This window comes from Brachypodium distachyon, chromosome 1 (assembly GCF_000005505.3).
Source record: "Brachypodium distachyon strain Bd21 chromosome 1, Brachypodium_distachyon_v3.0, whole genome shotgun sequence".
NCBI classification, from domain to species: Eukaryota; Viridiplantae; Streptophyta; class Magnoliopsida; order Poales; family Poaceae; genus Brachypodium; species Brachypodium distachyon.
The window spans coordinates 16,324,415-16,455,947 of record NC_016131.3 but is presented as its reverse complement, the minus strand read 5'-3'; the positions used below and the strand labels follow the sequence as shown (position 1 = coordinate 16,455,947).

Below are 131,533 nucleotides of genomic sequence, written 5' to 3'. Positions count from 1 at the left end.
AAACTCACTCATGTTACCATTGGTTAATTTGTGGACGCAGAGAAACGTGTAGGCCCTATATACCGAAACAGGGGACCCCACATGGCAGTGGTTAGGCTCGTCGAGCGGTTGCGGGCTTCCCGAGCTTGCCCAAATTTCCGACCGAGCTTGATTTCGGACTCGACGGCACCACGAGCTCTGCTCGGGCTGCGGTCTCGGAAACGGCGATATTTTCGCAGGCTCGGCCGGACCACCCTGAATTGTAATGGTTCATCGCGTAATTGATTAATAAACACAATCGGTCAACCTAATTAACCGATTCGAATTGGGTTTAACCTGCTCTTGTAATCCGTCACGCGTAGCATCTCGGTCTCCTGTTTGAGACCAGCTTGTACCAGAGTTCCTTAATTAGCTAGCTAGCAGCTGCTCGATCGACCATCGGATCAAATCAACCCATCCATCGATCCATGGCCGGCAGCGCGAGCAAAGCCGTTGGCGACGAGCCGGCGACGCCGTGCTCGCTATGGTCTGACCTGCCGGCGGATCTCGCCGGCCTCGTCCTGCCGCGGCTGCCTTCCTACGCCGACCGCGCCCGCTTCGCCTTGGTCTGCCGCCATTGGCGCTACGCCGCCAAACCTGTACTGCAATCGTCGTTGCCGAGTCCCCCGACGCTGCCGTGGCTCAAGATCGTCGACGCCAAAGGGGACACCTTCCGGAGCCTCCCGGACGGCGAGCTCCACCGCATTCCTGCCCAGCAGGCGCCGCTACTGTCTGCCAACATGGGCTGGCTACTGTTCAAGGACGCCGACGGCCGCCATTACCTTAAGAACCCTCTCTCCGGCGAAATCCTCAGGCTCCCCGGACACTGCAAGCCCCCCGCAATCCGCCATGATTTGCAACCTTATTCTTCTTCTTCTTCGTCGTCGTCTTCTTCCTCCGGGAGCAGCTCTGACGAGTTCAAAATCCGGAAGCTGATCGTGTCAACGCGAGACGACGCGATCGCCGCCTTGATCAGCCACCACGGCCTCCCTCCCGGCGTGGCCTGCTGCCGTCCAGCTGACAACAACAACGACGCCACCTGGGCGTGGTCAACGGGCCAGGTCATCTCCCCCTTCGCCGGCGACGCCATCCGGTACGAGGACATGGCCGTCTTCCAGGGCCGGGCGTATACGGTGACCCCGGGCGGCGACCTCGTCGCGCACGACATCATCCGGCGGCTCGGGAGTACCGCCGCTGACGTGGAGGTGGAGCCACGTGTCGGCCACGTCATCCGCGCCAACGCCGACCAGCTGGACGGGGCGTACGCCAGCCTGCCCTGCGGCCGGAGGAGCTACCTGGCCACCTCCGCGCGCGGCGACAGGCTGCGCCTGGTGCGCTGGATCGTCCCTTACAAGGTCCGCTGGAACCCCGAGAGCGCGGCGGCGGCGGCCAAGACCATGGCGTTCAAGGTGTTCGAGGCGGCGGACATGGACAAGGACGGCGGCGGACGGTGGGTGGAGCTGCAGAGGCTGGACGACGGCGAGGTGCTTTTCCTCAGCGCGGACTGCTCCAAGGCCATGAGCATTGACAGCAGCACCTTGTCGTCGTCGCCGTCGTCGTCGTCCAAGATATACTTCGCCGACTGCGACCCGAGCTGGTTTCGCGGCCGGCCGGCCAGCATATGCCCTCTTCGAACCACCTGTGGGGTGTATGACATGAGGACCAAGGTCGTCTCCCGGATCTCCAGCAAATGGCCCATCAGCGACCGGACTCACGCGGCATGGTTCTTCCCCTTTGTTGAGCACAGTGGCGATCAGGACTCCAGTCGTTCCGACAAGAACACTGTCACTTGGAGTTGGAGAGGCATGCTATCGAGGTTCTTTGCATCGATGATCCGTGCAGGTGTAAATAAACCACTAGCTCTCCAGTTCCACGCAGATGTCGTACACTGGTGCTGAAGCCGAGTAGCTCCATTGTTGTTGGTGTCTGCTTTTTTGTATGGCATCTGGCCGTATTTTCCGTTTTGGCTGCTCCCCGTTGGAGTTTGCATGCCTGCCGAACCCTTTTATATTCTACAAAATGATTGTAATTTATGAATGGTATATGTATATAGGTATGGTTTGAGTTTGTCTCTAGCTAGCTTGTTTCTCCTTTTTAATCATGCTCAGAAGGTCTCCACATGGTGCTTGCCTGTCAAGGAGAGAACAGTTGATTAATCATCATATAAACCACGACCGTCGTACAAGGAAATCATGATTCAGTTCACAGCCAAATTAAGATCAGATATCTAAACTTGCATGCATGGCCCGTGAGTAATCTCCAGACACCGAATTTAGTTCACAGCCAAATCAAGGGTCCTGTTTCTTCTTTTTTCTGTTATGAAACGAACCAGTAAGAGATGGGGTGTGGGCGAATTCGAGGCAAAATGGAGCCGAGCCCGGAGGGCTGGGAATACCAATTCCGAATTCCGTCTCTCAATATCTATATCCACACTCGAACTGTTAAGACGTAGATCCCACAATCTACATGCATAGCAATAATGCCATGAAAAGAACTCAAGACCACTTGACCTATAAGGCTATAACTTATAGCAAGAATAACAAGGTTGGCCTATTTATATATTTCATATGGTGGTAACCACTCTCTGGATCATAAAGGAGTAAGGTTTTCAAAGTGGGATAAAAAGGGGGCAGTGCTTGGGTAGTCAAGGATTGGGGACTCATCCCTGGAGCTGGATGAGGAATTGTTGACACAATTGGAGATAGTCATTGAAACAATGTAAGCAAGTACACACTTGCATCTGTTCTGTGCCAACGTTTGTTTCGACAATTGGATTGGAGGGGAAAAGTGGTGGCGATTTGGGATGGTTTTGGGATCCTTTAATTTGGTGGGCAAAGGGAAATAGCGGGCGGTGGAAATATGCTATTTTCGTGCCTATGCGGCCTCGTATTTTAAGGGCTATACTATGCGGCTGGGTTGGGCTGGGCTGGGCTGATAAGTTTCTTTAAATCAACTGGGCTAATTCGTGATTTTGACTAGATCACAGTGGCACAAGCACACAAAAAAAGGCCCAGATGTTAGTATTGTACCAGTTTCCCTTTAAAAAAGACAATCTTAACATTCTCAAAAGAAAAGGTGTCGATTTTACCCAACGTAGGGTTTGGTAATGATTCACCCGATAAAACCCAACCCTTGGCGTTCCTCGGGTCATACGGCCTGTATTTTATTTTGTCTTTTCAACAAGAGTAAATCTCAGAGTTGACTGATCGTGACCGGATCTGCAACCGTCGCTAACAAGTCGGCCCCGACGATCAACGATGTTAAATTAAAGGGAGTGTCTATTTCTCAATCGACTAAAAAATAGTTATTTCTCAGTCGACAATCGTAACCGACCAATGAAAATTTTCTTATCCATTGGATCTATACTAATCTTACACGAATCTTAATGATTGAATCAAAGTTTGTTATCATCGACTAAGAAATAGTTATTTCTCGGTCGCCTAAGAAATAGCGAACCCGTAAATTAATTAAAGTCGGTCCCGACGTTCCCACGACGTACGTCCTTGGCCGTCCGATCTAGCCGCACCGTACGCACTAGCGGCTGGAGTGGCTAGCTGCAAGCCTGCAGCCCGTACGTACCCGGTACCCATGCTTGTCGATCGTCGTCCGTTAGTTACTTTGCCAGGCCCCATTGATCTACGCATCATGCGGGGCGGCGCCCCCACGCACGTACTGTACCTCAACGTGCGGTACTGATCCTAGCTAAAGCTCGATCGGTACGCAAGTACGTGCACCGAAACGGCCGGGTCCTCACCCGGGTTAAATGCACACCGGCCGGCCGGTCACGTCGAGAAATCTGCCGAGTGCCCAGCCGAAACGAACGGACGGACGGCAGCAAAAAGACCCCCTTCCCGGCCGGCGCGGCGTCCCGACGTACGCGCGCACGGCGGCAGGCTTTCCATTGTCTTAAGCGTGAGCGCGACCGGCGCCGATTACGTGCGCGCGCCGGCGTTCCGAGCGCGCTCCCGGGGCGCGCGCAGAGCCACGGGACGGCCGGCGTCGGCACCGCTTTCGCGCTCGCTCGTTCGCTGTCCAGGGCGCGCGTGCATGGCGCGGATGGATCGACCGATCGACACCACGCATGCCGGATCGGTTCAATTGACTGATTAACCGAAGGAATGATAAGCATCATTCGAATTCGATCGTGGGAAGCGGTCGTACGTGCCATAAAACCCCGGTTGACTACGGAGCACGCCGGCGCGCGCGTATTTACGTCGTTGCTACTACATGCAGCATGTCTGATGGCATCCATTGATGCATGATAGTTTCATTTTGGGGGCGGTTTTATGACGTGGAGAGGGATGTTCGAGCTGACTTTCCATCTCTCTATCTCTTTCCGATCAACCGGGCATGCATTGCTGTAAGAAATCATATTCTGGATTAGGCGAATGGTCCTGACAGTAAAAAGAAAAATACATTCCCTCCGTTCCTAAATTCTTGTCATGGTTTTAATTAGTTCAAACGGAGGGAGTACATATGATCAGATAAAACCTGCTTCCTCCCGAACTATTGATTGGGTTTCTTGCGGTGGAAATCAACCCATTCAAGTTTAATTCCTAGACTTGGAATATATGTTCGCAATTATGTGAATTTATTCTACGGATTTTGTGAACAATACTCTTTTGGGTAGATGACGCAACCGTCAACTACAAGGTGTTTGTGGGTGACTTCATTGACTTCGTTATCTACTGGCTCAGTCTCTCGAAGGTGTTGCTACTGACTTCGCTATCTACTGGTTCATAGCGGTATAATGCATGCGTGCGTGCTTGTGTTCATAGAAGGTGATCGGCGTATGTGCGTGTTTGTGAGCGTGTGCATCTGATCATAAGTATTTTCGATTTTGCTATACCTAAGTCATCTAATTTTTAATTACTGATTAATCGATTTCTCAACCATTGGATATGGTCTGTCATTTAAGATTCGGAACGAACGATGGAAAGAAAAAGAGTGAAATGGCGTCCAAATACAAATCCAACACGTCTGATGCGTCAGCTGAAATTCAAGTATTTGTATTTGAAAATCAAACGATAGTGTTTATTTTTAAGTTGAAATTAAAAGGAAAAAAATAGGATTACCTGACTGTATCTACTACTGTCACTATCACAGAATTTATTTCTCTGGAATGTCGTTATACTAGACTGTAGGCGCGCGGTAGGCCCGTTTTGGGCGGAACAGGAAGATCCCAAGTCTAGTTGGTGCCGAGGATGATGCAAAACAAAGAAAAAATGTTGGTCCCTCCGTTGCCACGTCCTCAGCCGTCCGATACACTATCAGACAGCACGACCATGTTGGGGCGAGGCAAATGGAAGGCGAATCTCGGCGGGCGGGGCCACCATGCATACACAGGCACGCAGCAGTACAGATCAGTGTTTCCAGGTACGTACGACGCTGGATCGAGTTGTACTCCTGGGCCCTGGCTGGCACGATCGATACACACCAAACGGCCGGGCGGGCTCTCCATGATCCATCGGCTTAAATGCACTCCGGCCGGTCACGTCAAGAAAATCGGCCCGCCCCTTATGAAACCAACGGACGGAGACGAAAGTTCGATCGATCAGCCAGCTATGTTGTCCGAAGATTGTCGGGCCGGCGCGTACGTATACGGATGTCCGAACATTGTCGGGCTGGCTAATGTACAACCAGAGAACAATGTAGGCGCACATACGTATGTATTCATTCCGCTTCATAATTCTTTTCTCAAATTTGATACAAATATATCTATTCATAAAAAATATCTAGATAAATTAATATAATATTTCGACAAGAATTATGAAACGGACGGAGTACACATGAGATGCTGCATGGCATGCATGCAAAGCAATTCGATCAACTTGCAACGGGTGGTCGAGGCCGCGCGGCGGCACCGTACTTACTACACATACGTGCGCTTCGGAATATTGATCGAGTGCGACAGCCGACAGGCCGGCGCCGATTACGTACGAGCGGGGAGCCAACATGGCATCGGCCTCGATCGATCGATTCGTGTCATAACATCTGGGAGACGTAGGTGCCATAAAAATCGGTTGACTTGCATGCATGCACGCATTATATTACACATCATGCATGCGTGATTTTGTTTCGTTTGCGGGCGATTTGTGGCGTGGAGAGGGATGTTTCAGCTGACTAAATGTATGTCTCTCGCTCTCCAGCTCTGTATATACCCAGCCAGCCGGATGGATTATCGATCAGGCATGGCATGATCACTTGTACACTGTGCAGTTACTATTAGCTGTTATGTCCGCTAGTTAATTGATGGCCGGATAAAACGACGAAAGTCACAAAACCGATTTGTGGTGCTTATGGAATTTAGACATACTCTCTATTTCAGCATCACCGCGATGTGATTAGATCATGCGTGATGCCAGAGTCTTTGGCGAGCAGTTAATGAAGAAACATGATATATGTCGGCCAGGCTAGCTAGCGTGGTCGGTCGGTCGAGCTCGGGCGAGCCCAGTCTACCGTGTGGCCCACGGGAGACTTAGGATTACAGGTTCCACTGTAGTACTCTACAGGTGAGCGCCCATGCCATACTTCACTCACTTTGCTGGCATTTCCCCTTTTCTTCCATCTTCCCAATTTCCTCTTCTCCTTTTTCTTTCTTTCTTTTCCACGAGTCATCCGATGCGCCCCTCGACCCGTACACGTACGTACATGTCCCTTAAATCCTGATTCCTGTGCAATCACAGCTAAGAAAGAAAAAATTAATCTCACGCTTTGCCGATCACGAGCAATGAGGTACGGTCGCACCGTGATCGATCGACGTGAACGTGATCAATCAGACACAAAGTGCAAATCCAAGCTGTCACTGGCCGGCGGTCCATGTAAATGCATGCTTGCATTAGTGACCCTGCATGCTGCCCTTTTCCTGGCTAGCTCACGAGTTGATCAAAATTCAAAAGTAGTATCCGATCAAAATGGTAGAGGAATTATATGGGGAATTAATTAGGCTAGTTCGATCACATACAGACACAAGAAGAACCAATCAGTTTAGATCTCACAAAGATGTGCTGTACACAGTGCCATTCTCCGAGATCGTAGACCCAGAAACAGTGCCTCAAAACAACACAACAAGTACTACTACCGTTAAGAAGCTGGTATGTATGATGATATGGTTACAGCTAAAGATATCCCGTAAACCCCGTGTCAGTACGGCACTCACTGCTAGCTCCTTGCTGGATACCAAGTTCATGCGTCGATCCATCTTGTCTTGTCTGATGAGCTTGCATGCATGCTGGCGACCGGCCAGGGCATCAGATTAGATCAGATCAGTTTGCGATTGGGCCGAGAGAACCCCTCTCCTTGAATGCGAAAACATGGAATAAATTGCAGGGCATGGATGCATGGGACCAGATTTGCATGCTTATGATCATGATGTGGTGCTGCAATTGATCATGTACGAATTGAGATCATGTGGGATTGGGAGAGGTATACGTTAAGATAATCAAACATATTACATCCGTTCCATAATTCTTGTATCAAATTTGTCCAAAAATAGATATATCTATTTCTAAAAAGTGTCTAGATACATGTAATATTTATCCAAGAATTATGAAACGGAGAGAGTACTATACAAGCACATAATTGTACGTAGTACTCCATCAAATTTAGAAGAGTAAAATGCACCGTAGGTCCTACAACTATACGGGGTGTGTTAAGTGAGTTCTAATTCTATCAAAGTGCATATTTGAATCCTAATTTTTTGTAAATTGTTCAAGCGTGGTCCTAATCGAGCCTGAGCCGCTGCTGACCGGCCAGGTGGCAAGTTGACTGCCACGCTGGCTAACCGTGTCGAGTTGCTCGAAAATGCAAATAGGCCCAACCTTTCCATTTTGCAGTTTCAAACGGGGTGGGGAGAATCGGGGAAAAGACCTCGGGATGAGTAAAATTGAAAAACGGGGCCTATTTGCAATTTTCAGCGGCCTGGCAATTAGCCAGCGTTGAAGTCAACTTGCCACCTGGCCGGTCAGCAGTGGCTCGGGCTCGATTAGGACCACACGTGAACAACTTACAAAGAATTAGAGTCTAAATATGCACTTTGATAGAATTAGGACTCACTTGACACATCCCGAATAGTTTTAGAACCTACGGTGCATTTTACTCAAATTAGAAAGAATCATTTTGAAATTTCCGGACGTACTATATATGTACGTGTACAGCTGAGAATAACGTGGGTAATTTATTATACCAAAGAAATACTGCTAGCTTATTATGGATTGAATTAGCGCTCGTACATGTACTTTGAGTGCATTCAAAGCCAATTGGATGCCATTACAAAGTGTTTTCTTAGGTGTCACCAACAGGAAAAAAATAAAAGAGGCAGGGCCATTCATGCATGGCATGAAACATGGCCATTTTGACAATTTGGGCATGCAGGGTGTCCATGAATGGCATCCTCTTTTAGTCCCTTTTACGCCATTTTTACAGCTTGGAAACTAAAGGGCTACCCATGCATTAATGCATTATTGGTCTGTTGGAGTCACATGCCGTGTATCGAAGGACTGCCGATATTAATTCCCAATACAAAATTGACAGTATGTAAATAAAAATTAGTATTTAAGCAGCTTGATCATGTTTAAGCTAGCTTGAGAGAAAATTGTGCATCAACTGCCTGCGCAGCTGTGTTCGATCGGGGTCGCAATCCGCAGGCCAGCAGTATTGATCGAATCCAGACAAGACGTCTCGGATATTTGATTTTGAGGTGCTAGATGACAAAATGCTGAGAGAGGTTCCAGGCCAGGCAAGGCAAGAAAGTACTCGCGCCGTGCTGTAGCACTAGCTAAACAGAAATGTTTTTTTTTTGAGGAATTAAACAGAAATGTGGCCGCGTCCTCAAAAAAGAAATGTGGCCATCTAGAAAAGTGTCTGTGTGGATGCACTTTGTGCTAGCTTTAGCTAATTTAGCATCAGTGGTAGTCTAGTCAATGTGTGTTTCAAGGCAAATTATGGTGTATTCGAGTATTGACTATTGAGTGATATGTAATGTTTTTTTGCTAGAAATACTAGTAGGAGTGTCCACGTCAATTACTTAGCCTGGAGGGGAGTATACCAAAGGACCGGTATCCAGCACAAAAACTTCTTCCAGTGTATGGGTCAGACTGTTCTTTTTACTAGAACACGTACCGTCGCAGATCTATAACGAGTTGTACATATCTGACCTTAAATGTCTTGTATTTCCGCTATTAGTACTGGATCTGCGAGGAATTAGTCTGAGGATGCACGTGACCGGACAGTCACCATACATATCCTGAATTCCTGATGTTATTTCCCATGTAAATTGAGAGCGATTTTTTAAACATACACGTTTCTGCAGTACCGTAGAACAAGAAAATGTTCACATACATACATGTGACGCCTTTGACAAAGGAAATTTCAACCAGTCACCGAAAAAAATTGATGGAGTACTGTACGACGGAGTAGGTATTTTTGCTGACTTGGTATACCAGGGCTGTGTTTTTCTTATCACTTTAGCAATACAGAATAATTAACAAGCTACTCCTATCTCGAAAGATTAATCTCATCACTAATTTAGCGTCAGTATCACAACACGGCCAGATGGATTTCCAAATTTATTCTCCCTTACATTGCAGCTTTTGCAAAAGCAGTTCGATCTACGCAATATACGCAGGACAAAACCACAGGTCCATATTAAACATATTAAAGTCCACATTCATACTACTCCAATCTCCCTTCTTACCCCTAAATGAAAACTACCCAGATCCTGAGTAAACAAGAGATCAAGGGGGCTAACTCGCTTAATTACCCCCAAGATACTTCAGGATCTATGTAGTTTTCCTTAGGCAGTAAGATCAAACAGCTAAACACCCTCCTCAGTCCTCACTTCAGTAACATCGATCTTTAACCCTTGGCACCCGCTAGCTAGCTAGAAACGGCCGTCAAGCAAGCCGCCGCCAAGCAGGCCGGGGTTGGGGCCGTCGAGCAAGCCGCCGCCGTAGCCATGGCCGTGGCCGAGGAAGCCGACGGCGTTGCTGACGTCGTCCGCGAACAGCCACGTCTCGATCGCGCTCAGCTCCGACGGCTGCTCCGGCGCCGGCGCCGACACCGCCGGCTTCCTCACGCACTCGGAAGCGGCGGCCCCACCGCAGGAGAGCTCGGACGCCGACGAGCCGGACGACGGCGGGCTGTCCGCCGCAGCCGCGCGGCCTTTGCTGCTCTTGGACCATCCGTCGAGCATCCTGGCGACGTTGTCCGCGGTGAGCACGTACGGCGTCGGCTGCGACATCGAGATCGACATGGACGCGCCAGAGGAGCTCGAAGCCGCGGGGCTCTCCCCAGAAGCCGCCTGGGGCTTGATGTCGTCGTCTTCTTCTTCATCCCCGTCGCGGATCGCGGTGAGGGCCTCGCGGAGCGCGCGGCGGGCGAGGCCGATGTCCGTCTGGAGCCGGCGCTCCCACTGGCCCTTGGTCGACGCCGCCGCCGAGGAAGAAGACTTGTTCGCGGCGGTGGCCGGCTTGGAGGAAGACGGGGAGACTCCGTCGGCCTGGAGCTGGAGCTTGCGGCGGAGGTGGGTGTTCCAGTAGTTCTTGATGTCGTTGTCGGTGCGGTCGGGGAGGTAGGAGGCGATGGCGGCCCAGCGATTCCCCAGCAGCGCCTGCAGGTGCACGATCAGCTTCTCCTCCTGCGCCGTGAAGTTTCCCCTCTTGATCCCCGGACGCAGGTAGTTCGTCCAACGCAGCCTGCAGCTCTTGCTACAACGCTTCAGCCCTGCAAACACAAATCCACATCAGAATTCACCCACACACATACAAATCATGCGTGAAATAACAAGAAGATGGCATATGTAAAGGGAGGAAAACGATGGATTCTTACCGGTGCGGGTAGGGACGGAGCGCCAGTTGCCGGGGCCATGGTCCTGGATGTAGGAGACGAGCACCAGGTCCTCCTCGGGCGTCCATGGCCCTTTCTTCACGCCGTCCTTGTCGCAGCACGGAGGCCGGCCCATCTCTCTCTCTCTCTCTCTCGCTTCTTCGCTTTGCTCACCGAACTCGAAGCTGAACAGATCGATGGAGACGAGGCTCCCCTTTTATTTCCGCTCACGCGAGCGCAGTGCCGGGCCGGGACAAAGAAGGCGGCGCCGTATACCACCGGCAGCAGGGAGCGAGCGAGTGACGCACTCACTGCTTGAGAACAAATTGAGGGGAGTGAGGTGGAGAGAGCAGCTCTCTCTGTCTCTCACGAAGCGATCCGTGTCTCTTTGCGGTTTAAGCTGAAAGAGCGGTCCAGAGCAGGGATGAGGTGTAGGGGGCTGTATATATACACGCGTGGATTGGGCGGTTTACGCTGCGCATAAGCACAGCGCTGACCTTGTTATTACTGCTCCGTGGGCCGGAGGTTAAACACACTTATTAACCCCTGGGCAGGACCGCAGGATACCCAGAGTCCCAGACAGCTTGCGTGCTGCTGCTGCTGGCCTGCCGAGGTAGCCAGCCATGGCCTGAAGAAAGAGTCAAATGTAGAGAGAGATGTGTGTGTGTGTGCAGAGAGAAAGAGAGAGGAGTGAGCCAGCAGCAGCCAGCAGCAGTGAGTGTGCATTTACTCCGGTCTCGTGGCAAAGTCAGCCTAGTGGTGGGGGCGCCGCGCGGTACACTGTGGCCGGCCTTGCGACTATGCCGCGTGCATTAATCGCGCCCGCATATGGCATGTTGCGATCCAGACCACGCACTTGCGTGCCCCGGCGCCTGCCCGTCGTGTGTCCTTCGTCTCGGCTCGATCCATCGATCGCCTTTTGAACGCCATTTTGCCCGGTCCATCTCATCGAGAAATACATCATCCTGTGAGTTACCGGTTTAGTTTCGACCGTAAAGTACTTTAAGCACGGCGATTAACAGTTAACCAACAGAAGTACTGGTGCCAACTTAATGAATCGACACCGAAGAAGAAATTGTAAAGGTCGTGCACGTGCAGGTACGTCGTCGCCTAAGTACGTTCAACACTTTGCATGTTTGCTAGTTAAGCATATTTGTGGGTCGCACCTCTCGAGAGTGAGTACTGCTAATTAGCACATTTGTCGTAACCTCGTCAAAAGACTTTAATTCCGTTGCGTACTTGCGTGCCAAACGAATCCGCTCGTCTTCACTTGCATCCTTTGACTCTTTTCTCTCGCGCGCACGCCAGCGTTTTTGTAAACAAAACAAACATTTATCTTTGGCGACTGCTAGAGCTGGCGCTGGATAGCGGCCGGTCTTGTCGATCATGCGTCACAAACAGTGCCTACTCGTCTCCCTGGTTTCTCCCTCTTTTTGCATGCATGGGTCTTATTACTACTTTGACCCCTTCTGGTCATGCATGGTAGAATAGCTTTAGCCTTTACTCCGTAGGTGCCATGGCCCATGGGCACACATACGCGCGCGTACCACATACTACTCTCTAGGCACGCCGGTAAAACTTCTCTAGCTCCGTCGACCCGCCGGCCGGATACATTAAAAACGACCTTTTCGTCTGTGACCCCGATCGACCAAGGTAGCCATCGATCCATCATCCGGACCTGTGAGCCAGAGGCATGAATAAAGTGAGCAGCAGCAGTAGCAGTCGAGTAAATGGGCTGGCCGGGCCCGGGATGGCTCGTGTTGCCTTGGTACTTTAAGCGCCTATGCACACAATATCGATACTAGTACAATACACATGCATGCATGTGCATGCAATGTATAGTTAATGTGGACTACACGAACATGAGGCAGTGGGAAAAAAAACTCACTGGCTCTATTTCTATCTACACTGCGACGCAGGAGAAGAACCAACGGTCGGTGTATCGATCCTTCGACTAGCAGACGGCCGGCTTAGAACATGATCATGTGTAGAAGCTGGAGTAGGTACACAGTACACTAGCTAGCTGGCTGCGCGACGAGAAGGTCAACGTACATTGGCACATGAGTACGTACTCCAGGGAATAAAGTAATTAAACAACGGGGAGCAAAAGTCAAGACGATGTCCACGCGACAGGAGAGTAACGCAAGGGCCTGGATCATGAGGGCCTAGCCACCTAGGTGATGTAGTCGTGCGTAGGAGTAGCTTGCATGCCAGTTGGGGTTGTCACCTAGGAGAGTACGGAGTAGTTTTTTTTGTCACCAGGGAAGAAATAGCCGGGGACGTTTGCCTGGCGGTTTTCGCCCTCTTCATATATTCAAGGCTTTAATGGAATTTCTATATTCTGCATTTCTGCGTCCTCTTTTCTTTTGCGTCCTCTAAATCTTGGCCATCGTCGTCAGAGGAATTAAGCACTGGAGTGTGCAGAGGCCTGTCCATGTCATCGTGTGAATCCTGGCCGGGGCGGAACGGGAGCCAACAAGGCGCGGTGGCCATGCATGCATTCATGCATGTAAGCATGTAACGTCATGGCTGGCTGCTCGACGGCAATGCATGTATACTCACCGGCGTCGGTCGCCGCGTGCATGGCTTGGCTAGGTAGCTATAGGCCTATAGCTCGATCGATAATCGATATATAGATCCGGATCTGGTCAACACAGATATAAGCACTGATACACACACGCGCATGCATGTGCTCTGAGCCTCTGGTGATGTCCTCTCAGTAGTCCCCATCCAGAGAATTGATTCATTCCGTGCAAGAACTTACGTACCATACCATGCCGGCCGATTGATTAAACCGGCTGGCCGATCGAAGGGCGTACGCCTACTGGACGCGCATTCCGCGAAACCACCGATCGATCTACACACACACACCTTAACCTTAGTACGTGCTCCTACCTACCTATACCAAATTATCTATCGCACCGGCGCACGTGCATAATACGTACTGCTACTATGAACGTGCTACTGCCACTGAAGTACTGAACGCGTGTCTTGTCATCATCATGTGCTCGATCTCGCGATCGTTCCGTTATACACATGGTGTTAATTAGCTTCCGATTAGGCTTAGATAGGCTGTGTGTTCTGATCGAGATCGACACGTACGAACGTTCGAGACTTCGAGTTCTCCTTGGGGCGCAATTTTGCCAACCCACGTACCGACGTACGTATAGCAGCGCGTGCGTGTAAGGCCGAAGAATCGTACGTACGCTGACAAGACGACGGAGACGACGACCTTTGGTTCCTCCTAGCTACGGCTCTATCTCTCTTTCCAGCTCAGGTGCTAAGACTTGGTCATCACAGCGCGTTATTATTGATTACGCAGTGGTGGAACCACACGCGATCGATGGTCCTGATCTAAAGTCTAAACCACGACACTGGACCACAGCCCGGCCGGCGGCTCGTCGCTTTTCCAGCTCGGATGTACTGCCAGTCTGCCACGTACCTTGATCTGCTGTAATCTGTACCCGTTTCGGCGGCTCAAGTAACTTTCCGGTCGTGAGTCGGGGCGTCCCCCTCTGTAGCTTGCGCAGAAATGCCGCCGTGTAACTATATACAGAAGCCACAATGTACGCCAATAATTCTTCGATTGACGTGTCAGCTAGCCCCCATTACTCTAATTAAGAACCCTTGGATTAATTTTTGCAGAAAAAACACATTTTTAGACAGCGGATTCACAAACCGAAGGGAAGAGAGGAAAATCAAGCCCTAGTAAACTCCGGAGTAATTAAGCCGGAAACGTTGAAAACAGGTGAGACAGGTTTCACACGGCCGGCCAGATGACAAACACATGCTAGCTAGAACTGTAGTACTGCTGCGCCTCCTGATCAGCTCCTGTAAACTCAGTCTTAATTAATCTGACGTACTTCGCCTAGTGACAGCCGACATGTGTCTTTCATTCTCAGGAAGTCCATGGCGAATCAACGCTACCTCATAACCTTGCTAGGTTGGACTAATCCTAGTTACTGTACCGGCACTTAGTTGGTTAGATTGCACATCGGCATCAGGGGAAATTCTGCTTACTAATCACATTAGCTAGGTCGTAGTACTAGAGGGCGATTGCTCATATCCATGCATCGACTTCACGGAGTACACACAAGTCTCGGCCGAGTTAATTAGCAGTACAGCTGCAGTTAGGGGCTCATTAACTAGTTTCAAAGACGTCCTTGAGTTGGCTTAATTTAGTTTGATGGTGGCCAGATTAATTCGGACATGATGTGCCGATGTGGAGTGGTCAAAACCAGTATAGTCGGCCAGTGTGTTCATCTCCTACTCCGGCTGCTCTCGCAATCTCGACCCGTACGTTGGCTCTACGACTACGAGCTGAAAGGTTGAGACTGGACCTGTATCCGTGGATCTTGTCGAAGCAGGACGTGCTCTCGGAAACTTGCTAATTAAATTGGAGTTTGTGCAACAAATTCCAATTTCTTTACGGTAGATGCGATTCTGTTGATCCGACCCTCCATGGCTGCACGTGTTTGCACGTTCATCCTTTTGTTATATCTGTTTTTTTTCGCAGAATGTACTCCGTATGTTTTAGGATTAGATAAGGACAAATAAAACCAGTCGCAGATTTGACCTTTCGTAGTTTCTTCTAATTAATGGATGCAGTGGATCGAGCCAGGCCGGTGGATCGAAAAGAGCCTGGTCAAGTGCTCCAAAAGAAACGGAAGAATGGTCGAGAGATCGATGATACTCCACTATGTTGGCCCATAACGAAATGAAGAACACCAAGATGGCCGGAGAGAGCCGAGCCGAGCCGACCATGACGAGATCAGTGTCCAATGACGCGTGCAGTGATGCCTGCTCGTAACCGTTCGATCGATCACATGCAAAAGTCTCGGCATGCGCGTAACCGTGCACCGTCTGCACACAAATCATGCATGCGCCATGCGCCCATGTTAACAAGACCATGTGTTAATTATTTTTGCCGGCTTGCCTGCATTTGCATGTTAATTTCTGCATCGAACCGGCCGGGGCGTCGGTACGTTGTGACGAGACCGACCGTGCATGGGCACACGGCTAGACACCGGGCCCGGTCGGCATGCCGGTCGGTCGACCCGTGTACGTAGCAAGTTCGCTGCACCGGTACGAGGCACGTCGTGGTGGTTAGAATTTGGTAGGGCTGATCAGACCAAACTCAAGTTTTAATAAACTCTGAAAAATTTCAAATGGCCATTCATGAAGTGAAATGAGGGGAGTGGGAAGAAAATAGCCCCACCTTGCTAGTTTAGAGTGAGTGAGACCAACATATAAGAGATGTTATTTCTCACCTATTGAGTAAGTGAGTAAGGGAAATCTCCACACGCACTCCTCCTCCTCCTCCTCCGCTCGCCGCGCCGCGCCGCGCCGCGTTTCGAGTTCGGGCCGGGCCTCTTATCTTTTTGTCACGCGCGAGATTTCTGGGAAGCGCTCTGCGCGACTGCTCGCTTCCCTCCAAGGCGGGTGCGCGACGCGCCGCCGTCTTCTTCGTCAACAACTTCATCAAGCGAACGTAACAGCAACGGCTTCCTCTCCACCGCAACAGTACGTACATTGTGATTCGATCTGTTGTTTAGTTATGATCTGCGAGTTCGTTATGACCTGCAAGTTCATATTGCTGTTCGTTGGGCTGTTTACTACTTCTAGTATTTTCGAGATGTATGTGCTAGTTGCTACTGTCGTCATGATCTATATTCTGGAATTATTCATTGAATTGTTATTCTCGAAATTGCTTAATTTTTCAACAATCCAAAAACCTTATTGTAAGCAATTTTCTGATTTAACTATGGATTTAGCCGATGCATTGAAGCCGGATAAATTTTTCGGGATGTACTTCAAGAGATGGCAATTAAAGTCCATGCTCCGATTGCAGACTCTGAAAGTATTCTGGGTGACAGACGGCAAACCAGAGGGAGATTTATCTGAGAAAGCTCAGAAAAATTTCCAGGATGCCAATGTTGTCTTTAGAGGATGCATTATGAGTGTTCTTTTTGACCGTCTTTGTGATGTGTATATGCACATAGAAGACGAGAAGGAGCTGTGGGATGCACTCGATGCTAAATTCGGTGCAACCGATGCAGGCAGTGAATTGTATACCATGGAGTCACTAAACGACTACAAGATGGTGGCTAAACGTTCTGTAGTTGAACAAGCGCATGAGATACAAATCATTGTGAGAGAGCTCAAGCTTCTCAAGTGTGATTTACCCGACAAGTACGTGGCTGGGTGCATTATTGCAAAGTTACCTCCCGCGTGGAGGAACTTCGCCACGTCTCTAAAACACAAGAGATATCAGTTGAACAACTGATAGGCATTATTGCAAAGTTACCTCCCGCGTGGAGGAACTTCGCCATGTCTCTAAAACACAAGAGATATCAGTTGAACAACTGATAGCGTCCCTTGATGTTGAAGAGAAAGCTCGGGCTAAGGACACCACTGAGAAGGCTGCTGACTTTCCGTCTAACGCCAATATGGTACAGAGGAACTTTCGCGGCAACGGAAAGAACAAAGAGAAGGAGTCCGCTGTTGTTAACAACAACAAGCCTGCACAGACTACTACCTTCAAGAAGAAGAAGAAAGTAAACAAAGGCGAGATGAATTGTTTCACTCGTGGAAGAGCTCGGCCACTTTTCCAGAGACTGTCCTGATTGTGCAGATCGGAGAGGAAAAAAGGGGCAGAAGACTGTCAACATCGTGACCGCTAGCGACACTGGCACGCACGGTATTTTACCTACTGTACTTTCAGTGTTTCAATCTTCATGTTGGTGGATTGATACGGGTGCTAATGTTCATGTATGTTCTGACATCTCTTTGTTTACTTCTTACCAACATGAAAGGTATTCAACCGTCTTGATGGGGAACGGGTCGCATCCAGCTGTTCGTGGTGTTGGTACGGTCGATCTGAAGTTTACTTCCGGGAAGATCGTGCGGCTAAGAAACGTGATGCATGTCCCCTCTGAAGGGTGCGTAGAGATAAACAAAACTTTTCCTACGCGAACTCTCAAGAACAAGCCGAGGTAGAAGGCCACGAGAATTACCACTAGACGCGCAGTTGCAGATTATCGATGCAGCGCCTTGATGCAGTGCAGTCCCTCGATCCGATCCAGCCGATCTAATCCCGCGATCGTCGAAGTGCTGAACGTACAACACCTCTGCCGGTATCCACACGTGCGAGGAGGAGCTCCGGCGGCGGACTGCTAGATCCGGTGCGACGGTTGGACTGAATGGGGCTAGGGTTCTCAACGCATGAGAGTGGCGAACCGTGCCCCTTAGGCATCCCACGCCCCTGCTTATATACCGAGTGGAAGTGGGCTCCAGCACTTGTGGCCCATCCACTCTGCGAGTCCAACTTGCATTGTCAGTCCATTTCCGGTTCGGGTCCAACCCGACCAAATACTTGCTCCCGCTCTTAAGTGTGTGACCCCGCAGGCTCATGGCGACTTGGACACGATTGGAGTCCGACTCTCAATCGATCAATCGGTAGCGGCTCCTAGCAGAACGTGCCGACTCCCAAGTACCATCGAGTCATGACGACGTACCTTCCAATATGACATACGTCTTAGTCCCTTTTGCCTCACGATATACCTTGTCGAACTATAGGCGATTAATCGTCATCCCTTTAATAGTTCAACTCTCTTCTCGATCTATGATATACGATTCATCCGACTAACTCTTAGTCGATCGACCCGGTTAACAGTTAACCGAGTCGCGCATGGCCATGCTTCCCGAATCATATCACTCGAGAGGGCCCAGAGAATATCTCTCCAGTCGGAGGGGCAAAATCCCATCTTGGTTATCCACATCACACAGCTTGATTCTCAGTCAACCCGAACTCTGCCTTCATAACTGCCCTGTTATGGAACAACGTTTGACAGAACCTAAGTTGGTGATCCACAACTCGGATCGTGCGATAACCTCAGGTCTAAGGATTACATTGATTGAGACATGCAAATGATGACCTACTTGTTGCATCTCAATATGGGTCAGTCCGACTCGCTAAACTATTTAGCGGAGTCCGTGTAAGCTGGAATGACATCACCATGCCCAGGACAAGTGGAACCGAGTCATCAGCTAACTTTCACATTAGTCTAGGTTATGTGTCCAGCACAACCTCAATGACTGAGAACAATTTAGTATGAACAACATGAATACATAGTTCCACAATCAAATCACATATTCAATGATACATATCAGATGTTCAAACAAGTACAGCTTAATAATCTTTATGAATACATTGAGAATTACATCATACATGATTGTCTCTAGAGCATATTCCCAACACCCTCCATGAACAAGAATCTCGTTAGCGGTTCCTTTTTATGTAGAGATGGTTTTAAGGTAATTGTAGAGTCTAATAAAGTGGTTGTGTCCAAACATGGACAATTTATTGGTAAAGGCTATGAGTGCGGAGGCTTGTTCCATTTTTCCCTTTATGATTTTAGTGACATGTCAGTAAACCATATTTGTGGCAGTGTTAATGATGTTGCAAGTGTTTGCCACTCTCGTTTATGTCATGTTAATTTTGGTTTAATGTCTCGGCTATCCACCATGAGTTTAATTTCTACTTTCACCATTGCCAAAGGTTCTAAGTGCCATAGTTGTGTGCAATCAAAGCAACCTCGAAAGTCCCACACGGCGGCCGAGGAGAGAAATCTGGCACCTCTAGAACTCATACATTCTGATCTTTGTGAAATGAATGATGTGTTGACAAAAGGTGGAAAGAGATATTTCATAACGTTAATTGATGATGCTACTAGATTCTGCTATGTTTATTTGTTGCGAACTAAAGATGAGGCTTTAGACTACTTTAAAATCTATAAGGCTGAAGCTGAAAATCAATTGGAGAGAAAGATCAAACGTCTTAGGTCGGATCGTGGTGGCGAGTATTTTTCCAATGTATTTGATGAGTTTTGTGCGGAACATGGTATTATTCATGAGAGGACGCCTCCCTATTCTCCCCAATCAAACGGGGTCGCCGAGAGGAAAAACCGCACGCTGACTGACTTGGTGAATTCCATGTTAGCCACTGCCAGTTTATCTAAGGCATTGTGGGGGAGGCGCTACTGATTTCATGTCATGTCCTGAATAAAGTCCCAAACAAAAATAAAACGAAGACTCTCTACGAGTAGTGGATAGGAAGAAAGCCTACTTGCGCACTTGGGGATATTTGGCTAAAGTCAACGTTCCAATTCTCAAGAAACGCAAGCTCGGACCGAAGACAGTGGATTGTATCTTTCTAGGCTATGCTCAGCGGAGCGTGGGCTATAGATTCTTAGTAGTTAAATACGAGGTACCTGATATGCATGTTGATACTATTATGGAATCTCGTGATGCAACATTTTTTGAGAACATTTTTCCTATGAAAGATATGCATAGCATTGCTAGAATTTCTTCTGAAATATTACCTGAGTCTAGCATACCTGAATCTAATACATCTGATAATGAATCTGAACATTCTGAGGATGATGTTGAGAAGGATGACAATGAAGCTCCTTTCAGGAGTAAGAGACGAAGGATTGCAAAATCCTTCGGTGATGACTGCATTGTGTACCTTGTGGAGGATACTCTCAAAACCATTGCAGATGCATATGCATCTCCGGATGCAGATGACTGGAAAGAAGCTGTCCAGAGTGAGATGGATTCCATTCTTTCTAATGGGACTTGGGAGCTATCTGAACGACCCCACGGTTGTAAACCAGTAGGCTGCAAGTGGGTGTTCAAGAAGAAGTTAAGGCCTGACGGTACTATTGTAAATTATAAGGCACGACTTGTGGCGAAAGGCTACACTCAGAAAGAAGGCAAAGATTACTTTGACACCTATTCACCCATTGTTAGACTTAATATCATTCGAGTACTACTATTCCTGGCTGGCTCCTATGGTCTTGTCGTTCATCAAATGGACGTAAAGACAGTTTTCCTTAACGGAGACTTGGAAGAGGAAATTTACATGGAACAACCAGATGGATTTGTGGTAAAGGGTGAAGAGAGAAAGGTGTGCAAGTTACTAAAATCTTTGTATGGACTAAAACAAGCACCTAAGCAATGGCACGAGAAGTTGACAGAACTTTAACTTCTGCAGGCTTTGTCATTAATGAGGCTGATAGATGTGTGTATTATCGCCATGGTGGGGGCGAAGGTGTTATTTTGTGTTTGTACGTGGATGATATTCTGATTTTTGGTACAAACATAAAAGTGATAAATGAGGTCAAGTCGTTTCTATCAAATTGCTTTGATATGAAAGATCTGGGAGAGGCTGATGTTATTCTTAACATTAAGCTGGTTAAGGATGAGAGTGGAATTACTTTGTTGCAATCCCACTATGTTGAGAAGGTCTTGAGTCGCTTCGGTTTTACTGATAGCAAACATTCACCAACACCTTCTGACCCCAGCGTGATACTCAGAAAGAACAATGGAGAAGGGAAAGATCAATTGAGATACTCTCAAATAGTCGGTTCCCTTATGTACTTATCTAGCGCTACGAGGCCTGATATCTCTTTTGCTGTGAGCAAATTGAGTAGGTTCACGTCAACCGGGTATAGATCATTGGCGTGCACTAGAAAGGATATTGCGCTATCTAAAAGGTACGATGAGTTATGGAATACATTATTCAGGGCATCTAACTGTGCTTGAGGGATATTGTGATTCGAACTGGATCTCTGAAGCAGATGATCTCTACGCCACAACCGGGTATGCTTTCATACTAGATGGTGGTGTAGTATCATGGAGGTCTTGCAAACAGACCATATTGACGGGGTCAACTATGGAATGAGAGCTTTCTGCTTTAGATACAGCCACCTTTGAGTCAGAGTGGCCGAAAGATCTTTTGATGGACTTGCCGGTGGTTGAAAAACCAGTGCTGGCTATTCTGATGAACTGTGATAATCAAACGGTTATTACTAATGTAAACAGTTCAAAGGATAACGCGAAGTCATCAAAACACGTGAGGAGACGTGTGCAGTCTGTCAGGAAATTGAAAAAAGTCCGGAGTGATAACTGTGACATATATTCAAACAGAGAAAAACCTGGCAGATCCCTTTACCAAGGGACTATCACGTAATGTGATAGAGAGTGCATCGAGGGAGATGGGGTTGAGACTCATGAATGTTGTGCCATAATGGTAACCCAACCTATGTGATCGGAGATCCCGTGAAGTAGGATCTGGAAATAACGAAGCTATCGGTATAACAAAGGAGAGTATGTTATAACCCTCTCTATGTGAAGATGTGCGACTCTCAAATTGCTGTAAGGCAGGTTAGCGACATGCCTTAATGTATTCATTGCGGCTATGAGTAGCGAAAGATGCTGTCCTACAGAGTATTCTTGAAAGAACACACCTATATGAGTCCGACTGTCAAACGTCGCAGTCTATGAGATTTGGGTGATCTCTAGTAACTCATGAAGAGACCACGGAGTATGACGCATATGCTCCACCCGCGGGGTAGACTACTGATAGCCAAGTACTGGTTGACTTTGAGTGAAATTTATTTCACGCTAGCTTGCAATTCAAGGCTTAGTCCATTGTGAGTGTGGATGGATGTAACTTAAAGTTCTAGGCAGAAGTTCAACTTAACAGTCTCTACTAAAACACTAGTATATAAACAAGTAGCGACAACAGGTAAATCTCTAAATGGGTATTTGAGATCTGGTGGGGGATTGTTAGAATTTGGTGTGCCTGATCAGCCCAAGCCCAAGTTTTAATAAATTCTGAAAGATCTCAAAGGCCCATTCATCAAGTTGGATGAAAGGAATGGGAAGGGAAGAGTCCCACCTTACTAGTTTAGAGTGAGTGAGACCAACATATAAGGGATGTTGTTTCTCACCTATTTAGCAAGTGAGCAAGGAAAATCCCCACGCGCGCTCCTCCCTCCTCCTCCGCTCGCCTCGCCTCGCCTCGTCACAACACGCGCGCGGGCCGTGTTTCGTGGATCGATTTCGATTTGAGCTCGAGCCGTGTCGGGTCGGTGCGGGGCCGGGCCTCTTATTTTTTTGTCATGCGCGCGAGGTATTTTTGGAATCTGTTAAGGACGCGTGCAAATTTTGTGGAGTCGGTTCAGGTTTTCTAAACCAAACCGACCTATACCTGCGTGACTATGTATACAGCCGCCCATCCCTCCGATCGGTACGCAACACAACCGCGCTAGGGTTTCGCCTCAGAGGGCGAATAAGGTTTTTGGGGAAGCGCTTCGCGCGACTGCTCTCTTCCTTGCAACCACGGGTCATCTGCCTTCTCGATTCTGCGGGTGCGCGACGCGTCGCCGTCTTCTTCGTCAACAACTTCATCAAGCGAACGTAACAGCAACGGTTTCCTTTCCAACGGAACAGTACGTACATTATGATTCGATCTGTTATTTACTTATGATCTGCGAGTTCATATTGCTGTTCGTTAGACTGTTTACTACTTTTAGTATTTTCGAGATGCATCTGCTAGTTGCTACCATCGTCATCATCTATATTATAAAATTATTCATTGAATCGTTAGTCTTAAAATTGCTTAATTTTCTAACAGCGGTCCGGCTTGTAACGTGCCATGGCGGTGGCCGTGTCCATGTCTCTGTCTCATGGGGTACGTCTGGCGCGTGGGGGCCATTGTAGACGCGACCCATCTCCCGACCCGAGCTCAAGTCATGTCGCGGTCCCTCCCATGATCGGGTTGGGCCGGCGGCCGACTGTACATCTCTCTCGCTCTCTCGCCGGCGACGTCTCGCCGCTTCCAGCCCATTTCAGAACAGCATGGACACACAAATAAGAGAAAATTCTGACTTAAGCTAACACGTGCCCCTGCTTAGACTTAAACAAGTCAACTATGGTTAATGGTTCATAGACAGCGGCTCTCTTGCAGTACAGATATACGAATACGTATTATCTCTCTCACTCTCTGTGCTACTGTAAGGCCGGATCGCTGTCGCGCTCACACACAGTCCGAATGCGGCGTACGTGTACGCCACAAATGTCAATGCCGTGGGCCGTGGCAACGACATGTGTCGAGCAAATTCACGATGGAACTTTGCCAAAACTTTGACGTATCTGGTTCATACTCACATCCTTCAATGGCAAAGAAATTAGAATGGATTTTTATATTACAGGCTGTTACAAAAACAGTGCACCTGAGCCCACGCGACGTGCGCCGGGAATTCAACGCAAGCCTTCAATGGCAAAGAAGAGGTCAAGAAGACGAGAATGTACACGGCCGACAAGGCTATTGATTGTGGCGAAGTTATTATGGGCTGGTGACAATTCAGGCCCAACCGACTGGACGCAACCCACATTTTGACAGATCAGTTTATCTGGTTAGGTACACACTACTCACTCAGCTCGGGTCATATGAATGTCTTTTCGCTGTCTGTTTTTTCGTTCTTGTCGTTGGCCATCTTGGCTGATGCTTCGATCCGTTTTTTTCTTCTTCTTTTTTTTGCATGATTGAAAGGCCAACTGGTGGCTGTTTCAGATGCCGCACAGCTTACATCAGAAATAGGAAGAGTGGGGAAAGATAGATGGCCTGTACTATGATGTTCATACTATCAAGCTGCTCAATTTTCGGCAATGAAATATTGAGCTGCTCAATTACATATATTTATTTTAACTCCTGGTGATGAAAGCTTTGCTCTTGATGGTCTCTCCTTTTCTTCGTGCATAGATGTTAATCTAGATGGAGTACACTGTGGATCATGAAGAACTCCGGCTCCACTATACTCAAACGTCAAACATTTCATTTTACCAGAGCATGGACTAGTTGTACTCAAATGTCAAACTTCATTTATGAATCTCTGATCAATTGGGTGTACTACTCACATTTTATATCTCCTTTAAACATTATACTAAATGGCAGAGTTAATGAGGGCCGACCGATTCTAGAAGTTTTTCTGGTGGATAGGGCCAGAAGCCCAGACAGAAGATGGCAACTCAGACGCTTCTCTTAGGAACAAAAAAATAATTTCAGGCTATTTATTGAAGCTATCATGCACGCAGGTCTGAAATTAGCTTCAGAGATGCAGGCAAAGCTAATGACAGATTGACAGGAGCTTTATTGGGCTAGCAACTTGATCACCAGGCTCCAAGAAATCGACCAGCCAACCGATCAAAGCAATGAATACAGTCAAGTGATACCCATCAAAGTGTACATTTTTTCAGAAAATTAATTATACCACAAAACTGAGCAATGCAAGCAGCAGCAGTACACTCGATGAGGTCAAATAAAGATTTAAAATTGCCTACCGTTGTACGGAGAAGAAAATGGAATAATTTTTACTCCCTCCGACCCATATTACTTGTCTCAAATTTGCCGAATATGAATGTATTTATGTTTGAAAAGCGTTTAGATAGATGTAATATTTCGACAAGTACAAGATAAACAAAAGAGAATTGTGTCAATTTGGATGACAGGTAAGTTGAAGGCCTGTCAGGCTGTCAGTTCAAGGCCCAACTTAATTCGGTCAGGAATGAAAGGACTGAATTGAGTTGATTGGAGGAAAGAACCACCAACGAGCACAGATATATCAACTCATCTGCAGCTGCAAGAACCCGGTCTCCGTTTTGAAAAGGACCGTCTAATTATCCAGAAGGCCCAGTTAGCAAGATGTTAGCATGGCAGTACGTGAAGTGTTATGGCAGGAACGAAAGCCTGATCTGAAGAAAAATTTGGCGGCAAACCATTAAATTAGCAGAGGATGATAAGCCAAGGCCGGCCCAATTACTACGAAAGTGATGAGTATGTGCTACTCCTAGGCTACTAAGATATTCGTTGAGCTCTGCCAGATTTGTCCATGGGTAGACAGTTCTTGCAGCGCCGACAGTGACAGGAATTTTGCTTCACCAGGCTGCGATAAACTCCCATGCTGATCCATGGAGAGGAGAGATGCCATTTGTTTTTGTTTTTTTTTGAAAAAATAGACCTCCAACGATCGATTTCAGTAAAGAAACTGCCACAATGTCATTACATCACATAGTCTTTGAACCAAAAAACACATGAAACAAAAGATAGCACAAACATTACATAAAACGATTCGGATCAGCCTGATCCAGTCAAAACAAAGTCTGAAACATGTCTCTTCTCCTGCTAGCCAAACCACCTAAGTAATTAAGTATGGTCAGTGGGAGAGCCAGAAAATTACTCCATCTGATCCTAAATTTTTCACTCAAATTTGTCCAAATATGGATGTATCTATTCTTAAAATGCGTCCAGATACATGTAATACTAGATGATTCCCCGCGCGTTGCTGCGGAAAACTACAGGCTAAATATATAGTGAAACACCAAAAGCAAGAAGAGAAAATGATAGTAATTAATAAAAGAAAAGGAAGGAGATCTCAGCAGTCATAGCTAATGTAGGATGCTTGCCAAATGTTGCATCAATGAACCCAATTGCAGGTTCATACTAATTTTTTCCCCAATTACATGGAAATCAACATAGCCACCATGAAGATTGAAAGCAGTCCCTGTAAAATCACTTTGACCTCCCAGCTGAAATATTTCAATTTTGACCAAACAGGTGATGAAGTGATAAGAATGTTCAAAAGAAGGTAGTGATGAAACTAATTCTTTGAAATGATGAAACAAAATACTTGTATATCAGGAGCTGAGGATGTGCGTGTTTGGCCTATCATGCCACTGTCAGCACGCTTGCGCGAGATGAATCACTGAAAGTTCGTCCCAGCAAGATGAGGGGGCAGGCTATGCTAAGGATGTGCAGGCGGCTGCCTCAAGCCCAACACCATCACTCATGGTGCGACCAGTTCTGGCTGTCGAGACCTGCTTACTGTTTCAACACGGCCTAGTTCAGCTTCCGCGCGGGCGAGATGGTGGCGCCTGAGGCGAGCGACTGGGTCCTGCGACTCCTGCCCTGCGACGCCATCGAGGAGGCACCGCGGCCCGCCGGCCTCGTGCAGCTGCCCGATCTCATCAGCCGACGAGGCAGCCCCCGACGAAGAGCTGCGGGAGAGAGAAGGTACGGCTGCTCACCTCATGAAGCTCTGGAGCTCCAGCTAGCCGCACCGGTAGAAATGCAATGTCGAGCCCTGTATTTAAAAGGGCATTTTGGCTGCTCAACCGAGTACACAGTGGAGAATATGATTCCTGAAATTCCATCTTCGCTTTCAGGTGCATTGATTTGTGGTGGAGGGTTTCAGGAGCACTAATTTGTGGGAGGGAATAATGGAGACCATGAAGAAGGGGCGTTCAATGGGAAAATCGAACAATTGTTTGGTTTAATTCCATGTAACGGCACGCACGAACTTCAACATTTTGTTTTGACCGACAATTAGACTAATGATTTGAGACTTATGTGTTACAAAAATTATATCATTGGATTCGTATTTCAAAAATCTTTCCAACGATATAAAATTTGTAACATATAATCTACATACAATTGGTCTAATCATTGGTCAAAGTTCGACCTCGAAAAACGTAGGCGCCATTCTTTGTGAAATGGAGGGAGTATACAGTACTGAAGGCAGCGGAGGAAGTCAATCGATTTTGCCCATGTCTTGCTGGTTAGCCCAGTTAGGAAGAAGGAAAACTGACGGGAGGCGAGTAGGGTGGGGAGCCGAGGAATTGTTGATGCTTTTGTATTCTGATGAGAAATAACTGCGGATGTTGCGCTAACTGCGTTGCTGGGGAATAAAAGATGACGTGGTTGATGCTTTTGTATTCTGATGAAGAAATAACTACGGATATAGAAGATTAGAAGATGGGGGAAAACAAGATTAGAAATTAGAAAATTAGAAGGGAAAAAGGCTGACGTGGACGCTGATGTGGATAGTCTGCATGTGCAGCTTGCTAAATTTATTGCATTTAGTGGGTTTCAACTTTATAGAGTTATAAGATTTCGGCAGCAATTTAGGATCGGAGGTAGTACTTTGCATGGGGTCATTATAGTGTGTGAGAGTTAAGAGAGGGTAATTAATGAAGAAAAGCCTCACGGCAAGCTTAAAATTAGTGTAATTTATCAAAGAAAAAAATATCAAGACTCAGGCCACGGCCCCCTTGCCTGGCAACTTTAACTTTAACAACTACTCTCCCTCTAGCTGTTCTCATGCTTCTAATGCTCGAATCGGCAATTGATCTTTGTCTAAGAGAAATCTCTGACATGTAAGGATTGTTGGAAAGATATCATGTTTTCTTTATTCACGCAGTGAGCGTAGGATTATGTTCACAGTATAGATGGCCATCGGGCCAGGCTTTTTTGAAAAGCCTGAAAAGCCATTGGGCTTGGCCATTTGCACCGGGCGCGGCACAAAGTTAATCGGGCCGGCCGCACGATTATATATTTTTAATTTTTTTAGTTTTTCTATATTTGGCCTATCAATCTTCAAAATTCTGGCCCAGCTCAACAATTTTGGCCCATTATCTGTCCATTTTTACCCATTCTAACAATTTTGCTTAGCTGGGCCTTATGCGGAGCTGGGCTTTCCTCAGGCCCCGCCGGCTTAACGGTCCCGGGCTTCGTGCCGCGCCTGGACTGGAGTCTTCGTTTTGAGGCCGGCCCATCTACTTCTCAGGCTTTACCGGGCCTCGCCCGGGCCATACCCGTTTATCCCGTTCCAGGCCGGTGCCGGGCCGGGCCGGCCTGTTGGCCAATGGCCATCTAGAGTACTTCACGGTCACGGGTCAGTTGGTCACCCCTCTCCTCTTTTCCCCTGGGCTGGAGCCCATCTATCTTTTTCCTCCCTTTCTTTCGTTCGCCCCGCCCTCCCTAGACCATCCCACTGCGGAGCGCCCCAGCCCCCTCGCTCGTCTTCCTCCTCGCGCACGACCGGACTCCAGTAGCGCAAGCGCCGCCGCCGCCGGTTGATCTCCCCTTCGATTCTACCGCCGCCGGTGGTTTCTTCTCCCATCACCCCACGAATTGATTCTGCCCTGTATCTCTCCCGTTTTATCTCCTTAATCTCCCCCAATTCGTAACTGGGGCAAAAATCAAGGTAGGGCTTGCCCTACTGGGTCCTCCGCCCGTGATGGTGAGTTCCTTGTCCTCTAGGTCCTCAGATTCCTTGGACACCGTACCCTCGCTGCTGAATCTGGGCAGTCACCGAGTCTGTAGGCCAAACTGGAAGCGAAGTTGCCTTTCTCAATGCTAGGTTGTTCTTTTGTTGAAATGGGATGTTGGGAGATTGTAAATAGGCAACTTGGTATATTCTAGTCTGTTTGAACACTACTCCCTCCGATCCATAATAAGTGTCTTGACTTTAGATCGGGGTAGTTTTTTTCTTCATTCTTAACACTGCTTAGCTGTGGGAATAAGATTTACGGTTCGATATCCATGATTCCAGCTTATGTTCAGTTTATCATAAATAAGTGGAGACTAGAGAAATAGATAAATGTGTTGCAACTATTGTACGATATTCGATATATATATATATATAACCGTCATCCTGTTTTGCCATTTTTCTTGGTAAATGGCGAATCCACATGTCCATACATGTATCTGTCTGCGACATGACTTGTGCTTTCCTAGGGAAAAGTGCTTTATAGACATACACTGCATCACACGGTTATCCGTCAACCACTACTCTGCTGTATTTATCTCTGTTCTAGAATCTAGACAGGTCGGATCCAGGTTATATGCTTAGGGGTGAGTTGGGGGCAGGTATAATTGAGCTGATGCAAAGCACAACCCTTGGTACCTCCACTAGGACACCAGTTGGTGATTTAACAAGTTTATGTGCATCCCATGCATCTTGTATTATCCTTGTCATACCAGTCTCAGCTACGTTCTAGTCATGCAGTGGACATTGGGCTACAAAGGCAATGCCCAAAGAAAAGTCCACATGGTAGATATATATCGTAGCACACCGACCTACCAGATTTCAAAAATGTCCTACATTCTAGTCAAACCGAAACTAATTCAAAGCAAGAGATGAAAATAGAAATTATAGTGATATCTTTAATGCCTATTCACCAGCTATTTTTGTTCTGCAGAAACCTGAGGATGTGTTCAATAAATTGACCAAGAAACTGCAAGATCCTGCCGATTTTGTGGATTTTGACCTGCCATCTGCATTGAAAGAATGGAAGTTAGGCTACTACATACCAATTAAGCGGAGTATCCATACCAACTGGTTCCTTAAACCTTTTCACTTCTCAGAGCATCAATGATGTGCACCATTGCCTGATTTTATTTTGCAAATCGACCGTTGAAGATTCATCATATTTTTCTGCAATGGTTGGGATATTGGTAATCGGTAGCTGCTCGGCCTGCTAGGGATTAGCGATTAATCAGAATTCGGACTGATTAACTGATTTAATCGGTCGACCATTGCACTAAAATATTCTATATAGTATTTATTCAACAAGTAAAAATGCAAAAGATAAACACAGTAGGCACAACAGATGACGGGGTCAGGGGAGTAGGAGAACCAGGCGGAGGAGACCTGCTGGCCGCAGCCGCTGGCAGGGGGCGCTGAGATGCAGTGGCTTAGTACGGGGTGGGGGAGGAGGAGAAACCGACAGAGGAGGAGGTGGAGAGGCAGACGACACTCCGGCCGGGCTAGATCTGGCTGCCAGAGTGGTGCATCTGGGTGGCGGCGCTGTGAATCGGCAGGTGTGGGGGAATGGGAGACCTAATCTGCAGGGGCGATGGGGAGAACACGGGAGAAAAATTGGGGCAGGGTGCAGGCCTTTTGGCATTGAGGGATCGGCCCAATTAATTGGGACAGCATGATTAATGCCAACAAGAAGCATTGAATTAATTGTTCGCCTACCGAGTACTGATTACTCATTGAATCAGCCGAATTTTTTAGCAGTGTTTTTCTGTGTATTTCACTTGCAGTCTAGATCTAGATTAGTGCTACATCCATAACAATAAGTAACTAGTGGACAAATCATGTTGCTGCATATCCATTTGTTGAAGTAGAAAGCAGCATGGCTTGGGAAAGCGAGTTTTATCTTTTTGCAGTAATGTGCTCAAAGGGATGCTTTTCAAAATTGCTCAATATGGTAGTGTTCCTTTTTTGCGTGAGTGAGGACCCAGTCCTTGCTCATTTACACCCCTTGATGTGTACTTTTAATTTGGACATGTTAATAGGTATGTTTTTTCATATTATTGTTGTCCTTAATTTTACGAAGATGTTTATCTTATGAAGAAACGCGTTGAAGATGATGGCATTTTCTGTGCTTGTCCTTTTATTTCTGGATCATCAGTTGCTTGTGGAAAAGATTGCCAATGCGGGTACTCTCTCTCTCTCTCTCTCTCTTATAAGATGTTCTAGATTTGTTCAGTGAAATGATCTACTCATAATACTGCCTTATGCTCAGTGAAATGAAGAAACTATACAAGCGCTTAGCTATTTTATTAGTGCATGTTAAATTCTAGCAATGTTGTGTCAAATTCCTGAAACAGTGTGTTTTATTGTGCAGGATGCTGTTCTCTTGTTGTTCATCAAACTGTAAATGTGAGAATAGGTGTGCCAATAAATCATTCCAGCTCAGGCCTATGAAAAAAACCAAATTGATTAAGGTATGACTGGTTCAAGTGTCGTAAGTTGGCAGAAATGACCATTTTAAGTTGAAAAGTAAGGCGGAACACTTTCATTGTTATAGTTGGTGTGCGAACCTTGTATAGAAAGTGATAAACTTTATATGTTATACCCGCTCCTTTCCATTTTATTAGGCAGATGATAGTTGTGGGAGGTTAGAGAATTAGTTTCATGCCCTTTAGGTGCATAGGAGATGGGGCTGGAGGCTGCATGCAGCAGAAACTCAGCAATCACCATGCAAGAAAAGGGAAGGAGAACAGTCACCATGCTCGAAAAAGGAAGAAATGCATACAGGTCATTAACGGTACATTAACGGGAGGAGGAAGCGAACATCCTAGGAAAAAATAATCAGCCTAAATTGAAAAACGGAAAAAAATTCATCTGCCTAATAAAACAGAAAGGAGGGCGTACGATATAAGAGTAAAAATGGATGTATCTATTCCTAAAAAGTGTCTAGATACATGTAATATTTCGACAAGAATTATGGAACGGAGGGAGTACCTTTTGATATTCTGGTTTATCGAAAAAGTTACCGGTGTTTCGTTTTCTGGATTTCATCATTTCATGTGGAACTTTGAATGCTGTATAAAATTAATTGCTCATAAAACATTACTTGGTACGTATTTATCCCTTCTCATCAGTTCCCTAAAAGACCATTATTTTATATAGACAGAGAAATGTGGGTTTGGATTGGTAGCTGATGAAGGAATACAGCAAGGAGAGTTTATTATAGAATATGTAGGTGAAGGTATGGCTTTGTTTAATGTATTGTGAGCAACTTAATTAAATGTGCACAAATACTGTAGTTTTTATATATTATGTGATGATTTCTCCAATTGCGCACTGGGCGATTAAACTAACGTCCATGTATCCTGCATCAATGTTGTAGTTATTGATGACAGGACTTGTGAGGAAAGACTATGGAAAATGAAGAGACAGCGCTACACTAACTTTTACCTTTGTGAGGTCAGTAGCAACATGGTCATTGATGCAACAAACAAGGGAAACAAGTCAAGGTTTATCAATCATAGTTGTCAACCAAACACAGAGATGCAGAAATGGTCAGTTATGTTGTACTGGTTATTCTATGCATGCCCTACTTCTGAAATCTCTGTTGTTGTCCCTGATATATGATACCGGCCTCATGTTGTTTCAGGACTGTAGATGGAGAGACCAGAGTAGGAATTTTTGCTCTTCATGACATAAAGAAAGGAGAGGAGCTAACCTATGACTATAAGTATGTTCATCCAGTTTTCTGGTTTATATTTTTTTTTGTTCATTATGAATAAAGTTATTTGACCCACCTTGATTTATTGCATTGTGTATATGGAACTATTATGCTGTTTCTGATCTCTTGTCCTTATCTATAGATTTGTCCAGTTTGGAGCAGATCAAGATTGCCATTGTGGATCTTCAAACTGCAGAAAAATGGTTGGCACCTCTAAGTCGGTCAACTCAATTGTTCTTCACAATGGCAACTCAGGCAGCTCACAAGATCAGCATATTGTGAAAAAAAGAAAGACAACCTCTGATAATTGTATTGGGGAGATTATCCGTTTGTGGGATCGACGGGACAAAATGTACGCCTTGACAACCTCAAGTTTAAATATTTAATCGAGGAAGTTAGATGCCCTTTTATTTGTTGTCCTCATTTTGTGATCTGTTTTACCCCTTGTCTCTCACAACATTGTTCCTTTCAGGTATGTCCCAGCAGTTATATATGACTTCGATGAGTACACTGCAATGCATACTGTGAGTTTGTCATTAGATGATTTTTCATTTTATCTGATGAGTATATGCTTACGTTCTGTTCTGGTTCAGTTACTGTTTGACGAAGAAGCTACTGAAAAATTTGATTTGGGAGAGGAAGATTGGAACTTCCTACCGGTATGACATTCTTATTTGCCGAACAAGTTTGTCTTTGGAGCATCTGGGAATTGTTGGCTAGCCCAAATGTGTATTTTTTCTAGCTACCAGTAGCCTAAAAGGTACCATGATATTGTTAATTCTTAGCTTCTGCTTAGTTTCTTTCTCTTGACATTGAAATGACTGTCGCATACAAAGGAAAAACCAATGTCATGTACAAAATCCAGTCTCTTACATAAAAATAGGCTAATATCACCTTTACATCCTTGAGCTACATTGAAGGTCCACAGCGAATGTTTCAACTCCTGTCCCAGTGCATGTAGCATTGTTATCAAACCTGTTTGGATGGACTTGTCTTGTCCTTTGTCCGCTGCATCATTTATGCTCCAACTTTGCACCACTAGTCTTTTGTCACTTGTACTAATGGGATGCCTTTATCCCAATTCAACTCTAGAAAAGGTTAGCATCATGACTAGTCTTTTGTTTAGGATTAATATCATTCTAGAAGGATTAGTATTGCTGTACCCGACCAAGGACCCCATACATTTAGTTTGCACTAAAACAGCGACAAGTATTTAGGAACGGAGGGAGTAGCTGATTGCTGCACTTAGTTAAGTTTCTGATATCCAAATTTCTATCTCCCCCACAGTTCATGTGGTCAGGCTAGTGGGCGAACTTTAAATAATAAGTTGCATAGGAAATCTGCCAACCCTTGTAAAAAACAGATGGTCTATCGCTGTTGCAGGTCAACATCCAGTATTTGATTCTTTTAAGCAAAAAAATAAAATAAAAAATAAACAAAAGCAGGTGTCTTACCAACTAAAAAAAACAGTCTACATTATCTCATCTTTCTTTCGTTCTTTCTTGATAGCCCCACCCACAAGGTTTTATTGTTTGAATTTGCTCTAGTTGGGCTGTGTATGCAAATAGTTTTGCTGTTGACTTTTTTTTTTATGATATTCGCTGGGGTGTACCAGGCAGTGTTCTCGAAGATTCATTGAATGTTACATTGATTTAAAACTGAACGTTTTATTGAATCTGTGATTGGAATGACGAAACCTATATATTTTCAGTTTCAATAGCTTCCAGAAAATCCTGCTCATTTGACCTTATCTGTTTACAGCGTCCAGAAGATCCAGATGAAGACTGATAATTGAAGGTACGGATGATGACTAACTACTTCAATTAGCCTAGTGCTATTTTCATATGCAGACCCTTCTATTGGCTGTCCTAGTTAAACTTTGCAGATTTTTTTAGAGGAACTTTGCATAAAGTTATTTTACATGTACATATGGCACCAAGAATATATCCATACTGGCAAAAGGATATGGACCTCAGTTCTCATCAGATACACAGCCTGGGCAACCCTGAATTTCGTTTATGTAGCGGGGAAGGGTTATTTGTTTCTTCTGACCATCTGTGCATATGTGTCCCTTCTTCCTAATGTGGGGCTTTGGAGCGGGGGTTCTCTGTTTTCTTCCATGGATGGAAAAGGGTTCTTCAATTAGGGGATTTTCCCTGCACATTGCAGTTTATGTTTCACTTTTTACTGGGTTTTGTTTTGTTTTGTTTCCGTAGGAAGGGCATCTGCTGTTGGGATGAGATGTATTTCTGTGGGAATTTTTGTACGCTCTAGTTTAGCCCAAGTCGACCCTACAAAAAATTCGGCTAGTCATTTTGGACAAGGTTTTGTTTGTTTGTGTTGTGGCCAGTGTTTGCAAGAAAAGTGAACTAGAGTGGGTGAAGGGGCACGATTTGATCCTGACCAAAAAATAGATAGAGTTTATTTTGGTCACCCTTCATCGAACATACCCGTGGTTCAAATTTGAACTAAACAGGATGTGTATGGATAATAAGGGTGACTTTTTTTGCGGTATAGATTTGTTTCGGATTCTCAAGGATATGAATTAGAAATCCCCACATCCAAACTTTTACTAGCATATATCTTAGTTAGCACTTGGCAATCTTGTCTGACGGATGTTCCCTCTCTGCAGGATCCCTACGTTTCTGTGTACCAACAGATACATCCAATTTATTCCCCATCTCAACAGAACCTGTCACTCCATTGTAATTTTGTTTCTCAGTAAACACTAATGAAGTGTTAACTCCAGTCAATTTGAATATGAAATTATCTGAGCAGCTTGCAAATGGAGTACAAATCATCAATGGGAAGTACTTGGGGCAACTGTCCACGAGTCGGAGTTTTTTCAGTGTCCTCCGGCCTTGTAGAAATCAGAGATCTTCCCTCACGTTAGATTATTTTTTTATCTGTTCCCCAGCCCTTGTAAAATTGTGTTGCACTCTTAAATCACGTTGATTTCCTGTGGTCTCAGCCTTTGTAAATCAGTTTCCTTTTACTGTTTGCTGTTCATTAAACTGGCCACAATTTTATTCTATTTTCTGGGTACAAATGCTGCTGAGAGTGAACTTGGTAATTGTTGATGAGATGTCGGTAATTGTTGAAAGAAGTGGCATTTTCTTTCCCTGTCGTACGTAAAGATTGACGTGCCTGTGAATACAGTCTGCCTAGAATCAGATTTTTTTTACAGCATGTGACATGCTCTTGCATCGTGACAATTGACAAGTGCCATTTGTTTCCGTGTGTGGAGATAACGTCAAGCAAGATATGGGACCTCAGATTCTTCTGAAAATACTTCACATGCATCCTGCATTTATCAACTCATCTACATCTGCACGAACCTAGTCTCCGTTTTGAAAAAAGAACCGTGCTAATTATCCCGAAGTAAGCAAAATGTAAGCTTGGGAGTACGTGGATTGTTATGGCAGGAACGGAAGCCTGATCAGAAGAAAAAATTGGTGGCAAGCCATAAATTAGCAGGACGATGAGCTCAGCCAGCAGAGCTACCGTTGCTGGATCGATTAAGGCATTAAGCAAGGTCGACCCAATTACTACGAAAGTGACGAGTACGTTAGTATGTGGTACTCCCAGCAGTCTAGCGCTAAGATATTCGTTGACCTCTGCAACATTTGTCCACAGCAGACAGTTCTTGCAGTTGGAGCGCCGACAGTGACAGGAAATTTGCTCCCAGAGGCTGCGAGATAAACTCCGAGTCAGAACCATGGAGATGAGAGCAACTTGAGCAGATTTTCATTGGCTGGGAGGCATCTTGAGATTGTTGGCCGGCTTGACGGTATGTGAATCATCTGAAGTCTGAACTGAATCCGCGCAGCTGAAGCCAGGGGAATGTTTGCAGTACGTTCACAATCTTATTTATCTTCAGCATTGGAGGGATGAAAAAAATTGGTGTTTTTGTCAAGAGTGGGATTTGAACCCACGCCCTTTCGGACCAGTACCTGAAACTGGCGCCTTAGACCAACTCGGCCATCTTGACTTGAGGCCAACTTGGGCACCAAATCTTTATATCGACTAGAGTTTGTTACACCTGAGTAACTACTCCAAGCAAAAAGGAAACGTGGAACAGGTTTTTGTTCTAAAAAAGAAAATTCCTCCTTGACTCAAGGTCGATGCTTCAATTCTTTTTCCCGAACTAGTTGTCAGTTGCATCAGAAAATTAATCAAGAGCCCATGTTCCACACCATTACCTATTCGCTCAGTTTTTTTTTTGACAGCACCTATTCGCTCAGATTCGTTTGTTGTTGCGCCTGCCTTGCGTGGCGAATGGAGCGACCCATCCATCCACATCAACGAATACGATTACACGAAGAAAACGCAACAGCATGCCGGCATGACCTAGCTATCACCAATAAGATAGCAAGACGACGCAGAAGACCCCTAACTGATTGGATCAGGATTACGCGTCCATCCCATCTATCTACGCTTTGTTTACGTCTCCGTGTAGACAATCGATGAACACACGCAGATATTGCAGAGGTTCTCTCAAGTGCACGAAGTCTCCACGAACTAAAGCCCGGTTGCGGAATATTCGCCATCGGGCCGGCCGGATCCTTATCAATAATCAGGTTCCCTTGTCAAAATTATCTTAATTGCCGTGAAGTGTCTGATGATTGGTCGATCCAATAAGTCAGATGGATGATGGATGTTACCACTTACCTACTGCTTTGGGGTTATAAGTAGTTGCACGCCAGCTGCAACTGTACACACCACCAAACAACAGCGAAGATGAAGCTTGCGCTCTCGTTCCTGCTCCTGGCTTCCCTGCTCGTGGCCGTCTCCTCCTCCTCCTCCGCTGCCGAAGAAGAATTCGACTTCTTCTACCTCGTCCAGCAGGTCAGAGATCAATCGATTAACATCTAATTAATCAGATCTAAGAAATTTTAGAGCGATGTATGTCATGTAATTATCCGCAATCTTTGATCTAATTTGTTATGCTCAATCTGATCCGCAGTGGCCTGGATCCTTCTGCGACACGCGGCAGGGCTGCTGCTTCCCGGACGACACGGGCAGGCCGGCGACGGGCTTCGGCATCCACGGGCTCTGGCCCAACTACGCCAAGTGCAAGACGGCCTTCAACGACGAGCCCAACGCCGCTCCCGGCCTGGAATCGGCCATCAACAAGCGGAGGAAGAAGAAGTGCTGGCCGGAGTACTGCAACAACGGGGAACCCTTAAAGCTAGGTCAAATCGCGGACCTGCTGGCCACCCTGAACGCCAACTGGGGCACGCTGTCGTGCAAGAACAAGAAGAGCTTCACGTTCTGGGCCTACGAGTGGAAGAAGCACGGGACGTGCTCGGGCCTGGCCCAGCACGACTACTTCCAGGCCGCGCTGCGGCTCAAGGCCCAGCACAACCTGACGGGCATCCTGGCCCAGGCCGGGATCGTGCCGTCGGACGACAAGACGTATTTCCTCAGCAGCATCAGGGACGCGATTAAGGAAGGGACGGGGTTTAAGGCTAATCTGGAGTGTAACAGAGGGGTTGGTGGCGAGACGCAGTTGTTCCAGGTTTACCAGTGCGTGGATGTGAGTGGGGAGAAGCTTATCGATTGCCCGCTGCCCATGCAGGGGAATTGCCAGGACCGGGTTCAGCTGCCGGCTTTCTGATCGATGACGATTAATCGGTTTTATTAGGTTCGTGTTTTTTTTTTTGCGGGTGAGGTTCGAGTTGAACCCTGCCACCAAATAAAGAGGCCTCCCAAATAAATGGCCGTCTTGTGTATCGTTTTACCCGGGATTACAATGTGTTTTTATATTTTCGACAGTGTAATAGTGGCCGATCATGAGAATGATAGTTTTATTTTTTTCGGCGAGTAATAATCTCGTTTGGACAGTGCCATAGAGAACCTTCGGAGACCGAGGGCATGTCTTAGGCAATCCAAGGGAAATTTAAATGGTTACATTTCTTCGGGTTTTTTGTGAATTCCTTGAGATTCGGTCGGTTTTCATGTTCGTTGGTGTCATTTTAGACCTGACTTTTCTGATTTGTGGTTCTTATCTTTGTTGATAGTTGCTGCTCTGGTGCCATTGTCCATTGGAGTCTTGCCATGACGACTTTTCCATCTCTACTTCTACAAGCTCTCGTTTGGCGAGCTTTGCCCGACTCCGGTGATGGAGGGGTGGGGACGGTGGCCCGCCTTCGACTCGTTTAAGTGATTGTTACCGTCGCTAGATGGTTCAAGGACCTATTTGTAATTTTTATTATTTTAGGACACTTTGTACCATTGTTGATGATTATTAATAGACCGGTGGACCTTCTCGTAAAATTTCTTCTAACCAGATGGATGAGCTTTCTGTAAGAAACCGTAGGGATTATGTGTTTGATGTCTTCTCTGACGGTGCTACTACTGTCCTCCTCTTGCTCATTACTACATGCCCTTTTTTGCAACTCCCACATGGTTGACTCATCGTTTTAAAACATACTCTTTTTAGACATTGGACCTTCCCTTTTTGTTTCTTAGCGCGCGAAAAACTCCTTAAAAAAATATATCCTAAGTATAGTTTTTATTTTTATTTTTAATGGCTATAAATCTCTCGTCTGCATTTATTCGGAGCATGCACAGCTACTCGGCTCCCCGAAATTAATGCAAGTGGTGTTGACCAAAATATCCGAACAGAGGAGAATCGGTGCTGATGAGAGCTCGATTAACCTTGAGAAGATCGCTAGTTCCAGGATGACGCTATGTTTGGTTGTTATCATCTCATAGGGGTGCTTCATAGCATCGTTATCACATAAATTTCTCAATGGTATTCACTAGAGAGGAGATGTGAAGTTCGGTCTAGAAATGGACATGAAGATGACGCATCGCCGCAGCAAGAAAGAGGAGTTGGACAGACGCACGAAACAAGACGAGATTGATCAAACCATCAAACAAAGGCAAAAATAGATTTCACTAATCATGTAGATAAAATTTTCATTAAATCAATTCTAATTCTAAATATAGTTCAGAATATTTTAGCAATTGAATAATTAGTACTACCATACTCTTTCCGTTTCATAATTCTTGTCTCAAATTTGCTCGTATGTATTACTAAAAAACGTCTAGATACATGTAATATTTCTACAAGAATTACGGAACGGAGGGAATAATGTTTTAGCAATGCCGCAAGTGGCAAAGCAAGTGGAAAATATAAGAAGGCCGCAAGACCTATCTCTTCCTCTCAAAATCTCCATTTTCTGGCTTTCTTCTCAACCCATCCGCCCAAACGCTGCTTCCCTCTGCCGCCGCCCGACACCTCCCTCGACCGCCGCCGCATCAGCCGTCGCCGCCTTCGTCAACCGCCGCAGTCGCCACCTCCGCAGGCCTCCCTCGACGCCGGGTCCGGATCCATTTAGCCTTCCGTGTGACATCGCCGCCCCGCCCAGATCAGGTACGTCACCGTGCCCGACCTCCCACTCTCTACCTCCTCCATTTCTCCCCTTCTCGTCCCTCGTCGAGCGGCGGCGGCCCGGTACGTATAGCTGCGTCTAGTCCGGCGGCAGCGGGAGCACGAGTCAAAACCCCTAAATTTGAGGGCCTGCTCTTATAATCTGGTTCGATTTCTGAGCGCACACAGAAATTCGCTGTGCCTGGCGGCTCCCGATCCCTCCGGTCGCCGCCCCCTCTCCCCCACCACTCCGGCAGACGCCAGCCTCCCCCACCCCTTCGCCCGCGCCACCCTCACCATCTCCTCGGGATCCGCCGGCGCTCCGCCAGTCCCGGCGCCGCTGTCCAGGAGCTCGTCAGCGCCTCTCCTCCCCACCTCCGGCGACGCAGCCTTCCATCCAACTCCGTCACCGCGCCTCTCCTGCCAATCTCAGGTGCCGCCCCGGTCGAATCGGCCCGGATCAACCACCCGCTCATTCCGGATTAGCAGTTGCTTGTTTCGGATTGATTTTTGTTCGGGAATTAGGAACTAAAATTTGGATTTGATCGAACATTTTTTGGAGCAGTTGCTTGTTGTTGCGATGTTCTGATTTTTCATAGATGGATGAGTGTACTTTGTGAAACGTGATTCAACAGTACAAAAATTGAAGGCAATGTTGCAGTTTCTAGAGCTTCCCCAGGCAGCAGCTTTGCTGAGAAATTCAGCTCAAGCGGCTTCTAAAGAAGCTCCAGCCCAAAAGAAGGGGGCCATAGGTGTGACCCCCAAAGGAAAGGGCTTTTGGTGCATTCGCCCCTGCCCTAGGTTGATGGAGTTGATTTGAGGGATTGGACGCCTTCGCATCGTGCTTTAGGTCATGAACATGAATTCCGCTCTGCTCTGGTTGCTGTCGTGTTCCGTGAGAAAATGGAAACAAGGTGTTGCGTCCAGTTCCAGTGCCGATTCCGTTCTTTTCCTGGTTATTTTGTCTGAAATTGCTCACGACTATCGAACTCACAATTAGGATTATTCACCCAGTTAGAGTGTCTTTACTATTCCATTTTACACACAATTTGCTCGATACAATCCTATGCCCCTGGGATGATGCTATTCCTTGAAAATTTGATCACTTGCTTTGTACATCATGTTGCTTACTCTGCAATTCACTAATTTGATTATGTTGCTTTCAATTTGCACGCATACGCTGCCATGTTTCAACTTAGAGTTTACATGCAGGGAAGAGTTCCCTTTTTTATGCTTTCGACATGATCGGACCTGTTTATGCCTGACCATTTTGGTCAGGATCCCATCATAAAAGGACATCTTTATTACATTAAATAATTGTTTTATTGTAAACCATACAAACACAAATATCCATGTTCTGGGCAGCTGCTGGAGTTTCTCTTATAATCCCGTTTGATTTCTGAGCACACACGGGATCAATCCATAGGTGTGACCCTCAAAAGAAAGGGCTTTTGGTGCATTCGCCCGTCCTAGGTTGATGGAGTTGATCTGAGGGATTCAACGCCTTCTCATCTTGATTTAGGTCATAAATATGAGTTCCCCTCTGCTCTGGCGGTGTCCTGTTCCGTGAGAAAAATGGAAAGAAGGTGTTGCGTCCAGTTCCAGTGCTGATACTGTCCTGTTACCAGTCATTTTGTCTGAAATTTGCTCACGACTATTGAACTCACCATCAGGATTACTCACCCAGTTAGAGTGTCTTTACCATTCCACTTTACACATAATTTGCCCGCGATACAATCCTAAGCTTCCACCATGGCACCTTGAATGATGCTCTTCCTTGAAATATCTTTGTACAGCATGTTGCTTACTCTGCAATTCACTAATTTGATTATCTTGATATCAATTTGTAAACATACGTTGCCACGTTTCCAATTTAAGAGTTTACATGTTGGGAAGAATTCCTTTTTTGGGCCCTCGATGTGATCAGATCTCTTTATGTATGCCTGACCATTTTTGTCAGGATTCCATCATAAAAGGATATCTTTATTACATTAAATAACTTGTTTTACTGTAAACCATACGACTCAAATATTTCATATTGTGTTTTTGTCTATTTTGTTTGGCAGATACTCGTGCCAAAGACTTGGAGCTCTTTCCTTCCATATTTTTGTTATTCTTGGCTCCCATTGGAAGATACACAGACATTTTGAGGTAAAATGAGTGGTGCTCCGAAAAGGTTGCCTGAGGAGGGTAGCCACTCGACACCTGCGAAACGGCCTTTGGATGAGAGCAGCTTGTATTCGAGCCCTTCTGGGAAACTCATTCAACCAGGCAGCACTGATTTCCATGGTTCTATTGAGCATGATGGAAGATCTGCCAAAATACAACGTGTTGAACGATCTCTGCCGCATCGGATTCATGTTTCCTCCTCTAACTTTGTAGACCATCCAACCTCATCTGACAGCAGATTAGAAGCAAAACAAAACAAAGATGGAAGGGAAACCAAGGTTGAGGATCGGGAGGCAAAAGCTGATGCGCGTGATGTTCATAGTGATACCAGGATTGAGTTTCAAGGCAATAAAGTTGAGACTGATGTAAAGACAGACAGTAGAGCAGATGACAATGAAATAAGAGCTGACCGAAGGGTTCATACCGAATACAAAGGTGATGCCAAATTGGACAAGGACGGTCATCCTGCTGGAACTTCACACTTGGCCTGGAAAGATAATAAAGACCATCGGGGTAAAAGATATGCTGAACAGCCAGATGATAATGCAGGTTGGCGTTTTCTCCGTCCTGCTTTGCAAGGCACAGATGAAACTCCCAAGGTTCCAACTCCTGTGGAAGAATGGAACTCCAAGGATGCACATGAATCAACAGGTGAGAGCAAAATTGAACCTAGAAGTGAAGATAAGTTCAGAGACAAAGACAGAAGAAAGAAGGATGAAAAACATAGGGATTTTGGTGCAAGAGACGGTGATAGAAATGATCGCAGAATTGGTATTCAGCTTGCAGGCAGTAGTGTTGAACGAAGAGAAATTCAAAGGGATGACCGGGATGCTGAAAAATGGGACAGGGAAAGAAAAGATTCCCAGAAGGACAAGGAAGGCAACGATCGGGAGAAGGATTCTGCCAAGAAGGATTCATTTTTAGCTGTTGACAAGGAGAATGCAATACTGGAAAAGGCAGCATCAGATGGAGCTGTTAAAACTGCTGAACATGAGAATACAGCTACTGAATTGAAGACACTTAAAGATGACAAATCTCATGACAGGGATCCTAAGGACAAGAAAAGAGAGAAGGATGTCGATACAGGAGACAGGAATGACCAAAGAAGTAAGTATAATGACAAGGAATCTGATGATACTGGTCCTGAAGGAGATACAGACAAAGATAAGGATACTTTTGGAAGTATTCAGCGCAGGAGGATGGCACGTCCAAGAGGTGGTGGTGGTCAGGCATCTCAACGGGAACCTCGATTTCGGTCCAAAATGCGTGATGGTGAAGGGTAAGCTTAACACTGCATCTTTCTATGTTTCTTGTACTTGATTCAAACAGGATAATGATATGAATGTGCATAGCTATCACAAATAGCATCCGTTAATTCTGGAAATTTGTACTTCTCTCCCTGAGAATGAATGATAGGTGTCTTCTGACTTCGATTGAATAGAGGCTAATTAAATTATTTATCAAACCCACTGAAAAATCTTATGTTTCTCATTTCTCCTTGCAGGTCTCAAGGTCAGTCAGTTATTATCATTCCTAGCTGAATAAAATGGAACAATGGATACTGCTGCTTTGTTCGAAACTGGGATCATCAAAAGCTTAGCATCTAATAACTTTACATTTTCTTATCAAAAGGTTTTATTGCACAGTTCCTTTTTAGGAGATTTTACTGGACATTTCCTTGCTGGGAGATTTTGTTGTGTTCTGACCAATTAACTTCATTATCTGAAATCCCATTTTATTTGGGCGATCATTTTACATTTGCACCTGCATGTTTTCGTGTGTGTTTTCTCACTTATGGTTAAATTCAATTGGAGCAAACAAAAAGACCAATAATGAAGAGCTTGACAAGGATCCAATTTCAAGCCGTATAGCGTGATATTCATCCTTGTTAGATAAGCTTGCTAACTTCTTTTTAACCTTAATATTCTCATCGGTGCAGGTAAGTCTGAGGTTTCTGCTATTGTATATAAAGCTGGTGAATGCATGCAAGAACTTCTGAAATCATGGAAAGAGTTTGAAGCAACCCCAGATGCTAAAAATGCCGAGAATCAACAAGATGGTCCCACTCTTGAAATCCGTATACCTGCGGAGTTTGTTACCTCTACCAATCGGCAAGTAAGTGTCAGTTCACTGATCGCCAAGCTATGTTGCTGGATTTGTATGTCCTTTTCTCCAGAAGTAGTTTGAGAAAAGCAATTATTGATTAACTTGCCTTGGCATTTGAAATGCTATAGGAGTTTCTTCAATCACTATTTCACTTTATTTTTCTGAAGCATGGATGGATTCACTATTTTGTCATAGGATTTTTGAAATCATATAGGAACAAAGTTTACATTGCTCATATAGTTACCAGGTGTTTAACAAATGTAGCTATCATCTTCCCTTAGCTACTTTATTCACTTATTTAAAAATTTGTTTTGTAGGTTAAAGGTGCTCAACTTTGGGGAACAGATGTTTATACAAATGATTCAGACCTTGTGGCTGGTAGTTTTTTCATTATTTTCCCAATCTTCTAAAGGTGCTCAGAAGTCTATATGTACTAATGGATGTTTCTTTTAGTACTAATGCATACTGGTTACTGCTCACCTACATCATCACCTCCACCATCTGCTATCCAAGAACTGCGTGCAACTGTTCGCGTTCTACCACCACAAGACAGTAAGTGTTAACTAATTTTGTCAATTCACTTTGACCTGGTTAAAAGGTCAGGTGATTGAATGAGTACTCTTATAAACGTGATATATCTCCAGGCTATACTTCAACCCTGAGGAACAATGTCCGCTCACGTGCTTGGGGTGCTGGTATTGGTTGCAGCTTTCGCATAGAACGCTGCTGCATTGTTAAGGTAGTAGAACTGTAAAACAGTATAATATTAGAATGTTTTCCTTCTATTTGATTCTGTTGATGCTACAACCTCGTGAAATCTTTTTATTGATCACTTCCAAGACTGTTTGCTGAGCATGCTTCACGCTTTACAGAAAGGTGGTGGTACCATTGATCTTGAGCCTCGGCTTAGCCATACATCAGCTGTGGAGCCCACACTTGCCCCGGTAGCAGTGGAGCGCACAATGACAACAAGAGCAGCAGCTTCTGTAATTTCCTGATAATCTTCGTTCTTTTCAGTATTTTCCCCCCTTGTAACCAGCTACTTTGTTTGTGTTATGTACTAAGGTTTATCAATATGTTTAATACAGAATGCATTACGTCAGCAAAGATTTGTCCGGGAAGTCACAATACAGTACAATCTCTGCAATGAACCATGGTACTTTTCTGACTTGAGTCCTGAAGCCCCTTCATTTTCAGTTCAATTGATCTCCATAAAGTACCTATATTGCCATTTCTGTGTCATACTAGTTCTCGTGTTTTGAGCGCGCATCTCTTCTGCAGTTCTGCTTGTAGAAGCTGTTGTCTTGTTCTATTTTGCTAAGGTCGCTCCTAGTAAGCTCTTTTTTTATATATTTTTTCTTTCAGGTTAAAATATAGTATAAGCATTGTGGCGGATAAAGGATTGAAAAAGTCGCTTTATACTTCTGCAAGGCTGAAAAAAGGCGAAGTCATATACTTGGAAACACATTTCAATAGGTATAAAGGACTAACTTATTAGTGTACTATGTTGCATCTTTGTTGGCATTCACCGAAAATTGCACCTTTTCTGGCATATACTCACTGTCTTCCAATTTTGGTCTTGTTGGCCTTAAGTTCTCACAGGTATGAGCTGTGCTTCAGTGGAGAAAAGCCCCGCTCTGTTGGATCAAACTCCAGCGCATCAGATTTAGAACCGGAAAAACATCACAACAGCAGCCACCACCATTCACAAAATGGGGACAGGGGCACTGCAGAACATGAACTCCGGGACATGTTCCGGTGGTCGCGATGTAAGAAAGCTATGCCTGAGACCGCCATGCGCTCTATTGGTATCCCACTGCCAGCTGAACAACTCGAGGTAGTTTCCTTTTTCCTACACCAGACGTCCATAAATTTCTCATTTTACGGCATAAACTGGATCATTCAACTTCGTTGTTTGCTACCTATGTCACGCAGGTGCTGCAGGACAATCTAGAATGGGAGGACGTGCAGTGGTCGCAGACGGGCGTCTGGGTTTCCGGGAAGGAGTATCCCCTCGCCCGCGTGCATTTCCTCTCGTCGAACTAGCGGCGCAGCTCGCTCTAGTAGCCGGTCCATGAAGAAACTTCTTCTCCTCTCAACAAGGCAGGAGGAGCTTCTTTCTGCAGTGCTGCTGCTGCTGCCTTCCAGCGTACAATTTATGATGGCACCCATGCTGCCATCTTCTGTATAAAAACATGGAAGTCGAGCTCTACTGTCGTAGGCCGTGTTGTGCCTGTAGTCTTTCAACTCATTGACCATTATATGTCTGAGATGTAATTCTTGGTTCTTGATTTACCCGTCCTGATTATTCACTGATTCGTTTGTTCTCTGTAACTTGAGACTATTTATTTATTGAGTATTTCTTCGTTGTACTATCTCTGTCCAACAACAGGGGACGTATTAGATTTCCTTTGACCAATGTTTTGACCACAAATTACTCTATTAATATATAATTATATGACATAGATTCATATTCATTATATTCCTACTCAAAGATATTTGCTTATGGTTATGATTTTGATCACATTAGTCACATATTTATGAAGTAATTTGTGGTCAAATGTTTGGTCAACGAATCCTAATATGTCCTTTATTATTGGACGGAGGGAGTACCATATTGTTGTACTTCTCCCGTTCTTAGAGACGTGTATAAGACGTATTTTAACTGTCTAATTCTATTATCGATGCGGATCTAGAGCCCTATCACCTAGTAATCCACTAGCTACCTTAGCTGTTCCTAAACAATGCCTTGTCAATAGTATATTTTTCTTCAAGAAAACACAAAAGCATCGTGTCTGGTTGTATTCAAGAGATTAAAGAGTATTTACACGGCTAGAGAGGTCAGATGTAAATACACACAAAAACGACACAATTGCACATGCAAAGATTTGGGCAGCAACACGTGGAGTCCTACAGCTTTTCCGGCTCGTTAAGAGCAACTCCAGCCTCTTCTCCAAATTAGAGCCTCCAAATTTTTACATGGGGATCTCCTGTAAAAAATTCTCTTCCAAAATCCCTAAATATAGCTATTCGGCATCGGATGAGGCATCTGCTGGGGTTGCTCTAAGCCTATTGAGGATGGTTGAATAACATGGATGTCGTCAGAGCTGCACCCGTTATGGTGTTTTCATATCATTCATGCCATCACCAGGACTGAAGAGTTGAGTCCTTTGTGGAGATGTATCAATAGTTAATATGGAATAGTTAAAATTTTGAAGATTCGTTGATGGGGTATCGTGAACTTTTCAACACTGAACCAGGTCAGTGTTTTTTTTGAGAAACCAGCAGGAGCTCTGCCTATTCATTAAGAAGAAATCAATTTGTTACAAATAACTCGTTTTTAAGGGCAAACGCAAAGCCGACTACACCACATGTTGACTACTCCCAAAATAAGAAGTAACAAAAAACACCGCGTAACAACTCTCTTGCACCAGCTTGAAGAGGTGAGCCTTCTTCTCCCACACGCCAGCAGAGCGATCCGTCAACACACAACCAACATTGTCTAAGGGCAGTGTTGTTCGTGTTGCCTTTTGTTTTGATAATATAAAATGGATTTGAAAGAGAGCACACAGACGGGAATATTACAGACTTGCAGATATACTTGGTCATATGCTCATTTGACAGAGTCGTTGGACTGCTCCACACAAATTGACAAAATATTTCCTATGATTATGCGTGAGTCTAGACACAAATCTGCAACTTTGTAAAAAAACTTAAAATTTTGACTTAGGACAAATCTAAAACATCTTATATTTACGAACGGAGAGAGGATATCATGTTTGGAGATAATAGTGAAGTGTCATAATTGTTGGATATAGTCATCTAGGTGACAAATGATTTTGATATCACAAAATAGAGAGTAGTGAATAGTTGCTCGCTAGTTTTTATTCAAAAGTGGGACTGATACCATCTGTTTGTGAAATATACAAAATACACTTAAATGAACTATATATATTACAAATTAATTAATTTATTTGTGTGTGGAGGGGGGGGGGGGGGCATGGGCCCTGCTGTCAGATCGACCTCGCCGACTTCACTGTTGATCTAGGTAACAAGTTATCCAATCTATGTGTTTTACATATCTATGAATTCTCTCGGGCATTCCTTGGATGACCATGTTTGTCCATTTCATCTCAACGGCCAATGTTACACATACGGCCTGTAACTCCGTACCGACTAAAAGAATCATAATATGTTGTCCTATCATGAAGAAATTTAACATTCTTATTTGGCGCATGTGGCAGCTACGAAACGATGCAACACACGGTAAAGTTTCAGCTCCTGTTGAGGCATCAAGGAAATTCCTGTGCTGCTATGCGAGTACGTTGTTTGTCATTTACAACATTCTTTATACAAACTAGATCAATATGGACTTACCTAACATCAACAATAGTCTGAGATGGGTAGGGGGACATGGGGCTTGCAGTTAGATCGACCCCAATTCCTCGATTGTAGATATATTTCATGTCATGAACATTTTTATTTCAAATGTATAAAACAAGAACTTTTAAGACATAAGGTGTTATGTTTTTAGTGACCTTTTACTTATGTCATTATTTCTGGTCCACTGACAAGAAATAATTTGAAACCACGAGTTGGGTACAAGATAACTCTTTATAACCTCACCTTCGGACTCGGCTTGAATTGAGCTTACACGAAATGTTATACAATCTGGCCTTAATTTCGTATGAAGTTTGCTAACATTTGACTCATTTGCACCTCTTCGTTGATGTTTTTGTTCTCCTGCACGTGAAGATTGTTCTTACAGAGTAATTATTAAGTTTGACCAAATTTATAGAAAGACATACTGATCTTCACAATAATAAGTATACCACATAGATATATACCGTGACACTCTACAAACTTGTTTAAACTTTAGTTTTTCTTTTACTTTTGAAAAAGCTGTAGTATATTATACTACTCCCTCCGTCCAACAAAAGATGTCTCAAATTTGTTAAAATTTGAATGTATCTAAATGTGATCTGGTGTATAGATGCATTCAAGTTTAGTCAAAGTTGAGACATCCATTGTTGGACGGAGGGAGTACTCCGTTCCATAATTCTTGTCTCAAATTTGCCCAAAAAGGATGTATCTATTTCTAAAAAAGCGTCTAGATACATGTAATATTTCGACAAGAATTATGGAACGGAGAGAGTATTTATTTTGATACTGAGGACTAACACACAACTGAATCATCTCTATGCTCACGTTGATCGATCACGCACAGAAGCAGAAGCAGGCATGTGGCTTGTTGCTTCTTCCTTCTTCTTTTTGTCGGTATCTTTGGGAAGGTCGTCGTGAGTTCAGGGTCGGTATTTGATTTTGAATTCTGGCTGATTTTTATGCGGGTCTCGATGCCTTCGACTTGGAGAATGCGAATTTTAAAGCGGATTATAAATTGACCTTGCCAACCTGTCAGTTTCTCAGCAATTTTATCAATGATGGGTTGGAAGTCACTTCTCTTGAGCTTTGAGATGGAGAGGGGCATGCCAACATATGCGGGTCTCGATGCCTTCGACTTGGAGAATGCGAATTTTAAAGCGGCCGGAAGAACCGAGGGAAAGGCGTAGCGAGATTCGCATTCTCCAAGTCGAAGGCATCGAGACCCGCATATGTTGGCATGCCCCTCTCCATCTCGAAGCTCAAGAGAAGTGACTTCCAACCCATCATTGATAAAATTGCTAAGAAACTGGCAGGTTGGCAAGGTCAATTTATCTCCAAGGCGGGCCGTCTTATTCTCATCAACTCTATCCTCTCGGCCTTGCCCTCTTACCAAATGATCTCCATCAAGCAGCCGGCTTGGGTCATAAAGCAAATTGACAAGTTGCGTCGTTCTTTTCTTTGGGCTGGTACAAAGAACCTTGTTGCCTGGCAAAAAGTTTGTGCGCCAAAAATCTTCGGCGGACTTGATATCTCGGACCTTGCTCGTCATGGCCGTGCTTTCAGAACTCGATGGTTGTTCTCTGCCTGGGGGGGGGGGGGGCGCTGACAAAGAACTTTTCTGCCATTTTGCTAAAGACAGTGCAACACTTGCTCTTTTTCATGCGGCTGCTAAATTCCACCTTGGCGATGGTTCAAGATGTTCTTTCTGGAATGACCCATGGCTTTTTGACCAGCCTCTTGCTGCTCGCTTCCCAGCTCTTTTCCATCATTCTAGGGCTCGAGACTCTTGTGTCAAAGTTACACTCCATAATCAATGCTAGATCCGAAACATCAAGCGTCAGCCCACTCATAAAGTCTTGGTGCAATTCATTGCTCTGTGGAACAATGTTCAAAATGTTTCTCTATCCAACGAGCCGGATGTGATTTCTTGGAAGCTTGAGCCATCAGGATCTTACTCAGCTGCATCTGCATATTATATCCAATTCCTTGGACGAACCATCTCCATGGAGGTTGCCCTTATTTGGAAAATTCAAATCCCAGCTAAAGTGAAGTTTTTCTCTTGGACAGTTGCTCTTCACAGATGCCTCACTGCAGATCGGCTCATTTTAAAAGGTATCAATGCTAATCCTATATGCCAGATGTGCCGAACCTCGCCGGAGACTGCCACCCACCTGTTTGCTGCTTACTCCTTCGCCGCTCAGTTCTAGACGCTGCTCCTGCGGAAAGTCAATGTCCACGTTAACTCCATGCCTCATCAGTCTATTCTTCTCCTTTCTGAGTGGTGGTTTGATGAAGCTCAACGATGCACCTCCAATTTGCACCGAGACCGTCTCGGTGTCACGATCATGCTGGGATGGTGGCATATTTGGCTCGAGCGAAATCAGAGGGTGTTTCAATCACAGCATTCTTCCGTTGCCAAGCTCTGTGATCTTGCCTTCGACGAGCTCCTGACCTGGAAGCTTGCTAGTTGCAAGGCAATTGCCTCCTTTAGATGATTGAGAGTTGTTGGTTTCACAGTGTTCGCCCTCCCGAAGCTCTTTCCTAGGCTGTTTTCTGTTTTTGTTCTCCTTCTTGGAGTTGTAAATAACTCTTTTGTTCTATCTTAATCAATGAAATGTATCGCTGCTGCCGTTTCGTCAAAAAAAAAAGGCGTAGCGAATCTGGGAGCGATCAAATTGTGCTTGCTTTTTGGGCCTTCTCATATGCTCCATTTTTTTTTCCGGGGATTTCTGCTTTCTTATCTGCAGGGGCTCCGTTGTTAAGGCCCAGCTGTTTTTTGAAGCTCTAGACGGCCCAGCCTTTTTGTTTTCTGGCCCAGCTGCCTGCACGTAGTCCACAGCAAGCCCAAAACGAAAAGGAGTCAAGAGAAAAATAGTTTCGTATTCTCAAAAAACATAAAAAAAATCGTGAAGAAACGCCTGCGCAGTGTGGCTCACGTACTGTGAAACTTGCTACTAGTTCTTGCAGATAGTTTGCAGATAGTTTATCGATGCGATATCAACATATCATACGTGGCGTGAGACCATCTATACAGTTAGGTTTGATCTTTTCATATCCATAAGCCAACAAATGCAGTTAACGAATGGGACTACTAGCATCATCATCATACTATTATTTGTGAGCAGGGAAGAACAACTTCACGAACTAAACACAGGTGGTCGCTCCAGACAATTACGGGCAGAGAGGCAAGAAAGAGGGTAGGTGTTCCAACTGAAACATTTTAATCAGAAACGGGAAGAAAAAAAACCACGGCATGGGAACAAATTAAATCCAGCCAACTCTCTGTCGACCCATGCATTGACAGGTGTTGTTCACCAAGAAACTTTCGTGGATTCCTTTCACGTACACAGAAAACCACGCGCCCCTTTCAGATTCGGCATCATTGGGGTCTCAATCATTGACGTGGTGAGTGATTCATGAACTGGGAAATTAAAAAAAAGGATTACTTACAAAATGTGGTCTCGCCCGTCTGAGTCATGCATCATGACCGTTCCAGGGGGTCCACGTGTCCTGTTCTTCCCCCAGATCATCACTCCCTGTTTGACTTAATCTTCTGGGCCGTGCATCGACGAGGCCTCCCTTGACAGCACGGTGTTCCGCGTCAGCTGGCTGCTGTTTTAGCATTATCTGCCGGTGGGCCCCAAGGTGTCAGTCAAGGATTGCGCGTCAGGTCGGATCGGTTAAAATTTGGCAACTAATCCAAAATGCAGGTACTAGTAGTGATATTAATCCGTTTCAAAAAAAATGGTGCTATTAGTGGATATTTTAGAACGAAATCGGAATTCAAGAATTTGCAGGTAAAATGGAATTATAAATATTGCTCCGGTACCTGGGCCCCAGCAGATCTGCAATAAAGCAGCCAGTAGAGGTAATATGCCCAGATGACGGAAGATGCTGCCGTCCGTCTTGTACTCACGCAGTACAGATCTATCTGCCTCACCGTCACCGCACGATGGATGTAAAATTGCAGCACATGACGGCCAGTACAGCCAAAATGCTAGGTACCCCCGCCTACGTGCACCACGGCAGAGAAAAGAGGCCAAGAAATGTTCCTCTCCATCTACACACAAGATTACCGCACTCTGCATTGTCTCACATTCTACTATGGTGTTATTGATATACTCCGTATATTTTTACGGAGCTTCCAATGCACTTGTCTAGAGCAGTAAGCTCTTAACTCAACAAGTTGCTTCTTAATTCAAACAGAGCTTTTGTCAAGCGACTTTTTCTTGATGAAAATGTTATCGTTCGTTCCGAATCTTGAAGCATAAACCAGATCCAATAGCTAAGAAATCGACCGATCTCTTGACTAAAATCCAACTACTTGGTGATAGCAAAAACAATATAATTAACCATGACCCATATATTTGCAGGCCAATATTTTTTAACCAATGGTTGAGAAAAATGGCGAGGATTGATTCAAATTCCATTTGCACACTACCGTATAATATTACAATACATTAAATATTCTGTAAACACAAAGTGAGAATTCGATTTCGATATTGTTATGTCATTCTCATCCGCATTTGTCATTGCTTTATCGTTCGAGCGAAATTTTTGCGCACAAACAAATTTTAAATCCAAGATGGATGCAAATTCCTTCTTTCCCATTGTTCAAGATGAATGCTAATAATGGTGTTCATGATCAAACCGTACTCAAACATTTGGATTTAATAGCTGACAGAGACGTGCAAAGTGTACCCACTTGAAGATATAAAAAGCACGTCGGAGCATGGCAAAAGAGGAATCGGGAAAGTACAAACATAGGCGTAGACGCAGGAAAATCCAACCCCCGTCCGCTCTCCCCATTGGGCATTGGCTCGCTCCCTCGCTCGCTGGCCTGCCTCCACCAGTCGTACTCTCCCTTTCTCTCTCCCTCTCTCCTCGACGCGCTTCACCCATGGAGGCTGGAGAAATCGGCGGCGCTCTCCTCTTCGCCCTCGCCGCCGCCGCCGCCCTCGCCGCCGCCATCTCCTCCGGCGCCATCGATTTCCGCGCCCCACCCACCGGTACACATTACTCCTCCCGAGTCTCCTCTTCCCCCCTTCCCCCATATCGGTCGTCCGCGGCGCACGTGATCGATCTGATGCGGATTCCCCTTTCGCGTCCTCATTCCTTCATCTCTCCCCGTTACCTCTCGCAGTGGGCGCGCCGCTGGGCTTGCAGGAGGCGTTCTCGCTGTTCATCCGCGTGTTCGATGGCTCCAACAACTCCTCCTCCGGGGCGGCGGGGGAGGCGCACGAGCTGTGGGTGCGGGTGCGGGGCGGGGTGATCGCGCCGGTGCTGCAGGTGGCCGTGTGGGCGTGCATGGCGATGTCGGTGATGCTGGTGGTGGAGGCCGTGTACAACTGCGTCGTCAGCCTCGGCGTCAAGGCCATCGGCTGGCGCCCCGAGTGGCGGTTCAAGTGGGAGCCCCTCGCCGGCGCCGCCGATGCCGCCGACGAGGAGAAGGGGACCGGCGTCCACTACCCCATGGTCCTGGTCCAGATACCCATGTACAATGAGCTGGAGGTGAAGAAATTATTCTATTCTCCTCTCGATGATTTCCTTGATTTGATTTGTTATTTTACCTTTTGCGAGATTAATTAAATATTCCCGACGTGCTGATAATTTATCTGTATGTGATTGAGCTGTGCGTGCAGGTGTACAAGCTGTCGATAAGGGCGGCATGTGAGCTCGAGTGGCCGAGGGACAGGATAATTGTCCAAGTGCTGGATGACTCCACCGATCCGTTTATCAAGGTAGACTTAACTCCTCTTGCCGCAGCGCTGGGGATCGATTTTTCTCCCATGCTGGACCATTGTTTTATGCATAACTGCTTCCGTAGTAGTCCCTATCAGATAGCATCGTCATGTTAGTTGCAACTTGCCTCTTTTATTTTAGAAGCTAGTGCAGGGGCTTAAGCTCTTAGGAGTACTGGATGATACTTTCAAATTCTATATCCTAAATAAGTGAGACATGGACATGATGTTGCTAAGAAAGGGCACGACACAAGCTGTCATAGGAGCATGCATGCAGCTTCTTTTGAGTGATTAGCTACTGGCTGGGTGTTAAATTGTGCTAGTAAATTGTGCGGTTCTACAGATTAGTTGGGTGATAACTACTTCGACATTAGTCATGAGGAAACTAAAGTAGAGTTGTCAACTAGGGAGTCTAGGGTCTAGGTTTCCTTTCACTATCAGAACTACGAAGTTGTCATGGAATTAGGGGGAAAGGATTATAGTGAGGAGGGGAAGCTAGAATTTGGAACACAAGTTAAAAGAGTATATCGGTACTATCTTTTTAATTATTCCCCTGCATCAGGATCATGGGTCCTTCAATCACATGGGTACAGTATGTGGACCCCAGCTGTCTGGGTGCTAGGGACCTCTATCTGCCATGAAAAATAGTAATGACTAGTCCCCCAATGAAATGGAAGTGAGAAGTTGTAGCAGTTTCCAAAAATAATTGCCATTTGGGCTTGGTGCCATACAATTGCTCTGCACCTGATCTGGGCATATAGCCATAACCAGATATTGTGTGATTTTGTTCATCAGTCAAGGCACCGATCTGAATATAACCACACCAGAAACCATGTGGACAGGATACCATCACTCAACCAGCAGCATGGATCCAACTAATTTTAGCATTTCATACTGATTACCGGAGACGGGTCCGCGGTATACAGTATATTCGCATGAACTCCTTTACTTGGTCCTGATATTTCCCTACATCTACATCAAGAGTCCCATTGCTCTGAACCAGTGAGTCCCCCTCTAGCTCGCTGCCCGCTTGTCTAATGTTTTTATTCAGACCCATAGTAGATGGATCTGAGGAGATGGTTCAATAATTGGTGAGCATATTCCCCTCCAGAGAGGGATCTTTCAGTTGCCTAAATTATTACCTCCTAGTATTTGGATTGCTAAGAAAAGATCTGTTCACTTGTTGTACCTCATGGTTCCTTGTAAATTTCTCTTCCTAACACTCCATTGAGGCATGCTGTACTTATGGCTGTGAAATAAATTTGTTTGCTAAATTCATGAAGGTTCATTTCCTCAAAAAATATGAAGCACAAGAACTCTTTACATAAAGCAGGTGTGGTCTCCCAATCAAATGTCCGTTAGTACAGGTAGACCTGACCTGGCCATCATATCTGTAGTACCCCCATTGGATTTATCCATCCATTAACAGTGTTTCCAAGTAGGGTAGCACCGCTTGATATATCCCTAAATCCCTTTGTGCTGGCAACTTGACATAATACAGCAACGAAACTAAACCTAGCCTGAGGGTAAGTGTTGAGACTGTAAACAGGCCTTCGTTAGTCCATACACATGCTACCAACTACCAGGTGATTGAAATCTCAGTTCACCTATTATTTTCCAGATTCACAAGACTTCCTAGGTCCCAATCTCTAGCCCCTAAAAGTGATCAGGCTTCATAGGATCAGTGAAGAGAGTGTCATCCTTAGATAAGCTTCTAGACAGAGACATCAAGCATCTTACATAGTGTACACGATCTAAAGAATCTATGCTGAATGGATTACTTCTTTCTGCAGAATTTGGTGGGGCTTGAATGCGAAAGCTGGGCGAGCAAGGGTGTGAACATCAAGTATACCACAAGAAGCAGCCGCAAGGGTTTTAAAGCAGGAGCCCTGAAGAAAGGAATGGAATGGGACTATGCCAAGCAGTGTGAATACGTTGCCATATTTGATGCTGATTTTCAGCCTGAACCAGACTTCCTTCTCAGAACAGTCCCGTTCTTCATCCACAATCCAGAAGTTGGTCTTGTTCAAGCTCGGTGGGCGTTTGGTAAGTACTCGGGGGACAATTTGCATTACTCTTTCCTGCACCAGTCTATCATAAGACAGTTTTCATTACGCTATGAAATGAAAACTGAACTGCAAAAATTAGCCCTACATAATTACGTCGTCATATACACTTCAAACATTTCAGCCCATCACCAGTTCACCACATAGGAATGCTCTGTACATTTCCAGACCTCATTCTTCGGGGGGAAAAATACAGAAGCACAGCTTTCAAAACTAACATCAGGAACTTGGGGATATGAAACTCACCGCTTTGGTTGCACAAAACAAATGTTCTGACTGATACTTCTCATTGTTTAAGATAGTACCATAAAAGCAAGGTACAGAAATAGCTCCAAGAAAGTTCATGGAAAATACTGCTAGTGTGCCAACTTCGCAAAACAATAAATATTTTGTTTGCTCTGATTGAATTGATCGATTCTTAATTGACAGAATTTTGCAGTGAATGACACCTCAAGCCTGTTGACAAGGGTACAAAAGATGTTTTTCGATTACCACTTCAAAGTTGAACAAGAAGCAGGATCAGCAACCTTTGCCTTCTTCAGCTTCAATGGTACACACCTTTACCCCATATGGATTCTAAGGCCGTGAAGTAACACAATACTTCAGAAAGATTATAAAATAAATGACCATCTAAAGACATGTCTATTGTAATCCAAGGAACTGCTGGAGTGTGGCGTACAGCAGCCATCAAAGAGGCAGGAGGTTGGAAGGACCGCACTACAGTTGAAGACATGGACTTGGCCGTTCGAGCAACCCTAAAGGGTTGGAAATTTATATATGTCGGTGACATCAGAGTGAGTAGATTTTACACACTGATACTGTTGAGGTAATAGTTCTGTGTAATCATGTGACTGTGCAAACACAATGCAGGTTAAGAGTGAGTTGCCGTCAACTTACAAGGCATACTGTCGACAGCAATTCCGGTGGTCTTGTGGTGGCGCAAATTTGTTCCGGAAAATAGCCAAAGATATTTTGGCTGCTAAAGTAGGATTCTCTTCCCCCTCATTGGCAAGTCTAAAACAAATTTTAGAAGTAAAACTGAAAGCCATCCCATTGTTGTTTCATTAGGATGTATCGCTCCTCAAGAAGTTCCATATGCTCTATAGCTTCTTCTTGGTGCGCAGAGTTGTGGCCCCTACCGTCGCCTTTTTCCTCTACAATATCTTAGTTCCAATATCAGTCATGATTCCAGAACTATTCCTACCAATCTGGGGTGTTGCCTATATTCCCATGGTACTTACAGTGGTCACAGCCATAAGACATCCAAAGTAAGTTTCTCAACAATTGCTATTAGCTCCAACTCAATCACTCGTCTCTGCTTTGTCCACATAGTAAAATAATGTCTTAAAAACCTTCTCTGCAGAAATATACACCTACTGCCATTTTGGATTTTGTTTGAGAGCGTGATGACAATGCATCGCATGAGAGCTGCATTGGCTGGTCTATTCGAATTATCAGAGTTTAACCAGTGGGTGGTGACAAAGAAGGTAGGGAACAGTTTTGAGGACAACGAAGTTCCCTTGCTTCAGAAGACCAAGAAAAGATTAATAGACAGGTAAACCTCTTAGCCAAGGTTAGCTTATCTTAAAATAATCAGATACCATATGCTAGACTGTAACGGACATAATCATTTTTCTTGCAGGGTAAATTTTCGTGAGATTGGATTTTCGGTGTTTCTTTTCTTCTGTGCATCGTACAACCTTGTATTCCATGGGAAGACTAGCTACTATTTTAATCTCTATCTACAAGGATTAGCATTTGTATTGTTAGGGCTAAACTTCACTGGCACTTGCGCTTGCTGTCAATGACAGCACCTGAACTGTATGAATTGCTGATAGACGGGTTTTTTCTGAGTATAAACGCTTCGAAGATTTCAGTAGACGCTGTTACACTACAGAAGTTTCCAGTCCGGATAATACTTTCTTCAAACAAGTTATAGCAAATTGTTGGATCAAATTATGTTTGCTCAAATTTGTTGCTGTAGCCTCTGGGGACCTGGCAGAACTGATGTGCGCAATGCTGGTCTTACTTCTAAGGTTACTCAAGGGGCAAAAATTATACCAGTCATCATTTCCATTTCCTCAATTCGTAACAGCATTTTTGAAGTATCTCAGTAGAATGTGTGCTCAATGGTAACATAAAAATACCAACATTCTGACAGATGTAGTCAATTATCAAAATTCAAAACAAAGGGGGAAAAGAAAAACACAGATATCTTAATATCAAAATACATAGCAAAAGAAGTAGAACACACAAATGTTTGCTATAACAGCAAGAGAACACAATTACCTATAACATCATTGTTTGGGTACAAAATTATACCATTACTGGAAAACTGACTAAATACAAAGCCATAATGGTGTTGACACAAAATAGAAATATATAGTTTATTGACTGTCATACATGATTAAATCAGGTATTCCTGATTCTATTAAAATGAGCATTTCATTGAAATGCAACCTTCGAACCCTTTCGACAAACTATCCTCAATAATACAAGGGGAGTTCTGAAGACAACCTCTTGAGTTGTGTAAATTTGTATCCTCGCGATAATCTGATGAACTGTTAAGGAAAGGGGTACCTGGGTTGCACTCCCAGACCCCATATTTATTGGGGACAGAAGTTTCCTTCAGTCGCTTCAACGGCGTAAGATAAACAGAGCGTCTAAGACCATCTGAAAGCTCTTTGTTCTCCTCACTGGAGTTAGACCGGGTAGGGCATTTTCTCTTTGATCCGGGTAATAGATTCAGCCCTGTCACACAGTATTCTACATAACCAATTAACCACATCTGACTAAATAACAAATATAAATAGTAATTCCTCAAAAAAGTACCTCTAAATGTATTGGAAATGCTGCATTGTGATTCCATTGCACTGGAGAAGTCCCCAGGGTTATAGATTCTACAATTTACAAAGGAAGCCCATTAAGAAACAGTACAAGTAGCATCTTAGAAATAATGTAGTTTTGCAAAGTACAAGCACTAAGCGCAAACAACTTAACATACAAGCAGAGACTTTCCCAAGCCTATTATCATGCACGATAGACTCATTAGCCTGACATAATCTTGCTTGTCTGGTATTGATATTCATGCGCACATAGTGGACAATCTAATCCATTTTGAACCCACTTTTTTATGGGCATAACTACACATTATGGCTTCTGAAAACAATTTACAATATAGACCGATCAGACAAAATTAACTACCTGTTCTGTCACAAATACAAGTAATTTTGACCATCAACTTATTTGAAAATACTTTGCTCCAAATACAAATTAGCTATACATTATGAAAGTATATTTGATGGATCTAGTAATATCAGTTGATGTTCTCAATGTTGGTAACGTGTTCTATATAAATAGCCAAACCTAAAACTGTTTGACTGACTCCACTCTAAAGATACCTAAATTTTGCCGGAGAGGAAGTATTTTATTATTAATCGTATGATACAGAGCGACTCCCTACGTTTCTTTTTGTAGTACAAATACAAAGAGTCCAGTCAAGTTTGCAGCAGAAAATTGAGTGGTCGTGATTTATGTTCAGACATGGAGTAAAGCCAATAAACTAAATTGGAAAGCGTACCTGTGCATATGCTCCACAAAATCATCAATTACAACTGGCCAGGCACCTGAGGAAAAAGACACAAACAAACAGTAATCAGGGGATTCTACTGTTACCACGCTAAATCTATGAAGGGTGCACAGAGCTGAAAATCCAAGGAATTGTACCTTTTGGATCATAACCTTCCAGGTCCTCATTTACGCACCTGCTGAAAGCTAGCAGCTGCTGCCAGGCATCCTCAGATATGTTGTGCCGTTGATACTTCTGAAAAACAAAAGGATAAGGCTAAAGATACATGGGAACGTCTACTGTTTGCAGTTTATAACAAGAATAGGAGTGCAAAAGGATAAGTTAATTCTGTGAAGAACTATATAAAAGAAAGACCTATTTGAGTTCTAGTCGAAAGCATACATATTTTTATTAGATATCTTCTTTGCTGATCTACTGGAGTAACCATAAATCATGGAATTTACATATAGTTGTTAAACAGTGAAATTTTTATACCTCAACAAAGTTGCACCATCGGTCAAGCAACCGAAATCTTCCATTAAGAACTATCCTCCATGCTGCTACAGCTTTCTGAATGGCTAAATCAAGAAATGCGACATCCAAGTTAAGCATTGTGGGGGTGTAAGAAAGATACAGCAGTATGCATGGAAATGCTGAAGGATAAAGGGGCTTACTAATATTCTTCTGGCCATTTTCACGAGAAATGAAGAAGACAAAATCATAAAAGGTACTGAAGTGGCGTGCGTCATCCTAAAAGAGGGTCCTAGATCAGCAAAATGTATTGAAAAGCATTTGAAAAATGCATAATCTGCTTGGTAAGAGCCTCTTACTAACTCAAGAACTGACATGAGCTTGTGAATATCACCAAATATTCCATCCCTGGATGAATGACACAAAATGTAATCAGTCAAATACAAACTGAGAAGAGTATTCTCAAGCATGGGAGATATGTGATTATGTTTGTCCTCGGCAGGTTATTGGCGTGAGATCTCCTAGCTAGGGAAAACAACATACAGTTATGAAACAACTACTCCATATAACATAGGAGTACATCACAGTATCACACAATCTTAGTTGAGTCAGGCCCCTGCCAAGTAATGTGCATTACGAGAAATGTGAGTTGGTGGAATCCTTTAGTTCAGAAAAAGTTTCAACTCCTTATTACTCCCTTCGATCCATAATAAGAGTCGCTGATTTAGTACAAAGGTGTACTCTAATTGTGTTGCACATGAATTAGCAAGTCTAGCTAAATTTTCTCCTCCCGGAGTGTGGCTTCATGATCCACCTCCTAGTATTGCACCTCTACTCTTGAACGATGTAACTATTATTGCCAATGAATAAAGGGGTGTTTTACTGGTAAAAAAAATCAGCGACGCTTATTATGGAACGGAGGGAGTATTATTTTTAATGATCACAATTAAGAACACAATAAGAGCAGCTCCAACAATCCACCTCACCGTTAAGAGCATGCAACGTCAACATTTAGGTGATGTGGAGGAGAAAAGATGAGAGAGAAAGTAATTGTTACTCCAGAGAGAAACAACTTGCACGTATACCAAGGCATTAGTAATAACTATTTAGTTTAGTGGAGATACCCTTGTTACCAAAAGGCCACATCAACAGTTCGGAAAAGGTTGCTACTACTGATGATTTAAGATATTCTCTCTGCTCTAAGTAATGACCTTAGTAACCACTTGTTGAGATGTTCTAATGGTATGAGCTACCTCGTGATTAAGAAGACATCAACACATGTCATTTATACTATAAACAAACAAAAAAATACTGCCACAGCGTAACAAATCAGCTTTACCTCATTCCTTCGATGCCATCGATAGTTTGTGAAAGATCAACCAGACCTTCCCTTGCGTTTGCATTTGTGCATCCTGATATAATATCTAGCAATACAGCAAACAGAACAACCAATAAACTAAGAAAGCATATAAATAAGAGTACTCTTTGTGGGTTTAGATCGACACGCCTGCAATGTGATTAGAAACAAGAGTAATCTATATTCAAACATAACGAGTAAGGATATAGCACAAAACAATTTGCAATGTCATCTAGGATAATACTCATTAGCGTGGATGTGAAGACCTGCTAGTTTTAATCCTTTTTTTAAGTAATTCCGATTCATTTTCAGTTGTGCAGGATTCATATAAAAAATCACTGAATTGTGATTTCAACCTCGGGCATTCACCTTACACGCTTGACTGAAATTTCTTGCAGTATATTTTCCTAACCCTAAGGTTAGGCACAAAGGCAACAACCTCTAAAGACGCTGACAAGAAACCACGTGATCGACCAAAGATCAGTTCTTTGCTCCTCGCAGTCATCAAATGTCCTTAAAAAGTTGGCAAGGATGAAGAAAAGATGACACCGCCACCAAAAGAACACCTAAAATTCGCGAGATTCTGTGTCTAAAGTATAAACCACCAAGCCGGCACTGATACGACACGAGCGACTCTAGACCTAGAACTCTCGAGACTCCAGTTTCGAGCGAAACCCACGACGAGGGAAGCGGATTCAAGAGCGAGGGGAGCTCACCGCAGTACTTGGAGTAGGCCTGGGCGGCGGCGGGGCACACGGCTAGGGCGGCCTCGAAGCCGCGGGATCCCATGGATCCGAACCCCGCGAGCCTAGACCCCCGCCTCGCCGCCGACGAGTGGACCGCCCGCCGCCGCCGACTCGATCTCAATTGCGGCACGGCGCCAGCAAAGCGAAGCTGCAAAAGGCAATGGGAGGGGAGGGAGGCGTCGGATTTCGGTGGGTGCGGGAAGGGAAATGGTATATGCCGTGGCGGTGTGTGCGTGGAGAAGTAGAATAGCCAGTGGATTCATCTGAGCCGTCCGTTTTTGTTCGCCGATGGGCCCATTGCCGTCCATTAATTGTGATCTGGGGCCAGCCGTCACATCTCGAAATTCAGTAGTACTCCAGTCTATTTGGAGTACGTTTTAATAGAAACCTCCTCGGGTTTCAAAAAAATTCAAAATTTAAAGGGCATCGGAAAAGTCGAGTGTGCAGTGGGCCTTGGCGTTCGATTGGACATTGTGGCGACGGTGTGCGTGGATGCATTGCAGGTATATGCGAGACTGAGGGTTGCGATGTCCACGATGCAGTGCTATCATGTAAAATCGTCGCAAACAGTAAAATTTGGTATCAAAAAATGGATGTCAAACCTAAAGGTAAAAACAATAGGCATAAGTAAGACTAAGATAAACAATGCCAAGATCAACAACACTATCAGGCTTTACTGAAAGAAAAAACGCATTTGGCTACCTTCGCCGCCCCACTGCATAAAGTCGACAGAAATCCCTCGGATTCTCTTGTAGTGATTCGTTGGAGAGCAAAGTGAAATGAAATGGAATGGTTCTATTGGTTCTAGTTCTTTGTATTTTAGTAATCAAACACCTACCTAAAATCAGTAGTTCAATCCGAAACCAAACGATTCCTATTTTTTTGAGAAATAAGATGGTTAGTCATACTATAAGAATATTCTCTTCTGAGAAATCAAATGGTTGCATTCATTTTTTATATTTTATGAGCCAAACACGACAAACATTTCAATTATCGAAATCATTCCAATACATCACCTCAACCAAACACTACGTCGAAGAACCGTCTTCGAAACATGTGTCCGTAAAACCGAATCGAGGTTGGAAAGGTCTTCGGGCAAAGCGTGGAGCAACGGTCAGTGTCACCAGGATGGGGAATTTTAAGCTTCAAGCCAGGGTATCACACGTTGAAAATTGGCACAGCAGTTGTGTGATACAAGATCAGCTAAGTACGATACCAGATCAGCCTTTTTTTTTTTTTTTGAGAAGACGATACAAGATCAGCATGCTTCCACGCTATGAAAATTGGCCCATGTGCAGCCCAAACCAGTGCAGTTTCCCTTTCCTACACTGGGCCGAATTTTCACAAACGGGGAGCGCACGTGGGACCCGCACGCTATCTCAAAATTAGGCGTGGGACCCGCACGTCAGGCCAACCCGCACCCCGTTTCCCTTGTCCCACAACCTTCCAGTCACATGGAGAGAAACAGCGCAGCCTCCAGCTGACCCCACGAGTCAGCCGCGAACCAACGAGTTATCTGGAACATTCCGGAACCTCTAGTCTCGCGCGCCCCCAGCGCGTCCCGCACCAAATTTCCGACCCCGACACAGCGGCCCTCTCCAACCGAAACACGGCCCCCACGCCGTCAAAGAAATTAGGGCCCACAGCTCAGAGACCTACACCGCCAGCCTAGAATCTTCCAGAACCTTCAGCCTTGCGCCGTCTTATATACACTTCCGCCAAAGCACCCAGAAAATATCAGACGCCAAATTCGAAAAAGAAGAAGAAGAATCTCGCTCCCGTCCTCTCTCGGCGTCTCGATCGGCTCTCATCTCGTCCTATGGCCTCGGCGGAAAACGGCGGCGGCGACAGCGTGGGCGCCGGCATCCTGCGGCTGCTGATGGGGATGGCGGCGTCCCCGGGCGGCGTGATGATGGTGCACCACGTCCTCGTCGACGGCGACGGCGAGCTGTTCTCCGGCGGGCTCGGCGGCGCCCCGCCGGCGTCGAAGGCGGCGATCGCGTCGCTGAAGGAGGCCCCGGCGCGGGGAGGCTCGGAGGACTGCGCGATCTGCCTGGACGCGTTCGAGGCCGGCAAGGAGATGCCGTGCGGGCACCGGTTCCACGGGGGCTGCCTGGAGCGCTGGCTCGGCGTGCACGGCAGCTGCCCCGTCTGCCGCAGCAAGCTTCCGAAGGCGGACCCCGCGGAGCAGGACGGCGGCGGCGGCGGCGAGGGGCGGAGGCCCAGGGGCGCGCTGCTGGTGACCTACGTGGCGCTGGGAGGAGGAGGCGATCAGAGTCCGCGGGAGGAGGAGGAGCAGAGTGAGCAGCCGTGGAACATTAGGGTAGAGGACGTGGATTAGGAGTAGGATTAGCAATTGGGTTCCGATTGGTTCAAAATTGGTTCCGATTGGTTCAGATTGGTGGTCGGCTGGTTGTTCTTCGTCTTCTTCGATGTACTGTACATAGTAGCTAATAGTTGAGGGAAATTCTAATAGTTGAGGGAAATTGGGGCAAATGTGGATCATCTTTGTCTGTGGAAATATGATGTTCAAGTTTCAGAGAGAAACATATTTCATCTTCTGGTTCCTCAAACTCTTTCCTTCTAATTGCGCCATTTTCTCGTCGAATTCGTTAATTTGGTTGTTTGTTTTCTACTCGAGAAGTCGAATTTAATCTGTTGTTGTCACCTGGAAGGTGGAATGCAGAGTTCCCCGTTGCTTCAGGACGAAACAAGTGCTGCATCTTGGTCTGATGGAGCTGTGCTGCTCACAGTCCCAACTGCTTGCTGGTGCCGTGTGTGTATCAGCGAGAAGGTCACTCCTAGCAATGTCGCAGTCGTCCACAGTATGGAGTGTTTTTAGCGTCATTGATGATGGAACAGTGACTGACAGATAATCTTTGACACATCTGAACACCACCAGTAAATCATTGTCTATATTTATGTCGTATCTAGAAGAACACTATAGTACAAACCAGTAAGTAGCAAGATATGACACCCTTTGTGGACCCAGCTAGCTGGAGTAGCATGTTTAACTATCTTACAGAGATCTTGAATTTACACTTGAAGTCTTCAAGAGTTTTAATCTTCACTGTTCAGTAGTGTCACCGTTTTGCTGCGTTCTAGTACTAACTGATCGGCGAGCTAATTTAATTTCTCTGTACAATAATATATCACGGCTCAACGAGCTCTGGACTTGGTACTGCTGGATCATGTCCCGGGTGCCTTGGGTGTGTGGCGGTCGTTTGGGCCTGAGCCAGGGTAGTCGGTCGTCTGCAGAGCCATCCTCCCAAACATCTCCTCCACGACCGCATCGCTTCTCCTCCCGTTCTCCTGCAAAAAGTAATTTGTGCGCAGATTTGAGCGACAAAGGCTTTCCTGTGCAGAATTATAGCAAGTGTTTTCTGGACATGTTTTCTCAGTTCGAGTTTTCGCAGATGCAATTCTCTGAAGAAAACTGGTTTGATAACACATTTTGATGTACTAGTAGACGACCGAGCTTGAAACCTTTTGTTTTGTATACCAAAAAGAAAACCATGTATAGCACAAGGCCACGCATCACCAAGAATCGCACTATCAGATAACTTAAATTGCGTGGCTAGTGACTAGCGAGTGGCACACGTACGGGTGTGTTGACTTGTATTCTGAACCTGAAGATATTGACCTCTTGACTTATGGGGATCCAAGTGAAGTGACTCGTCAGAAGACAACAGGGTCAACTATGTGTAGCTTTCTATCCAGACAAAAAGGAAATCAAAGAAAAGAAAAAATCGATCCAGGCTGAATCACAACACGGCCGGTGACTTGGAGAGAGCTAGACCTCAAATCAGTCAGCGCACACAAGCAAGCTATGGTCCATTAAGCACAGGCACAGCAGAGAGCAGACAGCACGTACCTCCAGTAAATCAGCAACGCCATGACCACGAAACCCCGGAGCCTCCACCGCGGCCGCCGTCCCGTAGTACCTCCCTGCATCGATCCAAACATCAGAACCAGCAATCCAGCAGCTCCATCAAGCCAGCCGAGGAAAGTAAAGAAGAACACCGCCGGAAGAAAGAAGGGCGCCGAGATCAAATCAGTATTGCGGCGAATGACACGTACTGGTGAAGCGAGCCGCGTGGGAGGAGGAGGCGAAGGCGAGGTGGAGAAGGAGCAGGATCAGCAGCACGCGGCCGGCCGCCGTGGACGGTGACGATATCCCCATCGATCAAGCACGATGTTGACGCCTCTCTCGACTTGGGTCGAGCACGAGCTGCGCACTTTGCAGCAGTATCTTTCCTCGGTGCTAAATAGCCGCGGGGCTGCGGCCTGCGGCCTGCGGATCGAGATCGATCGGCTCCTGCCTGCCCCTAAAGGAGCTAGCTAATCAATCATGGAGATGGAGCACTAGCATAAGACCGCGAGAGAGACGCACGGAAAGGAGAAGAAGAAGTATTTTCGAACGCACGCACGCACAGCGCGACCCAATTGGCGACCCACCTAACATTACGATCGAGGGATAAGAGCGACGAGTCTCTCTCGGCCTAGAGTTAGCTGAGCTGAGCTATTAGCTAGCTATACAGTCCGAAAGGTTTAGCGCCCCGAGATCTCTCATGATCCCTGACGAGCATATCGATCTATTTTTTAGCTCTGCAAGACTAGGTTGGGTTGGGTTGCGTTCAAGTCTTCAAGATGATCGATGATGATGATCACTGAAAGTAGGCTGGTGGCCACTAGGATGGATGGGCCGTGGGCGTGCTGGCCAGCTATTATATAACAAGGTCAACTATGTTCATCATGCAATCGATCTCAAAATTAAGTAGTAGATCCCCATCGGGTCTGCAATGCACAATTAAGCACGTCCCTGTCTCACTCAACCTTTCTTCTATTGGAGTAACATATTTCTGTCTGCACGTACATGTCCGATTTCTGAAAACGCAATCACCGGATGAGCGACCTGATCGGTATTATCCAACTACTACATCGATTTTATCTGTGGAGTTGCGTCAAGCTGACGTGCCTTTGCTAAATTAAGGTTCGGGACACGAGCTATGATTGACTTATGGCCATGCATGGGCCGGTGATGGTCTGATGGATGCTAGTACTAGCCAGATTCTCCAATTCATCACATTGAGCCGGCAACCGATCGATAGCTCTGTGTTATTCCAACTAGGAGTACTGCACTGTCCGGCTACATCGTTGGCTTCCGTTCCATGTAACAGTAGTAGGTGCATTTATGCCATTGAGGTTTTCAAAGTGGATTGGTGGCCTAAGAAAGGGCTGAGGATAACATCTATCCATCCACCGGCTCTCACATACGAGTATATCATGTACAGTGATGGCTGCTACGAGACAGGCCTCGGTCGTAGTCACGGTAGAGACGAACCATCAGCCATTACTGTGTGTGGTAATCCTTGAGAACGCTTAAGCTTTGTTTTCTCCTTAGTTTTTTTTTTTAATGCACGAGGAGAAAACATCTGGGCCTAATTCACCCATACAAGACACGGCCCAAATTGACTGCCCTGTACGGCTGTACCTCTCGTCCACGCAAGTCCCATGACTAAGTTCTGTTCCACAGAAAGCCCATGGACTGTACGGAACAACCGTCCGCGGTATGGCGGTCCATATGATTATTCCCAATAGAAATGTTTCGGATCTCGGCCGCGGCCGAGCTCTTGTATTAGCGAGCACTGCCGGGGACATCGCCGCCGCTGGTTCCCTTATAGGCTATAGGAAGGCTTTTGTGGGCCCAATTAGCAGTCCAGCTAAAAATGAGGCCTGGTGAAGCACACTTACGGAGAAATTATAATTTTCTAGGCCCAACTATTCCATACCCATAGTCGAACAATAACGACAGGAAAAATCGTAGCAATGTTGAGCATCGCATGAGTGACGAGACTACCAACATGAGTGGACTACTAAGGCAGTTAAAATAAAACCGTTTCATTACATTCTTCTCGTTTTCCAACCAAACACTGCCTAAATCTCCGAATAATCCGATGCCCCCACCTGCTTCCCGGTAGCCTGCGTGCTTCCGCAGCCGACGCTGGCCTGTGCCAGCCAGCGACCGATGCACTCGAACGAAAGACGGACCCCAGAAACTCGACTGGACGAACCACGTTGCACGACTTTGCTGCTGCGGACTGCGGTGTGGAGTCTCGCTGCCGCCGCCTCCTTGGATCTCTTTCTCCGAAGTCTCGCGTCCTGCAAGGCTGCAAAGTCGCCGTCGATCAGTACGCCCGGGGAGACTAACGGTAGAAAGAAAAGGCGGGGCCGGGAGAGCGAGCGAACGAGACGGCTCGCATTGAAGAAACGGAAAAAGGGAATTAATCCGAATTCGAGTGTCAACTGGTCAATCTATATAGCCTCTCGTTTTTCTACTGTCGGAAATTAATTAAACTTGGCCTTTCAGGTCAAGCTAGCTCCGGTTCCTGTATTCCGTCGAAAAACATTTGGGGCGAAATTGCCGAGGCTTTCCAGTTTCCACCCACCCGGCCCGTGCGTGGCACCAGACTCGATCCGGCAATACGCAGGTCAGTCCAGGACGTTTGTACGGGCACAGATTTCGAACTAATTTCCCCCCGTTGTTGCAGTAAACCGAACCGGATTAATCACAAGTAAATGACATGGTATTTGACTTAAATCGTCCCAATGGCCAATTTTCACACGAAATAAGAAACTGCTTTTAATTTGGCCACAGGCCGGTCTGTAACCGAATTTGCACACCGCACCCTTGTCCTGGTTTCACAGGCTATGCAATGTGGAACCTGGGAGTGATCCCTGATTTCAAAAAAGAAAACCACAGGAAATGTACGTACGTGTACCAGTTACTGCCGGACTTAAAACAACACCGTCGTTCCAGCAGGAATTAATCAGGCGAGATCTTTTCTGAGTTAAGTTTCAAGCTGGGTTTGAACCCGTCGACGCACGCTCCGGCCGCTACTCGCGACCTCGCCTGCCTGCCTGCGCGCGTGCGGTTTCTTTTCCCTGACTGGATCGTGTCTAGCTTATCTACAGTAAAGCTAGCAATCTGGCGAGGCAGCCATCCGTACCAGTTCAACTTCAAACCCCGTCTGCGGCCGGCCAGCATTTTTTTTCTTTCGCTCTAAAACGAACACTTCGCCCTAGCCATTTTATTAATCTTATTACTAGCAGTATTGTTTTACCACTTCAAGCAACAAAAGCACAAAAGGTATAACATCATGGCCCACATGCGACGGCCGACAGCGATACTGATATTTGAACTCCCAAATGCTGGCTCACACACGTTAATTAAGCTCGTATGTTCCCTCGTTAATTACTCCCACTAGCACTGCACCGTCCGTACTAGCACTACCCCTAACTCTTACACTTAGCTGTCAAATTACAGCAGGCGGATTAACTGGATCAGATCTGAGGGACATGGTACTCAATCCGAGTGTGGTGCCAGCTAAACCGGTCGATCTCAAAGACCATACGACAAGCTACTACTAGCACTAAACAAACCACCAACAAAATACACAGAAAATTACCGCGCTTCCGGACGAAATTACCTGCATGTGAATCCGTCAGGTTTTGCCCCATGTCGAAATTACCTGCAGAGCTCTCCTTTTTAACGCTCGCCGATCGATGGAAACAACTTGGATTTTAGGCTCTCGTGAGCTGTAAAACTTTTGTTGTTACCCTAATCCAGTAGAGACACTGCCCCGACACACACCGTACGTACAGCAAAAAGGAACCATTTTGCTTTGCTTAACGCGATTAACCCGACACTAGATCCGGATCGGAGTACGTGCGTGTATTGAAAATGGGAGCGAGGGGCGTGATCGCCATTATTTCCAGGCTAAATGGTTAGTTATGGACTGGGATTATTGTACTTTGGACAATTGGACGTGCGTGCGATCCAAAACGGGACAGCTAGCTGGGTTGTCTGGGAATCAGCCGGATTCAGATCGTAAGTTTCGAGCGGATTCCCTTTGCCGTACCGTGCTGTCACGGATTGACAGCTAATGAGCATTTTGAATGTGTGCTTTTGTTTTACATAACAAATAAATATGCCACTAGAGCTTCTTTGAGAATTCAGCCATGTAGTAGTGCTAGCTTAGACAACTCGGACGCTTTTGCTGATTCTTTTGTGCATTGCCATTGATCCTTGCTGTGCCAATGCCTGTCTAGCTAAGGGCACGATCAACATCTGTGGATGGATGCATTTTGATTCAAAAAAGAGTTTTAACCATGATCGGAACCGTCTATTTCTACACGGACCAAAAAATACTACTGCACATTTTTATCGAGTATTTCTCACTCAACGATCTTGAGCATTGATTACTCCATGCCTAAAAAGTGACTCAAATTTGTCCAAATATTTCTCAAGTATTTCTCCCTCCGTCTCATAATAATTAAGTGACTCAAATTTGTCCAAATATGAATGTAACCATGCCTAAAAAGTGGTTAGATACATGTAATATAAAATCACTTAATATGGGACGGAGAGAGTATTTATCAAATGAATGAATCGTTGCACATTTTTAAAACTGTTGTGTGTTACATGAACAACTTTTATTTTTATTCTGCATACGACTTAGAGGTAATGATAAATATGTTTCTACAAATCAAACTAGCCAGAAATGAACAGGTGGCCAGACTCGTACGCACGTAGCCCAATTGAGGGTACTTTACTGCTGCCGGCTAACTAGACACACCACACCCACAGTACGTACCGCTTTCTACGAAGCTTCCCGCGCTAGCTGATGCTGAAATGCTGATGCACCCAGATCGATCGTCAAGCCATCATCAACTGCCAACCGATCCACACGAATTGATCCCGCACCAAACCACAGCTACCACTCGATCCTCCTTCTCCTTTCCCTTTATTTTCCTCCCTTCCTTTCCCCAATTTTCTCCTGTCCATTACTTGTCTTGTCAATATTCTCCGATAAATACTAGTAGTCCCCTTTTGTTTTCTGTTTTTTCCTTGCGTTGATTAATGGAATACTGTCACCTTCAATTCCATCCATCCCTCTCACACTTGCCGCTCGCGAAGCACGCACGCAGCTTCGTCCCTCCCACCAGACGCCATGCAAAAATGAGAAGAGAAGGGAGCTTCGTCTCGACCGGAGACTTGTTTACTCCGCAATATTCCAAATCCTAAGCCCAGGTCATCGTCCATCCCACGCATATAAACCCCCTCACACCCCACACTATTATCTACTCATTCACACGCCCCATCGTTTCATTCCGTCCTCTCGCGCCCGGTACACGCGACTCGATCAGTTAAAAGTCTAGAGCGATCATGGAAGCAGAGACGACGACGGCGGCGGTTGCGCGGCCGCTGCTGCGGCGCGTGCTCTCGTTCCGGGAGCCGCTGCTGCTCATCCCGTCCCTCCTCGGCTTCCTGGCCGCCGCGGCCTCCGCCTTCTTCCACAGCTACGCCTCCTTCCTGCAGTGCTTCGCCAGGTCGTCGCTGCTCCTCGTGACCCCGTCGCCCGCCAACTGCTCGTGCAAATGCTTCTACGCGTCCCCATCATCATCATCGTGCTGCGATGCCGATGTCGTCGAGGAGGAGGAACAAGAGGACGAGGCGCTGAGGAAGGAGGAGGTGGAGGAGATCATGGCCCGGATCGGTCTACCTGCCGCAGGCGGCGTCGGCATGGGCCAGGCCGACGCGGCCAAGCTGTTCGACGCCGAGGAGCCGAGCTTCGCGGAGGTGCAGCGCGCGTTCGGCGTGCTCGACGCCGACGCCGACGGCTTCATCGGCGCCGCCGACCTGCGGGGCGCCCTGGCGAAGCTGGGGTGCCACGAGGACGCAGCGGCGTGCCGGGCCATGATCGCCGCCGCGGGCTGCGTCGACGGACGCATGAGCATGTTCCAGTTCGTCGCCTTCCTCGAGGCCGGCCTCTGCTGAGCTAGCTTTGCTTTTTACCGTCGCACGGTGCATGGTCTTCGATCCTTCTCAGCTCGCCCGTGGCAGAAGATGGCGGGGGCGTCTGTGTGTGTGTGGTTCTGTTCTTTTTTTCCTTCTGCGGAGAGTTGGGGTACTGGGGCGATGCATGCATGGATTGTGCGACGAATTGATTATTAACGCACTAATTCTCAAGTTATTAGTTAATGGATCAAATCAATCGAACTGATTTTGCCAATTGGTCACAACTCTCACAATGAACACCTCTCACATGAGAATTTCTGGCTAACTGAAGATCACGATGTTTCCTTCCAAGTTCCAAGTTACTTGCCGGAACGACGAAATCGTGATGAGAAATCAAGCTTGACGGCGCGTTCCAACGTCCAGTCTGAAGCATGATTCGGGTCCGAAATTTTAATAGCGTGTAGGGCCAAGCCGGTGCAGTCCAAATTTGCAAGGGCACCGACTCGATCAAGATCTCCCCTCCTGGCTCTGTCTGGCCCGGCTGCTGCTTATTCCTTCCTTCCTCCCAGGAAGTTTCCGGGCAGCTGCCGGGGCACGTGTACGTTACGTTCCAGAGAAATTTGTTGACGTCGACATTGCACACAAACAAGGAAGGGTCCAATTGCTCTATGCCATGTTGCACGCACGCGAACGGGACATCAGATGATTAAGACTTGGAATTCCTACGTACGTGCTGTGCACAGGCAGACAAGGAAGCTAGCCCTGGAAGCTGCCACGAAACAACGGTCGACGCCGGGGGCGGCCAGCCGGGGCATACGTACTTACCTACTTTCTGTTTGGGCTCTCGATTGGCTGTCCAGTCCGTGAAACGGCAGTGAGCGAAATGAACGGTATGGTTTCGTCGTCACGACTGAGATCGATCGCAGGAGTCTCCGCTCAAACAGTAGTAATAAGCGTATCAGATTTTATATTAATTTTATACTATTAAGTTAGTATAATATCTGAAACACTTACTCCCTCCTTACCATATTAAGTGTCCAAATTTGGACACTTAATGTGGGACGGATGGAGTATTATGTGTTGTAGTAAAATAAAATCCTTAAATGGGCCGTACCGTAAATCTTACGTGGCGACGACCAAATCAACATTTCGCAAGCTGAAGTCAAAGACGTCCACGTGACGCGGTCAATCCTACGTGTCAAAGAAAAACAATTCAACAATTCAAAATCTCTCATGCCATGGTCAAAAGGTCAAATGAGCTAGAGTACGAGGCAAGAAAGGTGCGAGGAGGGGGCTCTTAGTCCATGGTGGACAATGGAGCAAGCCTTTCTTTTCCCTCATGGTGCACACAAAAGCTGTGGACCAAAGGAGCTACTTTTATCATTTTGCCCCCACTTTTATTTCTTCCTCAAGGCTAGCCATGGTCTTTTGTCATGAACCCTAGACTATAAATACCTCACATGGGGGCATGTATCACTCACTCTCACTTGAATAAACTCAAGGGGAGAGGGCTAGAGTGCTCCCTCTAAGGTTCGCTCTGGCGCGCCGCTCTTGACTCGAAGTCGATCGGCCTCGAGGAAACCTTCTAGGGGACTCTAGTTTCGAGGCTCCGAGCTAGCCTTGGTTGGCTCAGACTCGAAGGAGAAAGCGTTGGGTTAGAGTTCTGAGAGAAGCCTAATCTCGATACTTGGAAAGACGCGTTTGGTCCAAGTACGAGGCGGCCCTGACGAACCTCTCGCCGAAAGGTGTCTTGGGAAGATCCGCTCGGTCGAAGCCCTAGGCTAACAACCCCCTCGAAGCCTTTTCTAACATAGGATTAAGTCGCACCCGCAAGGTCGACCGAACCTATTAAAAAAATATCGACGTGTCAACTTGTCCAAGTGTACAACGACCTTCGCTATTAGGCCGGTGTACACGTCCTACCTTTATTCCCGTGCTTGTGCCATCGGGCATTGGCACCTCTTATTCTAATTGTTGTCGAGAACAACAACATTATGAATCGTAGAAAATACTAATATTCACTCTCTGATTTCAAAACGGAAGAAATGGAGAGGGCGAGAGAAAGAGTAAATTAAAAAAACCCACCACATTACAGGTTAGGGTTTCACTCTGGTACTAGTTTACGTTTTAGTTTTTAAAATCACCGGATTACGCTAACTATTCCGTTGCTAGCAATAACCCCGAATCTAACAAGGTGAGCCCACGTGTCAGGACCTAACTGGCACCACGTCAGCTGGTGGGCTGTTTGACTCGTGCGGACACACGCACGCCGTCGCCGCTTTGCAGGCCCGCGCGAGCCGCCGCCTTAGCCCTTAGCCTCCACACGCGGCCGCCGGACTTCACCTCCGCACGCGCACGCCTTGGAGCTAATCCAAATTCTCAGAGCTTGGACGGTGACGCTCTGCCGAGCTGGGATGGCGCACGACGATGAGTCCGTACGCGTCCAGCGTGAGGAAGTCGTCCCGCTCCGGCGCAACGCACTGCCGGCCCAAGTTCCTCCCCGCCTCCGCATACCGCCCAGCCCAGAACCTCTAGGCCCTGACCTCCGCGTGCGCGAAGCCTCTCCATCTCCTCCTCCACGACACGCGCGGGCAGCTCCGGCGTTGCGGGGACCTCGACGCCGCAGCCGGCGTCCAGCGTCGCGCCGTGCCGCACACACTGTCAGTCCCCGCGCGCCCCCGCGTGCCGCCGCTCGCGCTGCCCGCCCCACCCTGTGCAACAGCGTCTCCGCTCGCTCTGCTCGCGCTGCTCGCCCCCACGCGCTGCCGCTTGCTCTGCTTGTGCTCGCCGCAGCACCCGCGCGAGGCCTCTCGCGCTGCTCGCCCCCACGCCGTCCCTCGCTGAGCGCGCCGTCACGGGCTGGCCGCGCACCGCCCAGCCGCTGCCGTTGCCGCGCGAGGCCGCACCGTCGTTGACGTGCGGGCCGCGCCACGCTGCACCGTGCGCTGGCCCCGCCGTGTCAGGCCGCGTGCGCGCGCCGCTGCTGCCTCACCACGGGCGAGCCGCCGCCGTTGTGCGGCCATCCCACCAACGCCGCCTCGTGCGAGCTGTGCACGCGCACGCGCCCCGTGCCACCGCACGCATCAGCCGCGTCACTGGGCGGGGGCGGCACATAGTGGTCTCCAGGGTGGCGGTTGCGTGCGCCGGCGGAGCGACAGCAGCGGGAGGCGACGTTTCTCGCGAGGGCTTGCAGAGCAGCGGCGACGGTGGTTCGCGCGGAACAGAGCACTGGTGGCGCCGAAGGGAGAGCTCGGGGGCGGCAGCGGCGGCGGGTGATCTCGGAAGGCAATGGCAGGAGACCTCAGGCGGCGGGGGCGGGGGATCTCGTGGCAGCGCCGCCACAGCAGGGGTTTTCCGGCAGCGAGCGTGGGGTTTCCATCGATGTGGACTGTGGTGTGGTTCAGTTGATTGCCACGGCCTGACCGTCCGTTTTCGGATTTTCCGCTAACAACCGCATACTTTGTGTAATCCGGTGGGTTTTAACGACTAAAACGTACACCGGTACCAACGTGAAATCCTAACCTTTGTGATGTTTTTTTTTAATTTACTCGCGAGAGAAATGTAGGTACGCCGGAGTTGTTCCGATAGAATCTGAGGCTTCTTGGCTAGTCGTGTCACGTGTGCGTGCGATAAGACTGTAAAACGGAGACGATTTATGGCAGTTTTTTAGCGGAGTACTATTACGCCTGTATTGGGCTTTAAACCTCTTCTGGAGTTGATTTCATCGTTGGGCTGGTACGTACGACTGAACCCATTAACCTTTCAGAGCGTGACTGGGGATGGATTCTCCAAGTATGATTCAAGTACAAGAAGTTCACAAATGGCCTATTAGCTCAGCTGGTTAGAGCGTCGTGCTAATAACGCGAAGGTCACAGGTTCGAGACCTGTATGGGCCAATTTTTTTCCTATTTTGGAAACAAAACAGTGCTAAGAGTACTAAATTTTATTTTTCTACATTTGTATCGTTTTCAAAACTTTTTATTTTGAGATGTTTGCTGACTTTGTATTGTAGCATGGTACGTCCTTTTAGTATTTAAAAAAAACAAAAAAAACTGAGCTATCGACCTATTCGTTTTCCATTCTTTTACCAGCATCCAGTCATTGTCAAATTCGGTGGTACTCAAATCATTTTCTGCTTGCTAACTTTGTATGATGGGCCATCTTTTTAGCTTTGAAAAACCATGGTACCCTTTCATTTTGCATTTTTTTTTCTCTGCGTCCCCTCATTCCAAAATTTGATTTTCCTGCTACTCCGTATATGTTTGCATAATCTCCAACCTTTTCATTTAGATTTTGCTATATTTGTGGTCACGGTACTAATTTTTCAGCACTTTCAACTTAAGATGATCCAAGGGCCTATCGACCGGGTGGGCCTAATGAGAAGAAAACCAATTGCTCCTCCGGATTAAGGCCGACGCTGTAACGGTGGATAGCGAAAAAAACCTCAGCCCTCCTCCCTCGCCACTAGGGTTTAAGCGCAGCTCGAGCAGGCGGCCGGCGACGCAGACGCACACCTAGTTTCCGGCCATGTCGGCGGCGGCGGGCACTGCGGGGACTTACTCTCCGGCTGCGGAGGCCGGGGGCAAGCGGCGGGAGAGGAAGGAGGAGCTGCGGCGCCACCTCGCCGAGGACGCCGACTGGCCCCGGGCCGACGGCCGCTCCTTCCACGACTGCCGCCCTGCTTGTAACTACTCCCCTCCTCCATATCAATGTTATTCCGCCTCCGTTGAATGCTCTGCTCCGTGCTTAACAGTCTTTGTTGAGCGCCTCCTCTACCTTGACTGCTGCGCGCTTGAGGTGTTCGACGTTATGCGTGACCAGCGAGCGCATGCCTAATGCCACACTGGCATACAATTAATTCCTTGGGTCCAGCGGTCTTTGAGGATTCTCACCGTGAAATGCCTGGATTACCATGCCTGTCTAAGTTGTTTGTTGTTTGTCCTGTGTCATGTATGCTGCTGCATCTAGTGAAAAACATGGTGCTTGACCGCGTTACTTTGGACTTTTGTGCACACTCTTGAGCTAGTGATCTATTCCAAGCAAAAAATCATTAGAATTGATGTTTCACTGTTATGCTTCTGTAGCCGGTTCTTGAGTTAAATTGATGTTGTGTGTATCTCTGCTTTGAACGAAAAGCACCCACAAGTCTAACTCGCAAAGTATCGAGCATGACTGGTATACATTAACACTTAGCCTTGTGTCATTTCCATCCATAAGGTGCAAAATATGGCGACTTGTAGATACATGCTAGACCAGTTTGCTATTAGTAAAGCATAACACGATCTTTAGGGCATAGCAACAAATTTCTTCTGTGTATGAGTATTATGGTGTATGACATGCTTGCACAAACTTACTTCTTTGATATATTATCTGAAAATGTGCTTTGCTGTCTCTCCCTGTTCTCTTGATCTTGGCCAGAAAATATTGCTTATTGTTCTGTAACCCATGGAGTTGAATCTTGAAACTAGTGCGAAGCAGTTCTGTATTGGAGTCATTTCTGATTTAATTGTACATTGCAGTTATGCAAACAGGACCAACTACCGCTGCATCAGGGTCTGCTTACGCAGAATTTGGGAAGACGAAGGTCATTGTGTCAGTGTAAGTTTAACAGCCTTCATATTCTTCCACTGTACGTGTGTTGTATGGTTTTTATTCCAAGTATAAAAAGAAGTTTTCTGTTGTATTCTAGAAAATTAAGGCCTTTCATTACTACAATTTTAAAATATGCTAATTCATCCTCTTAAAAGTATTTGAATATTAACTATCTGTCTATGGAATCAAATACTTTCAAGCTAAGATCAACCTATATATTTACCGGTTCTTAGTTTGAACTAAATATGCTTATAACTTGTTAAGCAATTTATATAATTTCATGCTCATATTGTGTCCGTGTATTTGTATGTGTTATCATCTGAGCACGAAAACAAATGTAATTATTTTACGATCTTGTGCTTTCATCACTTAGGACTTAGGATGTCTGACTCTGACTGTATGCCTAAGCCTTCTCAATGCCAAAAATCTCAAATATTACAAGGACAATTTGAACTCTGAAATCTGTTATATCTTGTTGGATTGTGCAGTGTTGTTGGACACTTGGACTTGTCTTTATTGATTGATCGATCGGTCATGTTTGTTCAATTGTTTTCTTTGCAGGTTTGGCCCAAGGGAGAGCAAGAAAGCAATGCTGTACAGTGACACTGGTAGGCTCAATTGCAATGTTAGCTATACAACATTTGCAACTGGTATACGTGGGCAGGTATGCTGTTTAATTGGCTCTCCTCACTCTTATTTGGGAATTATCGTATTGCATTGCATATATTTTAAAGTAAGGATTGATAACGTGCATCTTCATTCTAGGGATTGGACAACAAAGAGTACTCAGAAATGCTTCATAAAGCCCTGGAAGGCGCAGTAATGCTGGATACTTTTCCGAAGACAACTGTTGATGTTTTTGCGTTGGTTCTTGAGTCTGGCGGCAGTATGATACTATCCATGCTTTGCTTGTGTCTTAAGTATATTACACCTAATTACATGGTGCATATTTCATTAGGGAATGCTCCTAACTTGTTCTAGTGCTTATTGGAAGTTGTGTTCATACTTTTGCTCATCTTAGTGACAAAAATGACAATGTAGTCTCTGATGTTCTTGGTCTGGTAAGATAAATTTAACAGGTTATTACTCACAAGATAAAGTATGAACGTGCATTTTTGTTGTAGTGTTTATTTGTTTGAGAAAAACACATGTGAGTAATAGGAAAAACATCGGAAATACTTTGAATCTGCGTTTCATCACATTTGCCAGCTCAAGGAAATGTACAATATGATGGTGCAACTTTGTTTTTCTTTCACGTATATTATTTGATGGAAGCCTTTATTCCCTCGGGGTTTCTATCTGCAGAACTATATTTCTGTATTAAAAAACTCAATAACTTATATCTGTTGATTTCATTTCAGGTGATCTTCCCATCATCATATCTTGCGCTAGTCTTGCATTGGCAGATGCAGGAATCATGATGTATGACCTTGTTACATCAGTATCTGTGGTATGTTCCTGCATTCTCTCTTCTTTTTGACACATGTTCTTCAACCGAGAGATAATTTAAACTTGAAGCTAATCAACTTCAACTTCTGTGTGCCAGTCCTGTTTAGGGAAGAACGTTATCATAGATCCCACCTCGGACGAGGAGGCATGGCAAGATGGAGGTCTTTTGGTATCTTACATGCCGACCCGCAAGGAGATTACACAACTTACTCTGACAGGGGAGTGGTCTGATGGCAAAATCACCAATGTATGTCTTATCTACTGCATTATCTGAGATTACAATGAAGCAATAGCAATTATACTGACATCTCAATATATTCGTCAACAGGCAGTAGAGCTCTGTATGGATGCTTGCAGTAAGCTCTGTGAGATATTGCGGGAGCGCTTGAAAGATTCTACAAGCTTGGCTAGTGAATGACATTTGAGCCGTTTCGTGTTCTCAGAATTGCAACTGATATCCTCAGCTGTACAAATTTTGTAGGCAAGGGTGGCCAATCCTGATGCTTGTGGCAGCACATTGACATGGTTTTGGTTATCATTATCGTTCTTCTAGCAAAAGATTGAATTGTGAAGCAGAGAGAAAATACCTGTTAGCGTGTATGCCCTGGGATTTTTCGGCACTTTGTATCCTCCTGTGTATCGTTTTACTATGTCAAAGCTGTTGCCCTGTATTCTGTGGGCTGGCATGCCAGAAAATTCTGTGATGCCGCTGCCCTTTGTGTCGTAGTTATTCTGCTGGTAAGAACAGCTTGTGTTTACCACTTTACCTTCTGACTGGAGTAGGCTTTCTTTTCAGCTAGAATGCTATTTCTGAGAGAACAGTTTCTACAAGAATAGTGCTGTCATACGGTGCGATACGCTTGTAGGTGAGGATTGAAATGTTTCTCACAGTTCCTCTATGAACCCTCAATTTTTGTTTCTCTTTCCCTTTGATTGAAAAATGAAAGCTGGAAGCGAGCATCTGTATCTTGTTTTGGAGTATTTTCGCAAGATACAGTTATATCCCTCTTCGGAATAACTCAAAATTTTCCTTTCGTTCAAATGGTGCTACCAACAACAACAAGAAGGTTGTGATAAGATCTGCCAAAATCTATTATCTGATCCCATCCCACATATACACACAGCTAGGTTCCAGCTAAACAAACCTCTCCCGCTGCCAATGGGCCACGCGCCCTCATTATCCCAGCCCCAGGAAAAGTAGTCGAAATCGACGAAACAGACCTCGCGCTAAAACAAAATCACAAAATGAACCGACGCGAAACTATTTCATAACTCCTAACCCTTTTGCTTAACGCCGGATAGTAAGGAGCTATGCTCTGTGGCTAAGTGCCTTTTCTCTCGGCGTTATGACCCTGCCGGTGTGGTCAAGCCATCCAGCATGGCCAAGCATGTCCCCACCCATTGGTCATGTAGCGTCCTTCCGTGGGGTGTTATACTCAAGATCTTCACGACTAGATGAGAGGCGCTATGCATGGGTTTGATTTTCATGCATATAAATCTGATTACTTCAGCAAGGATTAATTAACTGCGTGAGGTTGGTCGCACTTTTGCTATAAAAACATTGCAATGATCGTTCCTTACCTGCATGGCATTGGCCAGCGTGGTTATTTCACTCTAGCTAGCATAAGTTAGGTGTTTGATGCGTTGCCCATTAGAGTTGTATATTGAGTTGAATATTGCTAGCACTGTTTATAAGTTTCTGATGGTGTCATGTTTCGTGGTTCCAAAAGTGCTTCTCATCTTTTCATGCAGCAGCAGTGTTCAGGCTTGAAAACAAAATGCACCGGCGCAGCCTGATGATGGTTGTGCATGCAAAAAAGAAGAAGTAAGAGTACTTGCACCATGTAGTACTTCGATGAAACGGAGACCGAAACTCGGATGCCCACAGGTTTTTGCAGCATAGTGCCTGTCATCTAGGCGTGAAGATCTTGGATATAGCACCTCAAGGAAGGGCGCTACATGACCAGTGAATAGAGACATGCTTGGCCACGCTGGCAGGACCATAGCGCCGAGGAAAGAGGCGCCGAGCTACATAGCATAACTCATTGCTGTTGGGAGTTGAGCAAAAGGTTAAGAGCTGTGAAATAGTTTCGCGGGTTTATTTTTTGATTTTGTTTCGCCGCGAGGTCTGTTTCGTGGATTTCGACGGAAAAATATCTTCGGGAGAGAAATATCCAGCCGTTGATCTGGCATCCCCGTACGCTATAAAACCGCCCCCCTTCCTCAGTGCACTCCCATTCCCACACTTCGCCTCCAAACCCCAGAGCCTTATCCCCGAAGAGTCTTATCCCTCGCAATGGCGGCCACCCTCTTCTCCACCGCGCTCTCCCACTGCTTCCTCCCCCTCCCTTCCTCCGCCAAGCCCGCCGCGGCCGCAGCTTCGTTCGTCTGCGGGCCTGTGCGCGCCGCATCGGCGTTGCTGGCGCTGCCGCGGAGGCGGCTCATTCTGCCCGTGGCCGTGGCGGTGTCCTCGGAGTTCGAGACGGAGGACGCCGAGGGGCAGGAGGAGGCGGGAGGCGAGTCCGAGGCGGAGTACTCCGAGGACCTGAAGCTCTTCGTCGGCAACCTGCCCTTCACTGTTGACAGCGCGCAGCTCGCCGGGCTCTTCGAGCAGGCCGGCTCCGTGGAGATGGTCGAGGTATGCATTAACGGACTCTCGTCTCAGTAGTAACTAATTAGTTTCGCGCAAACCGTAATAGCGCGTAAAGTTAAATGCTCTATTGTGCTATGTAAAATTCTGCTCAGTGTTGCATGGTTAGTTGAGGGTTCAGAGTCAGCACATTTTGTTTCAGTCTAGTGTCAGCTTATCAGATAGATGAGGAATTGTTGCGGTAGAGATTGTTTTCCTTCAGGATAAGTGTAGATACTGTAAAATTGTCTCGGCTTGGACTACATTCGAATTTGTTCAGTGGCATAGTAAATTACGAGAACGAATGGATGTTCAAATCGTTGCAGAGCTGCACACGAAGCGTTGGACCCCTTTTTCAGAAAATCTCATTTTTCTTCCAGGTTGTATACGACAGGATGACTGGTAGAAGCCGTGGATTTGGATTCGTGACTATGTCTACAGCCGAGGAAGTTTCAGCTGCCGTCGAGCAGTTCAATGGATATGTGAGTATACTTCATGTGTTTTAAGGCACCTTGTATTAGTATTATATCATGGTATACGTCATGTGTTCCAAATTTGCAATGACTATCAGTAGATAAGGTGTACACACGGCTGTGGTAAAGTTAGTTCACTATACATTGTAGGGTGTTGTTTTTCATGTAGTTTTTATGTGTTGCAAAGATTCCTACTTAAAACTCGCCTTAATAGAATCCTGAAATCTGAGTCCTAGCATAATTGAACGTTTTTCTGCGAACTTTGCTAATTGTTTGAGATTATTTTTTTCTCTTGTTTGCATAGTTTATTGATTGCACATTGCAGTAATAGACGATTGACTAATTGAATAATTGATTGTATCTCCCAAATTAGACATTCCAAGGAAGACCTTTGAGGGTTAACTCTGGGCCACCACCACCTAGAGATGAATTCGCACCCAGAACACCAAGGGGCATGGGTGGTGGCGGTGGCGGTGGCAGCTTTGATTCAGGGAACAAGCTCTACGTGGGGAACTTATCTTGGGGCGTCGACAACTCAACGCTCGAGAACCTGTTCAGCGAACAAGGAAAGGTGCTTGATGCTAAGGTAATCTATGACCGGGACAGTGGCAGGTCGAGGGGCTTTGGTTTCGTCACCTATGGCTCAGCCGATGAGGTCAACAATGCGATATCAAACCTTGATGGCGTGGTAAGTTCTTGCATATTATGTTCACAATTTCAAGTCTAAACATGGAGTAATATCTGGCTAGTCCATATTATCTGAATCGATATGCTAATTGAGTGCATGGTCTTTGTTCTGTAGGACCTTGACGGCAGGCAGATCCGAGTTACCGTTGCAGAATCAAAGCCAAGGGAGCCTAGGCGTTTTTGAAATATCGTAACGTCAGTCAGAGATTAATCATATGTTGGTAAGTGCTAGCTTGTAGTAGTTTCTACTCTTTTCTCGCCAAAAGTGAGTGAATTTGTATACGGGAAGATTTTTCTGCGCGGTGCAATGCACGCACACGCCTTCTTATGCTCGTCGCCCCTCGCCATAGAGAAGTAGAAATTTTGTCAAAAAGCCCTTCAATTTGCTTAGCGGCAGGTGATGTATGATATGATTAAACCTATCTGAATGCTTGTGATGCTCTTTTTTGGTAAACAAAAATATGTTTGTGATGACATGTGATTTCTCCTGGAAAATTCATGATTGGTTTTGCTTGGCAATGCTAAGCGACAAGTGTTTTAAAATGGAGGGTATTACTTTGCTAAAAACTTAACAGAGCGATGTAAAGGAACCGGCGAACACGCCAATACGGTCTTCTCAGACGACCGCGCGCCGCGGGCCATGGACATGCGATGAGAGGTGAACATGCATCCAATACAGGGTTCAACCGAGGCACGGCCCAAACGGCCTGCAGGCCAGAAAAGTGTCGGGAGGCTTCGCCCGAAGGAGGACAGAAGTCCCGAGTCCCGTTGTCAGCCGACACCAAGTCCGACGCGAATTCAGTCTCGGCAACTTTATACTAACTTGTACGCGCTAACTATTGGCGAAGCGGGTCGCGGTGGTTTCGATTGGCATACAGGTGCACTCGTACGCACGCACGTATCGTGTAATAGACCCGATCGCGCGAGCACGGCTGCCCCCATGGCTGACCTCCCCACCACAACCGGACACGTCGCCGTCGACATCAATGACAACTCCGGCGCCGGAGCCAAACTCACGGCACAGCAGCAGCAGCTCGCGTCTCCCGGCAAACCCTGCAGCCACGTAGCCATCAACGTCGTCGAATTAGCTCGTGTCGTCGAGCCGCCGCCCGCCGATGCCGATGCCGATGCCGACGCCGAAGAGTGCGCGGTGTGCATGGAGCCGCTGGAGTTTGTGGCCATCGGCCCGTGCGGCCACAGCTCGGTCTGCGCCAAATGCGCGCTCCGGATCCGCGTCTCCTCTCTCGGAAACAACAACAAGCGCGAGTGCTGCATCTGCAGGGAGCCTTGTCCGATAGTCTTTTCGCCCCTTAATCAAATAGATTAGATTATCCAGACTCCTGGTCCGAGACCAGACCGATAGAAGAGGATTAGGGACCGCAGCCGCCCGTGCTTCGCCTCGGCGCAGCCGCCACCCCGCCGCCCGTGCTACGCCTCGGCGCAGCCGCCGCACCGCCTCCTGACTGCGCCGGCTCCGGCCCGAGCGCCGCCGCGACCCCCCGCCGGAGCGCCCCCTGCCCTAGCGCCGCCACCCCGCCGGCTCCTGCCCGAGCGCCGCCGCCACCCCCTGCTGGAGCGCCCCCTGCTCTAGTGGCGCCGCCCCCCAGTGCTCCGTGCCACCCTCCCCTCTCGCGTATGTAGTCTTCGCCTTGCTACACCCGATCCAAGGAAAAAACGCAAACATAAAAAATCAGCGGCCAAAAACAGGAAGCTCACGAGCACAGGGATCTCTCGTTGGAGTAGAAACGGCGGGGAACACGGCTAGCATCTCCACGAGAGTCACCTACAACGAAGCGCAACAAGGAAACGGACCTCGGATGAAATCGCAGGGGTTACGCAGAGGGGCTCCGCGGCCACCGCCGCCGCGGGAAAGGAAGGAAACGAGCTCCGGCGACAGGCCCTTCCGCCCCAACTCCGAGGAGCTCTTCTGCCTCAGTTCGCCCCCACTCCGACGGGCTCTCCCCCCGCTGCTCCCGTTCCCGTCACTGTGGGAAAGGGATGGGAGCCGCACCTCCTGCACCTCCATGGTAAGCTCTAGCGGCGTGCACTGGAGAAAACGGCGCCCTCCGGCTGCTCCCTTCGCCCCCATCCTCCAACTGCTCCCTTCACTGGAGAAACCTGCAGCCTAGGCTGCCTAGCAGAAGTGCAGAACGGGGACTGGGACAACAGCGGAGCAAACAGCCAAACAGCGAACAAAGAAATGGGTAAAACGAGACAACCCAACGGAATCAGCACATCTTAATGGTGCATCCGACGGTGTAGACGTCGCCTGTTTTCTAACCAAAAAAAGCAGTCGTCTGTGGTATAGCAAAACGTTTTTTTTTATTTTTCTTAACTGCAAATCAAAATCTCAAAGACCTAAGGTTCAAACATAATTACAAGTTTGCCATCCAATTCGGGGTACTCCCTGGTTTTTCCACTCAGTACTCCGTGGGATTGAGATGGAGTAACAAGCAATGATATTCATTAGATTGGGACAAATAAACGGTTTCTATTAAATCCGGGGTACCGTAAAAAAATTCAAAATAGAAAGGAAAACCACGTTAAAAATAGTTACGGTGGAAAACAAAAACAAAATAAGGAGATGATATGTAAGATGAAGGGATCCATATGATAAACTATGATCTGGAACCATTTTTATATGCGACATATCCGGTGAAAACATGCTTTTATATCATTAGATAAAAGAAATGTATGGCTGAGATTGAAGGTGGGAATTCCTCAGGCAACTTGAACATGTTGTACGGAGAGAAAAAAAAACCGCGGTTACCTTCTTCCTAGGCAACGATTCAGAAGAAAAAAAACAGGTGATGTATGATACAAACCTGTCTGTTGATGTTCTTTTTTTGGTGATTTTTATTTTGTGATGATATGTATTCTCCTTCTGAAAAAAAATTCATGACCGGGTTTTCTTGGCAATCCCAAGCTTGGCGATGTTTTTGAAGGAACTCGCAAATACGATCTTCTCAGGCGACCGCGCGCGCCGGACCAGGCGCCCGGCCATGGCCATGTAACTGATGTACTGGCATGAGAATTGAGAGGTGAACATGCATCCAGTACTTGGTTCAACCCATCGATCGAGACACGACCAAAACCCTGCAGGTCAGAAATGTATCAGGACGCTTCGACCGACAGAAGGAGGACAGAAGTCCGAGTCCGGTTGTCAGCCGACACCAAATTCGACTCCGACGCGAATTCAGTCAGCAAGCCACGTGGGCCGGTCAACTCGTACGCAGTACAAATACTTAATTAGCAAACGGGTTACGGTACAATTCAATAATTAACCAAACTTGGGCATACATACAGGTGCACGCAGCACAACGTATACGTATCGTATATTCGTGTGATGTAGCTAGACCTGATCGATCCCGCAGCCATGGCTGAGCTGGCCACCGGCGGCCACGTCGCCGTCGACATCAACGACGCCCCCGCCTCCGCCGGAGGTGCCAAATCATGCCACCACGTAGCCATCGACGTCGAATTAACGCCTGCCGACGCCGAGGAGTGCGCGGTGTGCATGGAGCCGCTGGAGTTCGTGGCCATCGGGCCATGCGGCCACAGCTGCGTCTGCTCCAAATGCGCGCTCCGCATCCGCATCTCCTCTCCGGGAAACAACAACAACAAACGCGATTGCTGCATCTGCAGAGAGCCCAGCCCCGTCGTCGTCGTCACCAGAGCCGGCACTCTCGGGAAGATGCACGCCAGGCAGCTGCCGGCCTGGGCGGCGGCTACCATGGCCCGGTGGGCAAGTACTGGTACCACGGCGCCTCGGCGGCCTACTTCAAAGACGAGCGGCAGTACCAGGCGGCGGCGGCAGCAGCAGGCGAGGGCAACGGTGATGGCGGCGGCCGCGGCGGCGTGCAAGCAGCATCGTCTTCGTGGCCGCTTGTAGCGGTCGCCCTGTTTGCCGTACTTTTTTTTCTGCCAATTTGCTTGAACAAGGCTGGTGTAGCCTATTTCTCCTCCCGTCCCTAAACATGAACATAAGAAGTCCTAATGTTGTTCTAAGTCAATGTTCTTAAACTCTGCGTGGGGAATTTGGTGGATGACTGTCCAAAATAAAACAGGTCCTGCTAAGTCGCCACAATCAATGGGCGTTCTCCCGCGCTTGCTCGTCGAGTTGAAGCTTCGTGACATCCTGAGCCGCTACAATGCCGCTGCGCCTGCGACCTCTGAAGACGTGGCATGAACACTTTTGTTTCTGTTACCTTTGTTGCTTATCTGCTTCATGTAGCAGTTTCATTTTGTCGAACATTTGTTTTTAAAGTAAATTTCACAGAACCACGGGTTTTGAGGCAGCTTTCTCACGGAGCACTGATAGATGCTAATTTGTCCACAGAACCACAACTTTTGTGTTTAATTGTCTCAGTCTATCCGAAACACGTATTTAATCTCCTTTGACACTATTTCTTACAAGTGGGGCCCGCACGTCAGGCGTCACATCTTTTTCATCGGACCCCTCGTCTTTTTCTTTTTTTCCTCATTGCCCAGCCGCTCTGCCCCGCCCGCCGCGTGCCCGCCGGCCTGCTGCCCGCCTCACGCCGCCCTGCTGCCCGCCGCGCGGCCACCGCCTTGTTGCCTTCCCCGCAGCCTCCGCCTCCTAAATCCCCACCGCTTCACCACCTCCTCTTCCGCCCCCTCGTTTGGGAACTCCAAGACCTCTGCCGTCCCCGTCTGGGACCCGCAGTCCCCCGTCCGCACGCCGCCGGACGAGCAGTTCGCGGCGTGGGTTACGCGCCTCCGCCCGGGCTTCACCGCGTGCGACCTGGCCGACGCCATCAACTCCGAGCAGGACCCGGACCTCGCGCTCGCGCTCTTCCGCTGGGCCGCGCTCCGCCCGGGCTTCCGCCACGCCCCGGCCTCCTACCTCGCCGCCCTCACCGCCGCCTCCTCCGGCAAGCGCCCCGTCGCCCCCGAGAACCTCATCCACGACATCCTCGCGGGGGCCTGCGGGCCAGACCTCCAGCTCTTCAACGCCTGCCTCCGCTTCTGCTGCGACCGCCGCAGCCTCTTCCCCGTCGCCTTCGACATGTTCAAGAGGATGAGCGCCCTCCCGGCCTCCGCCGCCTGCCGCCCGCCTCGCCGCCCTGCTGCCCGCCCCCACCGCCGCCCGTCCCGACGGCCTGCTCCCCGCCACCCGCCGTCTGCGGGCGCGCGCCGCCTGCTGCCTCGCCCGGCCGCCTGCCGTGCTTCCCTGCTGCCCGCCGCGCGCCCGCCCCACCGCCGCCCGCCCGTCTGCTGCCTCACCGCCCGCACCACTGGCTGGGTCAATTTCCATGGCCAGTTCAAGAAGAAGAGCGATGAGGAAAAAAAAAAGACGAAGGGTCCGATGAAAAAGATGTGACGGCTGACGTGCGAGCCCCACCTTTAAGAAATAGTGTCAAAAGAGCTTAAACACGTGTTTTGGGTAGACTGAGACAATTAGACACAAAAGTTGTGATTCTGTGGACAAATTAGCATCTACCAGTGCTCCGTGAGAAGGCTGCCTCAAAACCTGTGGTTCTGTGAAATTTACTCTTGTTTTACTTTGAACTCCTGTACGTACGCTGGTTTCATTATTCATAATGGAACCGGGGGCCTCTGGCCTCCTGATACTCTAAAAAAAAACAGGTGGACGAATTCTGACAGGGATCTTTTTCAAACATGTTTGGCAACTTTTTATTTTTCAACTTTTAAGTTTTAAAAATAGTTTAAATTTTTTTTGACTTCTCATTTTTATTTATGTTTTGTGTTTTCGGGCTTTTCATTTTTGTTTCTCACTTGCCTAGATTTTAAGCAAAAAACATTACATCTTAGTTGATGTATGAGAGGCGTTGGATTAAGATCTGAGAGTTATCCCCTCACTCTCCCATCTCTCGCGTGCTATCGTTAGATTAAAATCCGATAACCAAATACGTCCACGGATCTCTAACTAAAAATAATGCGACTTCTCAATAGCAAAACCCTTTTGAAATATCCTAATGTCGGTTAGAGATTAATCATTTGTTGGTAAGTTCTTGCTCATAGTAGTTTCTGCTCTTTTCTCTCCAAAATTGAGTGAATTTGTAATACGGGAAGATTTTTCTGCGCAGTGCAATGCACAAGCATTCTTATGCTCGTCGCCCCTCGCCATAGAGAAGTAGAAATTTTGTCCAAAAGCCCTTCAATTTGCTTAGCGGCAGGTGATGTATGATAATTAGACCTATCTCCTTCTCGCCTAGTCAACACGCCTCCCTTCGCTCCTGGTCGGAGCCTCTCTTCAACTCTTGGCCGCCCGCTGTCCGCAAGAAGAAGAGTGGCACTATCCTCCTGACTTTGCGTCATATTTGGCTTGAGCGCAATCAACGCATATTCCTTAACCGTTGCTCTCCGGTGGCCTGAGTTGATAAAAGGAGAGGCGTCTAAGTTGGAAGATTGTAGGTCGTTTGAGTGAGTAATCCGTTGTATTCGGTGGTTGGGTTGTATCTGTGGACTGGCTTAGGCCTTCTTCTATATAAAAACTAGGCACACATTCGAGTGTGTTTTCCTAAAAAATAATTAAACCTATGTGAATGTCTCTGTGATGTTATTTTTTGGTGGAAAAAAAATGTTTGTGACGGTATGTATGGATTTCACCTCCTGAAAAAATCACGATTGGTTTTGCTAGGCAATGGTAGTATTTAAAAATGGAGGGTATTAATTTACTAACAACTTGGAAAGATTGGCAAATGCGATCTTCTCAGAGACGACCGACCGAGCGAGCCGGGCCGGGCGCCCGGCCATGTACCACTGGCAGAGTTGAGGTGAATAACTGAACAGGCATCCAGTACGTGGTTCAAGAGATGAGATCGAGACAAGGCCACACGGGCCAAAACCCTGCAGATCAGAAAAGTATAGACACGCTTCGCCCGAAGGATCGAGGACAGAAGTCCGAGTCCGTTTGTCAGCCAGTAAACCAAATCCGACGTGAATTCAGTCAGCACCCTAATAACTTGTACGGCTCGGTAGGATTCAATAACCAAACCAGGGCATAAAGGTGCACACGAACGCAAGTATATCGTGTAATAGCTAGACCCGATCGAGCATGGCTGAGCTTGCCACGGCCGGCCACGTCGTCGTTGACATCAACAACACCGCCGCCGCCGCCGACGAAGCCAAAGGAGCCAAACGCACAGAGCAGAAGCTCGCGTCTCCCGGCAAACTCTGCAGCCACGTAGCAATCGACGTTGAATTAGCGCCTGCGGATGATCAGCCGCCACCTGCCGATGCCGATGCCGATGCCGACGCCGGCGCCGAGGAGTGCGCGGTGTGCATGGAGCCGCTGGAGTTCGTGGCCATCGGCCCGTGCGGCCACAGCTCGGTCTGCTCCAAATGCGCGCTCCGGATCCGCGTCTCCTCTCTTGAAAACAACCGCGAGTGCTGCATCTGCAGGGACCCCTGCCCCGTCGTCGTCGTCGTCACCAGAGCCGGCCTCGGGAAGAAGAAGCCCGCTGCCGTGCACGCCAAGCTGCCGGCCCTGGGCGGCTACCATGGCCCGGTGGGCGAGTACTGGTACCACGGCGCCTCGGCGGCCTACTTCGACGACGAGCGGCAGTACCAGGCGGCGTGCTCGGAGGCGGCGGCCCGTGCAGCAGCAGCCGTGCTGCTAGGCGAGGGCAACGATGATGGCGGCGTCGGCGTGGTGCAAGCAGCGTCGTCGTCGTGGCCCCCGCATCTAGTGGTCGCCCTGTGTTGTGTACTCGTTATCGTACTTCTTCTTATACTCCAGCACCAATTTGCATGAAGAAGGCCGGTATAGGCTACTCCTCCTCCTCCTCCCGTTCTTAGACATACGGAGTGCTAACGTTGTTTTAAAGTGAGACTTCTTAAATTTTGATCGAGTTTTTCTTAAAATCTGACATCTTGTATGACTCTAAATTAGTTTTATCAAATCTACCATGATATATATTTGTTGTTGTTGTCGAACGACACGGTATGGTGGGTACCAATGCTCGATGGTATACTGCATAAAGCAGGGCATATACGACGGTCTTATGGCGAATGTCATCGTATATTTGGACAAACCTGACACGCCAATATTTTTTGGACAGGTTCAGTCGATCCTGCGGTTACGACTTTGTCCTATGTTAGGAAATAATTCGAGGGGGTCGTTAGCCAAGTATTGGACCGAACGGGTCTTCTCAAGTCACCTTTAGCGAGAGATCTTATGAGACTGCCTCAGGCTGTATCAAACATGTCTTTTCGAGTAGTAACGTTAGGATACCCTCGGACCTCTAACCTGACTCCTCTAGCTTGAGCCCGTGTAGACCTTGATCGACACATAACCTTGAGACTTGAGTCCCTAAGAAGGTTTCCTCAAGTCCGAGTTGATCTTAGTCAAAGAGTCGCGAGAGCAAACACTAGAGGGAGCACTCTAGTACTCTCTCATTGAGTTTAAATCGATGGGGTGGTGGGAGGGGTTATAGCCTATAGGCTAGGGGAGTAGAGGTACATGACAAAAGATCATTGCTTTACAGTGCACTAAACAGAAAAGGGTTAATTTGATACTCCCTTCGATCTTAAATTGTTATCGAAATATTACATGTATCTAAACACTTTTTAAGAATAGATATATTCATATTTGGGCAAATTTAAGTCAAGAATTTAGGATCAAAGGGAGTATATGACACTGCAATGTTCACGATTTGAAAAATGCTACTGCAGTCTAATCCTTAAACCAGTGTCTTAGGGTCTTGTTATGAGGAAATTGGCATTTCCGAGGGGTCTTAGAGGTCTTGAACAAGGCTGGTGTGGGGCTATTTCTCCTCCCGTCCCTAAACATAAACATAAGAAGTCCTAATGTTGTTCTGAGTCAAAGTTTTTAAACTCTATGTAGGGGAATTTTTTGTTCTACCAATTTGCTTGAACAAGGCTGCTGTAGGCTACTTCTCCTTCCGCCCCTAAACATAAAAAGTCCTAACATTGTTCGAAGTCAATTTTTTTTTATCTTTGATTAGATTTATTGAAAAATCTACCATCATCCACTATTCTAAATTACTTTTTATCAAATCTACAATGATATAATATTTGTCGAACGACACTTGGTATATGGGATACCAATGCTCGATGGTGTATATATTGCGTAAAGCAAGGCGTGCACGACGAACTTATGACAAAGGTCGTCGTATATTTGTACAAAATTGACACGTCAATGGTTTTTTTTAATAGGTTCGGTCAACCTTGCGGGTTTGACTTAGTCCTATGTCATGAAAGGCTTTAAGGAGGTCGTTAGCCAAGTGCTCGGACCGACTGGGTCTTCTCAAGCCACCTTTAGCAAGAGATCCTCCGGGGCCGCTTCAAACTCAGGCAGAACTGGTCTTTCTAAGTAGCGATGTTAGGATACTCTCCGAACACTAACCTGGCCCTTCTGGTTCAAGCCCGTGCGACTTGATCGACACGCAGCCTTGAGACTAGGATCTCCAAGAATGTTCCACGGTCCACCATGCATGGACCATATGCGGTATAATTCATCCTCTGTCTTTTTTTTTCGCGAAATCCTTTGTTTTTTTGCTTCTAGCATATTAGCTTTATTTCTTTTATCTCATTTCAGTCATTTCACGAATTTGACCCTGGCTTAAAAGTTGGACTTGTTGAATTTTTTCTGTTTTTACGGGTGGCATGTATGTAGACTTGCTGATGTCTTTTGGCATGTCGATTTGAGTAGGAAAAATATTGACTTGGTTTAAAGTCCGACCCACATAAATATTTATTTCTACAATAATATCCCCGTCGAGCTAGATGTAGTTGTGAATGCCACAGGGTCAACCTCAGCAAAGACCTGCATTTTGTTGCCTTTTTTTGAGTTCTCCTTTTTTTTGTTTTTGAGAATTTCTTGAGTTCTTCTGTGCTTGGTAAGCCAGGTGGGCCGGTCACCATGCGCGCGCGCGCATAGGAGCCCGAGCGGGGACGCTCCCAGCTAGCTCGGCCCTACGCTGCGGGCCTGCGGCCTCTTCTCCTTTCCTGTTTTGTCTTGCTTCTGGGCTGACTTGGGCCGAGACTCGATAGGAAGCCTTCCGGGCCCAATACCGGTTCGGCCAGTAAGACACGCTTCGACCGGAAGTCCGAGCCTGGTCGGTTGTCAGCCCATACCAAATCCGACGCGAATTCAGTCAGCAGCTAACCATAACTCGTACGCATACGCACTCCATATAATTAGCAAACGGGTCACGGTAGAATTCAATAACCAAACTAGGGCGGGCATACAGCTGCCCACGCACGTACGTATCGTGTAATAGAGTACACGATCGAACATGGCTGCCATGGCTGAGCTTGCCGCCACCACCGGCGGCCACGTCGCCGTCGACATCAACGAGCCACGGCCTCCCGCCGACGCCGAGGAGTGCGCGGTGTGCTTGGAGCCGATGGAGTTCGTGGCCATCGGGCCGTGCGGCCACAGCTCGGTCTGCTCCAAATGCGCGCTCCGGATCCGCGTCAACAACAAGCGCGAGTGCTGCATCTGCAGGGGCCCCAGCCCGGTCGTGGTCGTCACCAGGGCCAGGGCCGGCGGCGTGACCGGGCCGAAGAAGAAGCCTGCCGCCGTGCACGCCAGGCTGCCGGCCCTGGGGGGCGGCTACCAGGGCCGCGTGGGCGCGTACTGGTACCACGCCGCCTCCGCCGCCTACTTCGACGACGAGCGGCAGTACGAGGCCGCCTGCTGCTCCGCTGCCGCGGCAGGTCACGAGAGCGGCGGTGTCGCCCAAGCTGCGCCACGGCCGCCGGCGTGCTGCAACGGGAATGTGGCGCTCGCCGTGTTTTGCCTGGCCGTCACTGCTGCTGTAATGCTTACCATGATTTTTGCCTGAGCTAGCGCCTTCGATCAATTCCTCTCTGTAGTCTGTACTGCGTGCGCAGGGCGTAAGTTGTCGGTTCTGCCCGGCCGATCTATTAGCTAGGGTTTTAATTTGTTCGTTTGTTTTTGATGTTTGCGGAAGACACGTTCAAAATATTTACAGTGGAAAACAAACGGAAGATAGAGATGATGTAAGATGAAGGGATCCAGCATGGGTGTAGCTCAGTTGGCTGAATTTTAAGCAAAAAAGTCCTAATTTTCTGTTGATGTATGGAAACCGTTGGATTCCGCACTCTCTTATATCCCACATGCTAGCATTAGATTAAGATGTGATGGCCAAACATGTCGGCTTCTCAATACTGCAAAAGATAGTTTCAGTGACCGCGTCCGTAACATTTTTTATGGACTTCTTTTGATGTCACACAAAAACACAAATCTACAACTATTTAAATGAAAAGCTTAATTACCAATGACTGGGGCACGTGATGCTTTTATGGACTTTCTTTTACTCCTCACCGTAAATAAAAATCTACAACTGTTATTCACAAAAAGAAAAAGAAAATCTACAACTGTTCAAATGATAATTAACTAAAGGCTCCCATCAATTTTTTTTTAAACTAAAGGCAAAGTCTCGTCGCGACGCAAAGAGCAAAGTGCAAAACCCCCCTGATAGCCCTTTGCCTTTACCGCCCGCGGTTGTCTCCCATGGCGATTCCGGAGGAGGTGCGCCGCTACTGGCTGCCGATCCTCTTCGCCGCCGCCGGATTCCTCTTCCAGCTCCTCGTCCTGCCCAAATCATTCCCGCCCTCCCACTACGACGGTCAGCGCCCGCCCCCTCCCTTGCCTCGCTTTCGTCCCAGCTCTTCCCCTTCGCCCAATTCGGGCGCGTCCTGAGATTCGTTGCCTGATTGGTTGTTTTTGGGTGCAGCGCTCGGAGTCGAGAGGTATGCGCCAGTCGAGAGGGTGGTCGAGGCCTACGAGCGGCTCTCCAAGGAGTGGTGAGCGCGATTGAACAGACTTTGCTGATGGTTTCTGACTTTTAACTCTCCGCCGTGCTTTCTTCGATTGGGTCTGTATCTGTTGTGAGCAACTGGCAAGCGCAGCCCATGAGGTCTTGTTTGGGAAGTAGACTGTAATTTTGTGCGATGTGGTGATAGTGGCGACCGGGCATCTGTCTGGAGCTTACCAGTTTGCTAGTGTTGTGTACTTTGTTGATGGACTGTATCACAATTCTCAAAGCTTTGTTAGCACAAAATTTGGTCTAGTTTTATCTGTTGTGTATATGGGAGGCTGCTTGTTGGACATGTTCAGTGCTTCACTGTGCTTTAAATTCTCAACTTGGTGATAATGTAGAATTATTCTCTTTTCCCACCTCGAGTCTGTTATTGAGATACTATTTTCTAGGAGGCTTAGTAAGACAGTGTAAAGGAATGGTGCTGTTTGTCTATCACTAGCTCATTTAGGCTGGTGTGTGTTTTGGCACCAAGCTCATGAGGGCGAACAACAATTTTCGGGCAACAGTCTGGAGTTAGTTTAGGTGACATATGACTGATGAGGCCCTGCACGTGATTCTGTACCCTAAACCGTTTTTTTGTGTGTGTGTCAGTTATGCTTCTCGGCTCTTTCCATGCTTTGCTTTCGTTCTTTCATTTACTCTTTTGCAAAGAACAATAATAATCTTTTTCTCGGTGTTAACTCAGGCTTGCTGAAACGAATCACCAGTCAACTGTTGATATTATAAAGGTGAGATCAGAATCCATAATCCAGTCTACTAGCCTTTGTAAGTTTCATGGATAAATACAAAGATATTTTCATCCAAAGTTCTGCATGTTGTATGCATGAGGCTTGCAACTATTTTTTCCAGTGCAAAAAGGCACCTTATTTAGAAATTCCGCTATTTATTTTTCCATGCACTAGTTCTGCTATTCATTTTGCTATGCACACTGTTTATTCTGACAATATTTGTTCTGCTAATCATTTTTCTATGCACACTATTGTTTTAGTAATCTGTACACTTTTTTTTAGAAAAACATCTGTAACACTATTTGTTTGGTTCCTGTAGTTCTTTTTAAAGTTTTAGCTAAGGATTTGCATAAGCAACTTCATAGTTCTATGATGTTTTATGCAGATCCGTTATGCGTATGAGCTGCTGACAAATCCAATTTTGAAGCGGGATTATGATCTTTTCGGTCTGGATCAGCATATGGTGATCTCCCTCCCTCTCTGCTCGCTGGCTTCTGTGTGGAAGGGCTTTTCTTTTATTCCTTTCTGGTATAACCCTTTGTTGCTCTTTTACATCATGGTAGGATGTCCTCGAGAGAGTCAAAGAACAATATCAAAAGGAGCACTTTCTGAAAATAGATCTCCCATTGTTAAAAGATTCTTCAGTTCGTAAGTTCTGTCCATCTAATTTCTGATAAACTAGAACTGATGTTTCTTTTTTGCTGTGTTTGACATAACACCATCTCCATTTCATAGATTCTGTAGATCATGCCTTCAATGTACTCACATATGAGTCATTCTTGTCTGCTATTGCTGAAAATTACCCGTTGCTCATACTGGTAAGTTAAAAGGCACTATTGGCTTTATGCTGTCACTGTAACTTTCCAGTGTTGTGTTTACATTATATTTGCATAATTCATGAGAGCGTCTTTTTGTCCGAATTTGGAAAGAGTTTTCTGACTATCAGATGTTTCTTGTTCTACTGTGTAGGTTTATTCAAAGGGCAGTCCTCGTTGTGCTCAATTTATTGAGTACTGGAAGCAAATTGGTATGTTCATCAAGTTGACTTAGTTACCATTCTGTGCATTTCTGCCTTTGAGAACATATTTCGACACTATGTGGAAAACAGAAGTGATGGTCTTCCTTGAAAGTAGCGTTGCGTAGGAAAAGACTTGCATTGAATTTTTATGTCCAATCCCTCCTACAGCAGTTGGTATTATTTAATGATTTAAGGATGATGGGTAAAAATTGTGGTTGTGATAAATTGCATGTGTAAGAATCGAGATCTAGAAAAAAAATGCATTGTTCATATCTTCTTTTAATTGGCATGTCACACATAAATAATTATATATGAAAACAATCATATTCGTGTTACTTGTTTGACTAGATTTGTTTACATAAGTGTTTTTGCTGACATGAAGTTTGCTACTTTCGGGCAAGTTAGTTATTTAAGATTTTGATCATTTGTTAGGTATTAAACTGAATTTTAACCATTATCTTTGAGCAATACTTTTGTGGATGTTTTGACAGTCGAGTTGATTGCCTCTTCCATTCTTTTTCCAAATAATCTGGTGTTCTCAACATAAGTGCAGCTTCTCTCTAACAATTGAAAAAAAAAATCTATAGAGGAACTCTCGCTATGTGAGCTGAATATACCTTGTCTTCCATTTTGTTCCTGACAAAATATATATTTCATGATCCAGACACTCGATTGGATGGTCTGGCCAACACTGCTATGATAGAACTTGGTGATGTGCAATTGGCTGGGCATTTTGCAGAAAAAAGGTTCTCTAAACAACCATTTTTTCGCAATGGTATGTCAAGATAACATGCCCTTTTAATCATAATATGATTGCACAGAAGTAAGTATCACAGATGTTATCAGTGCAGGTGTAGCACATAGAGAATTAGAGATGCTTATTTTGGGCGTTGTTAGTTCCAGAGAGTTATATCAAATTGAATAGGTTCAGAGTTGGTAAAACTAGGTCACTGAGGGAATTTAATACGATGAACCTGATTTGCTACTGGTTATAATGTGGAAGCCAAAGTGTATTTGACATTACTGGCAGGTTCATCATTCCATACCAAGAATTGATAGTTTTCTTTTCAACTGAATGAGCATCAACTCAAAACTGCCTATAAGTTTGCCTCAAAATGTACATATTAATTTTTAGTAGTTGGATTAATTACATGTCCTTTGTATTATGGTAAAGACAAAACAAAATATTTGTGCCGTTGTATGTTCTTTTACTATATATTCATTCTACACATGTAGGTATACCAGCTCTTGTTGCATATCCTGCTAACTGCAGAAGTCCATCCTGTTACATGAGGTGACTATTCTAGTCAGATGTCAAGTGTCGATTAAAGAAATAATAAGTGTGTATCATCTATTCCTGTTAACTAATTCTTTTACGACTTGTAATTTTACGCACCTAGGTACCCAGGTGAGCTATCTGTGGATTCTGTTGTTGACTGGGTGGCATCATCAATTGTTGGCTTACCTCGGATCTTGTACTATTCAAAGGAGACATTGGTGAGTTTTGTGATTCAGTTTTTTTTTTGTATTTCTGTGATTGTTCTAAATAATCATACCAAGTCACAAGCAGCTACCAATAGTACAACAGTTAAACAATTTTTGTTAACTGATGGAATAAAGTTCGATGGAGTGCAGATCTACTGAATGTTATTTATGAAATCGCCTTCTTGGCTGCTTTGTGAGATACATTTGTCATTATGCCATACTAGCTCGACTAGCAGAGCTATGCTTTCCTAGTTTGTGGATTTCAGGCCTAATTTCATTTGTTTATTTGCAACTGTGATTCCTGATGTTATGGCATCATTACTCGATTTAAATTGGATGACCCTAAACCTATGGAGGTACAAGTACAATTGCCAATGAGTACACTCCTCTATGCATGATTCTTGCTGCTTCATAAATTGCTGCACTGCCCGTTGTTATTTTTCTGCAATTGCACTTTCATTAGATAGGCTTTTATCTGAGAGGGATTACGCCTCTAATGCAGAGCTGATATCATTTCAGGGGCCCCAGTTCATTGGGAAGACTGGCCCTCATAAGGTACATTTGATTTGATGTCTCTTCTGGCATGCATATGCTAGTGCATCTGTTGCAATTTGATTTATGTATTACTATCACCCTTTTCAATCTACACTGGAGCATATAATTATGTTATTTTCTGAGGGAACCATCGTAATTCTACACACGTGCGCACATGCAGTCGAGACAGACAAACACTTTGACACATACTAGTCATAATCAGTCATGACATTCTTTGCATGTGATCACATAGGTCAAGGTTATATTTTTTTCAAGCACCGGGGAGCGTGCTCTTCCATTCCTTCGCCAAGCTGCTCAAGAGTATTCAAGCTATGCGTCATTTGCATTTGTCCTATGGAGAGAAGAGGAATCACAGATTTGGTGGAATTCGTACGTTCTTTATGTACACTTGCTATTATTTCTTATTTGTGCCTGTGTTGTATTAGTAGTGTTATAACTGTTGCTAGTGAATGACGTTTTAACAACTATGTGAAAATTTCGTCAGTTGTTTGGTGCTCCTAAGCATTTAAACCTCTTCCATCTTCGCGGGCTCACCAAGTATGCAAATTGCAAAGACACATTTCACACCATTTGGATCTTTATTCACTATAGGTTCATATTTCCAGTAAATTGATTATGGTAGTCATACATAAGGCTACTAGCGGATATTTAGCCAAGATATTGTCTTGATTAACTAGTGAGCTAATCCATGTGGATGAAGAAACTAACTTGACTTCATGGCATAAATAAATGTGAAATGTGTGTATTCATGAATATTGCATGATACGGGACAAGTAATCTTGAGCAATTTCGCTATGCTTAATTACTTGTACAGAAAGTTAGGGTTAACAAAATGAACACTACATGCTGAAATAGTAGATAGTCACCTGGCGGTATAAAACGTGGCTTCCAGATTGATTAACTGTTTTAGTACGTTTTAGTGAAGTAAAACATCTTTTTTTTTTGCTTAAATAAGAAAACCTAATTTTCATCTGTATACATGATTAATTTAATTTATGAAATCTTGTTCATTAGTACTTTCATGTCTCTTCCTGATTAGGTTAGGAGTGGAATCGGCTCCTGCAATTGTTTTCTTGAAGGGACCAGGCGCCAAGCCTGTTGTATACCATGGCAAGTTTCTTTCCCAGTCTTTTGATTTTACGCAGTGGAGTCATACTGATTGTTTTCTTCCAATTCAGGAACTTTTAGTAAGTCAGAGTTCACAGAGATAATGAAGGAGCACAAGCACCAAGGTACTGTTAAACCTTGTTTGCGCAGCAGTAAACCAAATGGCCATGCTATATTTTATGTGCCTTCTTTACATTAAGCATTTTTTTTTCAGTACACTAATTTCTTTCTTCTGTTGATTAGAACTGCCGCAGCTAAGAAGTGACACATCTTTGGAACTGGGTTGTGATGCTAGAGGCCACTCGCGTGCTAGAAAAGAAGACACAATGATATGGTATTGTGTAATTGTTGCTGGGCGTCCTGGTGTAGAACTAAGTAACAAGAGACAGGTAAGTTTCTATTGCTGAGCAACTTGGTGGAGTTTATATCTACTGAATCTTCTTTTTATCGTCACTGTTAGTTTGCTAACTTATAATATTCTTGGAATTGGAAACTTCTTTAGATTTTGCGGAAGGCTCAAGACCAACTAATCAGTTCTGTTGATGCAAGTACTACTGGGAGTGCGAATGATTTAGTAGATGTGTCAAGTGCTGCAACTGCCTTAAAAGATGACAGGTTGACCTTTGTCTGGTTAGATGGAGAACTACAGAAGGTAGACTGCTTCATAAATTTCATTTTTCTACATGCATTTTTTCTGAGCTTCTGGTGCTGTATCTGCTGTTTGGTGTCATGAGCCCCCCAAGGCCACGTGTTCTTTTTTTAAGTAGCACTTCTATTTGTTCTTGCAGTCATGCTTTTATCTTATTGGTTCCAAATAATCTGTATTTGCAACAGTGTCCAGTTTCTTAGTAGTAGTGAGTTGTTCTATTCACATATAATGTTGGTAACACAGTGCCTTCTCCACTATTTTTCCTTACCTCAAAATTGAGAGCAGCATGTTTTGTAATTATGCACTCTTCAAAATTTGCAGGAGATGCTTTGAAACCCACGTATTTAGCATTATTTATCAACAACTTAGAGCATAATGAATAGTTTTCTGATAGAAAGGAAAAAGGAAACCTCAAAGGAAATTATATTACCAAATCACCAGTAACTATTAGATATAAAGGAAACTATACAATTTACAGTAACCATTGGCTGCTGCTAGAATAGCTTTCTCTGCTTTCCTGAATTAGTTGAGGCACGGGCATACTTATCTGCTTTTACTTAGATAAAGATGTGTTTCATGGGTTTTATTACCACATAATATCCAGGATTCCAGGTCTTATAATCTTACTGTGAACTACTATATTGCTGCCTTGCAGCCTAGGGTCTAGCATCTAGTGAGTAGAACAGTACTTGGTCTGATTCAAGAAGGCCTCTTGGGTAATATGGTTTGCAAAGACCATGTGTGCATGTAGTGAATGGCTCTTTGATTTTTTTTTTTAAATATTGGGATGTAGTTCCCCTGTATATGCAAAAAGCTTATCTATGTTTTGGTTCTTTTATCACACAACATACCCCTCTATCTTCATGATTAATCTCTGCTAGAAGGAAGCATTTTCCACCAAGAAGCTTATCTATTATCATGTTCTTGTAAGTGCTTATTAGCTACAAATCCTTAGAGCATTTTTCACCAAGTGAAACGTCCTTCTCAGAGTCTCTGTATATTATCAAAGCTCTACAATGTTTGATGATGTTCTACACTGAATTGTGATTTACATCACTGGAACCGGAGTACTTGGAACATTTCAGGCCCTATCTTCAGCAAATGGCTGAGTCATGTCATTCTCAAATCTCAACAATCAAAAAAAAAAACAAGTGTTTCTTCTTAACAAAGCACATATTCTTTTACTTATGCTTGGATAACATTACACTTTTTGCAGAAAATTTGTGCCTTCTACCTTGCCACTGATTTCAATGGAGCCTGTGGTCCTAGAGGCTTTGGAGATGATAATGATAAGCCTGAAGTGTTCATTGTTCGTTTCCAAAGGAATGCAACATACGAGGCGTTGAAAGCTGAGAAAAAGAATAATCTTATCGAGACTCTCCAGGGACAGGATGCTGCTGATGCCTCCCAGCTAGTGGCTAGGTATAACGGCCCAGATGAAATTCAAGAGGTGTGCATCTTAATAGTTTATTAATACATGGTCAAATCATGTAGCTCAACACAGAACCTGAATACTTCATTTAAGTACTTCCGTCTGTTTTGGGCCTTTTGGCAGATAAAGAGGTGGATCTCTAAGATTATCACAGATGGAGATATTAGAGAAATTCCTTACTTTGTAAGTGTCTTTAAGCGTGCTTCTTTTTTAATTTCCTCGGGTATGTTTCCTAAGTTGAGATTGAGTAGCCCTTTTGAAAACTTTTACATACCTCAAAGGGAAAACTAATGTGAAAAATGAAATATAGACTTTCACACTAACTGTAACAGCAAGAACACCAAAGGGCTTTAGCTGCCAGCAGAGACAGGAATAGTTAGATGCGAGTGCAAACTTAAGTTTTTCTACAACACCATAAGGATGCCTGCATTGCATATTGCCTTTCTTTAGTAGCACACTTTGAAGTTTTATATTCAAATTTCACCCAATTCTGCTGAAAAGTTACTCAAAAAAAATGTGTTGTCTGGCCACATATACATTTGTTCTATGTAAATACTCCCTCCATTTCACAAAGGTTGGCGTATTTTGTTTCGTTAAGACAAGGTTTTGACCCATGAAAATTCTATTGATATGTGTTTTTTCATACATGAAATTTATATCAATGGATTCGTCTTTAGAAGTTCTTGCTAATGATCATGGTTTCGTATCATATAACTTACATCTTAATAGTGTAATTCTTGGTCAAAGGCTTGTCTTAACGAAACAAAATATGCCAACCTTTGTGAAAAAGAGGGAGTATATGACAAGATGAAGAAAATAAGAGAGAACTCAAGAATACTAATACTATGAAAAGCATGCGTCACAGTGAACACGCCGTTGTATTCCGTTCCTAGACTTGTTCATAGTTGTTCAAATTAGTGTACAATGTATGCCTGGCTTTTTCTAACTGCCGCCATAATTTGGTCGATAGTACATATGTACGCTTTATGAGTTTATTATAGCTGTGAGCCTGTGATACCCTTTCTATCTAAGCATTTAATTTGCTTATCCTATATTAAGTTGGCTGTGGCACCGATAGTGAACTGTCAGATGATAATATTTCCAGAGCAATAACTTAGTGCAAAGTACAAATATTCTTCCAACAATTATTGATGCACAGTGGTGTCCTTTTTCTCTGTCTAGACTTCAAAGGTACCTGATCTTTTACCCGAGGAAACACGCAAGGAATGGTTAAGTGGTACTAAAAGTATCCGCTCAGCAGGAAAAAGTTTAAAGGAGAGGGTTCAAAACAGTGGCTTCAATTTCAGAGAGTACCTGACTGACCCAAGGGTTGGTCCAACTTTGCTGTTGTGTGCATGCATTTCATGGGGAACAATATGGTTCAAGCACAGCCAATCAACTAAGAACTCTTCACAGGTAGGTGCATGTTTGATCTTCGCTCCCATTTTGTACTGATTTGAACAATTATTCTCTCTGCTCAGCTTTTACATTTGTCCGGCAAGCCAAATACAGCTAAATGACAGTGTAGTTTTTCATGAAAAATACACGAGCAATAGTTGTATAATCATGTTCCTGACTTGTAGCATATGCCGTCCAATCACCGCACATATGGTTTGTTGTTCATTCATCCGATAAAACGAGTCAATTCAGTGGTGTTTTGTCTTGAGTGTTACTAACTAATATCAGCATACTATCTATGTGTTCAGGCTCGATTATTTTATAGGGAAGTCAGAATTAACTGTCAGTTATGCTTTACAAAGTAGTCTACACTCTTTTTACTATTACCGGGCTTACTGAATTCTGACCATATATCTTGTCTTTCAGGCTGAAGCTCCTAAAGACAAGGCTGCTAAACGCCGCCGTCCAAAGCTTAGCACGTCACTATTTGGTCAACCGGAGTCTGTCGCTGATCCTGAACCCAAAGATGCTCGTCAGTGGGAGATGGAGGACTCAGATTCAGACTGATGAATTAGTCCAAGAACGAGCTAAACTTCGCTAATTTTTTTACAGTTGAGTGATATATAGGGCTAGATTAGGTTAATGCCCTGGAAAGCATGACCAATATCAAAGGAAAGACGATGACACCTATGATCTTTCTGAATGTAAGAGGGTCTAATAGCATGGGTCTATCATGTATCTGGATGCTGACATAGCCTCTTACAGAGTGTCTAACTATTGTTAGAATGCTACGTACTAGATTTTGAATTTGGTACTTTTGAAGGTGGAGGTGAATGGACGGTTGACACCTCCGTTATCCCACAAATACAAATATTTGAAACAGTATAAATATGAGGCAGGAGTCATCACAAGGAGTACCATGCTGAATGTAAGAGGGCTCCATGTGAACGGAAATTACTTATTCCCATGATATAAAAAAGCAAGAATAACATAAAATATATCACCAGAAACATTTTTTATTCGCATGATATAGAAAAACAAGAATGTGAAAAAGAATGATCGGAAACCATAGAAATTGGCACCATATTGTGTTTTGTCGCGCCGTTGAAAAACATATTAACTCATGGGAGTCCCAAGAACTATTTCTGTTGAACTCCAACCACTTGCAGAGATGGATTCTTATGTGTGTCCTAGGAGCAATGAAATATTCTCACAATCTTTACAAGATTCAAGATGTCACACGCTAGTATAATCCTAATTTTTCTTTCTCCCTTACAGTGAAATTCATGTGTTTGAAACGTGTTCAAAATTCCAAGTGACCCAATTCGAGCATATTGACCACTAATCGTTAAAAAGAGATTGATCGCAAGTTACTCCCCCAACTTTTAGTCGCTTCGACGTCACAAACCTGCGATCCTGTATTCTCTGCTTCCCCCCCAAACCCAAAGCACCTCGTGACCTCGCGGTGAGCCGGCCTTGCTCGGTTGCTCCGATTCCCGCCCCGATCTCCGGCCATGGCCCCCAGATGGCTGCCCCTCCTGGCTGTCCTCCTCCTCGCTGCCTCGCCGGCGGCCCGCGCCCTCCGGTTCGACCTCGAGTCGGGCCACACCAAGTGCATCTCCGACGAGATCAAGGTCGACTCCATGGCCGTCGGCAAGTACCACGTCGTCGGGACCGACCCCAGCAACCCCGACGCCCCGCTCCCGGAATCCCACCGCATCTCCCTCAGGGTAAGTAATCCAAGCAATCGACCGCGAATTGGGGTTTGGGGGAAACCCGGGAAAGCCGTCGCGACGCGGGCGATCGATTTATTAGCTGATTTGGGCGGCGTTTGGGTTTTGGTCGATGCAGGTGACTTCGCCGTACGGGAACAGCATGCACTTCTCGGAGAACGTGCAGTCGGGGCACTTCGCCTTCACGGCCTCGGAGGCCGGCGACTACCTGGCCTGCTTCTGGGCGCCCGACCACAAGCCGCCCGTCACTGTCACCTTCGAGTTCGATTGGAGGAGCGGCGTCACGGCCAAGGACTGGCCCAGCGTCGCCAAGAAGGGCCAGGTCGATGTGAGTGCTTTGCTTCGCCCTCTGGATACTTGCTTCAGTTTTTGCTCAGTTTTTTAACCAATTGGGTGGTTTCCATGGCTGGATTTCCATGTAGATACATCGTGGTTGCTGGTTCATTGTATTTAATTACGCAGACCGATCAGGGTGCCAATTTGCGCACGATAATTGGGAGTTTGTGCGTGTGATTGAATTGCTGTGATGGGAGTGATTCATGTAGGTTTATAAGTTTGTGAATCAGTTTTGTTGTGTGCCAAGTGATGTCCATGGTCGTGTCATTCGCAAGGTTAGGCTCTTGCGGATTTGGCTTGTGGAAGCAATATCAATGTTTGTGGATGTAGGACTTTTACATTTTGTAGATTTGAGTTCTTCCGTTGTTGGTATTCTGAAAGCAAGAGAAAAAGGTTGCCTGCAGCATCTATTAGTATCTACATGTTGAAACCGTGGATTCTTGTAGATTTATATACTCCTAAGTGGAATTTATTTGTTGGCCTGTTTGATTGAATGGGTTGGCATATAGTTCTCCATGTTACGTGGAGACGCCGAGGTCATTTTGAATACGCCTTGTTTGCAATCAATTCTCTTCTGGCTTCTCTACTTTATTGTGAGCAATCTGCATGTGAGGAAGTAGATTAATTCCTTCTAGGCCCGAGTTGGTTGGAGTATGCATCCTATCTAAGCTCCAAAGAGGTTGGACTTTTTAATGAGTTTGGTATGGCATTATATAAATTTTTGATTCAATAAGTATAAGCACATTAGTTGCTAGTCAATTGGTTCTTTAGCACATCAGTGTGTGTGAAAGAGAAGATGCTAAATAGTCCAATTGTTAGTTATAAACTAAGCTTACTCTAAGTGTATGTTTTTTTCTTTCCTTTTCCTTCTACAAAATTACATGTATGAATGACTGTAATAGCAGCGACTTTTGTATATTCTGTTAATAATTTTATACTTGGTTCCATGATTTATTACTATTATTGTGAATTCGTGAGTATTACTTGCACACAACTACGGTGTAACTTTTAGCACACTGTATAAGCACATTAGCCAATTTTTGCTATAGTCAATTGGTTCTTTAGCACATCAGTGTGTTTGAGAAGATGCTGAATAGTCCAGCTTTTAATTATAAATTAAGCTTCCTCTTTGGATAAAATGTATCTTTTTTTGCTCTTCTACAAAATGACGTGCATGAATGACGGTAATAGCGTTGACTTTTTGTCTATTCTGTTAAAGATTTTTTTACTTGGTTCCATGATTTATTACTAGAATCGTGAGTATTACTTGCACACAACTACAGTGTGTGATTTAGAGTCAGGTTCTCATTAAACAAAGGTTTATATGTCAAACAAACTTGGCCTCCTGGCATGAATTCCCACAAAGAGCAATATGAGAATTTGAACTTTGATGAGTTCGGACATTCTATGATTTTGGCATACGATTCCCATACAGCCGTGTTTTCACAAAAAGGAAATATAAACTATGCAGAAAAGAAGACTCACTACCTGCTGGCTGCCTCCCAGAAATTGGGTGTTTTTGTAGTTTAGCTTCAATGCTGTCCATCAAATAATTGCTTGATGACATGTCATGGCTGCTAACAGGGTGACACTATAGCAGTGTTGGTTCCTAAACATTAGGCAGGGGCGGTTCAGCATTAGCTATTGAACACTACCCATAAAGCCATAACCAAGTATTCTGATCCAATAAGCCCAAATTTTTTCTGGATTTGTGAGATCAGTCTTCTTGCGAACTAAACGCATTAACAATATTAAGTTGCTATTTTGCTTGTCATACTAGTTCATCTGGAGAGTGAAGAGTCAGTAGCAAATACGGATACTAATAAGCGACAATAAATAGATCTTCCATTGCATTTTATTAGCATGTGGCGATAGTATACAGTGATATTTCTGCAGTATGACTGCACTTAGTATCTAATCTACAATATTTGTTGAGGATTAGCTGGTGATGCGTTGTTTTACTTGTCACAGATGATGGAACTAGAGTTGAAGAAGCTGGAGGATACCATCAAAGCTATCCACGAAGAGATGTATTATCTACGCGAAAGGTACATTACTGCCTAGTATTTCTGTCAACAATAAAACTACATTCCATGACAATTACAGCAGCAAACACTGTGATCTGAGTCTTTGACCTGTCATTTGTCCAGGGAGGAGGAAATGCAGAACATGAACAGGCAAACGAACTCAAGGATGGGTTGGCTTGGGTTCCTTTCCCTCGGCATCTGCTTGTCTGTGGCTGGGTTGCAGCTGTGGCACCTCAAGACCTTTTTCGAGCGGAAGAAACTTCTTTAGTTTCCCCCATGATCACATATTCTTGCGAAACTAGGGTATATTGTTTCTGTCAGCTATTAACTTATGTTCCCAAGCGTATGTATACTCAAATCCTCTGTACGAAGGAGTGTTTATCATACTTGCGGATGTTTTATCTGTGACCCTACTCCCTAGCTTGTCTATTCTAAACAGTTGTCAAACGTGTCAAAGTTGTTGATTGGTTTGATTTCATGGTGTTGGTGTCGAGCCACATCGCTTTTGTTCTTCACTCGAGTTATGCTGTGAATCCGAGTCTTTGACAAAAATCAGAACCACTAGCTCTCTAGTACTCCCTCTTATAAGATGTTGCAGCTTTGATTTAAGTCGAATTTATTAAAATTTGGTCAGGTTTATAAAAAAAATCTATCAACATCTATCTACAAATCTAAATTAATTTGTTCATTAAATCTGACAGTTATATGCTCATAGTATATTTATTTGATATTGTAGATATATATTAGTATGTTTTTCTACAATTTTTCTCAAACTTTGAAAAGTTTGACTTAGATATAGACCTTATAAAAAGGCAGGGAACGGAGGGAGTAATTTGTGGTCGGATATTGCTCCGTGCAATTTTTTTCTCTCCAACGAACTGGACGCAGAATCGAAAAAAGAGAGGGGAACAGAAACAGGCGTATTGGGCTGTTGGAGTCGCTCCTGTGGGCCGGCTGCTTAGAAGGCCGAACCCCGACGTAGCGTGCTGCGTGCATCCGTGGGCTGCGCGGCTCTGGTGTGCGGACTGCGGACAGCTCTCTCGTTTTAGTCCCACCTCGGCTGGCTACGAGAGAAGGGGCGGAGAGCTCGCCTACAAAAGAGGGAGGGGTGCGAGCGGTTAAAGGCACGCAGCTGCGTGGTGAGCACAAAGCGAACTATTCTTTCGCCTTTTACTAAAGAATACCGTGTGCACGCCATACTAAGCAGCATACGCTGATTTTTGGAGGGCGCTTTCTCTTTTTGAGAAGGCCCCAACAATTCAAAATTCAAAATTTGTGGGCTATGCTCTGGAACAGAGCAGCAGCAGGGCAACAGGAAATACTTAATCAGGATCACGCCTTTTCTGCTTCAAAACACTCAGGATGCTAACACTTATCAGCAGTTGATTTATTGATTTCACTCATCACAACCAGTTCATCCGTTAAAAAAAATAGAAAATGCATGAGTTATTTCGATGGTGCTGTCTGTCTTTGCCACGTCAAGCGTTGGACCCAAAATTCTGCTCCTTTGGTAGCGGCTGCGACTCGGCGGGTTTTCCGGGCTGAGGAGCAGGCGATCGGTCATCTGTGCAGACCACGCAGATGCAGTTGCCGTAGCTTCCATCTGGCTGGGGTTCGCATTGCCCGGCCTTGTGGCCGGCCTCATGGCACAACCAAGCGCAATCCCCTGGGCTATTGCAATATTTATTGGTACTTTGATCCTGGCAGCCGCCGCGAACCACATCTGCACAGAAGTAAATGGAAGAAAGATTTTTTTACTACGTGATGCAATAAATAGTCGAAAGCATTACGACTAAAAGAAGAAGACAGAAAGCATTATGCAGGCCTTTAACAGCTTGTGTTTTCTTCTTACCGCATGACACGAGGGAAACCAGTATCAAGATGGACGCGACGACAACCATGGTGATCTTGCGAGCCATGGCGAAGAAAGAGTGTGTTTGGTCGCCGGTTTATCTCAACATGTATTTATAGGATAAGGAAGGTGACGAGAAGTCATGAGGCACTAATCACAATCTTCGATAATTAAATGTCATGATATATTCAATGAACATTATGAATTGCCAAATCTGTCTCGGTTAATTAATTTTACAGCATTAATTTGCTGCATTACTACTCTATGTTTAACTGGAAAATTGCTTCCAACTTCTGAGAAAAAGGATAGTACTCTCTCCGCATCTCATTGTAGGACAGATATAATTTTTCCACATACCAACGAAGCAAACCTACTACCCCAGACATTGTTTCCGCAGGCGATAGCACCATCAGTGTGGACCATACACAGCAAACCTACTACCCCAAACATTGAATCTCCGTCCAACAAAAGATGTCTCAAGTTTGTCAAAATTTGGATGTATCTAGATCCTAGACATGACTTAGTGTATAGATGCATTCAAATTTAATCAAAATTGAGACATCTTTTGTTAGACGGAGAAAGTACTTGGTTCGTTTGTTCTTAAAATCTCCAGATTGCTAAGATGTAGGAACTCCGATTCATAAAAAGTGTCGACGTCCGGATGGAGTATACCTAATCCAATCATATGGAGAATAAACACCATAAGGTCTGGCATTTATCTACAGAGTTCGCAAAACCAAATAAGAGCCCTTAAAGACTGCAATCAGATTTCACCACATGACTACCGAAGCAGTTCTCAATAAACAATCCGAACCTCTGATAAATGGGAAACGGGCGTGAAACTATTTGATATTTAGAATACCAGTCAGCTATATGTCGTAGAACTATGGGCTAGTAACTCTCCAACCTTTCAGAATTACCTAAACCCAAGAGTGGTTCGAGAAAAACATCTGCTTTAGCAGAAAAAAGAAGAAAGAGCAGGAACATTCTATCGTTTCAATGGACCTTTTTTGATCCATCTAATTTTGTACACGATCGATTCTGATCTCCCAATCTCCCAATAAGATCCATTCACAACAACACCTGTGGTAAAAATTGCCCATAATGAATACTCCGTATATATGCACTGCTACTGGGAGAATAAATGCCAGTGGTGATCGTGTGATGATAAGGTTTCCTTGATCTTCTCGAGCCTCTTGAGTATCTCTAGGAAAGATGGTCTCAGATTGATATCCGCATCCCAACATAGCTCAGTCAAACTGCAGTTAAGAAACACCATGTTACAATGCTGAAAATTCGAAGAGACAAGGTTACATAAACATGACAATATAGTAGAATGTTGGAAGGGCTATGTTTAGCTTGTACGTACTCCTTCAGCTCACTAATATGTCCTTTTGAACGGAAAGCAGGGCGATGCCCATCTGCTACATACTTGGCAGCCTCATAAGGTTCATAGTTGGAAAAAGGTGGATCCCCTTCCAGCATCTACGATCAGAGGAAACATGTATTATCATCTAGAAGAGACATCATAACATGATACAATGTGCTGCTGGCTTGTAAATTTAGATGGCAAAATTACCTCATACAGTATCATGGCAAAAGAGAAGATATCAACCTTCCTGTCGTATTTCCGGTGTTTGAAAACTTCAGGAGCCATGTACCGATCTACATATATGTACAAAAATCACAACTGGTGAGAATAAATTCAAGAGAAGAGTTTCAAAGACAGATGATATAAGTTCTGGACAATTACAGCTTCCTGTCTCTCCAGTCATCTTGTATACGTCATTGGCATGCTGAGATTTGATAATCTTGCTAAGACCAAAATCTCCAACTTTCAAGTGATTGGCGGCAGTATTCACTAGAAGAATGTTTCTGGACATTGACGTAATAGGTCAGAACAGCAAATCAAACTGCCCGTGTTAGCAAAAATAAGTAATGCGTCAGACCTTGGCTTTAAGTCCCGGTGAATTATAACATTAGGCTCATTATGAAGATATGCCATGCCCCTACAGAAGAGAATTAATCAAGAAAACATCACATGAATCATTATCCTGTATGAGAATTAGAAAACAGATCACTGGATAAAGTTTATTGATGTGGAAAGTTAGAACCTACTACGGAAAGTACTTATTTCTAAAGAAGAAGAAAAAGAGGAAAGGGCATGATGGTTCAAGGATCCAGTGTTAGCATATATCCACTTTGCTCAAATCCTGCAGGATGTGCGGTTATCTTGGCCCGTGTTTGTCCTTTTGAGTTTTCATTAGTGAATAGGAAGTGTAGCAGTGTAGCTCATGAGCTTGCTCAATTTTCTAATCGTGGTGTAGAGGCTACTGTTTTAAGCCTTGAGTCACCTCCAAGCATTGATGAGCTCCTAGCTAATGACTGTAATGCCAATTTGTTCTATCAATAAACTCCCTATTCGATCACAAAAAATAAAATAAGAAAATCCACTTTGTTCAAAATAGATGTAAGGAACCATCATTATAACAAATAGCTAAGGTGTACTATTATTGAATTATTGGATGCCAAGAAATTTGTCCAAAGCAAAATTAGTGTCAGCTCTGATTAGCCAGTATCCTACAGATGAATGTGTGGCATATCAAGAGAATTTATTTGGGAGTAATCCAAATGCATCATATAGGTTGAAATGGTCTAACACAGAACCATAATAAGATTGTCGATAACAATATATTCAAGGCCATAACTATAACTGTAGTACAATAGAAAATAATTCTACCGCCAAAAGGATACAGTTTAAAGAAAAGTATATTAAGAGAATTCTCGCACAATATCAGTCATAATTTATCCAGAGTCCAGACTATCTGTTACATTGTAAGAGCTAAGCATGTGCAGATGAAAATACCTAGCGATGTCCAATGCAAAATTAACAGCAGTAACTGGGCTGAGCGAGCCTTTCTCCTTCAGATATTGATGAAGATCACCCTGGAAAATGCATTTAGCTTAAATTAGCGACTTTTCCATATAGTCCACAGCAAAAAATAGTTGATTATCGAAATAGATTACATACTCCTCTTAGGAACTCAGTAATTAGCATCAAAGGCTTGGTTTCTGTGACTGCTCCAAGGAACTGTACAATATTTGGATGCCTCAGCTTTATTAGCAAGTTGACTTCATGCTTAAAATCTTGGCTGCAAACCAAGGAAAACAACTCATAAGGGGCGCTCCATGAGATAAACATGCAACAAAAACTATAAGTACTCACGTCATACATTGAACAAAACACAGTTAACCACAATAAATGCAAAAGTACAGTATTAGACAATCAGCTGGAGTACTGAGGAAACTGGCAATCGTTTTGAAGTTGTTGGAGTCTTAGAGACTTTGCAAATAAAATTTACTTACATCACCAGCCTGTCATCAGATAATGATGGAAGAATGCGCTTGACAGCAATAGGTGTTCCTCGCCAATTTGCTTTCAGAATTTCACCAAAAGAGCCCTGCAGTAGTTAGCAGGTTTGATGAACTTAAGATAACACGACAAAAAATGAACTAAAAGTGGAGCACAAGACATGGTTACTGGCCAAAGATTCAAAAGAAGTGTCCATTTTCTTCCTAGTACTAGCATTATACTAAGTTCATTTTTAACCATTCATCTAAATTCTAAAGCATTAATTTTTGGCTTCAGATCATGCTTAACATCCGATAGATAGTCCACCTACATGTAAGGATTGGAACTAAACAGTAAACGAATACTTCAAACTACTTTGACATACCAAATATACACCTAATGACCTAAACATTGAAAGAATGCAGGGGAATAGTTCTACCTTTCGCAATGCAGTGAGAAGCCAAATGCTACTCAATTGGATTAACTTCAATATGGTAGTGATGGACTTAACTAAGAGTGCTTTATACCACATAAGCATTAAAAAATAATTGCATAGAAGTAAGAGATAATTCAAGAATATAAACCTTTCCAATGATAATTGCTTTTGTGAAATCCAATTCAAGTGGGTTAATCTCCCAGTCAGCCTTGTTTGTAAGGGGAGGTGGAATTGTCTTTGCTTCAAAGTGGCTTCCAGTTTTCCCCTACAGAAAAAATAATCAGAGAAATCAGAAGATGTGAGCATAAGTAAATGTGGTATCAGCTACAAACATCAAATATATCTCAATGCTTAATTAGGCAGCTCTTAACCCCCAACAGAACATTTATTCCAACTAAAGCATAATTAATTTGTCCATGCTTGAAAGATGCACCAAAACTACCCATTAAATGAAAATAGACAAACAAACCTCTAAAACCCATCCGTAGTATAGTATGATATCCAAAAAGAGAACAGTGCCAGGTCTTTAATCGACAACGACACATGCTTTATATAAACAGCAATTTCTAACAGATGCCACATGTATAGCAACAAGACACAGAAATAATCCATGGCTACCACATCTAACATTTTGCCGAAAACAACACTGACACACCCGAACACTCCACTTCTACTTCTGGTAACAATATCTGGGACCAGGTGCCCTGGATACAAATTCAGAAATGTGACGGGGAGACAGCTGCAGAGCAATACATCGGGAACTCACCCACTAAATCCATAGCACATAGTGACTTGCGAAATCAGAATACCTGGTGTCAAGTTACAAATTTAGTAATGTTGAGCTAATGTTTAAGCCTAAGCACCCCAACGACTTTGCAATGCAATAACCATGACAATCTGTTAAAGAGAACCCAAGTAAATGGCTGCTTACATATGTCAATCCGCCATGCTTCTTGAGTAGGTCGATCATAGCATGCTTCTTTGCACCCTCTGCATCAGCAAGTGGCTGTAAATCGACCGAAAGTTAGCAGACTCAAAACCAACATACATTCACACCGAACAGCAGAAATATAATCAATCAGTAAACAGAAACCCTGAAACTTCAGCACACGCTTTACACCAGTTTCTTTTCAAAAAAACAACAACGACAGAGGTTAAATGAATGCTTGACACACTGCAGAGAGTATATATATAAAAATAAACAAATATGCATTCAACACCGAAGTCATTGCCGGCAGATTTGACAATCAGAAGTAGCACAAGCCCCCGCCAATTCAAATTCGTAGCAGGGCAGGAATGCTCAACGAAAGTCCCCAAGGCAGATGATGACAGGAGCACCATCTAATCGAATGAACAGCTGCAGAGTGCAAACTAGAGCCCCGTGATCGATCGTTTTCCCACCGAAATCATCAATTCGTGGCGAGAGAAACCAAATCCAATCCGACCAAGTGCCAGAATGAGAGCTCAACCGAAACCCCCAACCAAATTACGTGAACAGGAACCGAGGGGGTGATGCCTCAGACCGCAGCGTGACCGACCCAATTAAATCCAACCGAACACCCCATTTCATTTCGAGCCGAAGGGGGAGGAGAGGAAGGAAGGAAGAGGATCACCGTGTTCTGCCAGCGGTCCTGTGCGTTGACGTCGGCGCCGTTGGCGACGAGGCACTCGGCGACCTCCTGCCAGCCGTGCAGCGCGGCGACGTGGAGCGGCGTGCGGCTGTCGTAGTCGCGGGCGTTGACGAGCGCGCCGTCCTCCTCGAGCAGCTTCCGCACGGCGGCCGCGTCGTTCTGGTGCGTGTGCCACAGGATCAGCGACGTGCGCGCCACCAGTCCCTTGTCGTCGAACCGCCGCCTCGCCTCACCCCCTCCGCCGCCGCTCCCCCCCGCGCCGCTCCCGCTCCCGCTCCCGGAGCCAGCAGCCTCCTCCGCCCCGCTCATCTCCCGCCCCCGCGTGGCGTGGCGTGCACGGCCGAATCTGGGATCGCCCCTCTCTCTCGCTCGCTCGCTGGTCGTCTCTGGGAGCCCGACTATTCAGGAGGAGCGACCGAGCGAGGAGGGAGGGGCCGTGGAGGGGACTGGCTGATTCTGTGTGCTCCCTCCCTCGGCGCGCTTGAGCGTCGTCGGTTCCTCCGATCTGATCTGGAACTCTCTCGGGCCGCGTTGGTTAACGAGTAAAAACCACAAGGATACGCGCAAGCTTCCTCTGGCCCACCACCACCGGCTTAACTACCGCCCACTTGTGCGCCAGCCTGGCACGGCACCGGCCACACCGGACAAGGGAACGTTCCGTGTCAGCGAACTTTTTCTGAGAGTCCGTGGGGTGAATGGACGGATTTGCCCATGCTCGCGCCGCTGACGAATGGTGACGTCATGGGGATGGTGCCTTGTGGGCTTTTGGCCCTTCGCGCTTGCGACGGCGTGCTCTCCGATTGGTCGGAAAAGCGGCCGCCCCTTTTCGCGGCAAGGGAAGGAATGTGATGCTTGTAATACCGTATGGTACCTAAATTCTCTGATTCTGCACCAAGAGGAAGCTTTACTCGCTTATTAGATGGACATGTGACTTATCACAGCCCAATAGGAAATCCATGTGCTCCATGCACTTTTTTTTTAGGGTATATATGGAAGCAGTGACAGCGAAATCGACATTCTTTTTCCAGGAAGAAAAGTGAGAACGATATTGACTTGTTTTGTGTCATTACCAGCAAGAGTCGATCTATACCAACTGGAGAGGATTTAACTAAATATCGCCAATAGAATGGCGTGTGACTAACTAATACACCACACATAGCGGAATGCTTGCTTGGTCAGCACGGCAGTCACACGAAATCCATTGGAGGGGAAAATAAAATAAAATAAAACGGGGCACAGCAGCTGGCTCTGTAAACCGGATGAGCTGTTGACAAGCGAGAGATCGTACACTTCCTCCGTCTCATTCCTATACAAATTCATGTCAATTCCTATACAAATTCATGTCACTTATTTCTATACAAATTCATGTCACTTATTTTCAAATGAAGTGAGTAAACAAAATTGACAAGCCATAAATTTATTAAACAAAGCATGCATGTTTGGTAATGGCATAGGAATTTTTGTCACCTTCTTTTGGGCAAAGCAGATACTGCTACCCGGCCGTCGCGGACCGCACATCAACAACAATAAATACTCCGTAACATTTTGCAGCGCACCTGGAATCAATCGAGAGCGAAATATGCACACGTACGACGGACAATGATGCATCGCGCTAGATCGTTTCCCTTGCGGAACAGAAAGAAATGTGAAGTCGCCTACTCGCCTCTAAATTTAGAAAGGGGGAGGAACACAGTAGCGCCATTTGGTTTCTTTCTGGCCCAAAATCAAATTGACGCGCGCAATCGGCCCGGCGAGAGTTTGCGCTGCATGGGGGGCCAAGCCCAACCGTGCCTCCAAAGAGCCCAAAGTCACTTGTGGTGCGTCACGTCACGTCCACCGACGAAAAGGTCATCCTGCCAAATCCAAGGCGCGGAGACACGTGGCTTTTCGTGGCTTTTGTCCCTACTCTCTACCCCCGTCACTCGAGGAAGAAAGGAGTGGTCTCCGTTGGCCGCGCGCTATGGGCATCGGAGCACTGCAGCCGGCGGCGGCCATGGCCCCGGCCGCCACTGCCTCGAACGCAGCCCCCCGAATCCACCATCGTCCGTGGACGCGCGCTGCCGCCCCTAGGACTCTGGTCTGCAACGCGGGATCAGGTTCTTCTAACACCGGCGCTCCGCCGCAGCCGCGGACGACGAGGGGCCGCTTCGCCGCGACCACGGCGGCCGGGGCGGCTCCGGACGCCGTGACGTACTCCTCCAGCATAGACACCGACATGCCCCTCTACGAGCCCCCCGGGGTAAGCCAGCATCGGCATCGGCATCGGCACGATTTGGGGGGTTTGGGGATGGGGACTCGGGGCTGATTAGGGTTTGCAGGTGTCGTTCGACGAGTACCTCGAGGACCGGCCCCGCGTGTTCCGCGCCATGTTCCCCGACGAGGGCCGGAGCCAGCGGCTGGGCGACGACCACTGGAGGGTCCGGATGCTGCCGCTCGAGTTCCTCCTCATCACCGTGCACCCCGTCGTCGTCATGCAGCTCCGCAACCGCGGCCGCGCGCTCCACCTCCGCATCGTGCGTTCCGTATTTCCGTATACCTGCAATTCGAATGGCTAGACACCTATGATAGATGATGATCTACGCACGATTTGCAACGAGGTGAAGTGGAATTTGTGGATTTGTGGATGCAGACGGAGTGGGAGCTGAGGGGGCTGGATAGCGGCTACACGCCGGCGAGCTTCGACCTGGGGGTGCGGGGCTCGCTCTACGCCGACAGGTCGGGCGGGGGATCCCGGCTCAGGGGCCACCTCGAGATCTCCATCACCGCCGTCCTCCCGCCGCCGCTGCGGCTCGTGCCGGACGGCGTCCTGCGAGGCGTCGCCGAGTCGGTAAGCTCTGTTCTGTTCTGTTGTTCTGGCCAGGAGAATCCATCCATAAAGCTTTAGCAAAAATGCATTTCTGGAGCGCGCAGGTTCTGTCGACGCTGGCCGAGAAGATGAAGCGGGATGTGGACGTCGGCCTCGTCGCCGACTTCCGGATGTTCCGGATGGAGAAGGCGGCTTCCAGAGCCACCGGAACGGCTGTCGCCAGAGCAGAGTAGTAGCAGACAGAGAAAGCCTGAAGGCTCGTCAAGTTTTCTTCTGACCAAAAGTTTGTTTTCCTCCGGCGGTTTGAGAAATGCATCTTTGTATAGAGCATGGATTGGTACTACTACGTTTTTCCCGGCAGCAGCGAATCTTAAACCGAAATGCAAGGTCTCTAATCCATGAATGATGTACAGAGTTTTTTCTTTTTCCAAATCTCTTGTATAGAGCATGGAATACATGTACTCCGTATTACGCTTTTTTCCGGCAGCAGCGAATCTTAAACCAAATGCGAAGGTTTCATGTGCTTCCTTCGTCCAACAAAATAAACACTAAGTCATGTCTAAGATATATCTAAATTTTGACAAATTTAAAACATTTTTTGTTGGACGAAGAAAGTACATAGTTTTTTCTTTTTCCAAATCTCATTTCCAAATCTCATGTACGGAGTTTTTTTCTTTTTCCAAATCTCATGTACGGAGTATGATCCAGTCTAACGTTTACACCCAATTTATTCCCGTTTTTCTTCTTTTCCTTGTGCCGCACCGCACCCCCTCCCCTCGCTCGTCTTCGCCGCCATCCCTCCCTCCTTCTGGCCCATCCCGCTGCCGAGCGCCGCCCCAGCCCCCTCGCCCGTCTTCCTCCTCGCGCGAGCGCCGCACCGCCAGTTGGTCTCCCCTTGGACTCTCACGCTCCGACCGTTTTTCCTCCCATTACCCCACGAACGGATTCCGCCTAGCTGCCCGTTTCATCTCCTTAATTTTCTTCAATTCGTAAAAATCAAGGTAGGGCGGCCCTACTGGATCCTTCGCCTGTGGGCTCCATGGTGTCCGTGCGGAAGGGCCGCGGCGGAGTCCGAAGCCGCCCCCGCGTTGACGGCGGCGGCAGCCTGGCGTCGCGTGTGGCCGTGCTCGCCTTCTGCGTCGCTGGGATCTGGTCGGCCTACATCACGCAAGGCGTCCTCCAGGAAACGCTGTAAGCACCGTCTGCCTAGGCCTAGCCTTCCTTCCAGTCTCCAATGGCGTTCGCGACAGAGAGGATCCTCGGGCTCAGTTCCTCCTTGTTTCGTTTCTCTGGCGGCTCAGGTCGACGAAGCGGTTCGGGCCAGAGGCCCGGCGATTCGACCACCTCGCGTTCCTCAATTTCGCGCAGAACGTTGTCTGCTTCGTCTGGTCCTTCATAAGTGAGCATCCACACGGGCTCCGTTGTTGCATTTCACGGAATGTGGCCGTGATTTTGGACATGAAGGGTTCATATAACTTTGTTGATTCCTGCAGTGATTAAGCTGTGGTCGAGCGGTAGCAATCCTGCCGGGCGGGTGCCGCTTTCCAAGTTCTGGGGCGTCAGCATCACCAACACCATCGGCCCCACCATGGGGATCGAGGCGCTCAAGTACATCAGCTACCCGGCTCAGGTTAGGTTCCAGCTGCTTTTGCCATCTCAGCTTAGGTTCCAGTGGTCACCATTGCTGCACTCTGAATTTAACTGTAGTGATCCATGATCCTGAAAACACAGATCACCGAACACTGGATATCACGCTTATCCAGTATACAATATTGGGTACATTGATACTCTTCCAGCCTGTCATGGCAAGAACGCAAGACAGTGGAAACATGCATGCCTGTACTTAAAATGGAAGAAACATTGTTGTTTCTGTTTATATGAAATGATGCCAAAAACTAGTGGAGCTCAAGGGTCCTGAATTATTTTCTGTCTGCGTTAACAGGTCTTGGCAAAGTCTTCTAAGATGATTCCAGGTGAGTTTGCATATATCTATGCATACCATGAAGTTTATATTTACAGATTTTCTTGCATATGGATATATACGGCATATAATGGTTATCAATGTGTGCTTGGTATGCCAGTTCACTTCATCATTTAATGTGTAAAGAAAAGTACCCTTCTATATGAATATGCAAAAGCCTCTGTACCACTAGTGAAACTTTTGGAACTTCCATACAATTTTTGCCCGGTCAATAGTAGCAATTTTTCCTTGGGGAAGCTGCAAAGAGCACTTGTAGTATGTCGGCAGGGAGGACAGAACTGAGTTCACAAGTTGAAGTTTCCCCCCCATGAGATAGGAAACATGCACTAGCAGTGAGTCTTCTCTCAACTCGATCAAGGAGAGGGGAGAAGTCCTGGATCCGGGGTTTGGTAGTTCCTAGAGGCAAGCCCAAATAGGTAAAAGGCAGATCACCAATGACCCAACCAAAATTTTCAGCTAACTGCCCCACCAACTCACCATCAACAATCATGGGGATCAAAGAGGACTTATGATAATTAACCTGGAGGCCAGTAGAGATTGCATAATCCTCCAACAAACTAAGGAACCTGATCAACATACCAGAAGCACAGAACTATTTCAAATAACAATCATGCCACCAGAATTTCCCTCAGAAGGTGAAAAGGCAAAACTATCAAATCTCCTTGGGCAGAAGCGCCTAATATAAGACCTATGAGAGCTGTCAAATTTAGTTTCCTGAAGGCACACAACAGTGCACTGGCTCTCTTCTACTTTGTTGCGAATCACACGATGCTTATAATCAGAATTAATAGCCATATGCCCATATGCACAGTTTATGTTGAGGATAAACCTTTCATGTAATCATGCTTCTTAGACTAGACAGCACTGTACTTATTTTTTCTCATTATTAATTCATTCTGTACAGTTATGTTGATGGGGACTCTACTCTATGGTGTTAAGTATACACTTCCGGAGTACTTTTGCACCTTTCTTGTTGCTGGGGGCGTGTCATCCTTTGCATTGTTGAAGGTGAGGAGCTCTTCCATTTCATATATTGATCAACAACCAGCGATGAGCTAATCTTTGCATGCATCTGATAGTGCCCATGAACCTTGTACCGTCAATACCTGTTGCTGATTCTTTTATGTATATAGTATTAATCCTAAAAAGTAAATATGTCATGTTCCATACTGTTTTTTATTCTGATGAAATATGCACTAAAAGACAAACCAAATGATCTAAACCGTTATACCTAGGACTATGTGCAGCTAGCTTTATATGTATACCTCGGGAAAGAAAGACACATCAAAGTAACAATAACGTAATGTCACTTCTGAATATTTTGTTTGTTTTTACTAAATCAGACAAGCTCGAAGACTATCAAGAAGCTTGCCAACCCTAATGCTCCTCTTGGTTACGCATTGTGCTTCCTCAACTTAGCTTTTGATGGTTACACCAACTCCACCCAAGATTTATTAAAGTCCAGGTAACCATATCTGTCGATTCCATATCATATCAAAACTGTGATATTTTTTCCGAATAGAAAGTAATGTTGTGTTATTGCAGGTACCCCAAAACTAACCCTTGGGATATTATGCTTGGCATGAACCTCTGGGGGACCATATACAATACTGTAATTATGTTTGTGGCGCCATTACTACTCAGTAATTGGCCATACGCAAACGGTTTTGAGGCGGTGAGATTTTGCCAGCAGAACCCGGAGGTGGCCTGGGACATTCTCATGTTCTGCCTGTGTGGCGCCATGGGGCAGAATTTCATCTTCCTAACCATCAGCCGATTCGGCTCTCTTACTAACACTACCATCACTACCACGCGTAAATTCATGAGCATTGTCATCTCATCTGTTATCAGTGGCAATCCACTGTCCTTGGAGCAATGGGGAAGTGTTGTGATGGTCTTCTCTGGCCTCTCTCTCCAAATATATCTCAAATGGCAGAGGAAGAAGGGCAGAGACCACAAGGAATGAACTAAATTTTTATAAGCTTGTTCTGATTTGTAACTTCGATTGCACGCATTTTGCTGCCTAGATATCTGGGTGACCATTAGACATTACTGTAGCCCGTCAAAATTGTAGTCCCTCCGATCCATAATAAGTGTCGCTGGTTTAGTAGCTGACACTTATTATATATTATTGACTCATGCATCTTGAGATTACTCAGTCCAAATAGTCCTGTGTGAAGATGATGCCGACAAATTTTGTTCCTGTTGGAGCAAAATATATTACTCCATATGCAATTCTGTTCCACTAAACTTGGCAGTATCTTGTATGCAGACCTGGAATCCAGGTGCCAACAGAGATAATAATCTTTGCTCCCTCTTGTCCCTCTTGTGTCTTGTGTGGAGATGCTTAGGATTACTAGTGAAACACTAGATGCCTTTTTCGTCGAGTAGCCCATACCAATGCATCCAGCTCTTTCTAATCTTGCTGATCTGACAGCAGGTCTGGATAGAAGCCTAGTACAGCATTATGTGTCTAAAGCAAAAAAATCTGGCTGCGGTAAGCACTAGATACATACATCAAAATGAATTTTTTTTCTGTGACATGGTGTTGTTCTAAGAACAAAATTACAGGAGCACGAGAAATTCAATGCCATGATACGGAATTTACATAGAAGCAAGCGGGCGGCCGGATCCTCAGGAGAATAGGAAGACGACGAGCGGGATCATCAGCAGCAGCGCCCTGCGAGCGGCGGCCATGGCGCTGTCGGCGGCGTCGTACGGGGTGAAGGCGCTGCCGGGGCCCCCGCCGATGCCCGGCGTGAACGTCGACGACGGCGGGACCAGGGCGGAAGGCGCGCTCGCCGCCGGCGTCGTCGAGTTCGAGCCTCCCGCCATGGAACTGCAACATTCAATTCGCACGCGTCAGTCAGTCAAACAAGCTGCTCTGAACTTTCTCAGAGAAACGGCAAAACGCCTTGAAGTTGAGATCTGCGCGTGAAAGAAAGAAGGAAGGGGAAATTCACCTTCCGGCGAAGATGCACTGCCCGGAGCCTGCAACGAAGAAGAATCAGAAATTCAGAACCAATTAATTAGAGCTAGCGGAGCGAAGAACAGGGATGGGGATAGTTTGGTTTGTTACTGGGGTCGGTGGGGGTGGTGGTGGCGGTGCCGTCGAAGCTGCAGGTGGCGCCGGTGGCGGCGTTGCGGTGGTAGTAGTCGTTGTAGGCGTAGGAAGCCAGGGCCGGGAGGTTGTTCTGCTTGTAGCAGACGCCGCCGGGCTGGATCGCCGAGCAGTCGGCCCGGCCCGGCCCGCACGCGTAGTTGAGCCCGCGCTGCAGCGCCGCCGGGTCCGCGCTCTGGATCGCCACGCAGAACAGCCCGCCGGCCCCCGCCGCCAGCGACCGCCGCTTGCCTGTTTCTGCTTCTTCTGCCTCAGACGACAAGCTGCCTGTTAAACAGAAAACCGTCAGAGAAAACGGCTGTGTTCTTTGTCAGAATCTCTCAGCTGCTCAGGTCAGCTTGAGAGATTCTGATCCGTTGTCTAGGACCAAAATCTCATATGAAAGAGAGAAATCGATCTTGCGCAGGGTATTGTTTAACATGAAGAATCAATCCAGTACATGAGTACAGAAGTAGCTATTTGGATGAGTTGTTGAGGAGCGAAAAGGATGGCAAGCAATTGCAAGACACGATATGTTGCACTAAATGTCGTCCACAGCAGTTGTTCTCCACTTTATGGCGATGCGTTTCCATCCAAGGTCTGACTACACTAGGAATCTGAATAATGAAGGGAGCGAGACAGAAAGCAACGCCGATGCTACTGAAGCTAAAAGATGCAGCTACACAACACACGCGTATACCTGACGCGTTTGAGAGGATGACGAGGAGCAGAAGAAGAAGGCTGCATCCCTGAAATCTTCTGCACAACATCCTCGTACCACTGCCCCAGACCCCGATCTTCAGCAGTGTAGTCCTGCACGAAAACCTGCCCAAATTCAGAGACGTAGCATATGACATCGTGACAGATTAACATGGAGGCATGCATGCTTCTGATGCTATTCGACCATACTGCATGCTATATACCGATTACCGACATGATTAAGTACAAGTTCGAACTTTTGAACCAAACTGCACATTTTTTCTCGCAACGTAATAATGCACGCAACTTCAGTTAAGAGACGCGTTGGATGAAATTGAGAGGGGTGATAGTGAAACGCGCTGTCGCGGTAAGAGGTGCCAAGTTTCTAATAATCCGACTCTCGTATCGCTGTCGGAATTTGAGATTTTGTCGGCACGGGCTTATTTCTGCGATGTGTCTGATACTGAATGTCAATAATCTTGATAGGGATTTGCAGACGTGGAAGCATACTCGCTGGTAAATTGTAATCGGTCGATTGAAAAATGGAGCTAGGGCATTGGTTGGTGAAACTGAAACATCTAACTACAAGACGATGGTATGGGGGAAAAGATTCTCATCCTTGGCAAGAGCACAAACATGATTTGATTCCTTACAAATTTAAAGCCTTTGCTACTAATTAGTAAACATGTAAGTTTGCAGCATACATGTAAGGTAGATTTAAAACAAACCAAACCAACGGTGACAGACAACTAAGTTAAAATTCACAAGTTTGTGGACTGAAATCTGAACGAGAAAGAAAACCAAGCTCCGTGAAGCCTAAGCTGAAGCAAGCTGGATCATGTTGTTCAAAACACCTGCTACAGAGGTATTCGGGATAATTAGTTAAAGCTATGTACCCAAAAGAAAGAAATCATCAGAAGAAATCCAAGGATTCGAGAAGAAGTTCTATCTAACTAGAAGAGAAAATCCTGAAAAACAAAAGGTATTGACTGTACGCTGCTGTTCTAATCTAGGCATCAAGAACGAACAACAGAAAACCCCTTTCTCACTTCCAACGAAGAACAGAACAGGCAAATCCTTATCCAACGAAGAGAGACACGAGAGCCGCTAGAAGAAGAGAGAATCTAGCAGAATCATGCGTACGTACCTCAGCCACCACTGAATTAGTACTACTTGGTGCTAACAGCTGCCAAGAACAATCCCCTTATCGCCTTTTCGCTATGGATGGAAGCTCTGAACCCTCGAATCCTAAAAAAAGAAAGACGTAGATATGACCCTGCCCTGCCTTTTATTTGCCACCAAGTATGCATGTATGTATGGAGGCCAGTAATTAGGACTTACTGTCTTCCTCCAAATCACACAGATAAGAAGAAGCAGCGCACTCCAGTAATTAGTGTTGACAGACACTGCGAGGAGACCGTTCGAGAGAGAGAGGAAGAAGTGAACGGGGGTCGGTCGTCTGGGAGAGGAGGTAGTGTGACGGTTGAGAGGGCACAATCACGAAGAAACATCGAGTGAATAAAACAGTAAGGTTTATGGTGTGTGATCCTCTGGTGACGTGTGCATGTGTCCCCCCTTGTAGCAAGTCAGTGCACCGTGCTGGCATGCTGTACACACAAATCAGCAAGCCTTGATTAGAACACCTTTGCTATCCGACGGCAAATTAGCACACAGCTTATGTGTATACAGGTCCTGACTGGAGTACCTTATTTTCTTGGTTACTTGTACCAAGTGATCAATCGAACTACCAAAGAGTGGATTGATGGCAAGAACAAGCAACCGACCATCTTCAGATAAAATTTTCACCTCGACCGCACCGACCATCTTCCGATATGATTTCGGGGAAGTGAAAAAATTGCAATATATTAAAGAACCATAAATAGCTACTAGTACTACAGAAAAGGAGTCTTTTCTGTAGTACGAGCACACCGCCCAGATGACCAATAATAAACACGTGTTTGCACAAAGATCACGCACGTTAATTCATCTTAAATTTCCATTTAGCTACCATGCACGTCCTATTCAACTTGTAATTTCCAGAAAGGTACATAGGCAGAGAGGTTTGTATTTTCTTCTCCACACACGCTCTTTGCATCTTCTTGACTTCTTCTTTCTTATCTCTTGTTTCGTCTCTACGTGCCTGGAGGGTGTACACGTGGCATGAAGGAGGTGTAGTGGCATTCACACATAGGTAGGTAGTTGGCACTGCCGGCTGCCGCATCGAGCACGAACGAATTCGGCACGAACAGGGTGCCGCATTATCCAGACCACACACACACGCACAGGCCATTTCGGAGGCATTCTTCTCCACCGCTTCTTGGATTGCTACGCGCACGATGACACAATCTCAACCGGCAAGACTTCTTTTTTTTTCCTTCGTCCAGTTTATTGGCCGTTATGGTTTCTAGACTCATATTTTTTTTTTTGGCGTGATTCTAGACTCATATTAGAATTAGTGATTTGCAATTCAAACAGATTGAATGTCATCAAGTTTAGAGCTGTACAGCAATTCTGTCTCTGTAAACTAATCGACTAAAAAAACAAAGGAGCAATCCTGAAGCATACCAGCCCACCCATTTGCTGGGAATATCCACTTGGCCCAAACAGTTCGGCCCACAAGAGCCCAACCCAGTACCACCGTCCCGCCGCACCAGCGACGACACGTGTCCGCATCCAACGGCTGCGCCACATCGCCTCACTAAATAAAAAGCGGCGGCACGAGAGAGAGAGAAGAAGAAAAGGAAATCCCCACCGGTCTGGTCGGGAAGCTTCTGGACTCCAGACTAGAGGCGACGCCACTGATCTCCTCCTCCCATCGAGCGGCGCTCTCTGTTCGATCCCAAATCGTTCGCGGTAAGGCGTTCGCTCCATCTTCCCTGTACGGTGTCTGTGATTATTAGTTTGTTCACCTTTTGAAATCTTCACGATGTGTTGTGATTCCTGAAAGTATTTGAGGAATTCTTTTCCTCTGTTTGGCCCGTCCTGGTTGATGATTCCGCTTACGCTATGATACTAACCGAACGTGGGCGTGGATGGTTGGTTTGGTTAGTTGCGATGGGTAGGTCCCGGTGCTAGGCAATTTCGTGGTGCTGCTAATTGCGTTGGCAGCCGTTATTTCATCCTCACTTTTGTTTTTGGCTAAGATGAGGCGTGCCCTTATGTTGATTGGAGAAAATATTCTTGCTCATCGGCTGCGGACCTGATGTAGTTGTAGGCGATAGCCCAGCAGTACTAGTTGTTTTCTTATGTTTTGAAGATCAAACAACAATTGTGGAATGAGTATCCACGGAAGTCCTGCAAGTTGCTTTTAGGAAGGGAATTGTGTCATAAGACATGGAGAAGTGTCTCTTTTGACATCTCAAGTGGTGGAGATGCTGTTCCATGTCACCTAGAAATAGATATGAAAACTAAATTAGAAAATGTGTGCCCAATGGATGGTATCTTCTATTGGTGAAATTGTGGATCGCTTGGGTGTGAATGGGTTATCCTTTACCCCTTCCCAACCGAAGATAGCCTCTCTGTCTGACAACTCAGTGAAAATCCTATGTGACATCTCAAGTGTCATGTCCCTCCACTGTAAATGCCCTTAACGTTTGGTGCTTTATGTTTGGGCGTCAGATTATTCCTTGCTGAATGTGTTCCTTCTGCATACACTGTTAAATTAGAAAGTTTGGGAGGACTAACAAGGTGAATTTTTGTGGCACATTGAATTTGTAATGATAGTGCTTATCTTTGGTTTTATTCTAGATCAACATGGGAAGAGGCTACAGCTACAGTCCATCCCCACCACCAAGAAGCTACAGAGGAAGGGCACGCAGCCCAAGTCCCCGTGTTCGTTATGTGGGCCGAGGTAGAGATCTCCCAACCAGTCTTCTGGTCAGGAACCTTCGTCGGGACTGCAGGTAAGATTTTCTAAAAGCTTTTTCAGAATGTAAACGCAGCTGTGACATTATGTACCCATTCCATTTTGTGGCAAGGGTGTGTTCATCTTGAAGTAAGCTAGTTTTGTCTGTATTTACATGTGGTTTCGAGTATCACTTGGTTTTGATCCCATCTCTCTCACACACTCTTCTCCCAATCGTTCCTCTATTTCTTTGGTTGCGACTTTTTTGTCTGCATATAATGGGAATATCTTCTTCCCTCTTGGCCCTTTTTAATTCATCCTCCATCATGAATGCAGGCCAGAAGACCTTCGTCGGCCATTTGGACAATTTGGCCGCCTTAAAGATGTATATATTCCAAGGGATTACTATACTCGGTAAGACTATCTATCTGGACTATTGTTAGTTGCCTCTACATCTGGAGCTACAAGCATTTTATTAATCTAGTGGCAGTTTTATAGTTGTTATTTGAGCTGGGTAGGATAGCATAAATTGCTTTAGCCCTATGATAATGTTACATACAGAACCACTCATTGTTATATAATGCACTTTGTTTCTCAAGTACAAAATAGTAAAGTGCACTTTGGAGGGTAGTTTTTCTCTGTAAGGTAGTTGTTTGCGCTCTAGTTTTATTGGCAGAATTAGATACTTCTGTCAATCTGTTGAAATTAACAGTGGAAATAATTTTTTGAAGACAAGTCTTAAGAGTACCCTTGAAGAGAAGGGAAGCATAGAGAAGTTGCAAGTTAAGTAATGTGCTGTTAAAGATTATTGTGGAAGAGAAAGGAAGAAATAGATTTGCAAGTTAAGGGATGTGCAAGTAAGGTTACTGTTGAAGAGAACAGAAGATATAGTTACAGATTTAAGAGTTAAGAAGTGATGAAGAGTTTGAAGTCCGTATTAGAACTGTGGACAGTGCAAGGTCAGCAGCCGATTGACTACATTGTTAATTTGTCTGTGTTTGCAGTCTTTGAGAATTTGACTCTGCTTTGGTTGCTCTATATTCGGAAGAGCTTCTGTTATATTGCCATGGACCAGAGGCTTTATCCTTTTTGAAGGAGAGATGATTTATTTTCTTATTTACAGGGAGCCGCGAGGATTTGGCTTTGTCCAGTACTTTGATCCTGAAGATGCTGCTGATGCAAAATACTATATGGATGGGCAAGTTGTCCTTGGCAGGGAAATAGCTGTTGTTTTTGCGCAGGAGAACCGTAAGCATCCTTCTGAGATGAGAACCAGAGAAAGGTTTGCTGCTTCTTTCTTCCTATCACATCTAGCTACCCTGTCATCATTTCATTAGTTGATTCCCAAATAGTACATGGCCCTCTATTCATTACCTGTTTACACATCCTGCAGTAGCAGAGGTCGATCTTATGACCGGCGGCGCTCTCTTTCTCCAAGGGGCCGGTCGCCTTTCCGTGGCCGAAGCTACTCAAGGTATGTTCGATAAGATGGTTCCTTGCATCTGCAGGCTAGCTATGATCTTAAAGTTCTTCACTGTTTAATTGCCTGTTTGACGATACACTCTAAACCTGGCGTCTTCACAGGTCTCCATCGCCTCGGTACGAACGGCGCAGATTCAGAGAGGACTCCTACTCCCGCTCGCCTGTGGATGGCAGGTCGAGGAGCGGGAGTCCATTGCATGAGCATTACAGCAGGTCTGCGCAAAGAGAGAGGTCCATTTCTGCCAGTGGATGAAGTAGTGTCGTCCCAAAGTTTAGAACAGCAGTGAAGCTGAGTATTGTAGTTGCTATGCCTTTGAGAACTTTGTTATCTGTGGATCTTTGTTATCTGTGGATCTATGAGTCTTATGTATCGCTATGATGTACTTGTAAAAGTTTGTTGAGCTACGGTGCATTGTGCTTACGCTGAATTCAGAGTTTCGGTGGACGGTGGTGCAAATTGGGCCGCGTCACTCGAGTACCTGCATGGTGGGCTGGGCCCCGTGACCCGTCTGGCCGTGCTAGCAGAAATCTCGTTGGTTGAAAAACGAGCAGGAATTCTCAAAAAAGAAAAACGAGCAGAAAGTTGGTGACTAAAAAATAGTTGAAAGCATCCCCTAAAAAAAAAGTAGAAAGCTCAGGTTATATTTATAGATTGTTGCTAAAATATGTCATGCCATTATTTGATCTGGTCATGATTAAAAAAATATTTTTGTTTGATGAAAGCAAATATTTTGGCGTAGGCATTTTTTTGGCCCAAAGAAAAAACCCTAACACTAAACTCTAAAAAAAAGTTGCGATGCATGGCAATAGCACGCAGTATCCAAATTAACTCGACCGATCCCAAAGTCGCGTACCCCAGACACACACACAGCTACTACTACTCCATTTGTTTACTGTAATACTGTTACTCCTAGCTAGTACTACTACGTAGCTCGTTTAGACCTTGGGTCACGATCTTCTTCTTTTTTTGTAAAGACCTTGGGTCACGATCTCAGCTAAACCTTTTGCCGCAAAGAAGACGCGTGTTGACTCCATTGTTCCGGAGTGAAAACAATGTCGATCCATGGGAGGAGAGATTCGGTCAATTCGTTTAGTTAGCACATTAACATCCATCATCCATACATGTCCCTGGTATTGCAAAGGATAACTCCTGGTATTGTATTAGCATGGGTATACCACACGTCGCTGTCGTTTTGCTTACTTCATGCGAATTTCTTGTCTCAGAAAAGGCTGATTATATATATCCACAGGGCCATGGAATATATTCGCGCGGTCGTTGAGGTCACACATTACGTGATTAATTACTTATTACATGGTGCTTGCGAGACTGTTTGCCGACGCCCGTCCAGAAAAAGCCCGGTATCTATAAGCTACGTACCTTCTTCAGACTTCAGCTGTACGTCGAGTTGGGCATGATCAACTTTAAGCAAATATCCACTGAGGTACTGATTGATCCTTTGATCCAGTGGATTAACGGATGAGTTACAATCAGCGAACTGAACGTCAATTGCCATGTTTGGCCTTTAATTTGGGCTGTTCATCTCGTGGGCCGGCCTCCAATGATTATTCGGAAGTACGTATAGCAAGTTTGAGTGAGAAAGGCTTCCAAGAAAACTGCTTAAAACAGACACGAATGCAAAGTTCAACGGGAATTAGTACAATCTCTTGAGAATCCATATCGGAATCTCAAAGTCGCCCGCTCTTGTAAACCACATGCAGACTTTCGATGCCGTGTACCTTGGCAGGCTGGCAGCCAAGCCAGCAAACTGATCAGCAAGTACGTACGGAGTATATAATACACTATTATAGTCGTCCGAGATCTGTACGTACGTACATCGACAAGGATATATAGCGTGCACGATTTTGTATGGGCTATCCCACTACAAACCCACTGTTTACCGAATCAAAGATGATCAACGAATGCATATAGAAAACTCCTAGCATAGAACCTGTAGCACATGCCACTTGTGCCACTGGTCACCGTAAGATCATCGCAGCCCCAAATGCGTACTCCACGGTGCCATCGATCAAATTAGTCCACGGCTTGAATTTTAAAAAGAGGGGCTCTCGTTTAATTAATTGATTACTTAATGCAGCCAACAGCTGGAGTTGTCGTTGGCCAAGCTGGAGCCGTGGCGCAAGCTAGAGCCTCTTGATCCGCCCTACGTACACACTACAGTATACCCTTCTTAATTAGCCAATCATGCTTCAGCATGCATATGCTTAATTCCAGTTTATCATTGTGGTGATTAATTATATACCCAGTACTCCACTAAAAGGGTTCATGGACAGGGCAGCATTTGACTCACCGATGGCTCCTCAATCCAATCCACATCTCCTCTCTCTCCTGCCTCCCTGGCTCTGGCTGCCTAAGCTAGCTCCATGCATCGTCATCTGGGGATTTCTTTTGTGTTCTTGTTTTGTTTGTGTAAAGTCAGAGTTTAGAGTGGAACTTTTAACCTAACACAGGCACATCACATGAATATATAAAATGATTCTGGATAACTATAATGCGTGCTGGATCATCATCAAGATCTTGGAGCAGTGGATTGGAGCTGCCTAGCTTCCTTGTTCCAAGCTGTCCTGTGGAGAGGTGGTAGCTGGTGATCGGTTGCTTCTATCATCAATCTGGATCTCTATGCAAATAATTGGGTGCACTGCGTTGAACTAGTACTAGTAGGTCGTATGGATTAGATCGTTCCATTTTCATAAGTTTGCTTGGGGAAGTTCGTTTTTGTCTAGCTCTGCTGCAACTGGGTTTCAGCAATGCATGCAAGTGTGTGTAAAATAAATAAAAGACTCCCAGAGGAAAACAATAGGAAGAAAATTTATCAAATAGTGCTAATTAAGAGCCTAAAAACCAAAGTACAAACCATAAGTATGGCTAGAAAAGAAAAATCTTATGCCCCTCGATCGACTGAGCATGTAAAGAACTGTACTTATATTT

The 131,533-nt window shown here is 45.7% G+C and overlaps 19 protein-coding genes, 1 long non-coding RNA gene and 3 other non-coding genes across 29 annotated transcripts; 16 read left to right on the top strand and 7 right to left on the bottom strand.

Moving 5' to 3' along the window:
• Positions 1-446: 446 nt before the first annotated feature.
• Positions 447-1,916, top strand: LOC112269795. The gene has a single exon (XM_024456967.1). The coding sequence runs from the start codon at positions 447-449 to the stop codon at positions 1,914-1,916; it is 1,470 nt and encodes a 489-aa protein (XP_024312735.1).
• Positions 1,917-9,553: 7,637 nt separating this feature from the next.
• On the bottom strand, positions 9,554-11,298 carry LOC100826913 (transcription factor MYB94). The gene is made up of 2 exons (XM_003559876.3): positions 10,846-11,298; positions 9,554-10,740 (listed from the first exon to the last, which is right to left on the bottom strand). The coding sequence occupies exons 1-2, from the start codon at positions 10,976-10,978 to the stop codon at positions 9,899-9,901; spliced, it is 975 nt and encodes a 324-aa protein (XP_003559924.2). The 5' UTR covers positions 10,979-11,298; the 3' UTR covers positions 9,554-9,898.
• A 17,196-nt stretch (positions 11,299-28,494) lies between these two features.
• On the top strand, positions 28,495-35,620 carry LOC100826287 (histone-lysine N-methyltransferase ASHH3). Of its 2 annotated transcripts, none has more exons than XR_001405537.2 (12): positions 28,495-28,769; positions 29,731-29,854; positions 30,877-30,979; positions 31,168-31,267; positions 31,956-32,034; positions 32,176-32,347; positions 32,443-32,523; positions 32,657-32,866; positions 32,987-33,038; positions 33,108-33,274; positions 34,276-34,311; positions 35,147-35,620. XR_001405537.2 is itself a non-coding variant. In XM_010236889.3 (12 exons), the coding sequence occupies exons 1-11, from the start codon at positions 28,767-28,769 to the stop codon at positions 34,300-34,302; spliced, it is 1,017 nt and encodes a 338-aa protein (XP_010235191.1). In that variant the 5' UTR covers positions 28,496-28,766; the 3' UTR covers positions 34,303-34,311; positions 35,147-35,608. The 2 variants fall into 2 exon arrangements, 1 of the variants encoding a protein (XP_010235191.1); XM_010236889.3 differs by having other exon boundaries at positions 28,496-28,769; positions 33,108-33,173; positions 35,147-35,608.
• An 804-nt stretch (positions 35,621-36,424) lies between these two features.
• TRNAL-CAG lies at positions 36,425-36,505 on the bottom strand. The gene has a single exon. It is a non-coding gene; the product is annotated as a tRNA-Leu (tRNA).
• A 415-nt stretch (positions 36,506-36,920) lies between these two features.
• On the top strand, positions 36,921-38,450 carry LOC100833857 (ribonuclease 1). Its single transcript, XM_003562584.4, has 2 exons — positions 36,921-37,362; positions 37,481-38,450. Exons 1-2 carry the CDS (start codon positions 37,255-37,257, stop codon positions 38,132-38,134), a joined length of 762 nt encoding a protein of 253 aa, XP_003562632.1. The 5' UTR covers positions 36,921-37,254; the 3' UTR covers positions 38,135-38,450.
• A 1,233-nt stretch (positions 38,451-39,683) lies between these two features.
• On the top strand, positions 39,684-46,545 carry LOC100833549 (protein IWS1 homolog). Of its 2 annotated transcripts, none has more exons than XM_003562583.4 (12): positions 39,684-39,898; positions 41,962-43,343; positions 43,569-43,576; positions 44,004-44,179; positions 44,488-44,548; positions 44,624-44,722; positions 44,815-44,909; positions 45,043-45,156; positions 45,259-45,326; positions 45,536-45,646; positions 45,773-46,007; positions 46,106-46,545. In XM_003562583.4, exons 2-12 carry the CDS (start codon positions 42,052-42,054, stop codon positions 46,214-46,216), a joined length of 2,370 nt encoding a protein of 789 aa, XP_003562631.1. In that variant the 5' UTR covers positions 39,684-39,898; positions 41,962-42,051; the 3' UTR covers positions 46,217-46,545. The 2 variants fall into 2 exon arrangements, with proteins under 2 accessions (XP_003562631.1, XP_010235175.1); XM_010236873.3 differs by having other exon boundaries at positions 45,764-46,007.
• Positions 46,546-53,308: 6,763 nt separating this feature from the next.
• Positions 53,309-58,316, top strand: LOC100833241 (probable mannan synthase 7). The gene is made up of 10 exons (XM_014897068.2): positions 53,309-53,562; positions 53,697-54,064; positions 54,196-54,294; positions 56,088-56,340; positions 56,800-56,910; positions 57,018-57,154; positions 57,231-57,344; positions 57,429-57,628; positions 57,724-57,915; positions 58,003-58,316. The coding sequence occupies exons 1-10, from the start codon at positions 53,454-53,456 to the stop codon at positions 58,166-58,168; spliced, it is 1,749 nt and encodes a 582-aa protein (XP_014752554.1). The 5' UTR covers positions 53,309-53,453; the 3' UTR covers positions 58,169-58,316.
• A 256-nt stretch (positions 58,317-58,572) lies between these two features.
• Positions 58,573-62,705, bottom strand: LOC100832928. The gene is made up of 9 exons (XM_003562581.4): positions 62,473-62,705; positions 61,739-61,823; positions 60,759-60,807; positions 60,603-60,678; positions 60,424-60,506; positions 60,087-60,183; positions 59,941-59,986; positions 59,193-59,260; positions 58,573-59,111 (listed from the first exon to the last, which is right to left on the bottom strand). The coding sequence occupies exons 1-9, from the start codon at positions 62,543-62,545 to the stop codon at positions 58,792-58,794; spliced, it is 897 nt and encodes a 298-aa protein (XP_003562629.1). The 5' UTR covers positions 62,546-62,705; the 3' UTR covers positions 58,573-58,791.
• A 1,524-nt stretch (positions 62,706-64,229) lies between these two features.
• On the top strand, positions 64,230-65,075 carry LOC100832618 (E3 ubiquitin-protein ligase RING1-like). The gene has a single exon (XM_003562580.4). It carries the CDS (start codon positions 64,322-64,324, stop codon positions 64,841-64,843), a length of 522 nt encoding a protein of 173 aa, XP_003562628.1. The 5' UTR covers positions 64,230-64,321; the 3' UTR covers positions 64,844-65,075.
• Positions 65,076-65,389: 314 nt separating this feature from the next.
• Positions 65,390-67,168, bottom strand: LOC100832306. The gene is made up of 3 exons (XM_003562579.4): positions 66,583-67,168; positions 66,377-66,450; positions 65,390-65,814 (listed from the first exon to the last, which is right to left on the bottom strand). Exons 1-3 carry the CDS (start codon positions 66,683-66,685, stop codon positions 65,692-65,694), a joined length of 300 nt encoding a protein of 99 aa, XP_003562627.1. The 5' UTR covers positions 66,686-67,168; the 3' UTR covers positions 65,390-65,691.
• Positions 67,169-71,526: 4,358 nt separating this feature from the next.
• Positions 71,527-72,588, top strand: LOC100825975 (probable calcium-binding protein CML21). The gene has a single exon (XM_003559874.4). The coding sequence runs from the start codon at positions 71,732-71,734 to the stop codon at positions 72,341-72,343; it is 612 nt and encodes a 203-aa protein (XP_003559922.1). The 5' UTR covers positions 71,527-71,731; the 3' UTR covers positions 72,344-72,588.
• Positions 72,589-76,126: 3,538 nt separating this feature from the next.
• On the top strand, positions 76,127-76,200 carry TRNAI-AAU. The gene has a single exon. It is a non-coding gene; the product is annotated as a tRNA-Ile (tRNA).
• A 387-nt stretch (positions 76,201-76,587) lies between these two features.
• LOC100831709 (exosome complex component RRP41-like) lies at positions 76,588-80,255 on the top strand. The gene is made up of 7 exons (XM_003562577.4): positions 76,588-76,988; positions 77,824-77,902; positions 78,458-78,560; positions 78,662-78,782; positions 79,258-79,346; positions 79,443-79,592; positions 79,674-80,255. The coding sequence occupies exons 1-7, from the start codon at positions 76,832-76,834 to the stop codon at positions 79,761-79,763; spliced, it is 789 nt and encodes a 262-aa protein (XP_003562625.1). The 5' UTR covers positions 76,588-76,831; the 3' UTR covers positions 79,764-80,255.
• Positions 80,256-81,573: 1,318 nt separating this feature from the next.
• Positions 81,574-83,608, top strand: LOC100832013 (RNA-binding protein CP29B, chloroplastic). The gene is made up of 4 exons (XM_003562578.4): positions 81,574-81,983; positions 82,355-82,456; positions 82,821-83,135; positions 83,250-83,608. The coding sequence occupies exons 1-4, from the start codon at positions 81,642-81,644 to the stop codon at positions 83,316-83,318; spliced, it is 828 nt and encodes a 275-aa protein (XP_003562626.1). The 5' UTR covers positions 81,574-81,641; the 3' UTR covers positions 83,319-83,608.
• Positions 83,409-85,661, bottom strand: LOC112270031. The gene is made up of 2 exons (XR_002962335.1): positions 84,947-85,661; positions 83,409-84,786 (listed from the first exon to the last, which is right to left on the bottom strand). It is a non-coding gene; the product is annotated as an uncharacterized LOC112270031 (long non-coding RNA).
• Positions 85,662-94,554: 8,893 nt separating this feature from the next.
• Positions 94,555-104,221, top strand: LOC100831408. The gene is made up of 20 exons (XM_003562576.4): positions 94,555-94,740; positions 94,849-94,918; positions 95,621-95,663; positions 96,049-96,126; positions 96,227-96,311; positions 96,399-96,481; positions 96,633-96,690; positions 97,346-97,456; positions 97,918-97,975; positions 98,082-98,178; positions 98,686-98,721; positions 98,954-99,090; positions 99,761-99,831; positions 99,900-99,953; positions 100,072-100,217; positions 100,331-100,480; positions 101,694-101,927; positions 102,033-102,092; positions 103,092-103,325; positions 103,734-104,221. Exons 1-20 carry the CDS (start codon positions 94,626-94,628, stop codon positions 103,872-103,874), a joined length of 2,061 nt encoding a protein of 686 aa, XP_003562624.1. The 5' UTR covers positions 94,555-94,625; the 3' UTR covers positions 103,875-104,221.
• A 458-nt stretch (positions 104,222-104,679) lies between these two features.
• Positions 104,680-107,918, top strand: LOC100831107 (transmembrane emp24 domain-containing protein p24delta9). Its single transcript, XM_003562575.4, has 4 exons — positions 104,680-105,037; positions 105,159-105,368; positions 107,348-107,424; positions 107,527-107,918. Exons 1-4 carry the CDS (start codon positions 104,822-104,824, stop codon positions 107,669-107,671), a joined length of 648 nt encoding a protein of 215 aa, XP_003562623.1. The 5' UTR covers positions 104,680-104,821; the 3' UTR covers positions 107,672-107,918.
• A 615-nt stretch (positions 107,919-108,533) lies between these two features.
• LOC112270341 lies at positions 108,534-108,653 on the top strand. The gene has a single exon (XR_002962733.1). It is a non-coding gene; the product is annotated as a U5 spliceosomal RNA (small nuclear RNA).
• A 1,343-nt stretch (positions 108,654-109,996) lies between these two features.
• Positions 109,997-115,207, bottom strand: LOC100830800 (integrin-linked protein kinase 1). The gene is made up of 11 exons (XM_010236830.3): positions 114,657-115,207; positions 113,975-114,049; positions 113,192-113,308; positions 112,622-112,716; positions 112,287-112,407; positions 112,122-112,201; positions 111,205-111,264; positions 111,009-111,130; positions 110,835-110,920; positions 110,625-110,740; positions 109,997-110,514 (listed from the first exon to the last, which is right to left on the bottom strand). The coding sequence occupies exons 1-11, from the start codon at positions 114,981-114,983 to the stop codon at positions 110,385-110,387; spliced, it is 1,329 nt and encodes a 442-aa protein (XP_010235132.1). The 5' UTR covers positions 114,984-115,207; the 3' UTR covers positions 109,997-110,384.
• Positions 115,208-116,565: 1,358 nt separating this feature from the next.
• On the top strand, positions 116,566-117,981 carry LOC100825355. The gene is made up of 4 exons (XM_003559872.4): positions 116,566-116,913; positions 116,993-117,187; positions 117,304-117,501; positions 117,585-117,981. Exons 1-4 carry the CDS (start codon positions 116,635-116,637, stop codon positions 117,711-117,713), a joined length of 801 nt encoding a protein of 266 aa, XP_003559920.1. The 5' UTR covers positions 116,566-116,634; the 3' UTR covers positions 117,714-117,981.
• Positions 117,982-118,215: 234 nt separating this feature from the next.
• On the top strand, positions 118,216-121,619 carry LOC100830492 (UDP-galactose/UDP-glucose transporter 3). The gene is made up of 7 exons (XM_003562574.4): positions 118,216-118,671; positions 118,782-118,879; positions 118,974-119,110; positions 119,423-119,453; positions 120,366-120,469; positions 120,805-120,926; positions 121,007-121,619. The coding sequence occupies exons 1-7, from the start codon at positions 118,520-118,522 to the stop codon at positions 121,425-121,427; spliced, it is 1,065 nt and encodes a 354-aa protein (XP_003562622.1). The 5' UTR covers positions 118,216-118,519; the 3' UTR covers positions 121,428-121,619.
• A 322-nt stretch (positions 121,620-121,941) lies between these two features.
• On the bottom strand, positions 121,942-124,853 carry LOC100825050 (glucan endo-1,3-beta-glucosidase 4). Of its 5 annotated transcripts, none has more exons than XM_024455099.1 (7): positions 124,602-124,853; positions 124,408-124,508; positions 124,062-124,117; positions 123,262-123,374; positions 122,541-122,849; positions 122,425-122,452; positions 121,942-122,300 (listed from the first exon to the last, which is right to left on the bottom strand). In XM_024455099.1, the coding sequence occupies exons 4-7, from the start codon at positions 123,329-123,331 to the stop codon at positions 122,096-122,098; spliced, it is 612 nt and encodes a 203-aa protein (XP_024310867.1). In that variant the 5' UTR covers positions 123,332-123,374; positions 124,062-124,117; positions 124,408-124,508; positions 124,602-124,853; the 3' UTR covers positions 121,942-122,095. The 5 variants fall into 5 exon arrangements, with proteins under 5 accessions (XP_024310867.1, XP_014753046.1, XP_010235123.1 ...); XM_014897560.2 differs by having other exon boundaries at positions 124,062-124,114; XM_010236821.3 differs by lacking the exon at positions 124,062-124,117 and having other exon boundaries at positions 123,262-123,386; positions 124,602-124,835.
• Positions 124,854-125,958: 1,105 nt separating this feature from the next.
• Positions 125,959-129,018, top strand: LOC100830184 (serine/arginine-rich SC35-like splicing factor SCL33). Its single transcript, XM_003562573.3, has 6 exons — positions 125,959-126,113; positions 127,008-127,162; positions 127,441-127,518; positions 128,228-128,386; positions 128,498-128,578; positions 128,689-129,018. Exons 2-6 carry the CDS (start codon positions 127,014-127,016, stop codon positions 128,837-128,839), a joined length of 618 nt encoding a protein of 205 aa, XP_003562621.1. The 5' UTR covers positions 125,959-126,113; positions 127,008-127,013; the 3' UTR covers positions 128,840-129,018.
• Positions 129,019-131,533: the final 2,515 nt, after the last annotated feature.

Bases quoted from the DNA above. Each gene is read 5' to 3' on its own strand.
- LOC112269795 (XM_024456967.1), top strand. From the start codon at position 447: ATGGCCGGCAGCGCGAGCAAAGCCGTTGGCGACGAGCCGGCGACGCCG.
- LOC100826913 (XM_003559876.3), bottom strand. From the start codon at position 10,978: ATGGGCCGGCCTCCGTGCTGCGACAAGGACGGCGTGAAGAAAGGGCCA. The intron at 10,741-10,845 runs GTAAGAATCCAT...TTGTGTTTGCAG, and splicing joins CTCCGTCCCTACCCGCACCG to GGCTGAAGCGTTGTAGCAAG.
- LOC100826287 (XM_010236889.3), top strand. The intron at 30,980-31,167 runs GTACTCTCTCTC...TTTATTGTGCAG, and splicing joins GGAAAAGATTGCCAATGCGG to GATGCTGTTCTCTTGTTGTT. The intron at 33,174-34,275 runs GTATGACATTCT...ATCTGTTTACAG, and splicing joins AAGATTGGAACTTCCTACCG to CGTCCAGAAGATCCAGATGA.
- LOC100833857 (XM_003562584.4), top strand. From the start codon at position 37,255: ATGAAGCTTGCGCTCTCGTTCCTGCTCCTGGCTTCCCTGCTCGTGGCC. The intron at 37,363-37,480 runs GTCAGAGATCAA...TCTGATCCGCAG, and splicing joins TCTTCTACCTCGTCCAGCAG to TGGCCTGGATCCTTCTGCGA.
- LOC100833549 (XM_010236873.3), top strand. From the start codon at position 42,052: ATGAGTGGTGCTCCGAAAAGGTTGCCTGAGGAGGGTAGCCACTCGACA. The intron at 45,327-45,535 runs GTACTTTTCTGA...TTTTTCTTTCAG, and splicing joins AATCTCTGCAATGAACCATG to GTTAAAATATAGTATAAGCA. The intron at 46,008-46,105 runs GTAGTTTCCTTT...TATGTCACGCAG, and splicing joins TGCCAGCTGAACAACTCGAG to GTGCTGCAGGACAATCTAGA.
- LOC100833241 (XM_014897068.2), top strand. From the start codon at position 53,454: ATGGAGGCTGGAGAAATCGGCGGCGCTCTCCTCTTCGCCCTCGCCGCC. The intron at 53,563-53,696 runs GTACACATTACT...TACCTCTCGCAG, and splicing joins TTTCCGCGCCCCACCCACCG to TGGGCGCGCCGCTGGGCTTG. The intron at 57,916-58,002 runs GTAAACCTCTTA...TTTTTCTTGCAG, and splicing joins AAGAAAAGATTAATAGACAG to GGTAAATTTTCGTGAGATTG.
- LOC100832928 (XM_003562581.4), bottom strand. From the start codon at position 62,545: ATGGGATCCCGCGGCTTCGAGGCCGCCCTAGCCGTGTGCCCCGCCGCC. The intron at 60,679-60,758 runs GTAAGAGGCTCT...ACCCTCTTTTAG, and splicing joins TCATGTCAGTTCTTGAGTTA to GATGACGCACGCCACTTCAG. The intron at 59,112-59,192 runs GTACTTTTTTGA...ACTGTGTGACAG, and splicing joins CATTTCCAATACATTTAGAG to GGCTGAATCTATTACCCGGA.
- LOC100832618 (XM_003562580.4), top strand. From the start codon at position 64,322: ATGGCCTCGGCGGAAAACGGCGGCGGCGACAGCGTGGGCGCCGGCATC.
- LOC100832306 (XM_003562579.4), bottom strand. From the start codon at position 66,685: ATGGGGATATCGTCACCGTCCACGGCGGCCGGCCGCGTGCTGCTGATC. The intron at 66,451-66,582 runs GTACGTGTCATT...GGATCGATGCAG, and splicing joins CCACGCGGCTCGCTTCACCA to GGAGGTACTACGGGACGGCG. The intron at 65,815-66,376 runs GTACGTGCTGTC...TACTTTTTGCAG, and splicing joins GCGTTGCTGATTTACTGGAG to GAGAACGGGAGGAGAAGCGA.
- LOC100825975 (XM_003559874.4), top strand. From the start codon at position 71,732: ATGGAAGCAGAGACGACGACGGCGGCGGTTGCGCGGCCGCTGCTGCGG.
- LOC100831709 (XM_003562577.4), top strand. From the start codon at position 76,832: ATGTCGGCGGCGGCGGGCACTGCGGGGACTTACTCTCCGGCTGCGGAG. The intron at 76,989-77,823 runs GTAACTACTCCC...TGTACATTGCAG, and splicing joins CCACGACTGCCGCCCTGCTT to TTATGCAAACAGGACCAACT. The intron at 79,593-79,673 runs GTATGTCTTATC...ATTCGTCAACAG, and splicing joins CTGATGGCAAAATCACCAAT to GCAGTAGAGCTCTGTATGGA.
- LOC100832013 (XM_003562578.4), top strand. From the start codon at position 81,642: ATGGCGGCCACCCTCTTCTCCACCGCGCTCTCCCACTGCTTCCTCCCC. The intron at 82,457-82,820 runs GTGAGTATACTT...CTCCCAAATTAG, and splicing joins TCGAGCAGTTCAATGGATAT to ACATTCCAAGGAAGACCTTT. The intron at 83,136-83,249 runs GTAAGTTCTTGC...TTTGTTCTGTAG, and splicing joins TATCAAACCTTGATGGCGTG to GACCTTGACGGCAGGCAGAT.
- LOC100831408 (XM_003562576.4), top strand. From the start codon at position 94,626: ATGGCGATTCCGGAGGAGGTGCGCCGCTACTGGCTGCCGATCCTCTTC. The intron at 96,482-96,632 runs GTAAGTTAAAAG...TCTACTGTGTAG, and splicing joins ATTACCCGTTGCTCATACTG to GTTTATTCAAAGGGCAGTCC. The intron at 99,954-100,071 runs GTACTGTTAAAC...TCTGTTGATTAG, and splicing joins GAAGGAGCACAAGCACCAAG to AACTGCCGCAGCTAAGAAGT.
- LOC100831107 (XM_003562575.4), top strand. From the start codon at position 104,822: ATGGCCCCCAGATGGCTGCCCCTCCTGGCTGTCCTCCTCCTCGCTGCC. The intron at 105,038-105,158 runs GTAAGTAATCCA...TGGTCGATGCAG, and splicing joins CCCACCGCATCTCCCTCAGG to GTGACTTCGCCGTACGGGAA. The intron at 105,369-107,347 runs GTGAGTGCTTTG...TACTTGTCACAG, and splicing joins CCAAGAAGGGCCAGGTCGAT to ATGATGGAACTAGAGTTGAA.
- LOC100830800 (XM_010236830.3), bottom strand. From the start codon at position 114,983: ATGAGCGGGGCGGAGGAGGCTGCTGGCTCCGGGAGCGGGAGCGGGAGC. The intron at 110,921-111,008 runs GTAATTGTCCAG...ACATATATGTAG, and splicing joins GACTGGAGAGACAGGAAGCT to ATCGGTACATGGCTCCTGAA. The intron at 110,515-110,624 runs GTACGTACAAGC...TCTTAACTGCAG, and splicing joins CATATTAGTGAGCTGAAGGA to TTTGACTGAGCTATGTTGGG.
- LOC100825355 (XM_003559872.4), top strand. From the start codon at position 116,635: ATGGGCATCGGAGCACTGCAGCCGGCGGCGGCCATGGCCCCGGCCGCC. The intron at 117,188-117,303 runs GTGCGTTCCGTA...TTGTGGATGCAG, and splicing joins GCGCGCTCCACCTCCGCATC to ACGGAGTGGGAGCTGAGGGG. The intron at 117,502-117,584 runs GTAAGCTCTGTT...TGGAGCGCGCAG, and splicing joins TGCGAGGCGTCGCCGAGTCG to GTTCTGTCGACGCTGGCCGA.
- LOC100830492 (XM_003562574.4), top strand. From the start codon at position 118,520: ATGGTGTCCGTGCGGAAGGGCCGCGGCGGAGTCCGAAGCCGCCCCCGC. The intron at 119,111-119,422 runs GTTAGGTTCCAG...CTGCGTTAACAG, and splicing joins ACATCAGCTACCCGGCTCAG to GTCTTGGCAAAGTCTTCTAA. The intron at 120,470-120,804 runs GTGAGGAGCTCT...TTACTAAATCAG, and splicing joins CATCCTTTGCATTGTTGAAG to ACAAGCTCGAAGACTATCAA.
- LOC100825050 (XM_003559871.4), bottom strand. The intron at 122,850-123,261 runs GTATACGCGTGT...TCTGTTTAACAG, and splicing joins CATCCTCTCAAACGCGTCAG to GCAGCTTGTCGTCTGAGGCA. The intron at 122,453-122,540 runs GTAACAAACCAA...TCTTCGTTGCAG, and splicing joins CACCACCCCCACCGACCCCA to GCTCCGGGCAGTGCATCTTC.
- LOC100830184 (XM_003562573.3), top strand. From the start codon at position 127,014: ATGGGAAGAGGCTACAGCTACAGTCCATCCCCACCACCAAGAAGCTAC. The intron at 127,519-128,227 runs GTAAGACTATCT...TCTTATTTACAG, and splicing joins CCAAGGGATTACTATACTCG to GGAGCCGCGAGGATTTGGCT. The intron at 128,579-128,688 runs GTATGTTCGATA...GCGTCTTCACAG, and splicing joins CGTGGCCGAAGCTACTCAAG to GTCTCCATCGCCTCGGTACG.